This window comes from Heptranchias perlo, chromosome 6 (assembly GCF_035084215.1).
Source record: "Heptranchias perlo isolate sHepPer1 chromosome 6, sHepPer1.hap1, whole genome shotgun sequence".
Classification (NCBI taxonomy): domain Eukaryota; kingdom Metazoa; phylum Chordata; class Chondrichthyes; order Hexanchiformes; family Hexanchidae; genus Heptranchias; species Heptranchias perlo.
Window position 1 is genome coordinate 97753593 of NC_090330.1, and position 144179 is coordinate 97897771.

Genomic DNA, 144179 nt, shown 5'->3' on the forward strand with positions numbered 1-144179 from the left:
TCAAAGGACAACTGATGTGGGATCTAAAAATTGTTACACTGGCTTAATAAGAGGCTGGGGCTGAGGCACGTTATTAGGCCAGTGTAGAAAGAGCTTTATTCTGTATCTAGCCCGATGCTATCTCAACAGGAAGTTAGAATCATAATTTGAACTTCTCCAAGTAAAGCACTTTTTTCCCCCTTTTCATTGAGTCCAATTACCAGTTCAGGGAGAAGGGACGTGTTATACCTCATTATCATGATCACCCCAATTTCTCTGTGATTCTAGTTTACCTTAAAAAGATACATTAAATTCTTGACTAACATCTACAAATGTATTTGAAACAGTATGTGTAGAAATATTGCAATATATTCTGAAGTCTGATCTGAATCCATACCTGTCTTTTCTCTTTACAGATGTTGACAGACCTGCTGTGTGTTTTCAACTATTTTCTAGTGTAACAATACAAACTGCACTACTATCAATAATGCCACCAATGCCACCTTCAGAAACGATATTGGACTGCAGCCACAATATCCAAACATGGTGACCCTTGTTTCATTAAGGCACCACCAAGATTTTACAGAGTGGGAGATAAGGCATGATAAAACAAGAACAGGTGGCACCAGGCTTTAGTTTTAAAAGCCTGTAGATATTAGAAGGAAGGAAAAATTGAAGAACCGAAAGAGTTCCACAGTTTTGAGAACCTGGGAATAAAGGAAATGGATTAAAAACCTTTACATGCTTGATTTAATTCACTTTATGTGTCCATAATATTTGTGAAATTTTTGTGCTTGGGGGCAGAGAGGATTGCAACATTTAACAGTATCAGCCTTGGCTCAGTGGTAGCACTCTCACCTCTGAGTCAGAAGGTTATGGGGTCATGCCCCACACCATAGGCTTAAGCACTAGCACGTCCTTGCAATATTGTGGGAGTGCTGCACTGGATGAGGTACTGTGGTTTGGATTGAGATGTTAAATCAAGGTTCTGTTCACCCACTCATGTGGATATCAAAGATCCACATTTTGAAGAAGTGTGCTCTTAGTGTCCTGTCCAAAATTAACACCACATAAATGGATTATCTGGTCATTTATTTCATTGTTTTGTGTAGGACCAAATTGGCTGCTGCATTTCTCCACATTATGACAGTGTTTTCACTTCAGAATTAGTTCATTGGCTGTGATTTACTTTGAGATGTCCTGAGGTTGTGAAGGGTGCTATATAAATGAAAGAAAACTGAAACCCTCACGTATGATATACAAGAAAAAGTAGTTACAATGGAAATGCAGTAGGACGTGAACTTATCATTACTTAAGCTGCAGCTACTCTCAATGTTCTATCAATTGTATTATATGCAAAAAAAATTAAATACACAAAAGTATAATTTTTGCAGTAGTGGATTTGAAATATTTGATGGGGAAAATGAGCTCTGATGGTGCAAAGTGTACATTTTGGACATCCTGAGGGAATTCCCCCATGACATTTAGATTTTTTAGATTTTTTTGTGCATTTACCAGCATTTTGAAGTTTTGCTGTGCTTTCTCTTTTCTGTATAAATTTCTGATTTTTTGACTTTCCACTGAAATTCAATACAATCATCACCACCTTCCGTGCAAATGTGATTGTGGAGTCCTTTGTTTTTGGCCCATGAGTAATGCCACGGTACTGGAACTGGCAGCATTTGAAAACTCGGCACAATACTAATTGCAGTGTCTATGGTGAAACAAATAAACACATGAAAATAAAATGTGCTGCATGGGTGTTGAGAGAAAAATGCCATCGAGCAAATTATAGTCTGTAACCATTAAGTTAATCTATGTTTGTGGCTAAGTTTGGAATCAAATAGCCCAGTACTATTAACATTTTACTGAAGTATATTCACGAATCTTTCATATTTAAAATAAAACTATCACTTTTATTTCCAGTGCTGAAGTTCTTCAGTTTCTATTTTGGTTTGCTTTGGTTCATGTCAAAACCCCATAGTACTCTATGTATGGTCTCACTGAATCGAGGAATTTTTCCTACAGATTTATTTGCAAAGCCGAACATTCACTCATGCCATTTCAAAATAGACAAACGTGCATTGCTGATACTGACAGAAATATCAAAACTTAGCACAATCTACAATAGGCAATCATTAATATCTAACATCTAACACACCATTCTGCACAATTTAAATAAACCCACACATTACACTGCAAAAAACAAAAGAGTGTTATTGTGTCCAAAAGACCAATACAACATTGGGTTGTATTAGTTAAGGGGAGATTTAAAAAAGGTGTTCAAAATTATGAAGGATTTTGATAGAGTAAATAGGGAGAAACTGCTTCCACTGGCAGGAAGGTCAGTAATCAAAGGACACAGATTTAAGATAATTGGCAAAAGAACCAGGAGGGAGTTGAGGAGAATTTTTTTAAGCAGCGAGTTGTTACGATCTGGAATGCACTGCCTGAAAGGGAATTGGATATATACTTGGAAAGGAACACAATTGCAGGGCTGTGGGGAAAAAGCGGGGAGTGGGACTGATTGGATAGCTCTTACAACGAGCCAGCATAGGCACGATGGGCTGAATGGCCTCCTTCTGTGCTATATGATTCTATGATTCTAACATTGCTAGTTATCATTTAAACTCCACAGTTGTATTTTACATCAAATTAAAATTTACAAAACTGGAACATTTCGAAAACTAGAAAAAGGGCAGTCTTCAGTACAACAACAACATTAAATTTTATAATAAGAATAAAAAGTTCCAAGGTCTAAGTGTTTATTTATTATAAATATATTTAGTATAAATGCATTAACTCATGGTGAAGTTATGGTCTTTTGAAATTCAGATTGAAATCATTCGGTCTGATTTTGCTGTGAAAATAATAGTGAGGCTAACAGCACTCATCGATATTTCTGCGCAAATCGGACAGCAACTTCTGGCAAGCATACATGCACAGTTAAACATGGAAATCCGGAAGTTGCTGTCAGAGATGCGCTGCTCCTTTGTAAGCTGCACGAAAACGGCATCTCGCCATCTGGCTCACCATTCAAATGCATCGAATGGCGTGAAGTTCCTGTCTTGACATCGCAGATACGGACTAAACTCACCACAAAAAGTTAGGGCTTATCCATTCCAGTCTAAGTACCCTTTTAACAACATGGTACATCTTAATTACTGCCGAACAACCTTTCTGGCACTGAAAATTAACTTATACAAGTGTGGAGATGCATTCCTTCAGCTTTTAATTATTGTTGGAGATTTTTTTAAAGAACTTTTTTAAATAACATTCTTTTTTTACATGTTCTTTCTGTCTCTTTTATCTCTCTCTCTTAATCCAATCTTTCTTTCCCTCTCTTTATTCTATACCTGATTTGACATTGAATTGACTATTTTAAAGTACACTTCCTGGTTCAGACTCTGCGCTGCTCATTAATGATTCTTAAATCTGACTGGTTAAGGAGATACACAGTTGCTTGCTCTGTTCACACAGGTCCCAGATGCCTTGTAGAGCAGGCCGCGCTGAATGGATGTTTGGCTGACAACAACTTGCTGTATAAAACCCCATAGAAAGTCTATGGGCAAGTGCAAGTCTAACGAATGGCTGGTGCTATTTGTTCGGCACTCACAGCAAAATCTGGCCCATTATAACAGGGTTCCATTGAATTTGCCATCAAAACAACTTAATCTTTTAAACGCTATGGTGCTTTAAAATATATTGAAATGTTCTAAAACTGAGAGAAAATGCAGATATTCAACGTAACCAAAGCAAGAGGCTCATGACATCACCTTTGCTGCTGCCTTTTTTTCCACTTGACCCAGCAATGTGACTCTGAACAGTTTCACCTGAGGACATTATGGCATCTGAGAGACTTGAACCAGAAGATCCCTTGATAACAATCAAAGAAGTTCATCTTAGATCGGCTCCTTGCAATGCCTGTGAAAAGCATAGCATCAGAATATACATACAATCAGTGGACTTCCTGCCTCCCCTGCCTCCCAGACAGTGTGAATTGGGAGGGGGGGTGTGAAAAAGCTGGCCATCTAGTGCAAAATATAGACAACTACGAACCAGAAACATCTCAAATGCAATCCCGAGTCTGTGTTGGGCTGTAGTAGAGGTGCTAGTATTAGCCTGAATGCCCTGGATTAGGGAGAGGATAATTGGACCCTTGCTAGAAGTGTGTTTGTGTGGACACTGTGGGGTAAGAATTCTTTTGATCGCAATGTGCCGTAACATCGTAAAACTGCGCACAAAGAATCTTTTAGAACCGGTTTATGATTTTGTTAGAAATACCAAATAGAGAAAATCTTCATGAACATATCTGCAACAATGTTACACAGAAGGGCCGATTCAGTCTCGTATTCTAGGAGTACACTTCACTGAATCAGGCAAGAAAGCCCAGATGCCCAATCTGCAAGCTGCCAAATTCAGTGAGCTGCCAATGTAGCAAACATTTTAGAGGCTTCACACAGAACAACTTATTAGACCTCTTAATTTTAAGTAACCCTATTTAAATGGGTCCCATTCCAAAATTTCACCTCTTCACTCATTCAGCACTGCTCATCAATTTAAACAGGAATGGCTAGGATTTCCTGCTCTAGTCTTTAGGAGTTTTGAAGTTCTGCTTTTTTGATTTTACACATTGCTGCATCTTCATTATTTTGATGCATTACTTGCTTCTGGTGTTGGTTTCCCACAGCACAGTTGCCAATAATAGTTGCATTATTAGCAGAAACCCCAGTGTCCACCATGGGAATTCCACTGGGCATTCCAATGGCAGTGGTGGACTTAGAGAAGGAAAAGGATTTCATGTAGAGGGAGAAAAGGCAGGTGTACCATAGGCATCCACTCAGCTTTATCCAAGAGACTGAGTCTTCAGAAATAGGCACATCTACTTGGAGACATCTGAAGAGTCCTGCTTTTGCTCTCAATGCTTCATGAGGGAAGCCGTCACAAAGTTATGCCATCTCCTCCCCTCTCTTGTTACATGATGGATCATGGAGGCATAGAAAACCTGACTCCATTTTTGCTGTGATTGCTGAATTGGCCCTATTGTTACCAATAGTTCGAGCTTGATTTAATGTCGAGCTTGACTTAATGTGCCTCCAAAGTTGAAAGCCTATCAATACTCACTGAATACATTAAATTACAGAAAATACATAACTAATGGATCAGAATCAAATTGTCTTGGTATGTGGATGTAAGACTGCATTTCATTTTGTTATGTCAGGCCATTTGAAGTTCATAAGAATTTAAGCAGATCCAATTGGGCCAAATCTAGATACTTTTAAATAAATCAGAATTAGCCCATTTCAGACAAGCCTGAATTAACATTGCAGAAGCACTGCTCATTCTTACAATTATTACATGGAACAAGACTGCACTATACATTTGATCCAAATGTATTTATGTTCAATAATGGCTAGTTTCCTAAAACCTTGTTCACTGGGCCATGATATCATCTGTCTGCTGCATCCTCTGTCTCCAGCTACTTCCAGTACAGAACCCAGGCCCAGCTGCTTGTAATAAACAGTAAGGGACAGATTCACCATTCAACAAAGACAAGGATGTTTAGAACTGCTGGTTACTACTTCCTTTTCCTCTGAGAGCACACAGTAAATATAATTTTAATTAGAAACTAACTTACAGAAATGCTGTCCATTTCCCACAAAACCAAATGAATCATAAGGAACTTATTTATATGTTTATACGAGTAAAGGAAGAATTTAAGGACTCAGGAAATGTCAACTTCCATTTGTTGAAATTATGTGCCACAGAAGGCATTTTCTAAAATTAAACCGAGCAGGTTGATTACACTTCCATTTGTGCATGTTTCACACAGCCAAATTGTTCTGAGAATATAAAACATTACTGGCATTAATTATAGCCATGCAGTTTGCCACGTAGCAGGGACATTGCTAATTTACTTTAATCAGCTCCGGAGAGATTAGCAGTTCTCCCACCTGCAGCTGCTTATTGTCCTCGAGGCTGATTTGTGGGTTGCATGAATGAGAGTCGGAGGTACAATTTGAGAGATCATTATTTTTAGCTTTTTTTTAGTGTAAAGTTTGTGTGCTTGTGCCACATGCTTTTCAGATGCGTGGGTTAAAATCAATGAGAAAACTTACTCACGTACAACACTGTTTCATTCTGCCGAAATAATTTTATTTTGTGTTTGTAGGTGAATTACAATAGTGAAAGGATATTTGCACCGTCGACTCGAATACACTGGGAACTGGCTTGAGACTTAGAATTTTTTAACAGCTGTCAGAGAGAAGAAACCTTTATCTATCTGAGATGGATTTAGACCCAGACCACAGAGGTGAAAGGACATGTTCTAACACTGTGTCACCCAGTTCCCTTAAGTAACCTGATGCTGCATTTATGCTTCAGCTACCAGCCTGAGACCATTAACTGGAGCATTACCTCCGAATATTGCCTGGCTACAACTATATTTCTTTTGCCCAAAACAGAACCCTGCACTAGTGTTCTTATACACATATGTAGAGTCCTTCCCCAGCAGTTAAAATGTAACTGTTTAGAAAGTGCAGTTGGCAGTGAATGCCCCCTTAAGTTAAATGTAAGGAATCTTACAACACCAGGTTATAGTCCAACTGTTTTATTTGAAAATCACAAGCTTTCAGAGGCTTTCTCCTTCATCAGGTGAGCGAGTCCATCACCGTCATCTCCACATCATGCCCTTAAGTTAACTCCAGGGAGCTTTAAAAAGAGCCCAGAGAATCACTTGAGTACTGTTTGACACTGCACTCAATTTATATTCCATTTGGTGTCAAACCCAAGGCTATCTTGGCTACCTTCTACCTTCAGACCATTTCTCTCTAGAGTCAAGTCTGGTCCACATTCCAGATTTATGCTGCAATTTTAGCAGAAACGCAGCTTAACGTTTGATGATTCTATTTCTAAATCACCACAATTAATTGCAGATAATAACGGGCTTCCATTGCAAAGAACCTCACCGCCAAGCCCAACATCCATATGAGTGCACTTTCCAGCAGGTGATGAACACACTTCACCTGACGAAGGAGAAAGCCTCCGAAAGCTTGTGATTTTCAAATAAAACTGTTGGACTATAACTTGGTGCTGTAAGATTCCTTACTTTCCAGCAGGAGTCAAGGAGTCAATGTATCGCACTTAGTAGTGGTAGCACTTTTCCCTTTCTAGCCCAGAGTCCAATGGTAGCATCCATACTAGCCACCCCAGCTGAGATCAGTGAACTCAGCACAGACCAGGAATTGAATCAGGGACCTTCTGCTCTGTGTGGTTTGGTTCCATCATGCTGGTATTAACTGAGCAATCATGGGCATTCAAGCAATCAGTGAACATATTTTCAATTTTGTTTTGAGTGGCCACCTGCTGTTCTGGTACTCCTCGCATTCAACCTTTCAATTGCAAACAAAAGGATAAATCAACAAAGTGGTGATAAGTCCTGCTCTCTCTTTTCTTTTGTCTTTTACTTTATTTGTAACATTTTTCATATGCTCCTGATGATGTCAGACTCACCAGGATTGATGATAACCAGTGTGCACACTCCATAGTATTTACCGCAAGCTGTACCTAGCTCACTAGTGTTGCCACTCTAATGATGCACACAAGTCTTGGCTAACACAGCATAGTAGTCAATCTCTGATTTTCTCAATGCTGGATAGTTGTTAGCAAGAATTACGAGCTTGGCCTTGTCTTGATGAATCATTTTCAAAGTCTGTTTGTAGCCCAGCACATATTTGCTATTTTTCATAACCAGCTGGAGCCTGGATTTGATGGACTCCAAAGACTTTTTGATCTTCTTAGCCGCCGCCATCTTGTTTGTCGCTTTCTCGCCTGACCCCTGCCGGGAATGTGACTGCAAGATGCTCTCTTTAATGTGTTGCATACTGATTTCCAGAGATATTTCTTTCAACACCACAGGGCCATGCCCTAAAATTAAATGATTGCAGCTACCAGTCTGAGACCAGAAGCTGCAGTGTTGGTTCCAGCCAGTGTTTGAAGCAGAAAGGTGAAAATAGGTTTATGGGGTTTATCATTTGGTCAGCTTAAACTCATGTCCTGCCAGACTGGCTTCATGTCAGCACTGTCACTTGGACTTGACTTGAAGGCCATTATTGTTTCAGCAGGGAGTTTTCAGGCTGGTTCACGATCTGGAATGTCAAAGAATATCCTGTTGAAAAAGCGGTGGGAGAAAGGAATAGAAGGATATGACAATAGGGTGAGGTGAAGTAATTAAAGTGGGAGGAGGCTCGTGTGGATCATAAACACCAGCATAGACCCGTTGGGCCGAATGACCTGTTTCTGTGCTGTAAATTCTATGTAGAATCATAGAATCATAGAAAGGTTGCAGCACAGAAGAAGGCCATTCAGCACCGGCTCTATGCAGAGCAATCCAGCTAGTCCCACTCGCCCGCCCTATCCCCGTAGCCCTGCATTTTTTTTTCCTTTCAAGTACTTATCCAGTTCCCTTTTGAGGGACATGATTGAATCTGCCTCCTCCACCACCTCAGTCAGTGCATTCCAGATCCTAACCACTTGCTGTGTAAAAATGTTTTTCCTCTTGTCACTTTGGTTCTCTTGCCAATCACTTTAAACCTATGTCCTCTGGTTCTTGACCCTTCCGCCAATGGGAACAGTTTCTCTCTATCTACTCTGTTTAGACCCTTCATGATTTTGAATACCTCTATCAAATCTCCTTGCAACTGTCTCTGTTCATGGAAAACAACCCCAGCATCTCTAGTCTATCCAAGTAACTAAAGTCCCTCACCCCTGGAATCATTCTAGTAAATCTCTTCTGCACCCTCTCTAAGGCCTTCACATCTTTCCTAAAGTGCGGTGACCAGAACTGGACACAATACTCCAGTTGTGGCTGAACCAGTGTTTTATAAAGGTTCATCGTGACTTCCATACTTTTGTACCCTATGCCTATATTTATAAAGCCCAGGATCCCGTATGCTTTTTTAACCACTTTCTCAACCTGCTCTGCCACCTTCAACGATTTGTGCACACAAACCCCCAGATCTCTCTGTTCCTGTACTCCTTTTAGAGTTGTGCTCTTTAGTTTGTATTGCCTCTCCTCATTCTTCCTACCGAAATGTATCATTTCGCATTTTTCTGCTTTAAATTTCACCTGCCACGTGTCTGCCCATGCCACCATTCTGTCTACATACTCATGAAGTCTATCACTATCCTCCTCACCGTTCACTACACTTCCAGGTTTTGTGTCATCTGCAAATTTGGAAATTGTGCCCTGTAACCCAAGTCCAAGTCATTAATATAAATCAAGAAAAGCAGTGGGCCCAGCACTGACCCCTGGGGAACACCACTGTACACCTCCCTCCAGTCTGAAAAACAATCATTCACCACTGTTTCAAGTCCCTTAGCCAATTCTGTATCCATGTTGCTACTGCCCCCTTTATTCCATGGGCCGAAGTCTTGATGATAAGCCTACCGTGCGGCACTTTATCAAACGCCTTTTGAAAGTCCATATACACCACATCAACTGCATTGCCCTCATCTACCCTCTGTTACCTCATCAAAAAAATGTATCAGATTAGTTAAACACAATTTGCCTTTAACAAATCAGTGCTGGCTTTCCCTAATCAATCCACATTTGTCCAAGTGACTGTTAATTCTGTCCCGGATTATCGTTTCTAAAAGTTTCCCCACCACTGAGGTTAAACTGACTGGGTTTATCCTTACAGCCTTTTTTGAACAAGGGTGTAACAGTTGCAATTCTCCAGTCCTCTGGCACCACCCTTTACCACCGTAAGCTGTCTTGTAGAACTGCTATGTTGGTAAAGACAGCAAGCACATGCTACGTCATGTGCAGCACAAATATTTTATTAAATTATTCAAAATGAACACTGCCACAATAAGCTGCAATGAACTTGCAGGTGAATTTCTGCTTTAAATTCATTTCTTTCCCAGTTTTACTTGATCAGTTTCAATTAACATATTGGCTTAGAAATTGGATTAGACAGTGTTTTTTAGGTGAAAATGGCCCAGTATGGTATGCAGTGTGTGCATGGGAATGCGCCGTACTCTATATTGGTTAGGGCGCCTTGTATTTCTCCAGGGGTCCGCTTGAAACAAGAGTTAGGCCCATTGCCTTTGCAAATAGAGGGGCCTAAAACCTTTTTCAGGCCCCTATCCCAAATTGGATCACGACATGCACTGTGCATTCTGCGGTCAGTTTTCTCAGCCGACCAGTAGCCAAACCAATGGGATTTAAAGGGGTCGGTGGAGGCTGCCACCAAAAAGTAAAAAATCTGCTGCTTACCTGAATGTGTAGCCAGAGGACCAGGAGTGCTCCACCTGGATCCACAGTTAAACTGCGGGCCGCTAGTGGCCAAAGTTCTCCTCTCCCCACTCCACCCACCACCGCCCCCCACCCACCGACTCCCCCTTCTCCTCCCGGTCTGGAAAGTAGGATTGTGATTACAAAGATAATCATCTTTCGTCGCTTTCCTTGCAATCCATGAAAGTGAACTGTATGAGTTTTGTAACAGCGTACAATGAATAAAGAAAATGTTCATATCTTTAACAACACAGTCACTGTACACCCATCAGCACTACTACTTCCTCCCACTTACTTTCCCATAATCGTCCGCTCAGTTTCATTTGGCTTTTAAGTTTATTTTTTGTTTAATGCCACAAGTTCTTTCCCAGGGCTCTATTTCCTGTGAGGAGGGGACCAAATCTTGGTGCTGCCTCCTGCCACAAATCCGTGTAATGTGAACTGCGGTCACATCACTCTATTTTTTTCAGTTCCCTTGAAACAATGACGCCCATTGGAACCATTTGCTGAAAACATGTGTTATTATCTCTTTTATTTCCTCCTCCTCCTTCCTCCCTGAGGGAGTGAAGCATCTGTCTGAATGGACTCCTACAGCTCCTGTATCTTTCATGTGCTTCTCTCACAATGCCCTCTCTCATTCTTTTCAGCAGAGCACTTGACTGAGGATTTCCAGGTTAAACTTATTCTTATCTGTAAAAAAATCAAGAGTGTCGCCTCAGAAGTAGGGAGTCGGAAAATATATATTCTCAAAATGTTCGGCCAACACTAAGAATAGTAGGTAAGAGCAGTAATCTTTCCATTCAAAGTGTCATTAGTTTGATTCAGGAAAACAGCAATTGAATATCTGCTAATTACCCTTATTATCAGGGTAACAAAAAACAGAACAGGGGACAAAAATGGGGCAAATACTTTATTAGAAAATATAATTTCCTGTCACTTTCCATTTAGGGTATGACCAATTAAATGTTGCTTCATGAAAAGTAGATGAAATTCTTATGTGCTTAGATGTGTTTCATTTTTATAGTAGATCAAGTGGCTTCAGGCTCATTTCATTGCATTTGGACTCAGCTCTTGTATTATCTGTTGTCTTGCTTTCAGTAAACATCCCAACATGATGCTGTCATCGCTGACAATTGGCACTGAATATCGCATACTTGTGATTTCATTTCATAGTGCTCCACATGTTGCTGTAAAGCCACAGTCATTGAACATAGTCCTGGGGTGCTCCAAGAGTGAAGCAAGTGGGCCTTAGGATAGAACAAGGCATTTAGCATTGTTGGTGGTTGAAGGCCCCCAGACCTCTTTAAAGCCTGGTATTTGTCTATCCAGGAATGTAAGTTGCAATATGTAAATTGCAAAGTTTCTGAGGCATTCAAACATCCTGGGGGCAATCTTCACCTGCCTACTGCCCTGTTTTTCAACACGAATGGGAAAGTAGCAGATCGAAAAAATAAATAGAACGTCATGCCGATTTCGCTCCTGAGGTCTGCCCGAAGCAAATTTCGATTTAGGCTGTCAGCCCTCCCACCTGAAACAGGTAGGAGTCTAAGAAATATATACAAATTAGGGCCCTATTCCCGAGCGCCATTTTGGTTGCCACCCACGTTGCTATCGACAGTTCCTCAACCCACCTACAAACCATGGGCGGTATAAGTCAGGAGACGGCCATTTTCAACGGTATTTAAAGGGATCCATAGCTGCTTTCAGGTAAAATGCTGGAAACTTTAAGGAGACAATTTGCTTGTATTAGATAGTGGTTTTTGGCCTCTTAGACCATTTCAAAGTGCTTGTAGAATGTTCAATGTTCTCAACTCTTAAGAGGCTTCTGACAATGCACTTGTTTCATTCTAGCAAATTCACTCTGGGCTAGAGGAAGTTCAGGGGGGATGAGCACACAGAGCTGTAGCTGCAAGAAGAGCAAATAGAAGGAGGAGCGTTCCCAAAGTTCATAGGCTGAGAACAACATAAGGAGGCTGTGCTTCTTTAGGGAGGCCGTCACAGAGTTGCGTCACTCTCGTTCAACCTAGTGCCAAAGTTAGCACTGCATTGCCTGTTGCAGACAAGGTCACTGCAGCCCTCAACTTCTTTGGCCCTGATATTTAGAGGGAGGCGGGGAGCAGGGACTACTTTCAGCGGCCGGGAAACCCGGAAAAGGCGGAGGTCCTGCCGAATTTAACGGCCGGACCTCATTAGAAATTTTCTACTCAGTTTCCTGCCTGGCAGCTGGCCAGATTGAGAGGCTGGCCACTGTCCGTCAAATAAGCCTGCAGTGCAAGGCTACAGCTGGGGAACGGAGAGGAGGGGGGGAAGGAAGGAGAGATCGTGGGGAGGGGAAACACACCTATTCCTCTTGGCCCATAAGCAGTGCTGGAAAAGCACTTACCTGCTGGATCCAGCATTTCTCACCACCCCTTCGTTGCCGGGTTTCCCGAGCCCTGGGAATTCGGGCCCTTATCCGCTAAATCCAAATGGCTGATAAAATCTGAGGCACGCAGCCTCATTAACATCGTATAATTACCGACCCGCCTCTCGAGAGCAGGTTACTTGCCTGAGCCCCAAACCGCCCCGGTTAAACCAGAGCTAGGTGTGTTTTTCGCGGCAAGTTGAGGTCGGGTTTCCCATTTTTTACAATTTAATGCCCTCCACCCCCTCTCCCCCTGCCCACCACTATCCCACCCATCCTGGGGTGGGGGGGCGGGGGGAGGGGGTAAAATTCCCCCCATTGCCTCCAGTTCTTTCGAGGCCACCACAGGGGATATCAACAACATTAATCAGCAGTTCAAGCTTGGATTAAGCAGGTGACTAATGTTTGCCAGAGCAAACACTTTCACCACATGGACTTCCAGAAACAACAGGATAGGACATTGAGGTTTGTTCAGTTTGCAGGATTTCCATAAATCCAAGGCATCATTGACCATACACATGGACCCCCATGAGCTCCTTCAGATAAGCTCAGTGTCTTCAGGAATTGCAAGAGCTTCCACTCCATTAATGCATAACTGGTGTGTGATCACATACAGGTGTGTCATACAGGTCTGTGCCCGCTATCCTGGCAGCTGTCATGATGCTTTTATCTTGTCCCAATCCTCTATCCCCTTACTCTTTGACCCCCACACATCAAATGAAAGGCTGGCTGCCTGGGCATGAGGGCTATCCTCTACACACTTGGCTTATAATTCCTCTCAGGAACCCACACTTGTCGACTGAACTGTGTTACAATCAGATCCATGACTCAGCTGGAGCCCTCATCAAGTAGACTATTGGAAACTCATGCAATCCTTCTGCTGTCTGGAAAGGTCTGGTGGCTTTCTGTAATACAACCCACAAAGAGTGTCCTGTACCATAGTGGTTTGCTGTTTGCTGCATAACTTTGCTCTGCAACAGAGATAACACATAGAGTTACCACTGTACAAGGACCTTTAGTTTGATGAGGAGATGACACTGATGACTTAGAGGATGGTGAGGAAGTGAGAGAGCTCCAACACTCGCCTGCAGCTAGAGGTCTTCGGCAGCAGTTCATTGAAGAGCAATTCATATGAACAATTCCTGCTCTAGTGCATTCACAGTCATGTCCAACATCTCTCCCAGTTCTTTCATCCTCAAATGAACTGCATTTGCCTAAAGACCAACATTGTTATTCATGCCAACTAACATTGTAGGGTCATCAACTACTTCCAGAAGATTTCAAAAAACATTATAATTTCAATAGTCTCCTAACAATTCCTAATGCCAAATATCAGCCTGGTGAAAGCCCCTTTGTGCATGTCTTAAGTGCTTGTTTAGCTTTTCTACTGCTCCTGCAAGGTACTCCCCCAGTGGCTGCAGTCTGGGAGGCGGAAAGCTGCATGTGGCTCAATCAAGGGCTAGTGAGATGGTCAGCAACTTCTAAGGGCTTGAGCCTGAGAGGGCCCAGCTGCATTTCAGCAGCTGCTGGGGCAGTTTGTCCCATCTGGCTTGCTGGCTCCAGGGTATGCATTGGTTCAGGGGTGGTGGGGAGCAGGCGTGCTGTCATCATAAAAAAGGGCAACATGTCCCACTCCCATAGCACCATTGCCACTCTCATGGGGCTGCAGCTTAGCTCTTCCACTGACTTGTTGGAGAGCAGACTGTAAGAGATCTGTGACCCCACTGAAGCCCCTATCCATTTGATCTCCCAGCCTGTCCAAGGCATAGAAGATGGTAGAGCCCATAGCCTATGTGGCCCATGTGTGAACATCCCTGAGATATACTATATCTGGTGCCACGTACTTCTGCATGGAGGGCCCAGCTGCAGCACCCACTGAGATGAACACACGCTCCATGGTTGACTGCAAATTTTGATGCCATGCGCCAGAACCCCACACAAGTTGGTAGGGTACACCTCCACACTCTTGCACATGCTGAGAAAGCTCCCTGGCAGGCAATCTAATCAACTGAGCAATTGGCGGTGCACGGAAATCATCCTTTTTTAAATGCTGGGCCCCTGAAGTCTGGATCTCTGTCCTCTTCAGCAGAGCTAGGACGCGAGCTTACCGTCTGATGAGCTGATTCCTGGGCCGTCCTTTCCACCTGCACTTCTCTGTAACCTCCTCCGGCTCTACAACCCTCCGATGTCTCTGCACTCCTCCAATTCTGGCCTTTGTGTGCATCCCTGATTTTTATCACTCCACCATTGGCAGTCATCCCTCCTGTTGTGTGCGAGCTTATCCTGCAAGAAGAGTGGAAGTAGGTTAGTGCGTACGCTATTGGAGGGTTCTGAAGATGTATGAGGCAGCTTAGTATAGTGTGCATGCTGAAAGGAAGAAGCAGTAGGGATAGGGAAGAGAGGGAACTAGTTGTAAGGGCAGTAGTAGGTCTTGAGAGGCTGTGCAGTGAAGCGTCCTGTTGTGATTGCAAGAGAGGCATGGATAGCAATGGAGGGAAGGATTGGTAGTGCTGAGGCTAAAGTTGGGTGGTGCAGCACTGTACAGAAAGAAAGAGAGATATGTGGAGACCTCATCATTTTTTTCCTGCATTGTAGCCAGGTCTTCGGATCAACGCTTGCAACACTTATATGCTCAGCCAACACTCTCCATTGCTACTAAAGAATTTGCCTGGGCACCTAGTGCCCATCACTTGCTCTATGAGCACCTCCATGACATCATCCACAAACCTGCAGATTGTGAAAAATAAGTTCTAGTATTCGCTAAATGAAAAGTGGACCTCCCCTTTAAGGATGCAGGCTGCCTTTAAATAATGGCAGCCTGACCTGATGTCCTGACCTCCAAATGGGCAAGCTACCTGCAGGGAGCATTAGCGATAGCAGCTTGCCCTGCTTATTAAATGAGGCATGACTACGAAAATGGATTGGGCCTCACACCGACATCATCAGGCGGAAGTGGCAGACGTCCTATCCACTGCCCTTTTGATTTATGCGATAATTGACCCCACTCCCATGTCACCCCAACAGCCATTTAATTGGAAATATTGACATTATATTTCTTCTGTCATGGATGAAAGTTGTGACTCCAACATTTCAGTACAGGAACAGCTATTGTGCTATACACCAAACATAGTACAGGGCAGTGCATTAACACAATTCAGGAGGATTTAGTAGCCTAGTCATGGTGAAGTGGTAGGAAGCAGGTTCATAGCCATACTTTCAAAAGGCACTTGATAAAGTGCCGCATAATAGGCTTGTAATCAAGATTGAAGCCCATGGAATAAAGGGGGCAGTAGCAGCATGGATACAAAATTGGCTAAGTAACAGGAAGCAGAGAGTAGCGATGAACGGTTGTTTTTCAGATTGGAGGGAGGTGCTCAGTGATGTTCCCCAGGGTCGATATTAGGACCACAGATTTTCTTGATATATATTAATGACTTGGACTTGGGTGTACAGGGCACAATTTCCAAATTTGCAGATGACACAAAACTTGGAAGGGTAGTAAACAATGAGGAGGATAGTGATAGACTTCAAGAGGATATAGACAGATTGGTGGAATGGGCGGACATGTGGCTGATGAAATTTAAAGCAGAAAAATGAGAAGTGATACATTTCGGTAGGAAGAATGAGGCGAGGCAATATAAACTAGAGAGCACAATTCTAAAAGGGGTACAGGAAGAGAGAGATCTGGGGGTATATGTGCACAAATCATTGAAAGTGCCAGGGCAGGTTGAAAAAATGGTTAAAAAAGCATACAGGATCCTGGGCTTTATAAATAGAGGCATAGAGTACAAAAGCAAGGAAGTCATGATGATCCTTTATAAAACATTGGTTTGACCACAACTGGAGTATTGTGTCCAGTTCTGGGCACTGCACTTTAGGAAAGATATGAAGGCCTTGGAGAGGGTACAGAAGAGATTTACTAGAATTATTCCAGGGGTGAGGGACTTTAGTTACGTGGATAGACTGGAGAAGCTAGATTTGTTCTCCTTGGAACAGAGAAGGTTGAGAGAAGATTTGATGGAGATATTTATAATCATGAAGGGTGTAGACGGAATAAATAGAGAGAAGCTGTTCCCATTGGCGGAAGAGTCAAGAGCCAGAGGACATAGATTTAAAGTTATTGGCAAAAGAGCCAAAGGTGGCATGAGGAAAACTTTTTTACGCAGTGAGTGTTTAGGATCTGGAATGCACTGCCAGGGTGGGTAGTGGAGGCAGATTCCAATTGTGGCTTTCAAAAGGGAACTGGATGAGTACTTGAAAGGAAAAAATTTGCAGGGCTACAGGGATAGGGCGGGGGAGTGAAACTAGCTGGATTGCTCTTGCAGAAAGCCAGTATGAACTTGATGGACTAAATGGCCTCCTTCTGTGCTGTAACCTTTCTATAATTCTATGATTCTATCTCCAAAGTGGAGAGTTTCCCAATCTGATTAGCGGCTAGCAGTTCCTCATGAAGAAGGGAAAATCAGAATGTGGGTCACCCTGGGCTCTTCTCATGCCTCTTTTAGCAAACTGCACAGCAGCCCTGGTGATGGCCTAGGAATTGATGATGGAGCTGAGTTTGCACTGGCCTCAGGGAGCATCATCCACCAGCAGTGTATATTGGGAAATCGAGGGCAGCCAGCCCATGATTTCCTGACAGATGCAACTTAAATGTTGGGAAACATTTAAAACGGTGATCAATAGAGTCCAGGAGACATATATCCCACTAAAAAGCAAGAACAAATTAGTCAGTAATGACACATCATGAATGAATAAAGAAATAAGGGCAAAATTGAAACTAAAGAAAAAGGCATATATTAAGTACATAGACAATAAAGGAGAGGATGACAAAAGGGAATATGGAAAGATTAGGAAAGAATTCAAAAAACAATCAGGAAGGCTAAAAGAAACAATGAAATTAAATTATCAAGGAATATAAAAAAATTCTTTGGACACATAAATAACAAAAGAAAAATCAGGTTAGGGGTAGGGCCACTAAGGGATACACATGATAAACTCACAGGAAGTGACAGCGAAATAGCAGAAATGTTAAATAATTACTTTGCTTCAGTATTTACCAGGGAGACTAATATGGTGGGTGTGACATTGGAAGAGATCAAAGAAGATGTAAAGACATTTAAGATAATAAGGGGGAGATAATTGATAAACTAATCAAACTTAGAGAGGATAAAACCCCAGATCCAGATGGATTGCATCCATGCATATTAAAAGAAGTTAGGGAAGAGATAACAGAGGCACTATTACATATATATAATAATTCATTAGTAAAGGGAATAGTGCCAGAGAACTGGCGAACAGCTAATGTGATTCCTATATTTAAAAAGGGAGATAGAACAAGTCCAGGGAACTACAGACCAATTAGCTTAAGGTCGGTGGTAGGTAAGATAATGGAATCCATGCTCAAAAATGTGATAGAGAAACATCTAGAAACCAAAAATATAATAGAGAATAGTCAGCATGGATTTCAAAATGGAAGGTCATGCTTGATCAACCTTATTGAATTCTTTGAAGAAGTAACAGAAAGTGTTGTCAAGGGCAATGTAGTAGATGTAATATATTTGGATTTTCAAAAGGCCTTTGATAAGATACCGCATTGTAAACTCATGATTAAGGTCAGAGCATGTGGCGTCATGGGACAATTAGCAGAATGGATAGCAAGCTGGCTACAAAACAGAAAACAGAAAGTAGGGGTTAAAGGTAGTTACTCAGACTGGCAAAAGGCGGAAAGTGGTGTTCCACAAGGATCGGTGCTGGGACCACTGTTGTTCACCATATATGGAAATGATTTGGACTCGGGTATCGGAAGCACAATTTCAAAATTTGCGGACGACACCAAATTGGGGGATATAATTAATACTGAGGAGGAATGCGACAAAATACAGGAAGACATTAATAAACTTGCAGAATGGGCATGTAATTGGCAAATGAATTTCAAATAGATAAATGTGAGGTGGTACATTTTGGTAGGAATAATAAGGAAGCCACATACTCCTTGGAAAATAAGAGTCTAAACGGGGTAAAGGAGAAGAAGGATTTAAGGTACAGATACACAAATCACTGAAAGTAGCAAAACAGGTTAATAAGACCATAAAAAAAGCAAACCAAGCACTGGAATTCATTTCTAGAGGGATAGAATTGAAAAGCAGAGAAGTTATGCTAAACTTGAATCGAACACACATGGAGTACTGCAAACAGTTCTGGTCTCCACACTTTTAAAAAGGATATAGAGGCATTGGAGAAGGTGTGAAAAAGATTTACTAGGATGACACCAGAAATGAGAAGTTAACCTATCCAGAAAGATTGAATAGGCTGGGGCTCTTTTCTCTAGAAGACTGAGAGGTGACCTGATAGAGGTCTTTTAAGATTATGAAAGGGTTTGATAGGATAGAAGTAGAGAAGATGTTTCCACTTGCAGGGTAGACCAGAACTAGGGGCCATAAATATAAGATAGTCACTAATAGGGAATTCAAGAGAAACTTCTTCACTCAGAGAGTGGTATGAATGTGAAACTCACTACCACAAGGAGTAGTTGAGGCAACTAGCATAGATGCATTTAAGGGGAAACTAGATAAACACATGAGGGAGAAAGGAAAGAAGGATATGTTGATAGGAGTAGATGAAGAAGGGTGGGAGGAAGCTCACGTGGACCTGTTGGGCCGAATGGCCTGTTTCTGTGCTGTACATTAAGAACATAAGAACATAAGAAATTGGAGCAGGAGTAGGCCAATCGGCCCCTCGAGCCTGCTCCGCCATTCAATAAGATCATGGCTGATCTGATCCCAACCACAAATCTAAAGAACACAAGAAGTCGGAGCAGGACCCGGCCACATAGCCCCTGGGCCCTCTCCGCCACCCACAGGGCATTGACCGATCCGAACTCAGCTTCATGTCCAATTTCCTGCCCGCTCCCCATAGCCCCTAATTCCCTTTACTTCTAGGAAACTGTCTATTTCTGTTTTAAATTTATCTAATGATGTAGCTTCCACAGCTTCCTGGGGCAGCAAATTCCACAGACCTACCACCCTCTGAGTGAAGAAGTTTCTCCTCATCTCAGTTTTGAAAGAGCAGCCCCTTATTCTAAGATTATGCCCCCTAGTTCTAGTTTCACCCATCTTTGGGAACATCCTTACTGCATCCACCCGATCAAGACCCTTCACAATCTTATATGTTTCAATAAGATCGCCTCTCATTCTTCTGAACTCCAATGAGTAGAGTCCCAATCTACTCAACCTCTCCTCATATGTCCGCCCCCTCATCCCCGGGATTAACCGAGTGAACCTTCTTTGTACTGCCTCAAGAGCAAGTATGTCTTTTCTTAAGTATGGAGACCAAAACTGTATGCAGTATTCCAGGTGCGGTCTCACCAATACCTTATATAACTGCAGCAATACCTCCTTGTTTTTATATTCTATCCCCCTAGCAATAAAAGCCAACATTCCGTTGGCTTTCTTGATCACCTGCTGCACCTGCATACCAACTTTTTGATTTTCTTGCACTAGGACCCCCAGATCCCTTTGTACTGCAGTACTTTCCAGTCTCTCGCCATTAAGAAAATAACTTGCTCTCTGATTTTTCCTGCCAAAGTGCATAACCTCACATTTTCCAATATTATATTGCATCTGCCAAATCTCCGCCCACTCACCCAGCCTGTCTATATCCCCTTGCAGGTTTTTTATGTCCTCCTCACTCTCTACTTTCCCTCCCATCTTTGTATCATCTGCAAATTTTGATATGTTGCACTCGGTCCCCTCCTCCAAATCGTTAATATAGATTGTAAAGAGTTGGGGACCCAGCACCGACCCCTGTGGAACACCATTGGTGACTGGTTGCCAGTCCGAAAATGAACCATTTATCCCAACTCTCTGCTTCCTGTTTGATAACCAATCCTCCACCCATGCCAGAATATTACCCCCAATCCCGTGATTTTTTATCTTAAGTAATAATCTTTTATGTGGCACCTTGTCGAATGCCTTCTGGAAGTCTAAATACACTACGTCCACTGGTTCCCCTTTATCCACCCTATACGTTATATCCTCAAAGAACTCAAGCAAATTTGTCAGACATGACTTCCCCTTCATAAAGCCATGCTGACTTTGTCCTATTAAATTATGCTTATCTAAATGTTCCGTTACTGTCTCCTTAATAATAGACTCCAAAATTTTACCCACCACAGATGTTAAGCTAACTGGCCTATAATTTCCAGCCTTCTGCCTACTACCCTTTTTAAATAACGGTGTTACATTAGCAGTTTTCCAATCTGCCGGGACCTCTCCTGAGTCCAGGGAATTTTGGAAAACTATCACCAAAGCATCCACAATCCCTACTGCCACTTCCCTCAAGACCCTAGGATGGAAGCCATCAGGTCCAGGGGATTTATCCGCCTTGAGTCCCATTATTTTACTGAGTACCATCTCTTGAGTGATTTTAATCGTATTTAGCTCCTCCCCCCCGAGAGTCCCCTGTTTGTCCAGTGTTGGGATATTCTTAGTGTCCTCTACTGTAAAGACTGAAACAAAATATTTGTTCAGCATTTTTGCCATCTCCATGTTTCCCACCATTAATTTCCCGGTCTCATCCTCTAAGGGACCTATGTTTGCCTTAGCCACCCTTTTTCTTTTTATATAACTATAGAAACTCTTGCTATCTGTTTTTATATTTTTTGCTAATTTCTTTTCATAATCTAACTTCCCTTTCTTAATCAATCCTTTAGTTACTTTTTGCTGTCTTTTGAAGAATTCCCAATCTTCTATCCTCCCACTAAGTTTGGCTACCTTATATGTCCTTGTTTTTAGTCGGATACTATCCTTGATTTCTTTACTTAGCCACGGGTGGCTGTCATTTCTTTTACACCCTTTTTTCCTCAGTGGAATATATTTATTTTGAAAGTTGTAAAATAACTCCCTAAATGAACACCACTGCTCATGTACCGTCTTACCCTTTAATCTATTTTCCCAGTCCACTTTAATCAATTCCGCTCTCATACCATCATAGTCTCCTTTATTCAAGCTCAGTACGCTTGTTTGAGAATCAACCTTCTCACCCTCTAATTGGATATGGAATTCAACCATGTTGTGGTCGCTCGTTCCAAGGGGATCCTTAACTAGGACATTATTAATTAATCCTGACTCATTACACAGGACCAGGTCCAAGGTTGCCTGCCCCCTTGTAGGATCAGTTACATACTGCTCAAGAAATCCATCCCTGATGCACTCAATGAACTCGTCCTCAAGGCTGCTCTGCCCAATTTGATTTGTCCAGTTAATATGATAATTAAAATCCCCCATAATTATGGCTGTTCCCTTATTACATGCCCCGACTATCTCCTGATTAATACTTCTTTGTAATGTCTTTGTAATTCTTTGTAGCTTGTAAAATTGCACCCCATTCATTCACCTTTTTGGGTGAGATATTATGCATGGGCCAGCAGAAGTTAAAAGAGAGATAAAGCAAGAAAGTAATGATAAATAACAGGAAAAGAAACTACAACAGTATACTATCCTGTGTCCAGCCCTTCACAGGACTTTTGCACAATGTTTCATTTTTTGCAGAGTGAATTTCAACCAGATTCCCAATGTTATTTGACCCCCCAAGTTATGTTATTATCTTGAAACAGTCTTACCTGTGTTATTCTTGATAATACATGCAGCTTTAATTACTACTTACCATTTTAAAGTCTTATAAGATAGGCTCGGCGATAAGCCTGTTTCAAATGAAATGCTCTCTCCTATAACTGAATCGCATTACCTCAACTGAAGTGCTACTGTATCATGTTACTTGAACTGCAATAATAGCAGATTTTATTCCTCTACATGTTCTAGGGATATAATGGTAAACTCTGCATATTTTACGCAGTAAAATATCTATATATAGTAAAACATAGTAACGGGCATTTATAATTTATTATATTTTATACAGATGTATATTTCCTTTACCAACCTTGTTTTGAACCTGAAATACACCTGAATCAGCTATTACCTACGTAGTTTGTTGCAGCTAGCACTGTCTAAGTGGGTTGTTGCATTAAAGCTAGCTTTCAGCATTTCTTGGCTCAGTTTTTGAATCATTATTACTGTTAGAAGCAATTCGATTTCAATTGGAATGAACCTCAGGAATAATATATTCTGCCGTTTTTTCACAGTGGATGATCTCACTTCTTCCAGCACAGATTTGAAGTATTTCACACAGGGAATCCTGTTGAGATGTGGTATGGAATGTCCATAATTTTCAGCTGTTTGCTTTTGGCATCTGAGAAAATGTTAAGAAGATTGCAATCCTTGACCAGGGCTACAAAAATACAATGGTGGAAAGATGAAGGCTCGATTCCTTTACCTCATTCAGTTCCCAGTCTCAGTGGTAGAGAAAGAAAGAACTTGCATTCATATAGTTCCTTATCACTTTCTCAGGACATCCAAAAGAACTTCACATCCAATGAATTAGTTTTGAAGTGCAGTCACTGTTGTTATGTCAGCAAATACAGCAGTCAATTTAAGCACAAGGTCCCACAAACAGCAATGAGATGAATGACCAGTTAATCTGTTTTAGTGGTGTTCGTTCAGAGAGCAATGTATGCCTATTCAGTGAATAGTACTGTAGAATCTTTTACATCCATCTGAATAGGCAAACAGGGCCTACGTTTAATGTCCCATCTGCCAACACTGCCTCAATACTGCGCTGAAGTCTCAGCCTAGGTAATGTGCTTAAATTCTAGAGTAGGGCTTAAACCCAAACCTTGACTCAGAGGCAATAGTGCTACTAATTGAGTCAACTGAGTACTGAGAAGGAAGGGAGAAGGGGTAAAATCAGATGGCAGTGGCATCAGCAAGTCACTATTGTGCATCTTCTGATGAACGGTGAAAGTGGCAGAACTGGGATTAGGTTAACTTGTTGCCCTCTTGATGGCTCAAATGCAGAAATCAAGTGGAACCTAGAAAATACGAGAGAAAAAACTAAAGGCATGTGACCTTCACTGGAGGGTAAATATTCTCAAAAAAAAAAAATGTCCTTGTCACTTTTAACTGGTCATACCAATGGTCGTCAGAACACAGAAGTGGAATCTCCCTCGCTAATGACAGGAGCTCAACTTCGTCTAATGGATGCTGTATTCAAAAATTTAAAAAATCTAAAATCTTGCAATGGGGATGTTAAGCAACCAATAGTTGATTTTACAATTACGGTACTACAGCTGTGAGAATAGGAAATCTCACACTATTACACAGGCTTGTCCCATTCTCTGATCATCTTTCTCCCCTCACTAGAACCAGTGAAGGAGGGAGGGAAGTAAATCTGAACCATGGCAATAACGTCTACCATTAAAAGTCAAAAAATCAAGAAGGGGGACTGGGATGTGCAGTGGATTCTCTCTCCATACTTTTACCTTGGAACCTGGATTCAAATCCAGCTCAGTCTGAAGAAATGGAAGGTTCTCCTGTATCTGCTTACTGTAAGGAATGAGTTTGAACACTCTTAATCTAATGAGTGCAAGTCTACAAAACTGTCCGTAACTTGGCAAAAATTGGCAATCTCATTCCATACAGGTCATGGGATAGGTGGTATGGGGAATGGAAAAATTCACACTGGAGCAGTATTCACATTCCTACAATGAGTGTAAAGCATCTTGATGGGGCAAACTGGAGGGAAATGACAATTTTTGTGTACTGTAAAATGTGTTACATTCCTTACTTTGATCAGCACATAAATTTACCTAACCTCCTCAGCATAGAAAAATTGTTTTTTTTCCTTCTGTCCCTTTCTGTTAAGCGTGTTGAATTGTTTTGTTCAATATTGTGTCCGAAGACACAAACTAGAGAGATAACGAGATCACATTGCTTCCTGCACTGTTCTAGACTCAAATTGGCTGAAGATTAACTTCCAAACAGAGATACAGTCAAAAGTTTGAGCTCCGAAAAGTGGGACAAAATCTTTTACAGCTACCTGATGGTCAACTCAGCGAGCCAAGCACTTTCCGAATCACCCACTGCTCCCCCAGCCCGCTGCTGCAGTCTTCAGCTAGAATTGGCTTTTTATAGGCTGCACTCTGATTTCCAAGCACCCCATTGCATTACTATTGTTTTACAAGGGGTTCGCACTAGAGAATTGCTAAAATGAGCTGAGCGAATAGAGCTTTGCAGAGCCTCGTTGGGCACAAGTCCTTACTCACTGGTGCAAATTCGGCGTGACTCGTCCCATGGGAAAAGCAATATGGCTATTGAAACCAGATTCAAAAAATTAGTTTAGACATTTTGTTTACCCTTTAGTGATAATTTTCACAAAATAAAAGAAAAAATAAAGAAAAGAGAAGGCTGAAAGGTAACCTGATAGAATGCTTTAAAATTATGAAGGGGTTCGATAGGGTAGAGAAGATATTTCCACTTGTGGGAAGTCCAAAACTAGGGGCCATAAATATAAGATAGTCACTAATAAATCCAATAAGGAATTCAGGAGAAACTTCTTTACCCAGAGAGTGGTTAGAATGTGGAACTTGCTACCACAAGGAGTAGTTGAGGTGAATAGCATAGATGCATTTAAGGGGAAGCTAGATAAGTACATGAGGGAGAAAGGAATAGAAGGATATTCCTTGGCGTCTTTGACCCTGGGATCAGCTTCCGACCACATATCTGCTCCATCACCAATACCGTCTACTTCCACCTCATTGCCCGTCTCCTTCCCTGCCTCAACTCATCTGTTGTTGAAACCTTCATCCATACCTTTGTTACCTTTAGTCTCGACTACTCCAATGCTCTCCTGGCTGGCCTCCCATCTTCCACCCTCCATTAAGTTCAGCTCATCCAAATCTCAGCTGCCTGTATCCTAAATCGCACCAAGACCCGTTCTCCCATCACCCCTGTGCTCGCTGACCTACATTGGCTCCCAGTCTGGTAACGCGTCAATTTAAAATTCTCATCCTTGTTTTCAAATCCCTCCATGGCCTCGCCCCTCCCTATCTCTGTAAACTCCTCCAGCCCTACAACCCTCCGTGATCTCTGCGCTCCTCCAATTCTTGCTTACGCTTCCCCGATTTTAAGCGCTCCACCATTGACAGCCGGGCCTTCAGCTACCTAGGTCCTAAGCACTGGAATTCCCTCCCTAATCCTCTCCACCTCTCTACCTCTCTCTCTTCCTTTAAGACACTCCTTAAAACCTACCTCTCTGACCAAGCTTTTGGTCACCTGTCCTAATATCTCCTTATGTGGCTCGGTGTCAAATTTTGTTTAATAACGCTCCTATAAACCACCTTGGGATGTTTCACTACATTAAAGGTGCTATATAAATGGAAGTTGTTGTTGTTGTTGATATGCAGATGGGGTTAGATGGAGTAGGGTGGGCGGAGTCTTGCATGGAGCATAAACACAGCCATAGACCAGATGGGCCGAATGGCCTGTTTCTGTGCTGTAAATTCTATGTAATCGTCTGTTCTTCATTGGCTGCTTTGTGGTAACACAAATAGTGAGAAAATAGTTTTATTCATAAGAGGTGATTTCGTATGGTTCCACTAATAGTGATGACCATGGGTCAGAAAACGAGGCTATGGTGTTCTAGCCCTATCTCTGACTCACAATTCTGTTTAATGAAGTTCAATGCCAGCAGCAAAGCTTCTGCTGTGGTATTTCTTTTCAATGAATAACAGAATTGAGCCCATCAAGATCATTTGCAACCTACGGGCACTTCAAAGATTTTCCCACACACTTTTTCCCCTATGGACACATGCCAGATACAGACTGAAATTCCCCAAGACACAATCCTTGTGAGTGGCGCTCCCCACTGGGAGCACTGGATCCTGGAATCACCCTTAGATGTTTCTCTTTTATGCTGCTGAAACTTTCTCACAGTATAAACAGGGCAATTTAAACAAGCTGGAACCAAAGTTTTCAAATTCAGCTTTCAGTATAAAGAATGTACAAGACAGTTAGTACCATCTACAAAGGAGATAGGTCAATGGATTTCTGACATCAAACTAAATACATCGATGTCTTGCATTCATTAGCCATTCCTGCTGAGATTGGACTGTTCCTGATTCGTGTTATATAAAGGTTTTAGAGTGATATCTGTCATGTAAAAAATTATTTTGTGTATTCAGGAGGACTCTGTGCTGCTACGGATTGCTTCAGTAAGCCAATTTCCTGGTAACAAAGTGAGTTTCTTCAAACACATTGTACTGTGCACATGTTGATCTAGTCCATGCATAACAGATACATGAGTTTTCAACTAAACATAACAACAATGCCCACTTGCATTTATGTAGCGCCTTTAACATAGTAAAACGTCCCAAGGCGCTTCACAGGAGCGTTATCAAACAAAATTTGACACGAGCCACATAAAGAGATATTATGACAGGTGACTAAAAGCTTGGTCAAAGAGGTAGGTTTTAAGGAGTGTCTTAAAGGACAAGAGAGAGGTAGAGAGGCGTAGAGGTTTAGGGATGGAATTCCAGAGCTTAGGGCCAAGGCAGGTGATAAATGAAATCTGGCAGTTACACCAATATATTTTGGGTATGAATTTCCACGGGCCTTTGACCCCAGCGTAAATATTGGAATCTCTGTGCATTGGGTGGGAACCACTAGGAGAGCATCATGGCTGCCTGCCATAGGGGAGAGGACAGGAATCCTGGTGTAGGCTATCTGCACTGGGGTGGAAGGTGTTGGCACCTCCCTGGAAACATTCCTCACTTGCTTGAAAAATTAACTTAAAATTTTTACTCTCTTTAGGGGTCCAGGTAGACTCCATCAGTGTTGATTGGCAGGCTTGCTTTTTCTCAGCACATCAGCATGCCAATGTTCTTCCAGGCTAGGGACATGGAAACTCCCTTCCTGGGAATCTCCACCATTTGGCCACACTCCTTCTTACATGGGCTGAGGATCTGCCCCAAACAAGCCCAGAAGGCAGCATTAATTGGCAGTCTTATTAAGAAACAACACAAAGATAAATGTTGTACAAAATGGAAACATCAGGCGATTGAGGGAAAGATGAGGTTAAGACATTTTTGGTAGAGAGTGGAGAGCTTCTAGGCAAAGCTCTATCTGATCCTGACGTATTTAGTGCTGACATTAGATGCCCGCAATGTTTCTATCCCCATCAACACCATCCTTTACCTCACTGAGCTTGAAAACTCACTCCAAAATGTAAAATGGCTGCCCGATAAGAACATTTGCTGCACTTTAAAGTAATCCATCATTTGTGAAATGCATAGAGACATTTCTAAGATATGATAATGTACAGCTTTCTTTTATTCTTTAAAAATAAACAACAATGGAAACCTGTCATACATGGATTAGACCTACACCAATATAATATAACTTGCCTTTCCACTGTGCACAAAAAGATGAATCAAAAGGAGGTAGTAAGAATACTGTTGTAACATAAAACTGTGACTTACATGCACACAAACTCATAACTCTACTGTCACAATGTACTAACATACACTAATAAACTTCACATTATTTGGTTTATTTATTGTACTGTATGTGCCTTTTTTGGTGATAGACCACTATCTGCCTTTATGAGCCAATCAATTCCCTTCACTATAATGCCATTTTAGGAAAAAAAGACACAAGTCTATGCTTCCATGGCTCAGTTAAGGCTGTTGTTCTTGGCAGTAAGTTTTCAGAGAAAATTTCTGTCAGCATTATTGAACTTAAACACCTGTTACTTCTGTACCGTTTATTTTCAGTAAAAATGTTACAAATTTCTGTTTTCTGTACTCTGCCCCTCGAACTGCACAAGAATCTTTATGAAAGGAAACTCTCAGTGGAAAAAATAATAGCTCCCAGATTGAGCACAGAAGAATTTAAGGAAGAAAGTTATTTAATTGGCCCTTGTTCTGTCTTCCCAGAAATCAGGAAATCTCAAATATCTTATCCTGTTTTACATAGATTGCTTTATTTTGGACAGTTTTCTGGCACAGACTGAACTGTATAAACATTAGCCGGAAATGGTCTTTGCCTCTTAAAATAAAAAAAAATGAAGACTGGCTGAATAAAATCCTATTGTCTCCTCATTTGACTAATGCTAAAGAAAAACTTATTTTAAACAGTTGTATAAATCGTTGTTTTCTATTTTGCTCTTTGTCACGTTAATTTCTCAACAGATCTCATTAAAAAAGTTAGCTATATAAAGCGTTTTTCTTTTTGAGGGAGCATAAGTTTATAGTTTCTTGTAAAAACATAACACTGAACAAAGCCATAGAAAATCCAATGGTACCATTTATATTTCAAACTGTCAGCACAAAAAGGACTTCAATTTGGCAATTAGTAAAATGAAACTAATTCATTTCACTTGGAAATGGTGGGAAGCATCACAAGTGGGCTCTTACAACACCAGGTTATAGTCTAACTGTACTTCATTTTTTAAATCTCTTTCTCTTTTTTTTCTTTCTCTCTCTGCACAGAACCTCTGGATTTTGCCTTTTATATCCAACTTCCCCCCTCCCCTTACCCAGTAGTGGGAGGAGCCATTACTTCAGCTTTCCCATTCCCTCAGGATTGTTACAAAAGAAACACTGATCAAATATTGGGATTGTGAAGCTTGAGTTCCCTTTTCAAATAGTACCCAGTACCCAATGAGCTGACATACCTGTTTTATTCAATGTATGAAGTGCCATTTCTTGTCGCTATACAATCATTTACAGAGCTTCTGTAGACAGTCCATGGCTCATGAATACGATAATACATTGGAATTTCCTTGGAGCATCAGGATGGAAGTGGGCTTGAATATTGCTTATAAAATATAGAGGCCACATGAATGAGCAAAAATGTCTTCTATAATTACACATATATATATAGACAGCATTCTCCAGATGTCATGTTACAGATGCAAGACAGCCTTACGATGCTGAACACTTCCGAATTGCACTTGTAATCTCCAACCTGAAGCTGACAAGCATATTTCAATCTGCAAAGTTCCATGACAAAATATCAATTAAACTCTGACTGACCTGAACCTTTGTTTACTTAACAACAATTGGATTTTGTTTCCATAAGGAGACACAGCTTCACCTTAGCTGGATAATAGCCATGATGTGGAGATGCCGGTGATGGACTGGGGTGGACAAATGTAAGGAATCTTACAACACCAGGTTATAGTCCAACAAATTTATTTTAAAATCACAAGCTTCCGGAGATTATCACCTGACGAAGGGAATAATCTCCGAAAGCTTGTGATTTTAAAATAAATTTGTTAGACTATAACCTGGTGTTGTAAGATTCCTTACATTTAGCTGGATAAGATATTGTTCAGGAAGTGATATAACACTCCTGTCCTTATAAAACAAATTTGACTCGCCATACACAATGCCAAGAGAGATCCACTAATATATATTTAAATGGTATATCTAGAATACACTTCTTGGCCATTGCACCCAATTTCCTATCAAGAAGAAAGGATAGAGAATTAAGGAGAGACTTAGACAAAGAGAGAGAATGTGAGACCGAGAGTCATACTCAATTTCAATCAGTAACATGTTTTAAAATGCCCATGTGCCTCTTTTCTTCATCTGCCTAATATTGAAGTAGGTCTCCAGTTGGTTACTATAACAGTTGGCCATATAATCAGCAAGCACTTGGATTTCAGAAGGGAAAGTCATGCTTGACCAACCTTATTGAATACTTTGAAGAAGTAACAGAAACAGTAGACAAGAGTAATGCAGTAGATGTAATCGACTTGGATTTTCAAAAGGCCTTCGATAAGGTGCTGCATTGTAGACTCATGACTAAGGTCAGAGCGTGTGGAGTCAGGGAACAGGTAGCAGAATGGAAAGCAAGCTGGCTACAAAACGGTGAGCAGGGGCTAAGGGTAGCTACTCAGACTGGCAAAAGGTGGGAAGTGGTGTTCCATAGGGATCAGTGATGTTATTCACAATTTACATTAACGATTTGGGCTTGGGAATCAGAAACACAATTTCAAAACTTGCTGACGACACCAAATTGGGGGCTATAGTTAATACAAAGGAAGAATGCATCAAAATGCAAGAAGACATTAATAATCTTGGAGAATTGGTTTGTAATTGGCAAATGAATTTCAACATAGATAAGTGTGAGGTGATGCATTTTGATAGGAAGAATAAGGAGGTCACCGACTGCTTGAATAAGAGTCTAAATGGGGTAAAGGAGCAAAAGGATCTAGGGGTACAGATACAAAAATCACTAAAAGTAGTGAAACAGGTTAATAAGGCCATAAAAAAAGGCAAACTAAGCACTAGGGTTCATTTCTAGAGGGATAGAATTGAAAAGCAGGGAAGTTATGTTAAACTTGTATAGAATCTTGGTTGGATCACACTTGGAGTTTTGTAGACGGGGCTGGTCTCCACATTATAAAAAGTATATAGAGGAAGTGGATAAGTGCAAAAAAGACTCACAAGGATAATAGCAGAACTGAGAGGAGATACTTATCAGGAAAGGTTGAACAGGTTGGGGGTCTTTTCTTTAGAACAGAGAAGACTAAGCGGTGACCTGATAGAGGTCTTTAAGATCTTTAAGATTCAAAGGGTTGGATAGGGAAGGCCTAGAGAAAATGTTTCCATTTGTTGGGAGCCCAAAACTAGAGGTCATAAATATAAGATAATCACTAATAAATCCAATAGGGAATTCAGGAGAAATTTCTTTACCCAAATAGTAGTAAAAATATGGAATGCACTATCACAAGGAATAGTTGAGGCAAATAGTATAGATGCATTTAAGGGGAAGCTAGGTAAGTACATGAGGGAGAAAGGAATAGAAAGATATGTTGATAGGGTTAGAAGAAGAGGTGGGAGGACACTCATATGGAGCATAAATGCCGGAATAGACCAGTTGGGCCGAATGGCGTGTTTCTGTGCTGTAAACTCTATCTAACTCCATTTAACACTCAGCTCACTGGCACTTTTCAAAATTAGAATTTGGATTGAGCTGCCAATAAGTAGAACATGTGCTCACTATATGAGCAGCTCATACAGTTTTTTTAATTCATTCATGGGATGTGGGCGACGCTGGCAAGGCCAGTATTTATTGTCCATCCCTAATAGCCCTTGAGAAGGTGGTGGTGAGCCGACTTCTTAAACTGCTGCAGTCCACGTGGTGAAGGTACTCCCACAGTGTTGTTAGGTAGGGAGTTCCAGGATTTTGACCAGCGACGATGAAGGAACGGCGATATATTTCCAAGTCTGGATGGTGTGTGACTTGGAGTGGAACGTGCAGTTGGTGTTGTTCCCATGTGCCTGCTGCCCTTGTCTGGTTTGGGAGGTGCTGTCGAAGAAGCCTTGGTGAGTTGCTGCAGTGCATCTTGTAGATGGTACACAGTGCAGCCATGGTGCGCCAGTGATGGAGGGAGTGAATGTTTAGGATGGTGGATGGGGTGCCAATCAAGCGGGCTGCTTTGTCCTGGATGGTGTTGAGCTTCTTGAACGTTGTTGGAGCTGCACTCATCCAGGCAAGTGGAAAGTATTCCATCACATTCCTGACTTGTGCCTTGTAGATGGTGGAAAGGCTTTGGGGAGTCAGGAGGTGAGTCGCTCGCCACAGAATACCCAGCTTCTGACCTGCTCTTGTAGCCACAGTACTTTTATGGCTGGTCCAGTTAAGTTTTTGGTCAATGGTGACCCCCCAGGATGTTGATGGTAGGGGATTCAGCAATGATAATGCCATTGAATGTCATGGGGAGGTGGTTAGGCTCTCTCTTGTTGGAGACAGAGACTTGTATGGCGCGAATGTTACTTGCCAATTATCAGCCCAAGCCTGAATGTTGTCCAGGTTTTGCTGCATGCGGGCACAGACTGCTTCGTTATCTGAGGGGTTGTGAATGGAGCAGAACACTGCAATCATCAGCAAACATCCTCATTTTTGACCTTATGATGGAGGGAAGGTCATTGATGAAGCAGCTAAAGATGGTTGGGTCCAGGACACTGCCCTGAGGAACTCCTGCAGCGAGGTCCTGGGGCTGAGATGATTGGCCTCCAACAACCACTACCGTCTTCCTTTGTGCAAGGTATGACTCCAGCCACTGGAGAGTTTACCCCTGATTCCCAATTACTTTAATTTTACTAGGGCTCCTTGGTGCCACACTCGGTCAAATACTGCCTTGATGTAGCTTGCTGGCTGGAAACTTCCAATGTTATTTCGTAGGTTGAGAGACGCAGAACACTAGCACTTTAAAATCATATTGCTGATTAAAATTTAAATGTTATGGTATAAAACTTCTGTCATTATATAACAACATATCCTCTCACTTATTGTGAACAACTCTATGGGGCTTCTGCTAACATGTATATATTTATCAATGAGTTGTATAGCAGAGGTTTTGTCCATAATACTTCTTGTGTCACACTTCCTGTTCATGCTATGGGCATCACATGGGCATGCAAATTTCTTGCAGTTGATTGGCTAAAATTTCATATTCCTAAAACAACAAAAAAAATCACAACTCAACAGGTACAGTACACACCAATCAATGCACAGCAACAATCAGAAATGAAAACTACCAGTCAGTAATTTCAAAAACTTTCTATCAAAAATCAGCAGTCAGCAACAGTTGTCAATAGCAAGGAACAGAAGTAAACAGAATTAAATCCCTTTAAAAGTTTATGGAAAAATCTTTCTACCACCTTCCTGTATTTTTCACTGAACAAAGCACTTAGTTCTGAAAATAAGTTTTGTAGCATGGTAATAATTAAACATTACAAAATTTACAGGAAATTGCTTACACTTAACTGAAGAATTGTATCTTCTGTGCTTGAAATGTCTGGCAATGTTTTCTGTTGGAGGTCCTTACTTCACTGAGAAGTCCAGAGTTTGACTCCATATTCTTCCCAGAGCCAACACTGCATCTGAAGAGACAACTCAACAGTTGTAAACATCTGTGCCTACAATTCCCAGCTTACTGCAATGAAGCCATGTGTACCATAGAGAAAACTCCCAACATGTATCAGTGTGCTTGTCTGCAGACAATCTGTAGAACAACTTGAAGTGTGAGGATTCTAGCTATAATTATTGGTTTGCTTTTCCTGAAGATTTGAAATCAAGATAGAACGTGAACTTTAGAACTTTTTTGGGTTTCGTAGGAAAACTATTTTCAGAGGCTTATTTTTACAGACAGAAAAAGACAGAGAGACAGATGTAAAGACAGGTGCAGAGTGAGAGGGACAGAGCGATGGAGAGAAAAGACACAGAAACAGCAAGATACATAGAGAGTAAAATCATTATATTTTGAAATGTGTTCTAAATCATTATCTTTTCTACTTGTATATATTGAGAATTTGAAAGCAATTATTGTTCATATAAACAAATTTATTTAAGTAATCATGCTATTTATTTTCCAGAAACTTATATTTTAAAAAAATACATGGTTCACTATCAGTAGACCGCTTACAAACTTCTTTCAAAATTTTTCATTGGAAATGTGCACCCCTCCCTACTTCCTTCCTCCTGCACCCCTCTCCAACCTTTGCAACAGCATAACCTCTGAATCACCTTGACCAGTGTCAGAGGAGTTCAGCTAGAGTGTATGTATGCATGTGTACAATGTGCATGCACACATTTGGTTGTCACATTTAAGGCATAACACTTAAAGTGTCACACAGTTCAAGAATCCTTAAGGCCAATAACTAGCTTTCTCCGCTAAGGTGAACACTTACTACTAGAAATATGGTTTGTATTACAACAGACATAAAAAAATTATACTGTTTTTATGAAACAATTTAGATTACTATATTCAAGGAATTGCTTACAGCCTATTAGTTTAAAATTAATTAATTATATTATTAGGCAACAACTTCTGAAAGGACTGTACCATTATTCAAATTTGGAAGGGCACGCTGAATTAAATTCCTGAATTTAAAACATTTAAACAAAAGGCTCTATTGGCTACATAATCATAGGCGGTGACCCACAATTTCCCAAGTTGCACTGCCTGTCAGCACCACTCCCCACTGTCAGCACCACTCCCCACTGTATCACTCCCCACTGTCAGCACCACTCCCCACTGTCAGCACCACTCCCCACTGTATCACTCCCCACTGTCAGCACCACTCCCCACTGTGGGCACCAGTCCCCACTGTGAGTACCACTCCCCACTGTATCACTCCTCACTGTGGGCACCACTCCCCACTGTGAGCACCACTCCCTGTGGGCACCACACCCCATTGTGAGCACCACTCCCACTGTGAGCACCACTCCCCTGGTGAGCACCACTCCCTGTGGGCACCACACCCCATTGTGAGCACCACTCCCACTGTGAGCACCACTCCCCACTGTAAGTATCACTCCTACTGTGAGCACCAGTCCCCATTGTGAGTTTCACTCCCACGGTGAGCACCACTCCCCACTGTGAGCACCACTCCCCACTGTATCACTCCTCACTGTGAGCACCAGTCCCCACTGTGAGCATCACTCCCTGTGGGCGCCACACCCCACCGTGAGCACCAGTCCCCACTGTAAGCACCAATCCCTGTGGGCACCACACCCCATTGTGAGCACCAATCATGGAATCACTCTGTATTCGTTTTCCAGAAACCAATCAAAAAGTACTTGCTGCACAATCTCTCGGCAATATCTTACAAACTTCTTTCCAAATCCTTTCAGTGGTGAGTTACACCACTCCTCCATTTCCACACCCAGCAGTCCTCATTCACTGCAGTTGTATAACCTCTGACTTGTTGGGAGCAGTGCTATTGGAGACCTGCTAGTATATGTACACATTGACGATTTAACACTAAAGGCCAATATGGCATATTGGGGTGAGATGGCGATGTTTTCTTTTACTTCTTTAAATAAAAAGTTCTTTATCATATACAGTACTTAAACATCATTCCTCCATGGAGCATTTTGCAACAATATGCCTAAACTTCAGTCAGATACAGCTGGCAATGATCCATCTACATCTGCCTATCTCCAACTTTTATAAAACAGCAAAACTTAAATATACCAAGAGGAATGGGGGCAGGATTGAGAATATTATTGAGATGTGGCAATGCATCTAGTACATTGATATCAAAAAATGCAGAGTAAACATATTTTTGTGCAAGATGAGTAGAATTTATCCTTAAATCAGCTCAAAACACAACTCATTTTACGGGTCATCCTTGATAGGTTCATAAAAGGTCATGTACTGTTATTTTGTTCTCTGAGGTTTTGTTCAAATGTGAGAAAAGCTTAAACACTTATTCATGATTTCTGCAGCTCAGATATAAAGTTCTGCTTAGATTTCTACCCAGCGGATAAATAGGTAATATGAGGACTTTTTGAAAAATATTTGTACAGGCTACTCTACTTAACAGCAAGTCAGAGGAGAGCGAGTTTCACTTACAAGCAAGTTTGATCCTGCTGGGATTTATTTCCCCATCCAGTTCTGTTAAAGGAGCTGTATGCCTTTTTTAAATGTATTTTAAATGATCCCTTTTCTGAGTACCTTTCTTTCAATAAATAGTCTTTTCATTTTTTTAAATGTTTTTTAAACAATTTTCTGTCCTCCCCTCCAGTCCTGAAAGTCATGACTTAAGAGATGTTGGCGTACTAGTGTGGGGAAATCTCAGTGTGGATCGGCACGCGCTGTCATTGGTTGGCCTGAAGCTCTCCTTTTCTAGTCATCGATTTAAATGGATGGAAAATCAATGTATGCAAACTCATAATTTTCCAACCAGTCTAGAGCCTTTGTTCTTCTTCTTTGCGCTCCCAACCCCACCTGCCTGGTAGCTTTCCCCATCTTGTCACATTGTTGTTCCTCTGCTCTTCTCTCCACCACCCTCCCCCTCCACCCGCTTCCCCATGGCTCTTGCTGTTCCTGCCCCCTAACCTAAATACCTGTTCCTTGGCCCCTCACTACGGCTGGCTCCCTCCTGGCATCTCTTGCCACTCCTGGCATCCCCCCCTCCTCCCGCCGAGCACCCATGCTTTCCCCCAACTCCTCACTGCCGACCTACTTACCCCAAGTACTCACTATTCTAATTCACCCAAATACTTAATACACGTATTATTCCCTATGCCTTCAACTACTCACTTCGCCTTCCTACCCCTTCATTACTCAATAATCTTTACCAACTACCCACTACTCTTTCAAATCCACATTACTTTTATCATGAACTGCTGACGAATCCCCATTAGTTCTCACTTCCTACCTTCTAAATTACTCACACACCACATCCCAAGTCCTCACAAACCAAATACTATATCCCTTCACTTACCATCAGCAGCAACACAACATATCCACTTCCTTATAAAATACCATACCCTCCAACTTCCATTGAGCAGTGCCATATCTATATATAAGTTTGTATGGTACCATTTGAAGAAAAGCAGTGATTTCTCCTGTTGTCCTGCCAACATTCCTTCCTCAACCAACAGCACCAAAACTAGACTTAGTGGTTATTCATCTCAGTGCTGTTTGTAGCAATTTGCTTTACACAAAATGGCTGCTGTGTTTGCCTACACAACACTCGCTGCACTTGAACAGTAATTCACTGTATGTGAGGCACTTAGAGACATTTCTGACAAATATGATAAAGTGCTGTAAAAATGCAATTTTTCATTAATTTGGCGGATTGTTCAGTTGATTTGCAATCAGTGACTCTTTCACCAATATATCAAAGGTATAGGCCCCAATTTTAACCCATCTCACCTGGCAGGAATGAGGCAGGTGAGTGGCGAAAATCACAAAATTTGACTTAGTGCCCCATTCCCACCATAAACCTACCGATTGCCATCTTAACTCCAGAGCCAGCTCAGGTCAGAAATGCACACGCTAAAAACAGGCGGGTGCCTCATCAATGAATTCAAATAGGGGTCCAATGACATCATTTGGACACCAACACGATTTTAACTGGGCAGGTCGGAAGTTCCGCCCAGCAGCAAACCTGCTAAGTAAAAGTTAGCTGCATTTGCTTCACAAACTGACTGACAGCTGCATTTAAAGGAGCATTCACCTGCAGACACTTAGGTCATTGTGCGCCATTGTGAGTAGTGCATTTTCAAGCCAGTTCTGAGCTTTCAGTTTGCTTCTTTCTGATTTCTTTTCCTGTTACCAATTTTCATTAAGCAGCCCCTGCTTATCATGGGTGCTCTTTTTACTTCATTTGGATGGATGAACATTTGAAAGAAGAGGAGCAGCAGCCTCAAGAACCAGGACAAGCAGCAGCTGGGCCTCTTAGAAGACAGCAGGTGAGGGAGGTTGCTTGCAGAAGGCCTTACTCAGCACACAAGGCCAAGAGCCACTTTTTTGGATATTTCTGAAGAGCAGTGCACGAGGAGGCCCCACATCACCAGGTAGGCTGTTGCTGACCTTCACAGCCTGTTGCAGCAGGATCTTGGTCTGCAGGTCCAGTAGGCCATGCTTTGCCAGTGATGGTCATAGTCACCACCGCCCTTAAATTTTTCAGCACAAGGCAGCTACGGAGGACATCACCCACATCTCCCAATCTTCAGTACACAGCTGCATCAAATAGGTCTTCAATACCCTCCTTGCCAGAGAAAACGATGGACGCCAACAGCTAGAAAGAGAGAGCTGTGGAATTTTCAGCAGTGATGGCCCTTGTGTCCAGGGCATAATAGCATGCATTCATGTAGCCATCAGGGCACTAGAAGATGAGCCAGCAGCTTATGACAACAGGAAGAGCTTCCACTCCATCAATGTTCAACTGGTGTGTGATCACCACAGAGGATAATGCAAGTCTGCACCAGTTCCTTAGAGCTGCCACAACGTTTTCATTCTGGCACCTAGGAACCTTCCACCTTACTCGTGCCACTTGGGAAGCACCTAGAAGGAGCATAAGATTAGGAGGTAGAACACACAAAAAATACATTACACCAAGGGGAAGAACGTGGTCAAACACATTTTGGTGCACTTTATTTCAACTGTGTCCAGAGAGCTTTCTTTAGAAGTTGTAGAACAAATCAAAGGGCTGGCATGCATGGCAGTTGAGTTATCGCAGAGGACAATGTTGCTGAAGGTGTATTGGATCAATGCATTGTGCACATGAGTGGACAGGACTGCGCAAATGGTGGAAAAAGTTTCATCCTCCAGCATGATGTTTTCACCTTGCTAACAAAACTTGCAATATTGCACCTGAATTGCTCTGTTCCAGTGCCACACAGTGAACTGACCTTCGTCTATGGTTGTCCTACGTATCTTTCCATTATAATGCAAAATGCAAGCAAAAGTAAATTAAAAGGACCTAAATTTCAAGCAAAATTGCTAATCTTGATACAATCTGAATTTTTAGATCTCTAAATTTAAGCTTATTATGGCAATTTCTTTCTTTCCATTGTGTTTTTGCACCCTACTTTCATTTAATTCAAGAATCTTTCTAGTTTCCTGTCGATTTCTACTTTTCTTATTTTCTGATCCTTTCTCTGATTGTTTCTTTGTATCAAAAGAGCAAATTCCTCTGCTGCTTTTTTAGCTCGTGAGATTATAGTTTCGAAATGACTGTGATGTTAGCATGCAAATTGAGACATTAAGCTGTTTAAAATAAAAAGGTTAAAGCCTTCATTAAAATAGAGGACAAAGGAATGTCATAAGAATAAGTAAATTAGTATCACACACAATCGTTTCTATGATAATATCATGTGGTAACCCCATCAGGATAGACTGGCGCACACGTGAAGGAATCTCTTGCGGTGGTCACAGATGATCTGAGCATTGATGGAGTGATAACCCTTCCTGTTGATGAACAGTCCTGGCTCATGTGGAGGTGCTCGTATTGCTATATGGGTGCAATCGATTACACCCTGCACCCGTGGGATGCCAGCCACAGCGTGGAATCCGACTGCCCTCTCCATCTGGCTGAGGCCATCCATGGGAAAGTTGATATAGTGCGAGGCCCTGCAAAACAAGCCGTCGATGACCTGCTTTATACACTTGTGTGCAGACGACTGAGAGACCCCGACGATGTCCCCAGTGGCACCATGGAAGGATCCGGAGGTGAAGAAGTTGAGGGCAATGGTGACTTTGACAGCGACAGGTAAGAAAATGCAGTTCGGGCCAGCTGGGAGCAGCTCGGCATGAAGGAGGCTGCAGATGTGCGCGACTACCTGGCGACTGAGTCTGAGCCTCCGTGTGCACTGCTCCTCAGAGAGGTTCAGGAAGCTGAGCGTTTGTCTGTAGACCCTGTGGCAAGGGTAGTGCCTCCTGCGACGCCGCTCTCTCTGTTTTGCCTTCCATGCTGTTGTGCAGGTGCATGTGGCGCAGCACTGTGTTGTGGAGCTCCACATGGCGGAAGTGGACGACATGCCTGGTGAGGCTGGTGATGTTGCTCATCCTCGGATGAAGTGATGAATGCAGCTATGGCGCCCCCCCCATCACCCCGCACCCCCCCCCATCCTGACGGTGTGAGTTTGAGGGGGTCCGCAAAGTAGGTAAATGTATTTGCACAGCAGAGTTTAGGGTATAAATTAATAATTTTGAGTGGAAAGACAAAGGTGTTGCAGCCAAAACTTTGTCTGAAGTGCCCTGCTACAATAAATGAGGTAATCCCCCCACCTGTCAAAGAATCCTTTGCATCTCCCACTGGCTGCTGGCTGAAATACGTCTGCTCCAACAGGGAGTGTTTCCCACGCTGAGGAAACTTGAAAATTGCACCCCTGTCAAAATCTCCTGTCAATGAGGTCTGTCAAGGACCTCAACTATCTAAATATGTAAGTGAATTGTCATCCCGCCGGCTTTAATTGCCCGTGGGAGTCCCTCATGCGGGAGCTGTGCGCACCCCCAAACGCGTGATTGGGGAACCCGGAAGTGGGCGGGTTGGAGCCGGGCTCCAGACCCGCTCCAGGATTCGCCCATTTTACGAGCCCCCCCCCGCCCCCACGCCCCCACTCGGCCATCCGAAAATCGGCCCCATGCCTCTAATTATAAAGCCCACGATTCCTTATGCTTTGTATAACCACTTTCTCAAGCTGCCACCTTCAGCGATTTGGCATATATACCCCCAGATCTCTCTTTCCTGTACCCCTTTTAGAATTGTGCTCTCTAGTTTATATTGCCTTTCCTCGTTCTTCCTACTGAAATGTGTCACTTCGCATTTTTCTGCGTTAAATTTCATCTGCCATGTGTCCGCCCATGCCACCAGCCTGTCTACATCCTCTTGAAGTCTATCACTATCCTCCTCACTGTTTACTACCCTTCCAAGTTTTGTGTCATATGCAAATTTGGAAATTGTGCCCTGTACACCCAAGTCCAAGTCATTAATATATATCATGAAAAGCAGTGGTCCCGGCACTGAGCCCTGGGGAACACCATTGTACACCTCCCTCCAGTCCGAAAAACAACCATTCACCACTACTCTCTGTTTCATGTCCCTTAACCAATTCTGTATCCATGTTGCTACTGCCCCCTTTATTCCATGGGCCACAACCTTGATGATAACCCTACCGAACAGCACTTTATCAAACGCCTTTTGAAAGTCCATATACACCACATCAACTGCATTGCCCTCATCTACCCTCTCTGTTACCTCATCAAAAAACTCTATCACTTTAGTTAAACATGATTTGCCTTTAACAAATCTGTGCTGGTTTTCCCTAATCAATCGATTCTTGTCCAAGTGACTGTTAATTCTGTCTTGGATTATCGTTTCTAAAATTTAGAAACTGAGGTTAAACTGACTGGCCTATATTTGCTGGGTTTATCCTTACACCCTTTTTTGAACAAGAGTGTAACATTTGCAATTCTCCAGTCCTCTGGCACCACCCCCGTATCAATGGATGTTTGGAAGATTATGACCAGTACCTCCACAATTTCCACCCTTCCCTCAGCAACCTAGAATGCATCCCATTTGGACCGGGTGACTTAACTACTTTTAGTGCAGCTAGCCCTTCAAGTAACTCTTCTTTATCAATTTTTAGCCCATCCAGTCGGTCAACTATATCTTCCTTTATTGAGAATCTGGCAGCATCTTCTTCCTTGGTAAAGACAGGTGCATAGTACTCATTTAGTACCTCAGCCATCCCCTCTGCCTCCATGAGTAGATCTTCTTTATGGTCCCGAATTGACCCCAACACTCCTCTTACTACTGTTTATATGCCTGTAGAAGAGTTTTGGATTCCTTTTTATGTTGGCCGCCAATCTATTCTCATATTCGCTCTTTGCCCCTCTTATTTCCTTTTTCGCTTCCCCTCTGAACTTTCTATATTCTGCCTGGTTATCAACCATCTGTCATACGCCCTTTTTTTCCGTTTCATCTTACTCACTATCTCTTTTGTCATCCAGGAAGCTCTGGCTTTAATTGCCCCACCTTTCTGTCTCATGGGAATGTGCCTAGACTGTACCTGAACCATTAAAATATTTAATCATTATGTCTAAGAACTTTTAGAGTAGCTTTTGACAGCCTGGACCCTCATAATTAGTAAGACTCAATATTAAAACTGAGTAAAGTACTTACTTGGCTTTCTTTCAGCCCTATTCTAGGTCTTATAAGCACTCAGTATATAAATACAATAGAATTCTATTGAACATTGAAGTCTCATGTGTCCAGTAGGTTTGTGACAATACAGGCAGTATTATACCAGACCAAACATCCTCTGCTAATATTTTGCAGCTCAAGATATATATATATATATATATATATATATATTTCATGCCCATGTAAATGGTCAGAACAACTCCCTAATATCACAGTGTCCTCCCGTACATATTTTTATCCTGCACAAGTCAAAGTTAACAGAACTAACAAATATTTCGATGCACACCACCTGTCATCCGCACCCATTAAAATGTTTTCTTGGTTGATCATTAATGAAGAATGAAGACACTCAACCAAAAAGTAGTCATTCATTCTGAGAAGCTGCAGCACAGTATTGTTTACTTAATAACAATCTCAGGCCTCTGCAACTAGAAATTCATAACTAGGACATGAACACACACACATGCACCATGAAGTGGTGAGTTGGAGGATATGCTGTTAACAGGGTGTTGTGCCATGTAATGCATAATAGGCTAGAATTTGCTGTCAAAATAATGGGGAGGCTAATGGCACTCATTATTATTTATGCGCAAATGCTACAGCAACTTCAGACGAGGGGTTGATGTGCGGTTAAATGCAGAAATCCAAAAGTTACCGTCTGAGATGCACCGCTCCGCCATTAGCTTTGCGAAAATGGCATCTCTGCTGTCTGCCTCACCATTGAAATGCATTGAATGGCGTGAAGTTGCTGCATTTGCACAATAGATATGAACTAAACTCATCTCAGTAAGTTATGATGTGGAGATGCCGGTGATGGACTGGGGTTGACAATTGTAAACAATTTTACAACACCAAGTTATAGTCCAGCAATTTTATTTTAAATTCACAAGCTTTCGGAGGCTTCCTCCTTCCTCAGGTGAACGATGTCGAAAAATGTAAGCTCAGTAAGTTAAGTCTTGTCCATTTCAGTCTAAGTACCCTTTTAACAATGTGATAAGTATTAATTACTGTCAGTCAACCTCTCCGGCACTGAAAATTAACTATTACAAGTGTGGAATCTCATTCCTTCAAGTTTTAATTATTATTGGCAATTTTTTTAAAAATTGATTTTTTTTTTACTTTTCCTTTCCATCTCTTTTTTCTCTCTTAATCCAATCTTTCTTTATTTCTCTTTCTGTACCTGATTTGACATTGAATTCACCCACTCCAATTTACACTTCCTTCTCAGTCCTTGTACCAGTAATTTCACAATGCTTCAATCTGATCGGTTAAGGAGATACCCAGTTGCTTGCCCTGTTCACTCAGGTCCCAGATGTCCTGTTTCCCTCCCTGCGACATTATCAGCTCGCACTTTTAGTAACTTGCCACACTAAAAATTTAAGAACCTAAATGTGCAAGGCAAGTCTAACTAACGGCAGATGCCATTAGATGCCCTGCTACAGCAAATTATGGTATTATTATTAGGGCTACTGATTTAATATAATTGAATAAGTCAAATTCTATTTATATTACATGGCAATCCAGGACTTTTGCCAATATCTTGGAGATTGAATTACATCACTGTCCATTTTACATGAAAACATGTTCTGGGTTTTAGCAGCAGTTCTGAGACTTGGTGTATGGGAGTGGGGTGTTGTGATCTGAGAGCATTGGGTGCCTGTCAGTACTGGGTACAGAAGTTCCAGGATATGGTGAGGGTGCTTTGGTCCCAAGACACTAGAAGAGGGGTTGCGGCCCAGTCGTGCTGGGGAGAAGGCCCAAGGTATTGAAGGATTGATCAGTGGGAAAATACTGTGGGAAAATTAGAAGGTACGAGTGTCCGAGATCTTTGAGTCCCAGGATATGCCAGCATTGGGGATGCCTGAGTCTATTGACACTGGAAAAGGGGTAAAGGGGTGACAGGAGAGTTCCCAAAGTCTGGTACAGGAGCCCCATTGTATAATAGCACTGGAGAGCAATCCAGTTGTGTGGTAGCACTGGGAAGGGAATCCCAGTATGCGGGAGCATTGAGGTGGTTACAGGGATATATAAAGGAAAAAAGAACCTACATTTATATCGCTCCATTCAAGTCTTCAGAATATCCCAAAGTTTTCCTAGACAATGAATTTACTTTTGAAGCTTAGTCATCGGTGTTATGTAGGCAATGTGGCAGACAACTTGTGCAGTTCAAAGTCCCACTAACAGCATTGGGATAAATGGCCATTTAACATTGGGACTGGGGCAAGCCCATGACAATGTGACCCTACCTGGCCCTGACATGCTCCCAACTGACAGCTCAGGTCCCAACCTGAAGCCAGTTTTTAAGTGCCAATATACTTGCATACAGGTGGCAAATAAAGTAATTAAAGTGCTTTTTGTGCTTATGAATGACTTCAGTCAGGAAGCCAGATTGACCCGGGGAAGGTGGGGGGAGCATTGGGAGGAGAGGGGGTATGTTTGAGAACTGGAGGCAGGCTTTGGGGGCTGATGGCTGGGAATGGGTCAGGTGCATTGGCAGATAAATATGGCCTGGGAATGTACCAGGGAGGGGGCAGACATTCGAGAGTGGGTTTTGCCATTTTCTCGCTCATTTTCTCTCATGTTATCTGTCTTGTGACAGACACACTTTCTGTCTCTTTCTCACCTATACACCCTATCACTGCCTTTGTCATCGATTCTCTCCCATTTTTTTCACTCTCTCTCTCTCACTTAATTTCCTTCTCTCCTTTTTTGTTTATCTCAATTTTTTAGTACTTTATGTCCTTTGCTGCTTCTCTCACTTTTTCTCGTTTCTCTTCTGCTTCTCTCATTCATCTTTCTTAAATTTAAAGTAGATCTCTGGCTGTGCCTGTTTCACTTTCACATGTGTTTACTTGCATTTATATAGCAGCTTTCATGACCTCAGGACATCTCAAAGCTCTTTACAGACAATGAAGTACTTTTGAAGTGTAGCCACTGTTGTAACGTAGGAAACGCAGCAGACAATTTGCGCACGAGAACATATTCACCATGAGAACACGAAGGAAAATGGAACCTTATTAGATTGCCAGAGATCAGTCAACTTTCAGTAGATCGCCTACTTTCTTTTAAATGTGGACTTTTTTCAAGCTATTACCTTAGTTCCTATATTTTCACCCAGAGATGGTTTACCTGCCACCCAACCTGATAGGAAGAAAATTGACATTAGATCAAATTGCCACCACACTCTTTTGTACTGCCATTTTTTTTTATCCTGTGAAAGAACAGGCCATCCCTTCTCAAAATGGTCCAAATTGGGAAAAAGTCATTTATTCCCAACTAATATAAAGTGGATCAATTCAGGTTACTTCAGTTTTTAAGCTCAGCTTTGTTCACGACCCTAACAGAAAATATAACTTACCGTTTTTAATACAAACCTCTGCTGTACTAACTAAGCAGTGCTGAACTGATTAGCTCTTCACTGAAGTTCCTAAAAGTAATTAACCATCAATCCCAGGATAGTTAATTCTCTGTACTATCATTTAAAAACTTCCCGTGTCAGCACTTAACCCCGCAAATACCTCTTCACCACTATCAGGCCTATCAACAGGCTCTCCCAGCACCTTTGACATTTGCCAGACCCAGCCTGCAGTAGTTGGACTCGATGCCTGTATATATACACTCATCCTGCATGCCAATATCCAATCCTCTCCCATTGGGAGGAAGTTTTGCTGTGTTCTCTTGTTTTTTTTCAATTTGCAAGGACATCCTGTTTAGAATCGAATCGCAAGAACAGTGGGCTCCTTGCCAACCGCCACAATCAGCAAGAGCTCAGAGACAAATAGCCAGTGTCTAAATGTATGTGAAAGTAAAACAGAAATGATTCCACAACGGGGGATTGCGATTCAGTTGTATGTATTGATATAAGGTAACTTTTCCTAGAATTTAATTGTAAACTTAAAGGAATTTCTAAGCATCCCGGGGTTTGCTGGCATCAAACGGGCCATTATGCCTCTCAGTAGAGGCCGGATGTTTGCAGTTGCTGGCAGCTGTTGTCCAAGCCCTACCTAACAGCTGATAGACTGGCAGAATATATTGAAACAGTGCAGCTTGGAGCCTGGGAAAGGTCCCAGCGCTGAATGCTCACAGTGCTGCAGGGTAATTAGCTTACCACAAGCAAGATTACAGTGCTAGCACTGATGGTGACCCATGTGACCTGCTTTTCAAAAGTCATTATGAATTAGAAAAGGTAATTCTTTTCATGGAAATCTGAAGAATTTCTGAATGGCCCATGTTTATCGCTCTAGATTTCAATGGTGGACAGTGTGTCAGAAATTGCTTTTGCCAACTGTCAGCAAAACTGTGTTGTTGTCAAAAGACTGTTTTTTTAAATGGAAAAGTAGAGCTATAAAGGACCTGACCAAGAATTAACATTAAAATGTTTCATTTTTTTTTTTAAGTGTTTGGTTAGTTGATGTTCCTGTCTGAATGATTGCTAAATTCTGTATGTCCCTTACACTTCAAAAGTACTTCACTGGCTGTGAAGTGGTTTGGGACATCCTGAGGTCATGAAAGACGCTATATAAATGCAAGTTCTTTCTTTACCAATGAACAAGCAATTAACCCTTTGAGTTGTATATTGCACCACTCCAAAAAGAGACAGCAAGGATACATAACAGGGAGTAAAGAAATAAACTAAGTAAGTTCTGTTTCCTAATTCGCTGAGAATTCTTTTTTTCATTAAAGCATTATAATATTTTTGAGACTGAAGGGTAGATTTTTACTTTCGGTCAGCCAACCAGCGGAGCGAGCGAGCTGGCCAGCCACTCATTCCAGCGATGGAGAGACTGCCGCGGTTTCAAGGCCCGAGCCTCATTTGAACGAGACTGGCGGGCTCCAGACCCCGAATGGGCGTCCCGAGGCAGTTGACCGGTTTTTGGCCACAGAAATGTCAGGAACGCTGATGTCAACTGCCCAGTAGAAGCGGGGTAGGCGAGTCCGAGGGGTTGCCCGGGCAGGCAGCATTTTTTTGTAGGGCCCAGAACTCCTACTCCTGTGGGCCCCACAAAAACAAACACAGACTTACCGGTGACATCCTCTTCGCTGGACTGTCAGCTGATACTGGACACTTCACCCAAAACTCTCCTAAAATGTCAATCGGGATCCTATGTACGTCTTGGGGCCCCGATTTGCATTTTAAATGGGCCTACCGCTTGACTCAGGGGGACGCGTCGACCACCCAGCGGTAGGTCCTGGCCCGGGGGAGGGGGGGGAGGGAGGATGTGTAATGAGGGGAATGGAGCGGTACATCTTTCCCCATGTTTTCCGGGATGCTACCATCCCATTCCTGCTGGGCAGAAAGCCTCAAATTTCAGCCGAGAATGTTTAGGGAATTATTGCAAATGACTATAAATTTGTGAATATAATTCATATCCCCCCCATAAAAAAAATCCAGAAGTCTAGTGTGTGCATTATATATGGCCACTAAAATATATCTAAATTATTGGTATTTTTCCTAAAATTCATGGCTCAAAGTGGGGAGGTGCTTATTATGCATAGGGGAGTATTGTACCTGAAAATTCATGGTATTTCTTGATAAACTTGCTTTGGAGAAATAACAATTGCTAATATTTCAGTGGGGCACATATTAGTTATGTGCAGCATACTTACAGTTGCACTGCACACTGATAACTGTTGCTACCATAACACAAGCCAAAAATTGAATAAAAGCACTCCATAATAGTCTAGAAACTGATGGAGGTGCTATTTGGAGATTAACTGCAAGTCACTAAATGTTTCCGGGAGAATTACCACTTACTCATTAACCCCAATGCTGCTGGTTTCTGAAGCAGGCATGAATCATGCATTATAAATCAAGACTGAGCAGTTTAAGTGTATTAATGAAGCACAGGGGAGAGCTTGTCACGGGTTTACACAGGGCTTGCAAATGATGCTACGGTGACTTGCCAGCACTGATGCAGGAAGTAAGGGACAGGAGGGCAGTACTTTTATGGAACAAAAGTGTACCCTTCCAGAAGTGCCAGATACCTCAGTTTTAAGAACAAATAGCAGATAGGGTTTACGGACCCCAGTGAACCTGAAGAAATGTGAGAAGATGGTAGGCATGCTGAAAACAGCTAAGGTCATTTTAAAGTACAGTTTGGAATTCCAAGTACTTGCCTCATGTAGACATGCTCCAAAGTGTACCTTGATGGCCTGTAAATAATTTTGTGTTGAGTCACGATGACCTTTAGTAGAAGCTTATCCTGTGCAGTGCTAGCATGAGAGATAAAGGGCATTGAATACTTATCGTGCATGGTTTTATTGCAGCAGGGAAGAAATACGTCAGTTATATAGCTCAAAAATCTTAGGCTGGAGGATTGGCAACAATACGTCACTATCTTTGTGACTTTTTAACCTTACAAATTCTCAAGACTATTTATCTGCTTTTGGACAAGATGGCAAGGGAGCAGACCCGAACAGGAAGAGGTCTCAGTCATTACAAGTCCTTGAATCCATTTGAGGAGGCCACCCTGAACATTGTACCATGCAAAAATATTGAGACAGTAGAGAAGGTGAATCTGAATGCCTTACCCATAAGCTGAAGGCTACTCCTACCAGGTTAATGCACTGCCTTTTTTCCTTGTTCAGCTTCTCAGGCATACACTCAACTTCAAGAATATCACGTACGGTACACTGAGATGAAAAATATACTTGATGGTACTTCTATGAAGCAGCATTTCGAGACATTTTCCTCTCCTCCTTTTTTTAGGCCTGGAAGTAGACTGTTCGCATCCAGTGTTCCCCCCAACCCAGAACTCCACAGCATTTTGCATTATTCTCACCTTCTTTATCAAGCACCAGCACAGCTACAAGTACCCTAGAGGATCCAAATAGTGACCTTGAGGAGATAAGCATTGGGAGGCCACAGTGCGCAGGTAAGAAGGAGCAAGTGGTGGTTGCAGCTGAAGAACAGGTGCCTGTACTGCAAATTGGCTGATATTGCTGGTGTACTGCTGATGTCATCTGCACTCACACAGTAGAGACCAGAGGCATAAAAATTGAGGTCTGTAGTAAGCTTAATGGCTACTGGCAGTGCCATACCTAGGTACAAGGTTGTCTGCAGGTTCTGCTAAAGTTAATAGCACAGCTTTCTGACTCCCTCCTAAGTCTCAGCCTGCAGAAGCAGTGTTCTTCAATCATTGCCAAGTAGCTGTATTTAACATGGAGTCCAATAGGTGGCATAGAGCAGATCTGAAGAGCCTTTGATGCCATCTGTCATCTCGAGTAACCCATCACTGCTCCTGCCCAGGCTCCTCAGCTAAATCAAATGCCTAGGGAGCATTGAAAGCAAACCCTATTGTAGACAACTTTCTGTCATCAGAAACTCGGTGAAGCCTCAGTTCCTACATGTGTGAACTTGGCTTAGCTGTGACGCCTGATTCACATGAGTGGTAAGAGTGCATGGCACGTGATCTGCATAAAGGCTGTAATTTGCCATACTGTCCCCTCAATGAACAATTATGACAGCAGTAACTCTCAAGGCAAAATTAAAACACATCAAAAGGACCATAGCATGCTCCATCTTTAATGCCTCCACAACAATTTTTTAAAAGGCAGAAACCAAGCAAAAACTAGGCATTGTATCACAAGCTCCAAATTGTTAGCCTATACCACACATTCAGATCTAGATGAATGCTTGACGACGCTATCAATTCACCATCTTTTAGCATCAGTGTAAAAAGATTTTCAGGCTATTTACCATTGCAAAAAGATTTTAGTGCCAGAAATTGAGTTAAATCTAATTTAATATTTAGGGAATAATGCATCAGTGGAAGATATATCACACAAAGCCACTTTTTTTGGTGGCGTGAGGAAAGGGCCTCAGTGGAGATAAAGTGCAGGAACTCATTGATTAATCATTTTTGAGTGCTGAATTTTACAAGCTTGTAGGGACGGTGGCATCATCTTGGATCAGCAGACGTAACATAATTTAATTTAAGAAAAACACAGGGGATGGATTTTCCCCAACATTACCACCTGATTTTGCATAACAGCGGGGTGGCTGGGTGGAAGGAAGTGGGCTGGGGTACCGTTCTTTTTGTTAAATATATGGAACATGACCACCCATATTTGGGCAGGTGTATTCAAATTGGAAGTTAATGATGAGAAACCATCATCCAAAGAATTTCCCATCTTCAATGCCTTAACAATACTGGGTGTCAGGAATTCTGGTGTTCTTCTGGCTTCCATTGTTGCTATGGCTGCAGATGGCTGAAGTTAAAATTTAAATGGCTGCCTTGCCTTGTACAATTGATCTCAATTGCAACAGCCAAGGTGGGAAAATAACGAAAGTTAAATTTTTTTCTTAATCTTCAGTCAGGCTATTGGCAATAATTCAATACAACAGGTGCTACAGTCATTTCTCTCCTCCCCACTTGAGCAAGGTGAACTAGTGGTGGCACAGGTACCTCTAGGAGTCTGCTAATAACTTGTAAATTAGCCTGACCCCACAATATCCACCTATAGCCTCTCCCTAACAGCAGAAAAGCCATTTAAAGTCATCAGACAGATTCGTAAGTTCATTTTTTTAGAAAGACAAATTGACATAACTTACCAACAAAGTTTTTGAAACTTCTTCCCCAATACAGTTCTGAAAACAGCAGTGCTGTTATCTGTTAATGCTAAAAGATATAGGAGATAAATTACTATTTCCCTTTTCCAATGTAGGCCCAGTTAAGCCTCAGAATGCCCTCGGCAGACAGAGCTTCTGCTGGGCCTAGTGGAGGTGATTTGGGTGGAATTTCCTGGGAAGCCTGGAAACAGCCCCAGAAATGCCCCAAAAATTGCTGGAATTATGTAGCTGGGTGGGAAGAAGAAGCAGGGAAAACATCAGAGGGGCAGAAACCTGGCAGAATTGTGTTCTGCCCCAAACTGCAATACACCCCCCACACACACACATCACCACTACCACCCTCCACAATGCCACTACTCCTATTTAATTTAAAATCTTATTTTAGACATTCAAAATTTCAGTCACTGTGAGAAAAAATGGTAAATGGAAATGTTTTCAGAAAGCATTTTGAGTGATTTGTGGTGAAAAGATAAAGCAGCATCACCTAGTGATCAAAGCCTGTAATTACATAGTGACAGGAAAAAGTTGACACAGGACAATTGAATGGGAAATGTGGACACAGGAATTTGTAGTGGGAAAAGATTACATCAAATTGTGACAAAAAATGTAACAGGAAGTATGGATGTGGACAAGAAATGTATGCAGATGTAAGATGTTTAGTAAGATATTGATATATGTTGTGAATTCAGTGGAGTATTACTTACAGGAAAATACATTGGCACATTAGAATTGCAGACTAAGTTGTGCAAACACTGGGGATAATGCACTTTTAAGGTTTAAGGCAATTTGGTTATGATCCTTGGGATATGGTTGGGCTTCAGGAATCATGATGTGTCCTGCATATGCGTTTTGGTAATCATATGTGGTTGAGTCATTGGCCAATTCCTTGAGCTTCTACTTTCTTCACAATTTCTCTGCAAGACTCTTTTTTTAGCAGGATGGGAATCATGCTTCAGAGAAAAAAAATCTCTCTCTACATGCCACGATATAGCAATCAGGCAACAAAAAGATTAAAATCTCCACAGTGACCACCTCCTTATTACTCCTGCATGTGGTCACTGTGGATATTTTGATTTTCTGTTGCCTCACTGTTATGTGGTGGAGTGCAGAGAGAGAAGTTTTTTCTCCCCCCTCTGAAGCATGACTCCCTGCAGAGCAGATCATGAAACATTGGAAATATCACAGCAAGTATACTGGGATTTTAAAACTTATTTTGATTGAAGGTATTTAACTGGAAATGGCGTTAGATTTTCAAGGTCAGACGTGGTAGAACTCGAGAAGTGAGTGTTTCAAACATGTTGGGACAGATCGGGACTTTGTGCGATGGTGTAAAATGGCTGATAGCAAATCTTGCCCGTTTTACATCTTTCCCAATTTTTGTTTCCATGACTTCAACAGAAATAAAAATCGGGAAAGATGCACAACGGGCTGCCCACTCGCTATCAGCCATTTTACACTATCGCGCAAAGTCAAAATCTACCCTGTGGTGTGATAATTCTAAGTGTTCAATTTTAAACAAGCATTCTCTCCCACATTAGCATTGTTAAAAACACAAATCCCATTACTTTATTATTTATTGATGGGAATGAAACAAAGCCACATGTCAATGGTACTAATCAATAAAATTTGAAAATATATTTTCCAATGAATGTCCTTTTTGATGATTAATTACAAAAGGGTGGATGCAGTAAGGATGTTCCCAAGGATGGGTGAAACTAGAACTAGGGGGCATAATCTTAGAATAAGGGGCTGCTCTTTCAAAACTGAGATGAGGAGAAACTTCTTCACTCAGAGGGTAGTAGGCCTGTGGAATTTGCTGCCCCAGGAAGCTGTGGAAGCTACATTATTAAATAAATTTAAAACAGAAATAGACAGTTTCCTAGAAGTAAAGGGAATTAGGGGTTACGGGGAGCGGGCAGGAAATTGGACATGAATTTAGATTTGAGATTAGGATCAGATCAGCCATGATCTTATTGAATGGCGGAGCAAGCTCGAGGGGCCGATTGGCCTACTCCTGCTCCTATTTCTTATGTTCTTATGTTCTTATGAATCCTTTTTTAATGACTGAAAACGCCTTTGAATTTTGCAATGCTGTGCACAAATTGAAAGAACATTCAATATCATAGAAGGAACAAAGATTCCATCACCCCCCTCCCCAAAGAAAACATTGATTTACTTAGATTGCAGTGTGGGATAGTTTTAATGGGGTGCTCAGGGTCATGTGGGGCTGTCTGGGTCTGGGGAATCTGTCTGGCAATCTTTTCCTGTATGTTAGAGCAGCATCAATCCGCAGTAAACATGATGGATGATCCCAAGAATGTTGGAGGGGATGTGGTCAGGAAGCCATGTTTCTACAAACATGATGTCGGAATGCCCCTGACTCGGCCTGTTCTGGGTACAATTGATCATGCAGCTCTCTTTGTAATCTTAACCAATTGTGTTTCAGATCATCTTCACATGCCCAGCTGAAAATAGATTCTGTGTGTGTTGCTGTAATTCTGGCCGTCTCCCTTTGTGGCCGAATGATATTTCCATGTTTTCCTTCACTATGTCTGACAACATTTCTTACTGTACTTAGCTCTCTGCTCTCGGCGGCTCTGAGGTATAGCAGTACTTCTGCGAAACAGATCACAAATGCATTTATTTCTACTTTACTTCCAATAGCCTTTTAAGTTTTTGGAAATATATTTTAATTTCTGCAAAATACATCAAAATCAATTTATTTCTATATTAGTTACAATAGCCTTCTTTTTAGACTTGCATTTTAATTTTCCACCTTTCTCTGATTTCTTTTTCTCTCCAATTTTTCTCCTCGTTTTCTCCTTTCCTAATTGACTAGCTCACTGGGGTATACTTCCACGGAGCTTGAGGGCAGTCACCCACTGGTGCCTCCTCCAATCGACCATATTCATGTATGCGCCTTGATGGTGAGTGCTGTCGGGTTATCCGACTGTGGAGGGCATCACAGCTGTGCTTGATTTCTGTCCTCAATAGGTGTGCTCACCCAGGCCCTTCTGGTAGAGGTTGAGTTATAATGATTAGGAGTGGAAACCCTGGCTGATTTTTCCCTCCCTCAATTCGCGATCACTGCTAACAATTTCAGCAACCCACGCACTACCCTGGCTGAGATCGACTAACTCAGTGCAGGCCGAGGATTAATTTAACTCCATGTGATAACGTTATTGATAAAAATTTTACAGAAAGATCTTTATCATAGATGTTTTCTGACAGAAGAGATGCACATTATAAAACTGAAAGTACCTTTCATTTCTGCATAAACTGAAACTTTATTTATTTGTACCCGTTTAAAAAATTAACAGAATAAATATATTAAGTGACTTGGTTGATATTTTATTTGCATCCTTTGCTGTCTGATTTGATAAAGGCAATTATTCTGTAAAGGTTGAACATGGTCATTGCCAACTAAGCAAACTTATGTTATACCTATCACAATGGCTACCTAAAGATGCAGAGTGACAATTAGAATCATATACCAGATCCCTGTCCTCCCGTTATTATGTGTTTCTTTCAAAGACAAAATTAGAGTTTCATCCTAATCCTCAATTTTCTCGGATTAAGCTGCGTCTTGTTTCTTCCTGAAAGTTCTTTTCTTTGAAATTTTGTTTCTGCAACTTTCTCAGATCATTTTTCATTGTTTCCTTTTAACGTTTCTTTCCACCATAATTTTTCTGCTCAATCTACAGATTTTTCCTATTACAACGAGGAGGGCTTGAACCTCACTCCAGAGTCTTGAGCACATAATCTCAATAGGCTGAGAGGTTAGTGCACTGCCGCTGCTGGTGGGTGCAGACCCATTGCCACATATACTGCAGGGAAAAATGAACACATGCTCCTCCAAGGTTTGGATATAGGAATTGTGCCGGGATAGTTAGAATATTCAGCGTCCCAACTTTATTAGGGAAAACAAGCCTTGTCATGGATCAGATACCACCCTGGTCCCCCATTGAATCATAATGGGTCAAGCATTTGGCACAAGATTGACAGATAGCTTGAGAGGCTGCCTTCATCAAAATAGTGCATGGTAATTTTTTTTTGTCGTTTTGAGAACAGACAGAAGAGCTGTATGTTACTTTCATTATATGTATAGGAAAATTGATATGTTACAATATAATTTGCTTATTACATCGTATATTCAAAAACAAATGAAGGAACTCTTGTTACACACTTTATAGAATCATAGAATCATAGAAGTTTACAACATGGAAACGGGCCCTTCGGCCCAACATGTCCATGTCGCCCAGTTTATACCACTAAGCTAGACCCAATTGCCTGCACTTGGCCCATATCATGAAGATAATATCCCATCACAATGTTTGCATACAGAGGATTGTATAAAAACACTTTGAATGGGCCATAATTTGCTGTCAAAGTAACAGTGGGATTAATGGTGCTCGCCATAATTTATGCGCAAATGGTACAGCGAGAGGCAGATGAGCAGTTAAACTCAAATATCCAAAAATTGCTGTCTGAGATGTGCCGCTCCGCTGTTAGCTTCACGAAAACGGCATCTCGCTGTCTGCCTCATCATTGAAATGCATTGAATGACATGAAGTTGCTGTATTTGCCTGGTAGATACGAACTAAACTTGCCACAGAAGGTTAAGTCTTGTACATTTCAGTCTAAGTACCCTTTTAATGACGTGATAAGTGTTAATTACTGCCAGTCAACCTCTCTGGCACCGAAAATTGACTATGACAAGTGTGGAGTCTCATTCCTTCAGGTTTTAAGTGTTGTTGGAAATTTTGAAAATGGCAAATTAAAATTTTAACTTTTTTTTTACTTTTCCATCTCTTTTTTCTCTCTTTCTTAATCCAATCTTTCTCTCCCTCCCTTTATTTCTCTTTCTGTACCTGTTCTGACATTGAATTGACCCCTTCTAATTTATACTTGCTTCTCAGTCCTTGCGCTGTTAATTTCTCAATCCTTCAATCTGATTGGGGTTAACGAGATACCCAGTTGCTTGTCCTGTTCACTCAGGTCCCAGATGCCCTGTTTCCCTCGATGTGACATTATCAGCTCGCACTTTCAGCAACTCGCCACACAAAAAAATTTAAAAACCTAAACATGCAAGGGCAAGTCTAACTAACAGCAAATGCTGTTAGATGCCCTGCTACAGCAAATTATAGCCCATTGACAAGGTGATAAGTTAATCGATCACATTCTTCATAAAAAATGAAGATAAAAATGTGAAAAGTAGATTGTAAACATTCGCAATGCAACAGCTGTAAGGTCTGTTTCAGAACAAACTTGCCATAATGACCAATACAGAGGCTTTGCTGTTGGGTTTTTGGACATCCTGTTCTAGCAATGGGGCCCACCCAAAAACATTCCAATACTTTCAGACCTGCACTTTAAAATTAAAAAAAATCAAGATAACACACAGCATATTCCTGATGTTCCAGCCACTGATGGAAATAACTTGTCCACCAACCATCATAATAGCAAAAAATCAATGTTCGTTTATGTGCATTAGTGGTACACAAACAGAGGGACATCTGGCTCGCCTTGTGTTCATGATAGCATTTTCTAAAGGGGTACATTTTAATATTGAACGAAGTTCATTTATTTGCATGTTAATCTGAAATTGCTTAATTTGTATTCCTTCACGTACTGAATTTGAATCATCACTTATCTCTATCAGGTTGATTCTAGTGAACAACAATTAGAAGGCCTCCAGGCCTGAGGGCTGCAGGGACCCTGCAACAAAAAGAAGGCCTGTTACCTTTTGGGCCTTTTTCACCTTGACGCCTGTCACGTGCCCCTTCCCCACCCCTCCCCCTTCATCCTTTCCCCCACCCCCCGATCTGAGAGAAGCCCAAGTGTAAGCCCCATCGCTGGCTTTGTCAAGTGTCCCTGCATCTGGGTTCACGTCCCAGGATAATGACAGGAAAGTGAGGCGGAAAGGCTAGAAATGCCCCCTCCCTCCTCATTTCCATGGCAACATTTGGCCTGTACCTATTACAAGTGTAGAGCCTGCTCCAGCAGGCTCTACACCTGTAATAGGTACAGGCCAAATGTTGCCATGGAAATGAGGAGGGAGAGGGCATTTCTACCCTTTAAGGAAAGTTGCAGAAATCCTAGGGCAATGTAAAGAGGGTGGAGACCCGGTGTAACAGGTCGTTGCTCCCTTTTTTCTGACTTCTGCACCCGGGAAATCAGAATTCCTTAGATGTTGTCCCCAGAAAAACCGGCCCCAGATATTTTTAATCCAATTAAATTTTATTTGTCGTGTTTTCCTTTCCCTTTAAGATGATACAAGTTCTCAGCTTCTGCATCCAGACAAATCCCTAATGCGAGACTAACCAGAATCAGTTGATCTTATATGTTCAATGCCGTTACAATATTGAAAACTTCATGTTATTTCAGGGAAGTCTATCCAACTAAGCAGAAAATTGAAATGTTCTGTCTCGATTTAATCTCATTATACAGAAATCATGAGCCAGCCACATTTCTGATCCATGCATAAAATTGCTTGGCAAGTGAGTTAAGTATTTATCAAGATTCAATTGTATCTGTTGGGACAAAAAAATCCTTAAAGTATGTTTAAAATGTCACTAGGCCACCACAATTGCTATTTATTTTAATGAACTACTCCTCTTGAAGCAGTTTGCATTAGCTTTGTACAAAATATACAAGGGATGAAGATAGTAATTAAAGCTTTCCGACTTCAACAATTATCTTCTTGCCACTTCAGAACTGAAATGGAACCAAAACTGAGGGCTTTGAATGACATTTTATCACACACAGCTGGTTTGGACGCATCTACAACATACGAATCAAAACATAATTTCTGTGACGGGTAAGGTTGGCGCTCTGCGAAACCTGCTGTGATTCCCCCAAGCTAAAGAAGAGGAGAAGTGAAATAAAAATTGAATGTGCTGGGAGTACGCAACAGGTCCGTGCGCATCTGAAAAGAGAAACGATGGCTTTATATTTTGGGTGCGGCCCCTTCATCAGAACAAGAGAATGTTGGACACATTGTCGGATTTATAAAGCTAATCGTTTTTAGTTGGCCAACTTGGTTTTTCTTCATGCTGTTGTAAGGATTTTTGTTAGGCAAAGGTATTAAGGGTTATGGAACCAAAGCAGATAGATGGAGTTAGGATACTGATCAGCCATGCTTTAATTGAATGGTAGAACAGGCTCAAGGGACTGACTGGCCTACTCCTGTTTCTATGGGTGCTAAATTGGGCCGTGTAGCACCCATTGTTTAGGTGCTGCACGGCCTCTCCGACAGCCAAGATGGCGTCTTGGATGCGCACGCACGTTTCCAGCGTGACGTGCACCGGACGCCATCTTGATATAGTAGTTAGCGCAGGCACAGATTACGAATGCTGGAATCATGTAAAGTAGGGAGAAAATGGCTTCAATCAGTGTGCAACGGTGATTTAAAGTGATAGACACCATATTGGGACTTAACGCTCAACTCAACACGCAGTCTTAACCCCGACCATCTGAACGTGTCTTAGACTGCCTGGAGGACCCCCCCACCAGTGCTATTTAAGGGGACCATGCAGGATTTACAGGTTAGTGGCTGGATTATTGCTTCTGGCTGCCGAGACATTTGTAACTGTTTTTAGAGGTCTCCTAGACTTGAATACTAGGGCGCGGGGACATAGCCTAACAATTAGAGCCAGGACGTGCAGGAGTGAAGTTAGGAAATGTTTCTACACGCAAAGGGTGGGAGACGTTTGGAACGCTCTTCTGCAGACGGCAGCTGATGCAAGCTCACTTGTAAATGTTAAATCTGAGATTGATAGATTTCTGTGAACTAAGGGTATTAAGGGATATGGGGCTAAGGCAGGTATATGGAGTTAGGTCACAGGTCCACCGTGATCTCATTGAATAGTGGAACAGGCTCAAGGGGCTAAATGCCAGTGCCACTTGCTGCCTCCTGATATGTGCCACCTTCTCCTGCAAGAAAGTGGGATGTGGATCTGGGTGATGTGCCTGTCATGGTTGAATAGTTGCCAGTGTGTGTGGCCTGTGAGTTGTGGGGGTCGGCTTGCAACAGTGGGAATGTGTGAGGGTGAGAGGAAGCATCTGGTTGGAAGAGTTGAGTACTGAAGGAAAGAGTTTGTGGGTATATGGGTGATGGAGGTGTAGTGCGTGGAGCAGTGGATGCGGCTAGTGGTGCAGTTGGTGGGAGATGCCACTTGACAGTTGACCTCACTCACCTCAACCACTATGTCAGAGCACTGAACTTCTTCCTGCACTGCATCCATGTTCATGATGCTGTGCGCCTGGCATTGACTTCGTCTCCTGCTGCCTCCCACTGCCTCTTGGATAAATGTCTGGAGAGCCTCTTGCCCCTCCCCCCATCCCCCCTGCGGATATAGGATGTCCCTCCTTCTGCCACCTCTTGCACCCAAGGTCTCTAGTGCATTAGCAGAGAACCTTAGTGCATGCACTCTCGCAGGCCTGGTACAAACTCAGATCGGCAGATTGGTGAGGTCTGGCATGCAGATTGGAGGATGTGGGATTTAGTAGTGTGCAACCTTTATTCAATGTTTGAACATAACTCATCAGTGTGTAAACTTAGGGATGGGACCTCCATCTGTGTTTTATGTGTACGATGTATGATCTCCGTTCAGACTCCGTGCAGACAGTAGGCTGCCAGCTACCTTTAAGAGATTTCTAAGAAACATCGTCCCTTTAAGAGATTGAGCTCCCCCTGGTAATGGAAATTGCGAATTTCATTGATTCCACTTGCAAGCCTGGAATGGAACGCTGATTGCAGGACTCACCTGCGATCAGCCCAAGGACCGGCCGAAACTTGCGTCCTGCTTGCGCAGGGGTCATTGGGCACAGGGTAATAGCACATCACGCTACCTATGCCCAAAAACGGCCCCTATGTTCCTTATATCTGACTTCCCAGATAAGCCTGCAGTGAATATTCATCCACATAACTAATGCTCTCCAAAACAGGAGCATTGTCTTTGTACTGGGACTGGCCCAATCAACCTATGTATAAATCTCACCCAACATGGACCAGCATCTGGTAGTGCAGATACGTGGGCCGTGGACTCATCTAAGGCTGTTCAGTGAATTGTAAGAGTTAGCACAAAAGGAAGGCTTAAGATCAGAACTTAACTTATAATGAGGTTTTCAGACACGTAGGCAGAACTAAGACTTTAGTATAAAAACTTGTTTCTATAGTGACTGGTGAATACAGGAGACCAAAAATAACATTATAAAGTAATGTTGCCAGTGAATGATAACCTGGAAACAACTTTGCATAGGACTTGGTTCAGATTAGATCCTGATGATAGCCAAGGAGCTGGACTGGCCACAAAAGAAAGTCAGAAGGTGGAATTGCCTTCGGCTGGATAGCTGGAATGCCCAAGTGTGACAGTCAGATACTACAACAGGATGAAGTCAGGTTCTGAAAACTGGGAACAGGAACCAGCAAGTGGACACACACTGATCACAGTGACAAGAATGGGATGGAACAAAATGGACTAGGGATGAGACAATTAAGATTGTCAGGTGTGGCTCAGTGAGTAGCACTCTTGCCTGAGTCAGAAGGTTGTGGGTTCAAGTCCCAATCTAGAGATTTAAGCTAACACTCCAGTGCAGTGCAATCAGCCTCCTCCCATTCTCCTCTCCATCCCATACTGCTGTTGGGGAGGCAATCGGCCTGACATTCATACTCATAAAATGGGCGAACTGCCTATGCAGGTACAACAGGCGCCAGAGCTTGCCCGAGTAATGTTAATGAGGCCGAGGCCTGATTTCGAGCTGGCGTTGGGGCTCACGTTCCATACATATTGCTATTTCAAGCTTGAAAATGGGCCTGAAGGAATCTTCCGACCTAATATCTCCCCTCATCACATTGCTGACGGCAACTCGCCATGTGGGTATCTGTGGCCACCAATCAGTGTCCTAGCACACAAAGCTTGAGCACTGTAGATGGCTCTGTGAGATGCATTCACAATGTTATAAATGTGAAGTGAAATTAGCAACTGACACTGTATGATTGGTTGTCAGTCTGGATGTATCTCCATTCCAATGAAAATCGAATGAGATGTGTAATGGGCGGCTGATCCAATATCGTCCAATTCACTCTTTCACCCAAAGTCAAAATTACCCCCATTGTGTCTACCATAACTGTACTGAATGAGCAGGAGAACTTTGTAAGACTGTTTTATGTGCATTGAAGTAAATAGCGATGTAAAACGTTTTTGTTAAACCCACATCTTCAGTATTTGCAAAATCTTATATTCACTCACCCAACATCCCATGAGCACTGTTGCTCTGTTCTCATATCCTACTCGACTGCTGCCCTGCTGGTGTATTTTGTGCGCCTCACTTTAGAATGGACCACGACAGTCACTCTATTGAAAATCGTGTTCTAGGCCCTTAAAACCTCATAAATGTATCTATAAAGTGAGTATGTGTGTTGCCCTCCCCCCCCCCACACAAATTGTCCCATGCCTGGGAGAAGCCCCTTCTCCGCACCCTCTCCCCCACCCCATCACCCCCCTCCCCATCTTCCCCCATTGAGAATTTTTACCTGGCGCATCAAAAGATTACCTTTCCACATAATGGTGCTTCCTGTTCGCAACCTTCCCAACCAATTACCCTCAAGCAGACTTTGCAGACCCCACATTTCCCCCTCCCCTGATAGTCTTACCACACTGGTACCACCCCTCCCCAATACCAAATATTAATAATAGCCCAAAATTTCTGATTATTGTGTTGGTGGTGAGGAAACTTGTCCGCCACAGCATGTATCAGAAAATCATGAACAACATACCTGTAATTTTCTGATATATGCAAGTGGCAGGCAATGTTCTGCACAACAACAACTTGCATTGATAAAGCACGTTTGGTGTAGTAAAACATCCCAAGGTGCTTCGCAGGAGCATAATCAGATAGAATTTGACACCGAGCCACATAAGGAGATATTAGGACAAGTGACCAAAAGCTTGGTGAGTTAGGTTTTAAGGAGCGTCTTAAAGGAGGGGAGAGAGGTGGAGAAGCGAAGAAGTCTAGGGATGGAATTCCGTAGCTTAGGGCCTAGACAACTGAGGGCACTGCCGCTAATGCTGGGGCAAAGGAAATCAGGGATGCACAAGAGGCCAGTGTGTGCTCACAAAATTATTCTCAATGTCTTTGCACACCATGAATGAGATATACTTATCAAAGATTCTCTCTGGGAAGCACCAGCATGTTTTAATTCATAAGATTGTGTGTAAGAATAACTGTTGTATAATTCATAGAATCATTGAATGGTTGCAGCACAGAAGGAAGCCATTCGGCCCATCGAGCCCGTGCCAGCTCTTTGTAGGAGCAATCCAGTTAGTCCCATTCCCCCACTCTTTCCCCGCGGCCTTGCAATATTTTTCCCTTCAAGTATTTATCTAATTCCTTTTTGAAAGCCACGATTGAATCTGCTTCCACCACCTTTTCAGGCAGCGCATTCCAGATTATAACTACTCGCTGCGTAAAAAAGTTTTTCCTCATGTCGCCTTTAGTTCTTTTGCCAATCACCTTAAATCCGAGTCCTCTGGTTCTTGACCCTTCTGCCAATGGGAACAGTTTCTCTTTATTTACTTTATATAAACCCTAAATTGATCACATGCTCTATCTCACTAGTTGAAAACAGATTTTTTTTTTCACAGATCGCAGCCAAAATAACGTATCTCAAAAGAACAACAACAAAACTGCTCTGGAGATATTATACTCATCAATTTATGTAAAGAATCACTGGCCTAGAAATTGTGCTGCTTTTGCGCCCATTTTTCAGGCGCTACGTGGCCTCCTAAATTCCCAAAATGGCGGGCAGGATGCGCGTGCGCAGTTCTGACCACTAGTGCATTGCGCGTCATATTGGGTGAGGACAAACAAGAGGCGTCCTTTATCCACGCCTGAAGCAGGCGTTAGCCCTCTACACATGTAAATAAGGGGCTTAATGCCTGCTGCAAGATTTGTTTGCCCTGAGTGCAGACAGCACCACTTTGGGCTCCACAGAGGAAGACCAACCCTGCAGAATGCCTGCAACAAAGAAGGTGAGTTACTTATCTCTGAAAGTGGAGCCGGGAGGTGATCTCTGCCCCCCCCGCCCCCCCGCCCCCCCCCACCTCCAGGCCCCAAGATCCCTGACCTCCAGGCTCTGCGCTGACCCCCGATCTCCCACCCCTCCAGCCCAAACCTAGGCCCTGATCCCGCAGGCTGCTGCCAGCTGATGCTACACCCCTCTCCCCCCCCAGCTGTCGATTGCTCCCCCCCTCAAGGCCTGCGATCCCCCCTAAGCTCCGCAATCACCCCCCACCTAGACCCCAAATCCCACCCCCCCAACCCCCGGAGGCCATCACTTACCTATGGGCAGCTGCGGTGCTAGCAGCAGCCCGAACTTCCAGCACTTCCCTTCTTGGCCTCCTCCCGCGGTACCATTCCTATGCGAATGAGATCTGAGGTCCAGGATCCGGAGCTCCTCGGACTCTACCATTCATGCACAGGGTAAGTATCCTGCAATGAGAAGCACCCAAAAATGAGCCCCCCCCGAATTTCTTGACCATTATTTCCTCAAGCATTTCAGGAGATTGTAAACCCTCCTATACAGTCGTTTTTAAGTCACTTCGATATAAATGTAACATTACATTTTTCTTTTTCAGAGGAAGCAGATTTCTTTTTTTATTATTCGTTCATGGGATGTGGATGTCACTGGCAAGGCCAGCATTTATTGTCATCCCTAATTGCCCTTGAGAAGGTGGTGGTAAGCTGCCTTCTTGAACAACTGAGTGGCTTGCTAGGCCAGTTCAGAGGGCAATTAAGAATCAACCACATTGCTGTGGGTCTGGAGTCACATATAGGCCAGACTGGGTAAGGACAGCAGGTTTCCTTCCCTAAAGGACATTAGTGAACCAGATGGGTTTTTATGACAATCCTGTAGTTTCATGGTCACCATTACTGATACTTGAACTTTTTTATTCCAGATTTTGTTTAATTAATTGAATTTAAATTCCCCAGCTACTGTAGCAGGATTTAAACTTATGACTCCGGATTATTAGTCCAGGCCTCTGGATGACTAGTCCAGTAACATAACCACGATACTACCATACCCGGAAGTCTGCAACCAACATTGGTAAAGCTCACTCAAAAACCTTGCTAGCAATTCAAATGTTGTTACCGCTAATAGCTCTGGATTTGTGCAATCATCTGCTTAGGAAGAGTTAACAAAAAAGTGCATGTGTGTGTGTGTGTGTGTGTGTGTGTGGAATAAGGCAACTTGAAATAGAAATGATTGTAGCCTGTGAGTAAGCCCAAGTCTGGAGGCTGAAAGCAATTTAACTTCCTGTAATCTGCCATTAATCCTTTCATTCTGTTGAAAACCCAGCGTATAACAGGCCTTTTCAATACTTTCTTCTTCCAACGGAAGGATGTGTATTTGAGGACAGGAGATGCTTCAGCTGCCTTCATTAGCTATTTCCTATGAAAGGGCAAGGTCAGAATCAGGGTTCAACAGGCAAGACACTATCACAGGTTGACCTGACATTTCTACACACTCCCTTCATGGAGCTATGGGATGGGTGAGATTAATAGTCTTGGCATGTGATGTTTCACCAAGAACATTAAACGGATCCTTTGTTTTTCTGGATTTAGTGGGGGTGTATGTGTTTATGTAGGGTGGCTGTGGGGCACTTTATCTCATATTTGAACAGTGTCACAGTTCTGGGCACACCTTTTGTAGACTTTTTGTAATATGTGTAATGAAACACAGGGAAAGAAATTCAACTGGCGCAGAAAACGGGCGCTAAATGGGCACGTAGGCGGCCAATATCTGCGCCAAATGATGTCGGCAAGAATCATGAGACAAATTGGTCCTTATGCCTCATTTTAGTGTGACTGGAGAGCCGCCAATGCTACTTGCGCTGTTTATTGGCATCTCGCTAATTTGAGGCGGGGGAGGAATTCCAGTCAGTTATACCATTTAAAGGCAACCTACACCTCTTAAAGGGGTGGTGCACGTTGGCTGTTTTGAATCATAGCTCTCAGTCGTTGTTGTAAAGTGACAATGACGGCTAGGAGAAGTTCTACAAGGTTGCCTTGATTTTCAGATACTGCTTTGGAGGTGCTTGTGGAGGAAGTGACCAGGAGGAGGGAGTTGCTCTTTTCAGCATGTGCAAGAAGAGTACCAAGGCAAATTGCTTGGCAGCAATGGTCAGTGGAAGCAGAGCAAGTTAATGCGAGGAGCATTGTGTCCAGTTCCTGGAAATAACTTTGCAAAAAATTCAATGATCTGACCAGAGCTTCTAAGGTAAGACTCCTACTCACATCTCCATTACCATCTGCTTAGCCCTGCGCCACCTGTAGTCCAAGCGCTCATATGCTTTCCCTCCCCCGTTTCCCTTCACTCTCCTCCAATTACTGCAGCATACTTCACTGAATCTCCTTCTGCTGCTACTGGCACACTGTGCACCTGCTAATGTTCTCACAATTACCCCCCTCACATACCCACACTTTTGGCATCTGTCACGCACTATCCACACTCTTCTACATTTATGCACATATTCACAACCTTTTAGCATGCCATACGCTAACACACTCCCTTTTTTCTTGTAGGACAAGCTGGCACACATTACCAGGAACAGGACAGGAGGAGGGCCACCATCCCTGTGTCCATTGGAAGAGGCTGCATTGGAACTCGTGGGCAGAGGGTACGTCAGGAGTGTCATAACTGGTGAAGCTGGAGGATATGCTCCACAGGGCATTTGGCCATCTTACCCATCTTTTCTCTTCTCAGTGAACTCTCTCCATTGCACACTTTACATAATGTGGAGATGCCGGTGATGGACTGGGGTTGACAAATGTAAGGAATCTTACAACACCAGGTTATAGTCCAACTCCCTAAGATACACAAAGCCAACACACCCGGACGTCCTATCGTATCAGGCAACGGAACCCTGTGTGAGAACCTCTCTGGATACGTCGAGGGCATCCTGAAACCCATCGTACAGGGAAGCCCCAGCTTCTGTCGCGACATTACAGACTTCCTACAAAAACTCAGCACCCACGGACCAGTTGAACCAGGAACACTTCTCACCACGATGGACATCTCGGCACTCTACACCAGTATCCCCCACGATGACGGCATCGCTGCAACAGTATCAATACTCAACACCAACAATAGCCAATCCCCAGACGCCATCCTACAACTCATCCGCTTCATCCTGGATCACAATGTCTTCACCTTCGACGACCAGTTCTTTACCCAAACACACGGAACAGCCATGGGGACCAAATTCGCACCCCAATACGCCAACATTTTCATGCACAAGTTCGAGCACGACTTCTTCACTGCACAGGACCTCCAACCAATGCTATACACTAGATACATCGACGACATTTTCTTCCTATGGACCCATGGCGAAGAATCACTGAAGAGACTACACGATAACATCAACAAGTTCCATCCCACCATCAAGCTCACCATGGACTACTCCTCAGAATCGGTTTCTTTCTTGGACACACGAATCTCCATGAAAGACAGGCACCTCAGCACCTCACTCTACCGCAAGCCCACGGACAACCTCACGATGCTCCACTTTTCCAGCTTCCACCCTAACCACATCAAAGAGGCCATCCCCTATGGACAGGCCCTGCGAATACACAGGATCTGCTCAGACGAGGAGGAACGTGATGGACACCTACAGACGCTGAAAGACGCCCTCGTAAGACTCGTCGATCGACAGTTCCGACGGGCCACAGCGAAAAATCGCATGGACCTCCTCAGAAGACTAACACGGGACGCAACCAACAGAGTACCCTTCGTCGTCCAGTACTTCCCCGGAGCGGAGAAACTACGCCATGTTCTCCGCAGCCTTCAACATGTCATCGATGACGACGAACACCTCGCTAAGGCCATCCCCACACCTCCACTACTCGCCTTCAAACAGCCACCCAACCTCAAACAGACCATCGTTCGCAGCAAATTACCCAGCTTTCAGGAGAACAGCATCCACGACACCACACAACCCTGCCACGGCAACCTCTGCAAGACATGCCAGATCATCGACACAGATACCACCATCACACGAGAGGACACCACCCACCAGGTACATGGTTCATACTCCTGTGACTCAGCCAACGTTGGCTACCTCATACGTTGCAGGAAAGGATGCCCCGGACCATGGTACATTGGCGAGACCATGCAGACACTGCGACAACGGATGAACAGACACCGCGCAACAATCGCCAGACAGGAGGGTTCCCTCCCAGTCGGGGAACACTTCAGCAGTCATGGACATTCAGCCACCGATCTTCGGGTAAGCGTTCTCCAAGGCGGCCTTCGAGACACACGACAACGCAAAATCGTCGAGCAGAAATTGATAGCCAAGTTCCGCACCCATGAGGACGGCCTCAACCAGGATCTTGGGTTCATGTCACGCTACACGTAACCCCACCAGCGAAAAAAAGTTATCTGTTTTTAATACAACGGGTCATTCTCTGTCTTTCTCTTCCTTTCGGATGTTTCTCTCTCTCTCTCTGTCTTTTGTTCTGGCTGTTTGTATATTCGGTGGTCCTGTAGGTAACATCTCTGTCTGAACACTTTGATTGCCTTGACAACGGGCAGTTGGAAAGATTATCTGTAATCACCAGGTATTGTTCTCTGACTATAAATGCGGTAACCTTCCATGGAATCCCACACTCAACTGACGAAGGAGAAAGCCTCCGAAAGCTTGTGATTTTCAAATAAAACAGTTGGACTATAACCTGGTGTTGTAAGATTCCTTACACTTTACATAACAAAGAGGTGCTACTTTTAGCTGCCACTTATCTGTCTCTGCTAACCCTTGCTATTAACTGCTAACCCTTGTTCCTATCATCTCTTTCCAGGTCCATTGCTGGTAATGGGCCCAGCTGCAGCAGAGGAAGAGGAGGACAACCAACAGAGGTTAACTCTGTTTCTTTCTCCACAGATGCTGCCTTACTTGTTTAGCTTCCCCAGCATTTTCCATTTTTTTATAAGAGGAGGACAGTCTGTTTGAAGGCATGCCGTCACTCAAATGTACTCATGCAGGCACCAACTCAGAAACTCGCAGCCCATGTAGTTTAGAGGGTTAGTTGGAAGAGTCTTCATGAGGAGATTCACTGTGCGCAAGTGTGTAGGAGCGTGGGCAGGGGGATAGGATGGTGCAGGAATCACCTCGCTGGAGGGCGAGTCCACATCCAAACCCTACTGCAGAGTGCACAGATGTTGACTTCAAAGATCCAGCCTATAGAAGAAGACTGATGGCAGTGCACCTCTACCTTCTCAGTGCATTGGACTGCCTGCCACCGAGCCTGTGCACCATGTCGGAATCCAGCTCCAACTTGTGTCGGGTCATTGGGAAGGTCATGGAAGCAATGCAGTCAACCATAGAGCATGTGGTCATCTCTATGCACACTGCATCAGGGCCCTCAGTTATGGAGCCTTTGGTGACAGCTCTGATAGCTTTGATGGAAGCTTAGACTGCTGACATTGTGTGTCTGGGTTTCAATATCTCTTGCAGCTTGCAAGCATGAAGGAAAGCATTGCTAGGAGTTCCACACAATCGCATCACTCCTGCACTCTGTTCTCATGCAGAGCAATAGCGACATTGAGGCGTAGCCATATGCCAGTGGTGCCATGGGAAAGAAACAAAGACTTGCATTTATATAGCACCTTTCATGACCTCAGGCTGTCCCACAGCACTTTACTTTACTTTTGAAGTGTAGTCACTGTTGTAATATAGGAAATGTGATAGCCAATTTGCGCACAGCAAGGTCCCACAAACAGCAATGTGATAATGACCAGATAATCTTTTTTGTTGGTGTTGGTTGAGGGATAAATAGTGGAGAACTCTACTGCTCTTCTTCGAAATAGTGCCATGGGATCTTTTACATCCACCTGAGAGGCCAGATGGAGCCTTGGTTTAACGTCTCATCTGAAAGACGACACCCTCAGTACTACACTGGAATGTTGGCCTAGATTTCACGTTCTAAATCCCAAGAGTGGGATGTGAACCCACAACCTTCTGACTCAGAGGCAAGAGTGCTACCACTGCGCCACGGCTGACACCATGGGAGAGGCACGTGCTCTCCTCCCTCAATGACAGCAAGCCTGCTCCCCGCCGGCCCCACAACCAATGCGCTTGTTGGTGCCAGGCAGCCAGCAAACCAGACTGCTTAGCCATAAGTGAGATGCTGCAGTCTGTAGCTGGGCAGTCTAAAGCGAGAGATCCTCAAGGTTGCCCACCATGGCCATCTCAAGGGTCCTTAGTGGATGAGCTGCAGCCATTGGGGTAGCACCTCATTGCAGCACCAGATTAGGCAAAAGAGCATTTTAGACAGGCACTAGCGGTTTGCACAAGGGTGACCAACTTGTTCGTTCCCAACTGAAAAATGGATGGTATTGTTCATTGGTGAAGTGATAGCAATACCCATGCTGGCGTTTAAGTCGAGGATATTCATCTGGAGAGTGTGAGGACTGTTTCTGATGGTAGGAGGGACTGTTGTTACGGGGGTGCGGGAGGAGGGTATATTCACCCAGGTGTTCCTTGATGATTTGCTGTCAGAAATCTCTGGCATCTGGCAGGACTGGTGGCTCTTGCTCTTCCTCAGCATCCACAGCATCCTGCTGCTCTTCCTGTTCCTGCACCTCCACCTCTTGCTCCCCAGGTGGTTCTAAGTGTAGCCCCCTTTACAGGGTAAAGTTATGAAGCGTGCAGCAAATGACTGAATCTGAGGACTCTCTCAGGGGTATATTGCAGGAAACCTCCAGACCTAAACAGGCCACGGAGCCTCTGTTTCAGGATGTCGATGGTTTGCACAGTCGGAGCTCTGGTTGAGATGTGGCTCTGATTGTATCGCTCCTCTACATCTGTGGTCGGGTTCCCGACAGTTATCATGAGCCAGATGCTCAGGGGATACCCCTTGTCCACAGGCAGCCAGCCTGACATCCGATGGACTGGATGGAAGAAATGGAGGGGATTGAGGATTAGCGCAGGATAAATGCATCTTGACAACTGACAGGAAACTGGACATAGACCTGCATGATGTGCTGCCTGTCGTCACATACCAGCTCAACGTTGAGTGAGTGGAAGCCCTTCCCGTTCATGTATACTCTGGGTTCTTGATATGGAGCATGCAAGGCGATCTTGGTGCAGTCAATTATTCCCTGCAGCTAGAGGAAGCCTGCTATCCTGGTGAACCCCAGAGCCCTGTCTTCCTGCTTTGCTGTCTCCATGGGGAAAGTGATGAATTTGTTTCACTTAATGAAGACCACATCCTTCACCTGCTTGACCAGCAATGTATTGCAAATGGACTGACGTTGCTAATGTCACCTGTAGCAGCCTGGAATAACCCTGAGGTGTAGAAGTTCAGGGCCACAGTAACCTTCCGAGCAACAGACAATGACGTGTGTGGCCTGGTGTGGGCTGTAATTCGTGCTGCAACAGGTGATATAGCTCTGTCACAGCTTCCCTGGTGAAACTGAGCTGCCGGACACATTGCTCCTCAGTGAACTGGAGGTGAGATCTTCTGTTCCTGTACACTTGCTTGGTGTAAGGCTTCCTGCACCCTCTTCTCCCAGCAGCTGCAAGTCTCTGCACTCTGACTTGCTGCTCTTCATCCTCCAGCCCCAATAGCAGACTGAGCAGCATGTCCATGTTGGCAGAATCACTCTGTGCAGATTGGGCAGAGATTGTCCTGCATCCCATAAAATAACTCTCCACAATTTTTGAACTCAGCCAGAGCAGCCAGCATAGCCAGAACTAAGCCTAAAAGGCCATGAGCAGTCTGAAACAACTAACCAGAGACTTTCCTGAATGCGGCTGAGGATCCCATTAAATAATGTTGTTGCAGTCTCCTTCCCGACTATTGCCGTCTAGGATTTGTGTGGGGGGTGTTTTGAATGAATGAATATGGCGGTCCCAAAGTTCAGTTTGACAGCGTGGTCCTTAACCAAGTGCACGCAGGCCTCTAATTTACATATATTTATTAGGCCCCCCCCCTGCTTTCAGGCAGACACCCTGGATGTCAACATATCAACCGGAATAACTCTGGCACAGTAAAGGTCTTACACCAATTTTATGCCAGAAAAGCGGGCAGCCATGAATTGAATTTCTCCCCCAAAGACTCTTAATGAGGCCAAGTGATTTGGTGTGATGCTACATCTTGCATCAAATCCTGTGAAATTCTGCATTCCCCACATGCAGCATGATTTACTGCCTGAGAACAATTTTGTTTAAAAATTCCCGAAGGCAGTGAAAATGCCAGTTTCTGAGTGATGATAAATTAATTAACGCAACAAATGACTTGCCCTACCCATGATCCTAATCTGTTGAGATTTTTAAAACTGTTGAGATTTTATCACACTACTGTAACCTATAATTGACTCTTCCATTTCTAATTACAAGTACAGTGTGATTGATGAAACAGATCAGAAATTAGCATACAGAGATCATGGCACTAGGTATATTATAGCCTCATGCTCACTTATATTGCACACGTAGCATTTAACATTTAATAAGGTACCACAGATGAATGGCAAAGATAATAGCGCATGGAATTATCTTTATGGATAGAGAGATGGTTGGGGGAAGAAAGGAACAGGTAGGAGTAAAAGGAGGTTCCTTAGAACCACCTTAATTAGGATGCAGTTGGAGTGTTGTGTATAGTTTTGGGTACTCCATTATAGGAAGAATAGAAAAGCAATGGAAAATGTGGATTCATTAGGATGTTACCAGAAAGCAAGGGTTATTGTTAAAAAGACTCAAGATGTTAGGGCTTTTTTCAATAGAGCTGAAAATGTTAAGGAATGACCTGAAAGAGTCCTTCAAGGGTTATGATAAAATAAATAGTGAGCAATTGTTTCCACTAATTAGCGACACAGTAACGAGAGGGGGACAGATTTAAGATTATCACAAAAAGAATTAAAGGAGGTTAGAAAAAAATTCTTTACACAGATAGTGTTTAGAATGTTCAAATCTTTTCAACAAACCATTCTTTTAAAAAGGGAATTAGCTAGTTGCTTGAAAAAGAGAGTACAGGGAGTGAGCATGAGAATAGGATGAAACTAGTTGGCTGATGTAGAAACAATTGTAAACAATTTTACAACACCAAGTTATAGTCCAGCAATTTTATTTTAAATTCACAAGCTTTCGGAGGCTACCTCCTTCCTCAGGTGAACGATGTGGAACAATGTGGAAAACAGGCACAGACTTGATGGGCAGAATGGCCTGCCTCTGTGCTGCAACATTCTATGATTCTATGTGCAGGGCAGCTTCTTGTGCTATGCTAACGCAAGAATGACACTGTCAATTTTGCAGAAATGTGAAGAATATCACGGGTTCATTATTCCTCGTTATTTCCTTTGCCTTTTGTGTTGGTATCATTTAAAAACTCAGAAATTTTGCTCACAATACCTTTTATACAAATCATTTGTATCTACCTGGGATATCTTGCTTGTAACTTCTTTCCAACTTGTAAAGTTCACATTTATGTCTAGTCTCAAGCCTTCGTTTTTAAATTTGTTGCCCATCAAACAACACCCGTGGCTTCTTACTTTAGGCACCAAGCATAGAGGGCATAGTCACAAGATAAGGGGTCGGCCATTTAAGACTGAGATGAGGAGGGATTTCTTCACTCAGAGGTTTGTGAATCTTTGGAATTCTCTACCCCAGAGGGCTGTGGATGCTGAGTCGTTGAGCATATTCAAGGCTGAGATAGATTTTTGGACTCTAGGGGAATCAAAGGAAATGGGGATCGGGCAGGAAAGTGGAGTTGAGGTTGAAGATCAGCCATGATCTTATTGAAAGGCGGAGCAGGCTTGAGGGGCCGCATGGCCTACTCCTGCTCCTATTTCTTATGCTCTTATGTTCCAACAGAGGTTGGGACCTGGCGTATCCAGATCCTGGCCTAATTCCCACACCTTCCTTTGCACTTCCAAGGAGACCTGCAGAACTTCAGGGAAAACCTCTCCTTCCTCAATCCATGTTGAATGCATTTTGTCAAGTTATGTTTTTCCAAGTGTTCATTTGCTAGATCATTCAAAATCATTTCAAAGATGTTCCCTATAATTGTGTTAAACTTGAATTTCTATGAAGGTTCTCCCATTCATCCACTGTAACTTTAGTGGAAGAGCCGCGAAAATCCCATAAAAATGGTGTAATCACTATTCATGCCATGTTTTCCAAGATTTCTGTGGGTCATCCACCAAAGTCATGACAGGTGAGTGGGAGAATCTCTGCAGAAACTTACCCCCAGTCTTTAGTTTCTAGGCAACTCTCTTGATAATTTTTTTAAATAACAGAATTCTTATATCTATTTTCCAATCTTCAGGGATCTCTTCCAAATGTAGCAAATTTATTAACATGTCAGTTAACTTTTACCAATTATAATCTCAATCTCCTTTAAGGCTCATTGGTATCTGTCAGCACATGCTTTGTGTATTTTGAGAGCATATAACCATTGTCCATGAAGCTCATGAGAATCTAATTTTTGACATAGGCACCTTCAATTCAGCACAAGTACTTTTTAAAACAACAGAAACCTTGTTTTAATCAATTTCACTTCATTTAATGTCATTTATCCTTTTGACCTTTTTTTGCCATCTATTTACAAATATTTTTATTTTTCTGTGGTATTAATCATTGATCCATTTGTTGATTAAAAGCAGGCTGGGTCAAAGCTAAATCGGTTGGAGACAGTACACTGGTTTTGTGATTTCATTGTCCTTTTATTTCTGGTTTGTTTTGATTCAGGATTATTTCCTTCCTGCTGTTTATTGCTTCTTCTGCCAGATGAATCATGGATACTGCATTCATGCTGGAGAACACCAGATCATTTCTGTCTTCTTTTTCGTATGTTATGCTTTGAATGGGGTCATTTAGTGTACAGACAAAGAGACCAGAACAGAGGGTCCCTCCTTATACTTTGCTCATAACATGTTTAATTTTACTGGTTACCAGTTCTTTATTTTTCTGGAACTAATTTGACATTCACTGCAAACTTAGCTGAAATCTTTAGTTCTGCATTTTCTTCCGAAACAGGAATAAAACTGTTTCATTTCCACACTTAAATATATCTCATGTTTCTTTTTTCCATTTGGTGGAACTTGGCATAGAATGTAATACAATCTGGGTTAGGCTTGTTATTCCACTTAAGAACACTGTGACAATGACTTTATACTGCCTCACCACATTTGCAAAGCATGGCGGTTAATGCATTTTTCATCTATAAAAGCACAAAAAATCCACATCTGAAGACATCTGAAGAAACGGAGGGGAGGAGGGTAAGCACACATAGCAGCTTCTTAAGTTCTGCATTCACCAGGCCTTCCATGGTTTTTTATCCTGAAACATTTTAGAAAATGCTACAATTCCTTTGCTGTTCTGCCTAACAGAAGTATTTTCCTGAGGGACAAATTTCCTACATTAGATGATTTCTTCAATCGGTAGCTCAATAGTGCAAAGATGGCATCACAGAGGGTTTTGGTATGTTGGTAACCTGCTATAATCCCTAAAGAGAACACTTAAATATATCTCATGTAATGGAATTTGTGTAATTTTCTATTGTTTATGTGAACAGGAATGCAAATGCTTTAGGCGTTCTGGACAGATTCCATGAAAGCACCTATTCCTCAGCCATCTGAAAGATCTGATCAAGGGCACAAGTTGGTAGGAGAAATTAGATGGCACACTGCCAATAATTGCATGACAGCTGATTTACCAAACACAAACTCTATTTCCTTTCAAGATGTTATTTTTTAATTAGTTATGTATTTGCCTTGGGGTTGGAGAACACATTCTGCCTTCCTCATTAAAGTCATCCTGTCTGCACTCTTTTGAAAGAGACCTCTTGGTGTTGATTCAAGTGCCACCAACTATTTTCACTTCATCTAAGTAATTTCAATGGGAGAAGTGAGCATATGGCCAATATTGGATTGACCTTGGCCATGTTCCTGGGTTTTTACTTGTCTTTTATATGCTCACTGCTGAAGCTATACAGATGTATGGACATATACAAATGTAGTGATGCTGGCTACAATTAAAAGTCCGTGTTTTGGGCCACATCTGTTATCTTCAGTAAGATAAATTATATTTATGATAAATTTTCAAAAGTTACTTTTTAAACGTGCAACTGGGCCTAATGTTGCAAACACCAGAAAGTTGAAAGGAGGACAAGTTCTGTTACAACATGGGCCGTACAAACATTCTTATAAGGTTCAAGGATCACAATCTTTTGTACAGCAAAACATATAACTGGGAATCATGGACTTACTAATTGATCTGCCATGGCATTGCACACAGTAAGTCAGGAAATATGGTTTGTCGCTTACCTCTTTCTGCTGTCGTCATGTAGCTGCTTCTCTGACTTTCCTCTTCTACTTCTGTTTCTCGCTTTCTCTTTTCTTCTGATTCTCTCTTCCTAAATCCTCTTTTTGATTCTCTCTCTGTCCTCTTCTATTTCTCTTTCTGTCTCTTTCTTCTTTCCTTTCGAATGAGAGATGGTGGGTGGCAAGGCATGTTGTGGCAGGGAAAGGCACTTGACTGCATTTGGGATGGAGGTTGCAGCAAAAATGTGGTCCTCTGTAGCTCCCTTTCCATCCGTCCCACAAATTGTGCTTTCCCCCCATCCCCCAGCACTCCAATCAGGTCCCCTATCCCTTCGACTTCCCACTGCTTCTTCTCCTTCCTACCATCCTCTCACTTCCATCACTATTCCTATCTCTTCTCCTTTGAACTATCTACTCAAACCTTGTATGCACCCCTTTCTATTGTTCTGCTGTTATTAATCTCACCCTTAGCCTTCCATCTATTTCTGGATTCCCACTCATTCCCCTCAAGGATGGGTGGTGAGAGACCATCTCACCCTTAACCTCTTTCCCTCTTCCCCTGCTTCTTCTGCCCTCCCTTCATATCTGTTATCCTTAAAGAGGCTTTGTTTCCTTTCAAATTTTTTTTAAAAAAGAAATCATATATAAAAACAATCTTGTTTTTCTCTCTGTCTCATAGGTGTTAGCAATTAGAATATTTGTCTCATAGCAGTTAGCAATTATTTCAAGGTGTGTTCTGACCAGATCACTATAAAGTTTGAAAGTTACCTCCTTTGACTTATAGCCTGTTTTGGATATGTGGTTCAACATTCTATTGGCTTTGCTGATTGCTGCTCTGCACTGGTTAGACATATTGAGTGTCAAGTCCACTAAGTCTCTTAGAATCATAGAATGGTTACAACACGGAAGGAGGCCATTCAGCCCATCGAGACTCCTAAGTCTCTTTCAGCTTCACCCAGAGCTATTTCAACACCATTCATGGAGGATACATGTCATCTATCTTTTCTTCCTATGTTGTCTGCATTAAATTTGATCTGCTGTAGTTCTGCTCACTCACATACTTTGTCCAACTCATTCTGTAATTTCTGAGCTGCCTCTTCCAATTCCACTGTCCGTCCTAGTTTAGTATTGCAGATTTATTTCTGAAAATTTAACTACTTTGCATTGAGTTTCTGAATCCAGATCATTTATGTAAATTAGAAACATTAGTGGTCCAGAACTGAGCCCTGAGTCACCCCACTCAGTACTTCCTCACACTCTGATATAACTCCTATAATGAGTACTCATATGAGAAAAACCCCATCAACATCGTTAGAGTCACCAGTGACCAGAAGCTTAATTGGACCAGCCATATCAATACGGTGGCTAAAAGAGCAGGGCAGAGGCTGGGTACTCTGTGATGAGTGGTGCACCTCCTGGCCCCTCATCTACAAAGTTCAAGTAAGGAATGTAATGGAATGCTCCCCACTCGCCTAGTTGGGTGCATCTGCAACAACACTCAAGAAGCTCGACACCTTCTAGGACACAGCAGTCCACTTGATCATCATCTCTCCCACTTGACTCAATATCCACTACCGGTGCACTGCGACTGCAGTGTGTATTAGCTATAGAAGGCACGGCAGCAACTTACCAAGCTTACTTCGACAGCTTCTTCCAGTCCCCTGACCTCTATCACTGAGAAGCAGAAGAGTAGCAATGTCATGAGCTCACCATCACCTCTTAGTTCCCCTCCAAGTCACCATCCTGCCTTGGACATATATTTCCATTCCTTCATTGTGGCTCGGTCAAAATCCTGGAATTCCCTACCCAGCACTATCGTGGGAGTACCGTCATCACAAGAACTGCAGCAGTTCAGGGAGTAGGTCCACCAGCACCTTTTCAGAGCCACTAGGGATGGGCAATAAATGTAACATTTGCCAGTGTCACCTACATCCTGAGAACAATTTAAAGAAAATTGTTTTCACATGCTTACAGACTTATCTTGACAACTTTATGTAGGCCAACAAATTTCTTCACCTGCTCCCAGGTTTGGGCCGTAGATAAGACTACATTTACACAGTTCTCACCTCCTTCCATGCTGCTCTTATGGTAATTCTTTATTGCAGGGCGGATCTCTCCTCCAATTAGGGCTATGCTTCACAACAGGACCACCTGTAGCAGGATCTCCAATGCCTGATCACTGAATGGGGGCCATTCTACGCCTCCCCCCCAACCATTCTTCACACCAAGTAAAAGCATAGCTTTAAAGTCACATAGCAGCCCTTTAAGAGCTGCTGGTGCCAGAAATTATTTCCTCCACTTCTTCCCTTCTCCAATTATTCCCTTCTGAGAACTCTTAGCACATCATGTGCTAAGCACTTGGAGTGCCACAAAAATACTTAAATTAGCTGACCTCATGTTATGGTACAAGGCCAGCCACTTGCTCCAGATGCACACACAATGCCCAATGTGCAGTGGCCATTGCACCACTACCTCAGCACTGCATTGTTTGTATTGTTCATTATGTGCTGCCATGTTAATTCAACCAGGCACACTGAATTAATTTCCACCACCACATCACTCGCTCTTGCAAATGAAAAAGTTTAATAAGTTTAGGGGACACCCATATTTGAATTGGTGCATCATAGCATCAAATTTCAAAGCTGTTGAAGTGGCTTTGGTGACTAAAACATGTATTTAATAAATAGTTCCTTCCTTTTATATCGTGTCCTTTATTCATTTCTTTCTGACAAGCTCATGTGATGTTTTAAAACTACCTCTTTAAAATGTGTTTACAGTACTTAAGATAATTAAAAGACAGTCTTTCATCAAAGTGATTGCAGGAAGCTTCTTCTGCCATTATGCTACTATTGTGGTTATAAAGATCACAATGATTAAAATGAGCACATAGCTAATAGTTGATACATGTTTAAGTTTGGCCCTGTAGTCATATATTTAGAAGTTAAATCTGTTGTTGGTTGCTTTTTAATTGGTTTAATGAATCCCCATCAAAGCAGTTCCAGGAAATGCATGGCAAACATATGCTACATTTGGTCTAGGGATGAATAGTGCAAATCCAAAATGTATTTCTTATATATATTTAATAATAGTGGAATTAAGGCCCAGTCAATGCACAGTTTGGTAATTTTGTCAATGACATCAGGACCATGCCCACTGGTGACCTACAGAGCTGCCCTGCCGGAGTTTGCAGGGTTAGAGGGAAGTCAACTCATTTGAATGGGCCGGATGGGTGCTCGCACCATTAGAGGCATATTTCATCGAGTTACATCGAAACTAAGCACAGAAACAGGCCATTCGGCCCAACTGGTCTATGCCTGCATTTATGCTCCAAACGATCCCCCTCCCTCCCAACTTCATCTAACCCTATCAGTATACCCTTCTAGTCCTTTCTCCCTCATGTGCTTATCTAGTTTCCCCTTAAATGCATCTATGCTATTTGCCTCAACTTCTCCTTGCGATTATTTAAAAATTAATGATGGGGATTTTAACTGCTAGCGGGGTTAACAGGCTGCTGGCCTATGGAAATTCAGGTGGCCTTTACCTGCCTGCCGGTACTCAGGTAAGTGTGGAAACTGGGGTTCCAGGGGGGTCTTGCAATACGTAAGGGGGGTTGGGGGGAAATCTCGGGCTGGAAGGCCTAAACTTTATGGACCCCAGAGGAACAAAGCAAAGTAAAAATCCTTGAATGACCTCTTCTGCTTCTGATCCTCTTCTCACTTGACTCTAGGTCAAAATCGCAGTTGGGTAATTGGACCGCGATCTGCGTATTTAACAATGCTTCAGGTGGGTGCTTTTATCACCTGCTCAGAAGAACAGGTTAAAATTGAAGGCAGTGAGTGCCAGGCGAACATCAGTGGGTAAGTGAACTGACTACCCACCCAGTTTCTGCCGAGCGACTAGGGTTAAGGTCAACTCCCAAAGAAAAATAACTTACTTCTGTTTTGGGAGTCCAGGCCATGATCCTGGCATGTACGCCCAGCTGGGATCCACATGCATCCTTCACCAGCTGATATATCTCTTCCCAATAGGTGTACCAGCCGTTGTTCCGGTGAGATCTGTTCCTAAAATGGAGATGCGGGAACTCCCAATGTAGGGAGTTCCCACCCCTGACCCTGCCTCCTCCTATAACATTGGCCTTCTAAGGGATGGACAGAGGCTTCGTTCTGTATATGGCCCTGTGGAAGACTCAATGCCTGGTCAGGAGCCAGTGCTTCTGGGCCTCGGCCTAATATCCAGCCCTTCTACTACACTCCCGCTGGTCGTGGAACGATGACATCTCATTGCTGGAACGAAGTAAGGATAAAAAAGACAATTCTCCAATCAGGATTAAAATTGGGCAATGCTATCCACGCTGCTACAATCTGCAAGGCCAAATAAATTAATCAATTTAAAATAAGATCCCTGTGCATTTTTTATGTATATGAAGAGAACTGTTTCACTGGTGGAGGGGGGGGGGGAGGGGTGGGGGTGTGTGATATTGATGGAAGTTGCCAGTGACTAAGCAAGATGACTAGAGGTACTCCAAGAATTGCCATCTTCACTGAAGAGAGTCTGGTAATCCTGCCGGAGAATATGGCGATGTGGAAAGTGGTCATCTTTGAGGCTGAGGAGAGCCCTCCTAATGGAACAAATGTGCAGCTGGGATGGCAGGAGGTAGCAAACAGAGTGAATGCAGTCTCCCATGCCCATAAGCTTTGGGAGCAAAAGCGCAAAAAAAGTTCTCAGGACTGAGGAAGAGTGCCAATGTAGGCTTGAATAAAGAATGTTCACTGAAATTAAAGGAATAAATGCAGGTCCTGTGCATGCACCAAGCACTCAGTCCACAGCATGACTCCACATCAACAATGCAGGCTGCAACCCTCACATCTTACATACCATCACCACTATCTCACTGAAACTGCAGCTCCAATTTGATGTCAGACAAAGACTATTGCTTCCTTCTATTCATAGAGCTGTTGCCTGTTTTCTCACACTCTCACTATGGCTTTTCAAACTACTTGCATGATCTCCACTCGTCCTTTCACACCAAGTGGACTGTAGGCTGAGCATAGGATAGTGCTCTATGTTACATTCTAATGCTAAAAGCATCTGTTTGCATTATTTTTGGAGGAGAAGGCCACCCACAACCTTTGTAAGAGAACCTGGACTCGTGGCAGACCATCTTAACCTGTGTTGCCTCACTCCCAATATGAGGAGCAGGTCTTCCAAATTATTAGCAAGGAGGCCAATGAGGGAGTGAACAAGGGAGTGCTTGATGATTTCTTGCCAGACAAACAAGAGAAGTTTGTAACACTCAAACGAAGATTAACGGGTGGGCACGTCTGACCCTGTCCTGTCAGGCACCATATTTGCCTTGCTACTATGAGCCCAACCATTGGCTACATATCCTATGTAAACACAATGTTCCCTTTCTCTTTGTGTAAAGATTTCCCATGATGATGATACTACCACTAGAGAGGAGCAGGAAGCAACCCCATCATATGAGTGCTCCAGCTCCCACAAGCACTGGCACCAAAATATCCACTTTGTAAGAATCAGACAATGGGAATAAAGAGGAAGCACCCATTAAGACATGGAGTACCAGTGAGGAGGAGCAAATTCAGGTGGTAGCAGATGAGCAGCAACTAGAGGAAGGGAAGGTTAGGGGCCCGTGGATTTGTACCTTACAGCAGCTGGACACCAAGCTGCACTGATCAATCAGCAGAAGCTCTTCAAGTATTCCTTAGAGAATCTTTGGAAAACATCCACCTGTGTTGTATTGACATTCCTGTAGGTATATTAAAAGGTTTTGAATTTAAGCCCTTGAGAGTTCAATTTTATTCAATAATTGCATTTTTAAATATATTTCACCAAAGTCACCCCATGATGGCATAGTCAAAATTCTCAAAAACATGACAAGCTGAGCGTTTTAAAGTTTTGGGCTTGGCTTGCAAGCAAGTGATGCCAGATTGAGGCTGCAGCAAGTAAACTGTTTAAAGGATGTGTTTAGAGAGAGAGCCAATGGCATTTTTAATATTTTATGCATTGAGGAGGATAGAGAAATGTATATTTCACTGTGTCATACTAATTCATATTGATTCATGTGTCTCATATAAATAAAATCACCTGTTGATTGACAATACAGGCCATGATGCTGTCTGGTCTCGATCTGATAAGAGTACATATTCAGTCCATCTGTGAAGAAAGGAGAATCACGTGGTGGCATGTAATACATCCTAGTAGCCAGTGTACAGAATATGGATTCTCTGCTATGATTCCTGAGTCTGGCTATCATTTACCTAGATATCGTGCAGAAAAAGGTAGGCTCCAGATCATAGGAGACAAAAGGTTGACTTATAGGAGTGACCAGTGCCATTAAACCCAAGAAAATATCTAGCATACAAATCTCAAAACCTGATAGGCATGTTGGAGTACATTTGAGAACTCCAGGTTAATGACTTCACGTGATGGGATTATATAATGGAAAATTGAGTAGGCTGTGAATTGGAGATGCTCACCTCCATGTCAGAATTCCCGATATGCAGCCCCATCACATGAAGCTTAGCGCCAGGTGGCAAAATTTGACCCCATAGCATCAACACTGTCAGTTGCAGAGTAAAATTTCTACATAGGAATAGGAGTAGGCCATTCAGCCCCTCTAGCCTGTTCCGCCATTCAATTAGATCATAGCTGATGTGTATCTACACGCTTGGTTCCATAACCCTTAACACCCTTGCCGAACAAAAATCAATCTATCTACAGTAGGGTACATCTCCTACACCATCAATGGGAAGGAAGTGGAATCAAAGAATTCATCCAAATGTGCCTTAACTCCACACTCAAAAGAGAACCATCTACTTCTCAGTGTGAACTTCCTGATTTGCTTCACCGCCCAACCTATCACTTCTCTGACTTACTACAACACACAAGTAAAAGAACACTATTCTCACCCAATTGGCAACCTGTCAACAGCCATTTTAACCATGCTGTCATTTTAAATTTTGTATTCAATTATTACAAACTTCCTACATGGTGGTGCAGCTAGACCATCAGACTTGTGGAGGTTTAACAGTGAGTTTGCAATTGATCCCATACCCTTGCTTGACTAAGGCTGAGGATGTGTGGGAGAGGGGGAATTTCATCCCTTTTTCCGGATGGTCTAATGGCATTAAGGCCTCAGCAAACATTTGAGCTTAATAAAGCCAACTAATCGTCCCTGGTGAAAACCCCACAATGGACTTCAAAACAAGCTGAGCAGCTCCAGAGTTGCACTTAAATAGCACAGAGTGCAGATTCTTTCCAGAGTAGCATCTCCTCCAGCTGCAGTATGTTTTACTATGGAGTAAATCTGGAGGTCAGAATTTGGCAGTATTTACAAATCAACTTCTTGTTTAATAATATTATTTTCTTCCAGTATTTATTATACACACAGACAAGAAGTACTGTATATACAAACTGTACATACAATGTAAGAGTGCCTCAGATTTCTAAAAAAAACACACAACTTACATAACTTAAAGAACATAAAAAACAGAAATATTGCCTTCTAGTAAAAATAAAGAAATTTATTTTTAAAAAAATTTATGAGAGCGTGTTACATTGGAATTTATACAGGACAACATATTATGATTAAATAGACCAACTGGTGTCCTCACAGGCTAAATAAAGTTCAACAAACAGTCTATGCATTATCCCAATAACTCTCTGAAGTTCCTGTAGTCATTTCTAAGCTCTGCATGCCAAATTACATAATGGAGCCTGCCTACAGCTTTAGTTTCTGGATGCAAAGTCCACAATTTTCTACAGAGGACGACTTTCTACAGACTGTTAACACAATAACAACCTAAAGGTTGCACCAACTACAAAGCCGCTTATAATCAGAGGAGCAAGAGCCATGAATAATGACTAGAAGGCAAACCTTTCCATATTAAGAGTCTACCTTCCTGTTGCTTACTTTCCTCTGTTGCTTTGGTCTTTGCTTCCTTCATAGGGCCATAGGAACAGGTGTAGGCCATTCAGCCCCTTGAGCCTGTTCAGCCATTCAATTAGGTCATGGCTGATCTGTATCTTAACTCCATTTATCCTCTTTGGTTCCATATTCTTTAAAACCCTTACCTAACAAAAATCTATCAATCTCAGTTTTGACATTTTCAATTGACCTAGCTTCAACAGCTTTTTGGGGGAGAGAGTTCCAGGGTTCCTTCACTTCCTCTCAATAAGGTTGCCATTATGCTGAGGCCTGCTCTGGTGTACTATCTAATATTTACCTTCCAACAAGATTACATCTAAAGTAGTGACTGAAAGTATACAATATTTTAAATTTTACCTCATTCAACGAGGACAGTTGTATAGTCAGAAAACATTTGAGTCTTCATTGAGTACAATTCCTATAGAACTTACCAAATGGAGTCATATTTGGTTGTTCCAGAATTCACATAAAAAAACATTCACTGTCTAGAACTCTAGGATAGATTATCCAAATTTGAGGTATGACACAGACCTTTGCACTCAATGAGAACAAATTGATAACATTGATCCTATTGTATCATGCAGATGAAATTTACTGCAGAGAAGTGTGAAGTGATGCATTTTGGAAGGAAAAATGAGGAGAGGTAATTTAAACTAAATGGTGACATTTTAAAGGAGGTGCAGGAACGGAGAGAATTGGAGGTTCAGATACTCAAATTTTTGATGTTGATAAGGCTGTTAATAATGCATAAAGGATTCTTGTGTTATTAATAGAGCATCGAGTACAAAAGCAAGGAAGTTATGATAAACCTTAATATATCACTGGTTAGACCTCAGCTAGAAGATTGTGAGCAATTCTGGGCACCACACTTTAGAAAGGATGTCAAGGCCTTGGAGAGAATGCAGAGGAGACTTACTAGAATGGTACCAGGGATGAGGGAATTCAGTTATGTGGAGAGACTAGAGAAGCTGTGATTGTTCTCCTTAGAGCAAAGAAGGTTAAGGGGAGATTTATTAGAGGTGTTCAAAATTATGATAAGTAGATAGGGAGAAACTGTTTCCACTGGCAGGAGGGTCAGTTAAAAGAGGATACAGATTTAAGATAATTGGCAAAAAAGCCACAGGGGCGATGAGGAGCAATTTTTTTACACAGCGAGTTGTTATGATCTGAAATTCATTGCCTGAAAGGGTGGTGGAAGCAGATTCAATAATAACTTTCAAAAGGGAATTGGAAATATATTTGAAAAGGAAAATTTTGCAGGGCTATGGGAAAAGAGTAAGGGATTGGGACTAATTGGTAGCTCTTTCAGAGAGCCAGCACAGACACGATAGGCCAAATGGTTTCCTTCTGTGCTGTATGATTCTATAATTCCATGTTTTTCTATGACTTTATGTCTTTTTTTGCTCACTATTTTTTTCTGCCAATTTATCACCCTCCCTTCTCACCGGAGGTGTGACCCCTTGCTAGCCTACAACTCTACAGATACTGGTCATACACTGCTACCTTATTATTCATGTGTAAGTATGGACATTGAGAATTGGCAGACTAGTCAACATCTGGAGCATCACAGTCAAGCCAATCCCTAACATTTGTCCTTCCAGGAGGGGTTGCTGCATAGGTTCCAGGAGGAGGGACCTTGGATGATTTTTCCTGCCTAACCCAGCAGTACTGAGAACAATTGTCGCACTCTACCTGCCAACCCAGTTCAGATCAGCTAACTTAGCACAGATCAGTGATCAAACCTGGAACCTTCCTGGTATATATGGCTCACTTACTCTCCGGATAAACACTGTGCCATTGGGGAGGGTTCAATGACACATTCTAAGTAAACTCACCTCAAAAGCTGAAATTGAATCAAAATAACGTTCTTGCCTGTTCTAGGTGAATAAAATTAGTTTACTGGTGAGATGTTTCTCAAGAATTAGGTTAGCCAAAGTATTTTGATACTTTTCATCATCCAACAGGAATTACAACATGGAAGCTTTAGTAATACAGGTGCATTGTAGGTATAAACTTTGGCCTATGGGTTAGCTTGATCAAGACAATAAAAAGGTTTGGGATAGTGGAAGTAGCTCATGTCATAAATGGGGCCCAAGATTCCAGTGGGGTGGCAGTTTAGAAGTCAGCGGGAGAAACGGATGGAAGGGGAGGGCAGAATTTGGAGTGGAATCTGCATCTGCTGAGGTTTTTTTTTTATTCGTTCACGGGATGTGGGCGTCGCTGGCAAGGCCGGCATTTATTGCCCATCCCTAATTGCCCTTGAGAAGGTGGTGGTGAGCCGCCTTCTTGAACCGATGCAGTCCGTGTGGTGACGGTTCTCCCACAGTGCTGTTAGGGAGGGAGTTCCAGGATTTTGACCCAGCGACAATGAAGGAACGGCGATATATTTCCAAGTCGAGATGGTGTGTGACTTGGAGGGGAACGTGCAGGTGGTGTTGTTCCCATGTGCCTGCTGCTCTTGTCCTTCTAGGTGGTAGAGGTCGCGGGTTTGGGAGGTGCTGTCGAAGAAGCCTTGGCGAGTTGCTGCAGTGCATCCTGTGGATAGTGCAGACTGCAGCCACGGTGCGCCGGTGGTGAAGGGAGCTTTTGACTTGTGTAGCCTGCAGCCCAAAATTCCAGTCTGGGGGATAGATAAACCTTTTCCACCCTCCCCCTTTAGGTCTGCTGGAAGCTTTTGGGGTACATCTGCAGGGGTTCCCCAGTTAACCTAGGGATTCTACCCTACATGTCACTGATAAGCCTAGCATGACCTATGCTAGCTAAGAGCCAAGATAGGTCCGGTACTGGATCTTAAGAAGGCACCAAGACCACCCAAGAGAAAGGTAATCAATTCCAGAGAGGATCAATTAGCTTTAAAAAGATGACCATTTGCTCCCCTAAGAGCAGAAGAGTACTTCCTTCCTGGGCCTCAGGGATACCCCTATTGGAGCAGCTGGGTGGTGCGGTAAGTACAACTGGCACAACGGGGCAGGCACCTCTGATGTGCCCATACAGGTGTGGGTTGCCCATCCCAATTATGGAAATGATCCAGTCCCCATGATTGAGACAAAGCCCATGCCTTGTGCTTCAGTGAGTTCTGCTCCACCACACTTCCACTGGGGCAGCAGGAACCCCAGAAATACGGGACCATTAAGTTCCTGAACATTCCAGTGCATATTTTATTGCAGATGCTGGAACTCTGAAACAAAAGCAGAAATTGTTGGAAACACTCAACAGGTCTGTGGACAGAACAGATGCGTTGACTTTTCAGGTGTGGGCTCTGACGAATGGTCTACACCTGAAACATTAACTTACCTGTTCTGTCCACAGATGCTGACTGGCCTGTTGAATTTTGATGCGGCAGTTACATTAATTGTTCATTGTTGCCATTGGTAGGAACGGGTCCCATGAAAATGCAGTCTGCTCGAGAGACTAAACGTCTACCCCACCAAATATATGGAGCTTTTACATGATTTACTGCACCGCACTTTAATCAGCTGATCGTCGCTCTGTCCCCAAGCACCTTAAACAGATCAGAAGTAAACTGTTTAAAACTCCTTGTTCAGTGGTTAGAAAGAAAAAACTTGCATTTTTATAATGCCTTTCATGGCCCCAGGATGTCCCAAAGCACTTTACAGCCAATGAAGTACCTCCTGAAGTGTAGTCACTACTGTAATGTAGGAAAAGTGGCAGCCAATTTGCACACAGCAAGGTCCCACAAACAGCAATGACCAAATAATCAGTTTTAGTGATTTGTTTAAAGGATAAATACTTAATATGTATATTCAGGTGAATGCCCCTGCTCTTCTTTGAAATAGTGGCACTTTTACATCTACCTGAGAGGGCAGACAGGGCTTCAGTTTAACATCCCATCCGAAAGACGGCACCTCCGACAGTGCAGCACTCCCTCAGTACTGCACTGGAGTGTCAACCTGGAGTATGTGCTCTAGTCTCTGAAGCAGGACTTAAACCCATAACCTTCCAACTCAGAGGTGAGAGTGCTACCCACTGAGGCACGCTGGCACCTTGTCATTACTTATAACTTGTCATAGCTGCATATTTAAATAAATCAATACAAATACAAAGGAGGTCAGAGCTAACTAAGAAATGTAAATATAATTTCAATACAAACTATACAAAGAGACAATGCACACACTTTTTAAAGCTAGAATTGTAGTTTATGTTTTGTTTTTAATTTCAAAGCTGTAATAGTAGAATCGACATATAAATGCAAATACTTTAGTTCTTTTGTCATGGATATAAATCAATCATTCAGAATTCAGAAATGGTGGCACTATATTAGTGAATCGGACTGTATGAGTTTGCTGCTTTGTCTGGTGTTCTGCTGCCTCTTGTTCTCCAGAAATAAATTAACATCCTTGGCTGCTACTTGACTTGTTAAGTGGCTGTTTGGCCACTTGAGAAGCACGAAGAAAGTATTATTGCAGGCAAGTCCTGATTAGTCAGCTTTCCATCGCTATAGCGAAGGAAATTCTATGAAATGAACTCATCCAGCAGAAAACTGAAGTAATTAGCATTTCTATTTGTTGCTATTGCAAGATTAACACCTCAATTTGCCAAGATTAATACCTCCATTTTAAAAGCAGAAAGCTTCCCAAATGTGGTCAGAATTTGACCACTTTTGGATTCTGTGTGACTGCCTGGGGGGTAAGAATTTGCTCCTTGGAGTAAAATCATAAACGCTTTCTTTATAAATATGTTTATGATTTTATTGCAACTACCGCACAGGGGATGCCTTCATCTCCCCCCTCTCAAGATTTGCCCCGAGGTCAGATAGCTTTAGGTTTGGTTGCACTTGTCCCAGTTTTAAAAACGGGGTAAACATTGACAGAGAAACAAAATTCCCATCTATATATACATCATATTGCTTACTAATCCATTATCTCCGGTGGTGTTGATGTTCCAAGGGAGTGACGGTGGTCAGAGTGATCACGAAGCAGCATGGTCTAATGGTATGTACACTGTGGGTAAGGGGTGCGGTATGGATCAGAATCCGATCTTTAGGTTTGTAACTACAACAACAACAACTTGCATTTATATCGTGCCTTTAACATAGTAAAACATCCCAAGGCATTTCACAGGAGCGTTATCAAACTAAATTTGACACCGAGTCACATCAAGAGATATTAGGACAGGTGACCAAAAGCTTGGTCAAAGAGGTAGGTTTTAAGAAGCATCTTAATGGAGGAGAGGTAGAGAAGCGGAGAGGTTTAGGGAGGGAATTCCAGAGCTTTGGGCCTAGGCAGCTGAAGGCAAAGCCGTCAATGGTAAAGCGATGAAAATCGGGGATGCACAATAGGCCAGAATTGGAGGAGTGCAGAAATCTTGGCGGGTTGTAGGGCTGGCGGAGGTTACAGAGATAGGGAGGGACGAGGTCATGGAGTGATTTGAAAACAAGGATGAGAATTTTAAAATCGAGGTGTTAGCGGACCGGGAGCCAATGTAGGTCAGCGAGCGCAGGGGTGGTGGGTGAACAGGATTTGTTGCGAGTTAGGATACAGGCAGCAGAGTTTTGGGTTGTTGAAGGTTAAAACCCCCCCACAAAATGCATATTAAGTCATCCCAAACATGAGTGTATACAGCTAATCACCATTTAACCATACACTTTACTGGAAGCTTCCCCCCTTTAGTTAGTGTTAGCTGCTCCTTATCTGTTCCTTTATTCTGCAACATTTCAAAAAATCGACTTGTGTACCCTTGTTTTTATATTGCTTTCTTTATGCCTTTTCCTTAACTGGGATAACTTTTATGATATTTTCTAGCTTTATTTTCATTATCTATTTTATTAAGCCACCTGGAAGGAAATAAATATGTTTCTTGCTTGATTTACATTATCTGAATCACAATAAAATCAAGTGACCCACTGTTACCTCTTTAGTTTGCCCATATAACAACAATCGTTGAACTCCAAAAATTAATTAATTGTATGTTATGCGCTTTGGGACATTTCTCAGAGATACAATAAGGTGTTAAATAAATGCTAGGTCTTTCTATTTTAATATGAATTATAGATTGCTTTGACTCAAATGGTGGGAAAACTGATTCATAAATTATGGCATTTCTGTATGCAATATTTCATCATGAAATAAGCATGAATATGAAACTTTAAAATAATTTCTGTTAAAAGTTCCTATGTTATTGCCTTTCTGATGTTGCAATTTAACATTATGTTTTGAATATCAATGGCAAATGAATTTCAATATAGATGTGTGAGGTGGTGCATTTTGGTAGGAGGATTAAGGAGGCCACTCCTTGGAAAATAAGAGACTAAATGGGCTAAAGGTGCAAAGGCATCTAGGGATACAGATACACAAATCATTAAAAGTAGCAACGCAGGTTAACAAAACCATAAAAAGTACAAACAAAGCACTGGGGTTCATTTCTAGATTAATAGAATTCAAAAGCAGGGAAGTTATGTTAAACTTATTTGAACCTTGGTTAGACCACACTTAGAGTACTGTGTACAGTTCTGGTCTCCATATTATATAAAAAGATAAAGAGGTACTGGAGACTGTGCAAAAAAGATTTACAAGGATTATACCAGAATTGAGAGGGTACAACAATCAGGAAAGACGGAACAGGCTGGGGCTCTTTTCTCTAGAAAAGCAAAGATTGAGAGGTGACCTGATCGAGGCCTTTAGAATTAGGAAGGGTTTCGATAGGGTAGACGTAGAGAAGATGTTTCCACTTGTGGGCGAGTTCAAAACTAGAGGCCATAAATATAAGATAGTCACTAATAAATCCAATAAGCAATTCAGGGGAAACTTCTTTTCTCAGAGAGTGGTGAGAATGTGGAACTCGCTGTCACATGGAATGGTTGAGACGAATAGTATAGATGCATTTAAAGGGAAGAAGCTAGATAAGTACATGAGAGGGCAAAGAACAGAAAGATATGTTGATAGAGTGAGATGAAGTGTATAGAGTGAGAGGAGGCTCGTGTGGAGCATAAACACCAGCAGAATGTCCTGTTTCTGTACTGTAAATTCTATATAATTTAATTCTATGTTTTTTTATATTTCAAAATAAACTTTATTCATAAAATTTGTAAAGGTAAATACAATGCAATTCAAGTCATGCTTCAAACAATACAATACAGCTCGTACAACTTGCAATGATACATACAGTACCTGTCCTGTCCTGGTACAATCAATAGTTATGCACCATACATTGTAAATACAGTTCATGGCACCCTAGGGTGCCTCCTTGCATTACAGTCATTACCGGTTACCGATACAATACATTTTGTTACATTCATTTATCATTTTACAATGGCGGGAGGGCTCTAAACGGTGGCCTTTCCCCATAGGGCCTTTGCGTAGATCGCGTAATGTAATTCTATGTAATATAAAATGTCATCTCAGAGCCAAGGATAACAGCAGGCTTCAGAGGACTGTGTTATGTGTGGGGCAAGTGGATCCATTTTTCATTTGGACATTGTTTTACTATTTTAATGGAAACTACAGATCATGTTGAGGTAAATTTAATATACCTCTATGTGCATATTTATATAAGGTATATGGTGTATAAAGACAAAAGAAAACTGTTGAAGTATTTATTCCAAACTTATCTTGAGATGGTAAGTTTACATAAGACCATCTAATGTCGTTGAGAAAGAAGTGTGCAATTAAGCATCTACTTTACTAACATCAGCAGACAGCACAATATTTCATAACAATTTTCAACATGCATCATAATATTAACCAGGGAGGAAAATTTCCTCTGCGCTTTGAGTAAAAAAATCATAAACCCATTTCTTAAAATGTTTTATAGTTTCCTTACATTTAACACACAGAGGAAATATTTCCATCAGAAAAAATATGAGTAGATCTTCTGTTGCATTACTCAGAGTGGGTCAATGGATATGCTGCAGTGTAACAATAGGAACATTATACTGTGTAACACAAGATGTGTTATTGTATAACATAAGCTAGCTCACTGAACACTTACCCAGCATATTATAACCAATTATAGTTCCAAGCTAAAGGCACACATGCCTTATTGGTGGGGGTTCTGTGCACATGGATGCATAATCTATCATGAGACAGTCAAATTATTTACAAGTAGAGTAGCACTCCTGCTATCTCCAAATGGCCACCATTTTGCATATGAATATATAAACAAAGTATAACTGTATTTGCATATTCTTGCTTCATCCCCTTTCCAAAAAAGCTTGGTTCTAAAATGTATACTGCATTGTAGTTCAAATATTAACTTGACTCAGATGGTATCACGTTTAAGCCCCACTCCTGGCCTTGAGCACATCTTGGTTGATATTCCAGTAATACTGAAGGATTGCTGGATTCCTGGATGAGATGTTAAACTGAGACCTCATCTGCATTTTCTGTGATTCAGGTAAACATTAAAGATTGCATAGTTTTCTTGGCATCCTGGACAACATTTTCCCTCAATCAAGATTACCAAAAATAGATTAACTGGCTATTCATTTCATTGCTGGTTGTAGGATCTTGTCGTAAGTAAAATTGCTGCCACGCTTGCCTAGGCCGTGCTTTGAGACTTCTATGAGAAATGCGGTAATACTTTATGAATGCGTATATTTATTTCTTTCAAAGTGGAAATTTAATAGCAAGCTATGTAAATGTCCCAATGGTTAAGATGAACATATTAGTTTCTTAGCAGCTGCTGAGGATATTATATTTCTGCATAAGGAGACACTCATGTTTTAGTGGAACTTATTTTTGTACACATATATAAAACGGTTGAATTCAGGAGAAGATATGTTTAAAGCTGAACGACCACATCCGCCCACAGAGCTGCATTCCAAGGTAAAACAAGTTACTTTAACTTGTTCACTGTTTATGGATGAATCTTCATAGACTAAACTCTAGGAAGCTTCAGAGTTCCTGAAAGCCCCCCAGAATACACAAACAGTAGTTCCAGTGTAAACAGAATGAGGTAGGTACGGCAGACAGGTTCAGTATGTAAGCAAAAGACTGTGTTTTTAACACATGCAAGTTCAGAAAACAGGTAAGCCATAATCAAAAAGACTGTCTTTGTCAGTCCTCATCGTCACTTAATGTTGACTAATATGCTGCACAATTATAATTCAAAAATATGATTGGCAGAAAATCCTAGCTGAGAATTTTTATTGCCGTGCTCCTGGCAGGCGCTGTAAGTACATATCAAGAAATTCAGTACCCACAGCTCATGATTTTCGAGCTATTAATTTAAATGATAAGAAAATCACAAGCTGAGGATACAGAATTTCCTGGCATGCGCTCTTGGTGCACGCCATACTTGGTCAAATGCTGCCTTGATGTCGAGGGCAGCAACTCTCACCTTACCTCCGGCATTCAGCTCTTGCGTCCATGTCTGGATCACGTCTGTGCTGAGGTCTGGAGTTGAGTGGTTTTGAGTGTCAGCGAGCAGGATATTAGTGAATTAGCAACATTGACGACTCCTTCCATCACTTTCCTGATGATTGGCCGCAGGCTGGTAGGACAGTAATTGGCCGATTGGGATTCATCCAGCTTTTTGTGGATAGGACATACCTGTGCAATTTATCACATTGTCAGGTAGATGCCAGTGTCATAGTTGCACTGGAATAGCTTTGCTGGGGAGGGGCAGCTTCTTCAGCACTACAACTGGTTTCTTGTCAACACCTATAGTCTTCCAGTGCACTCAAGTGCTTCTTAATGTGATGTAGAGTGAACTGGATTGGCTACACACAGGCATCTATAAAGGTGAGACCTCATATGTAGGCTCATTAGAATTATCCACTCACCATTACACCATACCCCTTAATTTTCTCTAATACTCTCCCATGTCGTACCTTGTCAAAAGCTTTATAAAGTCCATGCACACTACATCCACTGCATTTTCCCCACCTGTCATCCGTTACCTCCTCAAAGAATTCTACAAGGTTTGTCAAACACAATCGTTCACTTTGAAATCTATGCTGGCTACTTGTAACTATTTCCTCTTTAGCTAGATATGTGGTAATCTCATCCTTAATAGAAGACTCTAAAATTTTCCCCACCATTGATGTTAATCTATCAGGCCTGTCATTAACCAAATTAGCTAGGAAATAAGGAAAGCAAAGAGAGGGCATGAAAAAATATTAGCTAGTAAGATTAAAGAAAACCCAAAGATGTTTTATCAGTACATTAAGAACAAGAGGATAGCTAAGGAAAAGGTGGGACCTATCAGGGATGATAAGGGTAACTTGTGTGTAGAAGCAAAGGATGTGGGTAGGGTTTTAAATGAATATTTTGTCTCCGTATTCACAAAGGAAAGGGATGATCCAGTCGTAGTAGTTAAAGAGGAGAGGTGTGAAATATTGGATAAGGTAAACATAACGAGAGAGGAAGTACTAGAGGGACTGGAATCCTTGAAAGTTGGTATGTCACCAGGGCCGGATGGATTGTTTCCTAGGCTATCAAAGGAAGCCAGGGAGGAAATAACCGATGCTCTGAGGGTCCTTTTCCAATCCTCACTAGATACAGGGGAGGTACCGGAGGACTGGAAGACTGCAAACATAGTACCATTGTTTAAAAAGGATACGAGGGAAAGGCCAAACAATTATAGGCCAGTCAGTCTTACCTCGGTGGTGGGCAAACTACTGGAATCAATACTGAGAGATAGGATAAACTGTCACTTGGAAAGGCATGGTTTAATCAGGGAGTCAGCATGGATTTGTTCAGGGAAGGTCATGCCTTACAAATCTGATTGAATTCTTTGATGAAGTGACAAGGAGGATTGATGAGGGTAGTGTTGTCTACATGGATTTTAGTAAGGCATTTGACAAGGTCCCACATGACAGACTGGTCAGAAAGATAAAAGCCCATGGGATACAGGGAAAAAGGACGAATTGGATCCAAAATTGTCTCAGTAACAGGAAACAAAGGGTAAAAGTCGATGGATGTCTTTGCAAATGGAAATCCGTTTCCAGTGATGTGTCACAGGGCTCAGTGGTGGGTTCCTTGCTGTTTGTGGTATATATTAATGATTTGGACTTGAATGTAGGGGGCATGATTGGCAAATTTGCAGACAACACAAAAATTGGCCGTGTAGTTGATAGTGAAGAGGATAGCTGTAGACTCCAAGAGGATATCAATGGGTTGGTGGAGTGGGTGGAAAAATGACAAATGGAGTTCAATCCGGAGAAGTGTGAGGTAATGCACTTAAGGAGGGCAAACAGTAAAAGGGAATACGTAGTAAACGGGAGAATATTGAGATGGGTAGAGGAAGTGAGAGACCTTGGAGTGCATGTGCACAGGTCCCTGAAGGTGGCAGTACAGGTAGATAAGGTTGTGAAGAAGGCATACGGAATGCTATCCGTTATTAGCCGAGGTATAGAATACAAAAGCAGGGATGTAATGATGGAACTGTATAAAACGCTGGTAAAGCCACAGCTGGAGTATTGTGTGCAGTTCTGGTCACCACATTACAGAAAGGAAGTAATTGCTCTGGAGAGAGTGCAGAGAAGATTTACAAGAATGTTGCCAGGGCTTGAAAATTGCAGCTACGAGGAGAGATTGGATAGGCTGGGGTTGTTTTCCTTGGAACAGAGGAGGCTGAGGGGTGACTTGATTGAGGTGTACAAAATTATGAGGGGCCCAGATAGAGTTGACAGGAAGTACCTGTTTCCCCTAGTGGAGAGTTCAAGAACTAGAGGACATAGATTTAAGCTGATTGGCAGAAGGATTAGAGGGGACGTGAGGGAAAACTTTTTTACCCAGAGCGTGGTGGGTGTATGGAATCCGCTGCCCGAATTGGTGGTAGAGACAGGGACCCTCAACTCTTTTAAAAAGTACCTGGACCTGCACCTAAAGTGCTGTAAGCTGCAGGGCTATGGACTGGGTGCTGAAACATGATTAGAATGGGCACCTGGTTGTTCTTTGAGCCGGTGCGGACACGTTGGGCCGAATGGCCCCCTTCTGTGCTGTATCATTTCTATGGTTCTATGTCTCCCTTTTTGAAAATTGATACAGCCCCCACCACTTACACCATCCACGCTTATCATGGGCAGTTGCCTATATTGGACAAATAACACTAACCATTTGCTGGTACCACAGGAGCCAAGTACAAAGATGCCGCTTAAAACGTATTAAGCCCATCAGTTATTTCGGGCAGTTCAATAAGTTCTTTGCTTCTCAATAATTCCCTGCACTTACCGATTTACACACCCCTTCACAACACCCCTCTATTTGTGTGATGATCATTTTGTATACACTGGTGATGTCTGAGACAAACTGTTTTGAGTTAAGCTGTAGTTGTATGGTCTCAGAAACAAAGATATTGTGGATTAAAATATCTGAAAGAATCACTAGAGCCTTGCACGTTATAAAAGCCAGACCGTACTTGAAGACGGAAGCACATATCCTAAAGTTACTTGATCTGGCCATAATAGAATGCGTAAAGATGAATGAAAATATTAGTGTTTTAAGTTTGTTTGGTTTAACTGTACATGTTTGACTATTGGTCTCAAACACGAGGCACTGGTGATCAGTTTTTTATATAATGAATCGGAAATTGGCCCCCCACTTATAATGGGTAAATTGCATTAACATCAATGCACCTGCTAAGTACAGTGCTGGATTGTTTACCTCTTCACTAAGATCCACAAATTTGAATGTCAATTCAGATTGACATTCTTACTGAGGTTTTCTCTTGGAGAATCACAGAAAGAAAGGGGATAAAATTCAACTTCGGCAAGGCCACAAAATGGTGGATCTGGTACCTGTAACACACCAGGCCCGATTTCATTCTCATTGACTTCCCTGGATCAGAAAGTTGAGCAGGGTGTATAGCAGGCAGCCAATCCGCTACCACCCATTTTGCGCCCTTGCCAAAGTTGAATTTCACCCCCAAAGAGACGAAGCCAATGGCATTTATAGAAATAGAGCTACTGGATAAAAAGAGAGGTTACACCCCATTTCCCAAAAAGTCATCGTACTCTTTGATGAGCATAAATACATACAAAAACATGTTATAACATAGGAAATATATAATGGGCCATATCTTTTTAACAATGCACGTAATTTTGTTTTGTTTAGGAATCTGCTCATAAGAATTCTAGTGTAGAACTTTGCATTTTTCTTCCTTAAATGCTGGTAATCTCAACCATAACCCTAAAATTATTCAGTGGGATTCTAATGAGCAAAAGCTTAAAGTGTTCATCTGAAATTCCTCCCTGTGCTATTTTAGTGGAGGTGTTAACCTTTTTCAAATGAAAATAGGGAAGAGAGTCATGTCAGAAGAGCACGTTAAATGTTCATGTTGGTGTCCCAAGTGTAATCTCAAGACTCAAGTTTTCTCTGCGTCTTTATCTTACATGACAGTTAAAAGGTATTATTGCAATATCATGATGATTGATCAAAGTTATAATCGGCTTGGCTGATGGGAAGAGGAGGCTGTATTGAGAAATAATGCATTTTTAACAACAGCCACTGCAATCCAAAAGTAACCCATTGTGTGTAGTATCTTGAGATGTTTCAACATCATCATAAGGCACTATGTAAATACATGTACTTCTTTCATTTTGTTTCACAGAGTTGGATTGTTCCTGTACACATTATAAAGATTAATTTAAGGTAAATATTAAAACAAAAAGTTGCTCAACTCTTTAAGGTTTACCCACTGATCTGTACCTCAAGCTATCTGTCAGTAAGCTAATAAATTCTGTAAAAGCTGCATGTTATCACTAACAACTGCTTCCTAAATACCATCTGTTCTGTACCAGAGACCAGCTTGCATCCTAGCATTCTTTTGATTGTGATCCAATGAAAATAATGCTGCAATAGGTCACTACCTATGCCCTCTGACATATTTACTTTCAGCCCTCACATGATATTTCTGAATGGCTATTAGCTGATAATGTTCACAATAAGCTTTCTGTAAGTACAACTGAGATAGCATATTACACACATAGCGTCATTGTGTTTGCACAAGGGAAAGTAAACAAAAATAACTTTCCCATACTAGTGAAAGTTATCCTACTTTGCTTCCTGAATTTAAAGCTATCAAACAAGCAAACATACAACAAGGGCGAGTAAAGACCATCAGGCCTATCCAGACAGTGGAACACAAACTCGTGACCAGGCCCCAGTCAGATCCATTCCCATTTATAACAGCTCTCAGCTTAACAACCTTCACAACCTAATAGGATACAGCATCCTAGTGGTCCTGATACTGGACTAGCAACCTAGAAGATGTGACTTTAGATCCCACCATGGCAAGTTGTGAAATTGAATTCAAAAAATGCGGTCATTCGTGGGCTAGCACCAGAAAATGACAGTGAAAGCTGCCAGATAGTTGTAAAAACTCATGTGGTTCACTAATGTCCTACAGGGAAGGGAAACTGCCACTCCTACCCGGTCTGGCATACACGTGAATCCAGTTATACACTGTGTGGTTGTCTCTTAATGCCCTCAGAGCAGCTAGCTTCGACAATACAAATTGGCTTCTCAGCATCACAGACATCCCAAGAATACATTTTTTTAAATAGCCATCTTATAATCTCGCATGATCGAATTTTTTCTATTAGTCATCTCTGCATTATTTTGTAGAGCGCTTTTTGGGAGCCAAGGCATACAACATGAACAGAACTATTTTGATCCACCATTCTACACATTTGTTCAAGCAACTCAATCAGGTTAGTGCGGCACGACCTACATTTCCTGAAGCCATGCTGGGATTCCCTAATAAGTGCTGAACTCTCCAAGTATTCATATTTCACATCCCTCATAAAGCTTTTCAACAGCTCCCCTACAACCAACATCAAGCTCATAGGCCTATAATTACAGGGGTCCAATTTCTTCCCCTTCTTAAATAATGGCACCACATGAGCTTGCCTCCAATCCATGGGGACTAACCCAGACCTCAATAAGCTATTGAATATATGAGCCAGTGACTCACATACGCCCTCCCCCATTTCCCTTAGGATTCTGGGATAAATGACCTCAGGTTCTGCTATATGATTAGCTTTAATCTTAACTAAAACCATTTCTATAGTTACTTCTATTAAAGCAATGCTAGCTATTCTTCTATCCTCTAATACTGGGATCATGGCATTGTCTTCAGAAATGAAAACTAAAGTGCCTATTCAGCTCATCAGCCATTTCTTTATCTTACCCAACATACCCTTAAAGGACCTTGATTGTTTTCTGACTCCTAACCTAACTGAAAAAGTCTTGCCATCCATTCTACCCCTATCCTCTTTTAACATCATTTTATTATTCTTTATATCTAGTTTTAGATCTCTTCAGCTGCTTTTATACTTGTCCCTTTTTTAGGTTAATTTTTGTATGACTATTCATATTTAGTAATTTAGGCTACACTGCACCTTGACACACCTCTTTATTCTAGAGATATACAAGGCTTCTTTTGTCCTTCAACATGGATTTTAAAATACTCCCGTTATTTCCTCAGGGTTTCTTCCGATCGGCCGTCATAACTTCAGTGGAAAATTGGCGGAAACTCTTGATACATGCGTAATTCCCAGCGACTTTGTTATTCTTACCTCACACCTTACTCCAATTTACTCAAATCTTCCCTCATAAGTGAAAACTTAGCCCTCCTGATAACAATAAATTATCTGCAGCATTAAGTGGCCTCATCAATTAAAATCGAATAATACAATATTCACTATGGCCCAGCTGATTCCCACATGGAGATCGAATGTCATTTCTGGATAACTACTGAGTATTAAATCTAATAAGGTGTCCTCTCCAGTATTCTCCTTAACATATTGACTAAGGAAACAAGCATTAACAGTATCAACAACTAACTCAGTCTTGCCTCCCTCTTCACTTGGCTGCCCAACATCAGATCACTTAATGCACAGATACTTAAATCCCCCATGATAACACTGGGGTTGCCAACCCTTGTTGGATGTATTCCTGGAGGTTTGATCGCATGACATCCGATCACGTGACATCTGATCACATGACACTCGATAGTGTGGCATCTGGTCACTTGATATCTGATCACCTGACACTTGCCCGCAGTTTGCAAATGTTATTGCATTAACCTTATAAAGCTTCGGTTCCCTGTAGTTGGGCGTTTTTGGTGCCAGCAGTTGTCAAGCGGGACGTTCTTAGAATCAAAAGGCCACCTGCGAGCAGGTGAAGAAAGCGCACAAACACAAACCACAGGTGTAAAACTCTACCTTTCTCCCAGATTGCTAGCAGCAGTGAGATCCATCTTCCATTCCCAGAGACTCCCAGACAATCCAGGAGGGTTGGCAACTTTAAGGTTTGATCACCTGATATAATGGCTTTAACGACATTTGATCTGAAAGATATCACACCAGTAAACAAATGTCAGTCTTTGCCGATAGTAATGGCAGTGGTCTATCATTGAACCAAAGTCATTTGAGGGTTAAATAAAATTGTTTACATGCACTTGGTCAAAATGTAGTGTTACAATCTGTTGAACGAAAATTATCTGATCAGATTTCATACTAACCAATTATAAAGCACTAACCACTCATGAAGGGCAGAATTGTACACATATTGTGCATCCCCAATTTCCTTCACCCCACCATATCATCAGCAGTCTAGGCCCTAAGCTCTGGAATTCCCTCCCTAAATCTCTCCGCCTCGCTACCTTTTTCTCCTCCTTTAAGATGCTCCTTAAAACCAACCTCTTTGACCAAGCTTTTGGTCACCTGTCCTAATATCTCCCTATGTGGCTCAATGTCAAATTTTGTCTGGTTACGCTCCTGTGAAATGCCTTGGGACCTTTCACTACATTGAAGATGCTACATAAATGCAAGTTTTTGTATTATTTTTACCTTTTCAAGTCCTCTGTTTCCCTTGGGACTCATCCTAGTGCTGGGACAGGAAAGGGTGGCCCCACTTGCTGTCCGCATGTTGGTTCGCAAGGCTGGTGACGTCAGTGCATGCAGGTCTGTGTGAGGAGGCAGCGGGCTTTGTTAAGCAATTACAGCTCCTTTACTTTCTTCCTTCATTCAACCATTCACCCTATAACTATTTCCTTAACCCTATCTCCAGGAAAACACAGAACTACCCTGCTCAACAACTTCCCAATGCACAACAGCCTATAATCATGCCTCACAATGAAGCATCTATCTAATAGGGCTCTATTACTTCCCTCACTTACCTTTGGCCTTATTCTAATTTGTTTGGAAGTTGCCGCTGTTGTAACTGTCCATCCTGTCCTGAATGGCCAAACACTAAACACATTTCCAATTTAACTCACTGCTTGGAATTTTTCACTTTCAAATTCCTGTTTAAATAAGCATTCTTTCTTCTAATAATTTATGCTGAAGGAGCCAAGAGGAATGCAGTTGTAGATCACTAGATAATAAAATGTGTCATCAAAGGTGTGCTGGATTTCAAAAGAACCAGGATTTGCCTTTTAGTATACACAACAGATGTTGCTGAAGTCATAAAGCTGTTTCACATTAATTAAAGGGGTATCACCATGGCTTGGGGAAGCTTTATTGGCTCAGTTCTATAAGCAATCTGCTCCAGAAACTTAGCTTTAGAGCCACTGCACTGATAATCAGGTAGATTTGCACTGTAGAACGTATGGTACCTAATCATAGAATCATGGAATCAGAATGATGCAGCACAGAAGGAGGCCATTCGTCCCATCGTACCTGTGCCGGCTCTTTGAAAGAGCTAGCCAATCAGTCCGACTCCCCTGCTCTTTCCCTATAGCCCTGCAAATTTTTCCCCTTCAAATATTTATTCAATTCCCTTTTGAAAGTTACTATTGAATCTGCTTCCACCACCCTTCCAGGCAATGCATTCCAGGTCGAAACAACTCGCTGCGTAAACATTTTTTTCCTCATGTCGCCTTTGATTCTTTTGCCAATTATCATTAATTTGTGTCCTCTGATTACCGAGCCTTCCACCACTGGAAACAATTTCTCCTTATTTACTCTATCAAAGGGGGAAAAAAAAACTGAGCAAATCATAGGATTGATGATGTCATGTGACCAATCATGAGTCACTGGCTCACCGACTCTTAATTCAAGTTCCACCAAAACAGTTCGGTCTATCAGACATGGGGCCCGATGTTAGCAGGCCTGCGGGTTCCCGGCGGGGGGGCTATCGGGCGCGTGGGTAACGCGCCCGGTGAAATGAGTGCGCCCCCCGCGCGATCACAGGATAATTGAAGTCATTTACCTGTGGTTACGGGTTTTCCGCTGCTCAGCTGCGCACCGGCGGCCTGCGCATGCGCAGTGACGTCTGAGTGATGGTGGAGCTCTATTTAAAGGGGCAGTCCACCAATGCTCCTCCTGCTGCAAACAAGAAGTAGCACACCATGGAGCACCCCAGGGGTAAGGCTGCCCCACGATTTTCTGACGACTCACTCCAGCTGCTGCTGGACGGGGTAAGGAGGAGGAGGGAGACGTTGTTCCCCAGCGATGGAAGGAAGTGCCCTGCCTCCGCCACCAGGAAGGCATGGGCGGAGGTGGCCGCGGAGGTTAGCAGCAGGGGCAACACCACAAGAACATGGATCCAGTGTCGCAAGAGATTCAATGATCTCACTAGGTCCGGCAAAGTGAGTACACTAACGCATTCTCCCACACTCCGTCTTCCACATCACCTCAAACACCTCACAACCCCTTCTGCACTGCCACCACAGCGCTCCCGCATCAATCCTCACAGCCACTCAACTATCATCCTCACCGTCCCTGTCCCCATTCGAACACTACCACACACCCCAATCCCCAAACAATGGGATGGGCATGTGGCACACACATCCTCCCATCCATCTCCCACACGCTCAACTCACCCACACCAATGCTTGAAGCATCTCACAATGCAATCATCACTCAATCACGCATCTGTGTTTTGCCTTGACAGGAGAAGAGATGCAAGAACGCCCGGGAAAGGGCACGCACCTGAGGGGGCCCGCCACACGAGGTGGTTCTAACGCACGCAGAGCTGGACGCCTTGGAGATCAGCCACACGCTGCATTGCCTGTCCGTGGCGGATGGCGAGGATGAGGGTTGCAGAAACGTCCGGTAACGGAAAGCTGACACTCAGCACTCATGATCGCGAATGATCTTAGCATCACTTGGCATCTGCCGCACCTCAACATTTGTCCACATGCCTGATATTGCCCTTTGTTCTCTTGCAGGGCCGTCTACGAGCGCCGTGTCTATGGAGGGCAATTCCTCAGAGGACATGCCGGTCTCTGAGGGTCCATCGTCACATGGACCTTGCATCCACCAGCACAGATACGCACACCTCGGTGGGTCCCCCTCCTCAATTAGTTGGGATTGCACATGGTGAGTCACCGCACACATGTGAGCATGAGCAGATCCTGGTGGCAGGGGCAGCCGCGGAGGGTCCGCGTCGGTGGGAGCACTCTTCTCCAGGCTCTGCTCAGCCGGACCCAGATGCTGAACCCAGGTGGCCACCAGTCAAAAGGAGAGTCGTCGAGGGGCACCAGCACATTGCCGAGGTACTGGAAGAGGTGCCACGCGCACTCTCCACAATCGGGCAGGTGATGGAGGAGTCCAACTTCTGCATGAGGGCAATGGTGGCACAAGTACAGGAGGGTATCCGCGAGATAGTGTCGCGGGTAGGTGCGGGAACGTCTGCGGTGGAGGAAAGGCTAGCCTCCCTCGAGCGTCACGCACAGCTCAACATTGAGTCCATCCAGGCCCTGACAACGGCTGTTCGGATTCAGGGTGAGCAACATTCTGCCGCCATAAACAGGCTGACAGATACATTAGAGGTGGCCTTGCAAGGTCTCACACAGGTCATCCAAACTGCCGTCCAGCAGGGTGGAAGGAGTGATGTGGGCCTAGGCCATGAGAGGGAAGATGGTGAACGGGGACATGGAAGTGGGGACTCTACTCAAAGTGCCCCCACGTCTCACCCGTTGCCTCCCTCTCAACCAGTACCCGCAATGGTGCCTCCTCTCCAGGTGGCCGAGTCTGCCCCTGCACAGATGCAGGAAGAGCAGTCTGTGGAGGTGCCCTCACGGGCACCGAAACCCAGGGGGCGTCGGCCCAAAGCATCTACCCAGTCAGGGCACAAACAAGAGCAACCTGCCACTACCTCTGCTGGAGCCACAGGGGTAGCACCACGTAGGGGTTCCCGCAAACGTAAGGCTAGGGTGTTATGAACACAAAGGGAATGCACCAGGGTGTATGACAATTTGTTATGTTTTTATTTATAGTCGTTTACTGCACATACACAATAAACACAATTGTTCTCACCACTACTGCCACCTCTTGTCCATTCTTGAGCAGCTTGTGCAATAGGTCCCTTTCGTGGGGCTCATCATGACGACGAACACCTGGTCCCACCCATTGGGTCACACTACAGTGGGTGCAGGAGTAATGGCACCACTGTTCTGTGGAGGGGGCTGGTATGGCCGCTCCTCTGTGCACGTGATGAGGTCTGGACGCCTCAGACAGTCTGATGTTAGGAGAACCGTTGACATATGAGTGCCCCCCTGGCCTGACGAGCATTCAGGTGAGCCGGTGTTCGGCCCATGGGTCCTTCCTCCTCCTCTTGCCCCTCCTCCTCCTCCTCCTCCTCCTCATCGTCGTCCTCAATATGGGTGGCGAATGTGCATGGGGCCTCCTCCAGCGGCACCCCTCTCTGTTGTGCCATGTTATGCAGGGCACAGCAGACAACTATAATTCATCCCACTCTGAGTGGCGCATATTGGAGCGCTCCCCCAGAACGATCAAGGCACCTGAAGCGCATCTTGAGCACCCCTATAGCCTGCTCAATTGTAGACCTGGTAGCAATGTGGCTGTCATTATATCGACGCTGCAGCTCGGTGATGGGGTTCCTCAGAGGTGTCATAAGCCACGTGTGCAGGGGATACCCCTTGTCGCCGAGGAGCCAGCCGTTGCCGGTGTTGGGTGAGTGGAAGAAGGGCGGGACGGTGGACTCCCTGAGGACGAAGGCATCGCGGCAGCTGCCAGGGTATCTGGCGCACACGTGTAGGAATCTCTGGCGGTGGTCACAGATGAGCTGGGCGTTCATGGAGTGATACCCCTTCCTGTTGATGAACAGTCCTGGCTCATGTGGAGGTGCCCGTATTGCTATGTGGGTGCAATCGATTACACCCTGCACCCGTGGGAAGCCAGCCACAGCATGGAATCCAACCGCCCTCTCCATCTGGCTGCGGTCATCCATGGCGAAGTTGATGTAATGCGAGGCCCTGTGGAACAACCCATCGGTAACCTGCCTTATGCACTTGTGTGCAGAGGACTGACAGACCCCGGTGATGTCCCCGGTGGCACCCTGGAAGGATCCGGAGGCGAAGAAGTTGAGGGCAGTGGTGACTTTGACGGCGACGTTTGAAGTGAGAGTGTTTCCCCCAGTATGGGAAACAGTCTCAGTTCAAGGTAAAATCCCACCCTTCCTAATAAAACAGCTCAATCAGGCCTGTAACCGACCTGAACGAACAAGATAAATACTTACAAGTGGCATCCCGTTGGCTTTAATTGCCTGCGGGATTCCCACCTGCGGGGTCTGCGCGCGCACGCCGGCGCGTCCGTGGGGAACCGGGAAGTGGGCGGGTTCGAGACGGGATCCGGTCCCGCTCCGGGATTCCCCGATTTTCAGGGCCCCCCCGCCCCGCCGAGAACGCACCCAATAGCGGGTGGTAAAATCAAGCCCATAGACTCAACAATTGAACGCCCGAGGAGAGTTGAGAGTACTGCCCTCTACATAAGGGCAGCTGTTTGATATGAAGCAGCCATGGCAAAACTGAGATCAATGAGCTGAAAGGGCAAACCCTGCAGTGGCTGGAGTAATACATGATGCATAGGAAAATGGCCATGGTTGCCAGAGGGCAATCATCACAGCTCCAGGACATTGTTCCAGGAGTTCCTCAGGAAAGCGTGCTCAGTCCAACTACCTTTAGTTGCTTCATCAATGACCTATTGAAAGGCTAAGAGTGAGGCTGTTCAGCTCCATTCACAACACCTCTGATAAGCAGCCCATGCCAGCCGACAGCAAGACTTTGACAACATCCAGACTTGGGCCGAAAAGTACAGGTGACATTTGTGCCAAATAAGCACCTGATGATGGCCATCTCCAACAATAAAAATCCAACCATCTCCTTGCTTTTCAATGCCACCACCATTGCTGAGTCCCCCACCATCAATATCTTGCAGGTCGCCAGTGAACAGATACTTAATTGGACAGCTTGACTACAAGAGCAGGGAAAAGGCAGGGTACTTTGTGATGAATTGCTCACCTCCTGACCCCTCAAAGCATCTTCACCATCTACAAGGCCTAAGTCAGGAATTGTAGTGCGGACTCCTACCACGTTGTGTATAAATGCAAATTTGGTAGAAAAGGTTGGCAAAATGTGACAAGTTTAAACGCCTGGTCGATTGCTAATCACCCAATGGGACTGTTAAAGTTTGAGGTTTGAAGTACCCATTTTTCTCTCAATGGACTAAGAGCAGACTTTGTCTTCTATAATCGAGCAACTGTATATTTCTAAACTTTCCACTCCCTGAGGGAGAACAATTATCTAAATTCCTGTAATCTACTTTACTGGATTTTACATAGTTTCATACTACACTACCAAATTTTCTTTAAAATGGCAGATACCTGTATTACCTCACTGACCAAAGGTCTTCAGAACAAATCAATTGGAAACCTTGCCAACAAATCAAATAGCCACATTAAGCATAATAAATGACAAAGACTAAAAGTACAATTTAAGGCAACATGAGGAAACATTTTTACGTAGTGAGTTGTTATGATCTGGAATGCACTACTTGAAAGGGTGGTGGAAACAGATTCAATATTAACTTTCAAAAGGGAATTGAATAAATTCTTGTAGGGAAAAAATTTACAGGGCTATGAGGAAAGAGCAGGGCAGTGGGACTAATTGGAATGCTCTTTCAAAAAGCCGGCATAGGCACAATGGGTTGAATTGCCTTCTTCTATGCTGTACCATACTATGATACTATGAAGTGTAAGATAAACAAAATAGAATGTCCATTATGGTATAATGGTCAAAATCCTGCAACTCCCTTTCTAACAGTACTGTGGGAGAACCTTCACCACATGGACTGCAGCGGTTCAAGAAGGCGGCTCACCATCACCTTCTCAAGGGCAATTAGGGATGGGCAATAAATGTCAGCCTCGCCAGCGACGCCCACATCCCATGAACGAATAAAAAAAATAATAACTCTTCGTAAGTAGGGCTTCTGATTTCTTTAATCCTACAAAGGCATTTGAATTAACAAAGTTAATTATCAAATTAAGCCCTTATTTTGACCTCCACATAACCTTCTGCATTAGATAAATTCACAATTTCTGCAGACCAACAACTTTCAAAATAACTCCTGAGTTCATCCACAAGATTGCATTTAGCCCTAGGTGTCAAAACCAATACTTCTGCAAAACCTCAAACGTTGTCTTTCTTAGATCAAATCAAGCAACGTCTCATGCATTTTCTTAACATAGGAGGTTACAGATAAGTGGTTCCCTGTCCCAAATCAAACCAATGCATCAACCCAATTGATAACAGTGTGGGGGTACTATTCAACTTCAGCAGGGGTGCAAAACAGGCACTATCACATTGGCCACTGACTATAAACTCTGCCCAATTTTTCTTTCCATTTATGTCAATCAGGCGGAGTGTATAAAAGCAGCCTACCTGCTACCACCCATTTTGCTCCCCCACTGAAGTTGAATCTCACCTCCCAATATCTTCACCATTGAATAAATCACTTTTTTATATCACAGGAAATCCCTGCTAATTAGATTAATTAGGGCTATGCAGAAAGAGCGGGGAAGTGGCACTAATTGGATAGCACTTTCAAAGAGCCGGCACAGGCCGATGGGCCGAATGGCTTCCTTCTGTGCTGTAAGATTCTATGGGCCCGATGTTAGCAGGGCTGCGGGTTCTCGGCGGGTGGGCTATCGGGCGCGTGGGTAACGCGCCCGGTGAAATTGGTGGGTTTCCCGCGCGATCGTAGCAGGCAATCCACTAATTGGATCCACTTACCTGCTCCTCCGGGTTCCCCGCTGCTGATCTGCGCGTCGGGCGGGCTGCGCATGCGCAGTAAGATCTGTCAGCTGGAGGCGCTCTATTTAAAGGGGCAGTCCTCCACTGACAGATGCTGCAACAAATAGCAAAGATGACTGCATGGAGCAGCCCAGGGGGAAGGCTGCTTCCAGTTTAATGATGCCTCACCCCAGGTATCAATACATGGGGTGAGGAGGGGGGGGAGGACAGAGATCTTCCACCCAGCGGGCGGGAGGAAGCGGCCCGCCTCTGCCACCAGGAAGGCCTGGCACGGGGTGGCAGAGGGAGTCACCTGTGCCACCAACATATCGCCCACCTGCACACAGTGCAGGAGGCGCTCCAATGACCTCAGTAGGTCAGCCACAGTGAGTACACGTAGTCTTTCCCCTACACTCCGTCTGCCACAGCACCGCCCCCACCCCACACCTCCTTCGGCACTGCCAACACTACTCTGTCACATCACCCCTCATACCCACTCAAACCTCATCCTCATCTTACCTGCACTTACTCACCTCGCCAGTACTCACCCCACCACTACCGCTCAACCCAATCCTCATACAATCTCATGGCTCTATCCCATACTCACCCTCTCGTGCATCTCTCTCACGGCCAGCCTCACTCAACCTGCCACAACCTGTGCTGCAGCCACAGGGCATGCATCACATATGTGCAGTAGGCAGCGTAAGGCAAACGTGTCGTGAGCATGAAGGGGATGCACAAGGGTGTTTGAGGGTTTGTCATGGGTGTTACTTATATTGAATTTCAGAACAACTCACATCACACATTATATTGGCACCACTACTGCCATGTCTTCGTGAATCCTGTCTGGTTTGTGCAATAATGCCCGCTCCTGGGTATCACTATGAGGACCCACCACTGATGCCACCCATTGTGTCACTGCAGAGTGGGTGTAGGTGTATTTGCAGGGCTCTTCTGCGCAGACGACTGAGAGACATCGGCGATGTCCCCGGTTGCACCCTGGAAGGATGCGGAGGAGAGGTTGTTGAGGGCAGTGGTGACTTTGACAGCGACAGGTAAGAAGATGGTGCTCGGGCCAGCCAGGAGCAGCTCAGCATGAAAGAGGCTGCAGATGTCCACGGCTACATGTCGAGTGACTCTGAGCCTCTGTGTGCACTGCTGCCCAGAGAGGTCCAGGAGGCTGAGCCTCGGTCTGTGGAACGTGTGGCGAGGGTAGTGCCCTCTGCGACGCATCTCTCTCTGCGGTAGCCCTCCCTCCTGCTGTACAGGTGGATGTGTCACAGCACTCTGTTGTGGAGCTCCACGTGTCAGAGGTGGACGGCGTGGATGGCGAGGCTGGTGAGGCTGGTGATGCTGTTCGCCCTCCGGGGAGGTCATGACTGCAGCTACGGCAGCCCCCATCCGCAAGATGTACATCTGAGGGGGTCCGCAAGGTAGGTACATGTCTCCGGACCCCGGGGTACGTGTGCAGGTTGGTGCCTTTGACTGTCAGGAGGAGGGTGGTGGAGGCCAAACTTTGCCCCAAGTGACGGAGTGGCCTCCTGCAATGGGTGAGGGTTTCCCCCCCCCCCTCCTGTCAAATGGACCTTTGCAGCTGCCACAGGCTGACGGCTGCAACATGTCCATTCGAGCTGGGAGTGTTTCCCCCAGTGTGGGAAACAGTCCCATTTTGTTCTAAAATCCCACATAGTCCCTTAATCAGGTCAGTTAATGACCTGAAATACCTAAATAAATATTGTCAAGTGGCATCCCGCTGGCTTTAATTGCCTGCGGGATTCCCACCAGCGGGGGCTGCGCGCGCACGCCGGCATGTCAGCGGGGAACCCGGAAGTGCGCGGGTTCGGGGCGGGCTCCGGTACCGCGCCGGGATTCTCCGATTTTCGGAGCCCCCCCGCGGGAAACGCACCCGATAGCGGGTGGTAAAATAGAGCCCTATGATTCTATGATCTGCTATTTAGATCGCAGATACCATTTGAATGTTACAGTCAAGACCAAAACAGCAGCCAACTCATTTAAATTGCTTTTATATTACTGCTGTTTTAGATCAGATTCTAGGATGTCACTCCCAGCATTTGCACTACTAAATTCAGTTCTCTTATTCTGGTGGCAAGTTCATCGACCCAAAATAAAAGTGTCTTTACCTATCCTTTCGATGTATACTCCTGGATTAATACAATTTCATGAAATGTAAACATTTCAATACCAGAAGTCATATTCTGTATAAACAGTGCAAAGTATTACTTTTCATTTAAATCAGCTCATTGTATACTTAGTCTGAAAAGGCTTAATCAAAATAGAATTAAAAAAGCAGAGAAAGTCGTGAATGGACAGCACATCATTAAGCAGATGAAAGAGAAAGACAGCATCTTGTATCAGGCAGGCTGGTATCCTTCATTAAAATGCATAGAACCAATAGAAATGTAAGGCCACATTTTTTCATAGTTATCTTTAAAACTGTATTTTTGTCCTAAAATCTGAAATAAGATTTAAAATAATCATTCATGATGTTTTTGACCTTTTACTCATTGTCCGCAATCAATCCACCCTGCCTAACGATTATCATAAAGTGTTACTAACATAGAGCATACTAATTAATTTTCTGTAATTCATTATGCAAAATAAATTGGCAAAGCTGTGCAAAAGCTATACATGTTAAGGTTGTTGGGGGTACTGTTAAATTCATATTACTTAATAAGCCTCAAAAGTTTATATTTCTTGAGATTCTATATCACACAGTATTGCAAAAGAAATAATAAAAAGCAAAGAACTTGCATTTATATAGCTCCTTTCATGACCTCAGGATGTCCCAAAGCACTTGACAATCAATTAAATAATTTTGAAATGTCGTCACTATTGTAGTGTAGGGAAATAAATGGCATTATCAAAGAAATTGATTACTGTCAATTAACACAATACTGTTTTCACACAAATAAAGTATTGTTTACATGGAGTACAGCAACATAATGTAGGTTCCTATTTCCTGTGCTACAGACAGAGGGGCGATTTTCATTTGGAGCTCATATCTGGTGGATGGTGGGAAGGGCGTGCTTTACATCTACTCAATGGTGTCGGCCTTGGGAACTGTGCCATTTTCGTGGTCAGGTCTAATTTAAATGAATTTGGTAAACTGCCAGTGCAAAACACACTCCCAGTAGCAGCTCGCAGATTAGGAAGATAGGAAATCCGGCACGGCAGTTGAATGTGAAGGGCCTACGGCGACACCTTAAAGGGGAGGGTTGAAAACGTTGGGAGTGAAAGGAAGCATCAGTTTAGAGCAGCAGGCAAAATTGTTGCAGCACCTACAGCAGCAAGGACATTAAAAGTGGAAGCCTTTAAGCCTCAAAACCCAGAGGCGACTGACATAATAAAGTGTGCTAAACCACCATTCAGCTCTCCCTGACTGCAGCTGAGGATCCCTTTAATGGATGATCAAAATGGCTGCCTCCTGACTTACGATGCCCATGTTTTGTGGGTGGGAGCAGGAACTGGCGGTAATCCGCCGATGGAGATGATAATGGTGTTGGGGGTCATTTCTACATGGTTTGACCCCAATTAGCATATATTCATGAGTCTCCTGCCTGTTTTTGGCGCTAAATCAAGATCCACCAGAAAATCGGAATGGGCAAGAATGCGGCAGCAAGTTCGTTTCTGTGCTGTTTTGGTTCCCACGACAGCCCCATTTTTAAATGCATACAGGGCAGTAACGACATGAAGATCACCCCTACAGGTTCAAATTTGATGTTTAAACTCAGCTGAACCTAATGAGCAAGTTTTGTCAGTTGTCATCTGGGTTGTTAAATGTGACAACGCATTTCCCACCTAGGGTAACAATGGAAATTGACAAGGAGAACAGATCTTTCCTACGGATTATGCCTCCTGTGGAGCAGCATTGACATCAACCAGAGCACCATAACCTTCCTTAAAGGAAACACTGTCTCTTAGGTTGTATAATTTAAGATAAAATAATGATAACCAACACTGTGACTATTTGTCTTGTAGTTTTCATGCTTTAGTCCATGCTCTTACTCTAACATAGTTTCCCTTTACTTAACAACTATTATGTGCCTGAACTTGGAGGAGTTTTGACATTTTTAGATTGATATTAATAATATGCTGGGCATTACAATATGGAATTAAGAAGAGAACAGGTGAAACAGCAATAGAAAGGGCGGACTTGTCTCTTTCATATTTGCATTTAACAAAGAACAAAAATAGAAGCAGAGACTGAAAGAATAGTTCTCAGGATAAGATCGCAGCTAAGATATCCATTGTTACCAATCAGAATGAACAATTACAATGACAAAAATGATCAAGGATGGGTTTGGGACTCCAGCCCAAATCTATGAAGGAAAACATAAGGGGCAGAGGATGCTTGGATTTTTTTTTATCTTGTTGGTGGTCTTGATGGTAAAAATTGTTTTTGAGGATCAGTAATTGTTACCAGCAGCTCTGCTGAGCTGTAATGACTTCATTGCACAATGTCATCCTTTATCCTAGTAATAAACTCTCTCGGAAATTACATCAAGTCACAGCCTGTTCAGCAGGCCACCATGGCTCCTAAATCAGCTTTAGTTGTCAAACTCCCCTTCACCGGCTGAGAGCTGATAAAATATCTCCTATCACTGAATTAATGATGTGAAGACTCCAAGAGTAACAGAAAACAAATGAGAGCAAGGGATGATTTGGAGTAAACCCATATCAATTTTTAGGGACATAGCAGAGGTAGCTAAGGTTTTCCATGTCACTTCATGAAAGAAGTGTAAAATTGTACTACTAATCAGACAGTACGAATGGTGCAGTATCCACTTTTCAATATTTTACTTTTTCATTTTCAGATCAGTATCGGTGGATTAAAGAGCAAACTGAGATGGAAATTTGCCAGTAAATAAATGACCATAGCAACATTTAAATAACTAATTGAAATTAAGTGACATAAATAATAAAATAGACAAATTTTGTATGTTTTTCTTGAACAATAAAATCTCCGAAATGTCTTTGCATGAATTAAAATCTCAATCTTGTGGTTCCATTTTACTTTACATTAGGGGGAGGGAGAACTCATTCGACTGCAAATGAAGGTGAATTGAAGTTCTCATTTTTTCTACAAAGTCTCAGAGTTCAAGGTCTTGTATTAGTTCTAATACTCTAATACGATATACCTCTGAGAGTTAACCTCCAGGAAGCCAGAGTATTAATATACCAGATGTGGTTGTTGTATAGTTTTCATACAAATTCATTAACTCTTAATGTACAAGTCAAAACATTTGTTCTGCTAAAAATTAGGAGGTTCTATTTTCGGATGGGATAGGATGGGGTGATGGTGCACTGAAATGAGCATTCAGTGCCCCATTCCCACTGCTGCACTAGCTGCTACCATTTCGGTGGGATCCTTGTGATGGGCCGCCCAGGTGGCCTTCAGATGCAGGAACTTCATTAAGTTTGCAAATTGGGGTCCTATGATGTAAATTTCGGTGCCAATTTTGGGCAAATTAGCGAGGAACACACAGCGTTGGACTTGTGCAGTAGTTGGACTGTGTGGTACGAGCTGGAAATGGCTGTTTCCATTGCTTTTTAAAGGGGAGTTTAGCGGCAAGTACTCAGATCGTTGGTATTCTACAGACACATAAATAACAAAAGAAAAATCAGATAGGGAAATATTGAATAGTTACTTTGGGCTCGATTTTAGGGTCGGGTTTCCTGCGGGTTTCCAGCGGGGGGGCCCCGAAAATCCCGATATGAGGTCACGTGACCGGATCGCGCTGCGATCCCGACCACTTCCGGGTTCCCCGATGACGTGCGGGGCTGCGTGCGTGGCCACCGCTGGTGGGAATCCCGCAGGCAATTAAAGCCAGCGGGGTTCCACTTGAGAGTACTTACCTTGCTTGTTGAGGTCAGTTAATGAGCTGAATCAGCTGTCAAAAGAGGAAGTGTGGGATTTTACCTGCATCGCAGACTGTTTCACACACTGGGGGAAACAGTCTCTCTCCAAACAGGCGTGTTGGAGCCAGCAGCCTGTGGCAGCTGCCAAGGTGCACTCCACGGGGGACAGCCCTCACCCACGCAGGAGGCCACCGCGTCACATAGGGCAACCCCTGCCCCACACCACCCCCCGCCAAGCCAGAGGACAGACCGACACGAAACCGCAGCCCCAGTCCGAGGAACCACCCACCTACCCTGCACAACCCCTCAGACCAACAGCTGCCAGATGGGTGGTGCGTGGACACCCTCGTAGGACGAACAGCATGACCAGCCCCAGCAGCCTCGCAGTCCACGCGGTCCGCCGCAGAGACGTGGAGCCCCCCAACACGGTGTTGTTGCACGCCCACCTGCACAGCAGGAGGGAGGGCTACCGCAGAGAGAGACGCATCGCAGAGGGCACTACCCTCGCCACAGGGTCCACAGACCGAGGCGAAGCTCCCCGGACCTCTCCGAGCAGCAGTGCACATGGAGGCGCAGATTCGCTCGACATGTAGTCGTGGAGATCTGCAGGCTCTTTCATGCCGAGCTGCTCCTGGCTGGCCCCAGCACCAAGTGCTTACCTGTCGTTGCCAAAGTCACCACTGCCCACCACACCTTCTCCTCCGCATCCTTCCAGGGTGCAGCCGGGTACACCGCCGATGTCTCTCAGTCGTCTGCGCGGACGAGCCCTGCAAATACACCTGCACCTACTCTGCAGTAACACGATGGGTGGCATCAGTGGTGGGTCCTCATAGTGATACCCAGGAGCGGGCATTATTGGACACAACAGACAGGATTCGCGGAGACATGGCAGTGGTGGTGCCAATATAATGTGTGCTGTTTGTTGCTCTGAAATTCAATATAAGTAACACCCATGGCAAACCCTCAAACACCCTTGTGCATCCCCTTCATGCTCACGAAACATTTGCCTTACGCTGCCTACTGCACATATGTGATGCATGCCCTGTGGCTGCAGCACAGGTGGTGGCAGGTTGAGTGAGGCTGGCCGTGAGGGAGATGCACGAGAGGGTGAGTATGGGATAGAGCCATGAGATTGTATGAGGATTGGGTTGCGTGGTAGTGGTGGGGTGAGTACTGGCGAGGTGAGTAGGTGGAGGTAAGATGAGGATGGGGTTTGAGTGGGTATGAGGGGTGATGTGACAGAGTAGTGTTGGCAGTGCCGAAGGAGATGTGGGGTTGGGGCAGTGTTGTGGCAGATGGAGTGTAGGGGAAAGACTTCGTGTTCTCACTGCGGCTGACCTACTGAGGTCATTGCAGCGCCTCCTGCACTGTATGCAGGTGGGCGATATGTTGGTGGCGCAGGTGACCCCCTCTGCCACCTCGAGCCAGGCCTTCTTGGTGGCAGAGGCTGGCCGCTTCCTCCCGCCCGCCGGGTGGAAGATCTCTGTCTTCGCCCTCCTCCTCACCCCATCTGATGATACCTGGGGTGAGGCATCATTAAACTGGGAGCAGCCTTCCCCCTGGGCTGCTCCATGCTGAAATTTGTTCCATTGGTTGCAGCATCTGTCAGTGGAGGACTGCCCCTTTAACTAGAGAGCCTCCAGCTGACAGATCGTACTGCGCATGCGCAGCCCGCCCGACGCGCAGACCAGCAGCATGGACCCCGGAGGAGCAGGTAATTGATTCCTATTAGTGTGTTGCCTGCTACGATCGCGCGGGCAACCCACTAATTTCACCGAGCGTGTTGACCACGCTCCCGAAACCCAACCCGCCGGAAACCCGCAGGCCTGGTAACATCGAGCCCTTTGCCTCAGTATTTACCAGGGAGACTAACAAGGTGGTCATGACATTAGAAACAGAGATCAAAAAAGATATAAAGGCATTAAGATAGAAAGGGGGAGATAATTGATAAACTAATCAAACTTAGAGAGGATAAAACCCTAGTCCGGATGGATTGCATCTGCGCATATTAAAAGAAGTTAGGGAAGAGATAGCAGTGGCACTATTACATATATATAAAAATTCATTAGAAAAGGGAATAGTGCCAGAGGACAGGAGCACAGCTAATGTGATTCCTATATTTAAAAAGGGAGATAGAGCAAGTCCAGGGAACTATAGACCAGTTAGCTTAACATTGGTGGTAGGAAAGATAATGGAATCTTTACTCAAAAATGTAATAGAAAAACAAATGGATAAAAAAGAGTAGTCAACACGGATTTCAAAAGGGAAAGCCATGCGTGACCAATGTCTTGAATTCTTTGAAGATGTAACAGAAAGTAGACAAGGGTAATGTAATTGCAAAAGGTCTTCGATAAGGTACTGCATTGTAGACTCATGACTAAAGTCAGAGCATGTGGAGTCAGGGAACAGATATCAGAATGGATAGCAAGCTGGCTACAAAACAGAAAACAGAGAGTAGGGGTTAAGGGTAGCTACTCAGTCTGGCAAAAGGTGGGAAGTGGTGTTCCACAGGGATCGGTGCTGGGACCACTGTTAAAGAAACTTCTTTACCCAAGGAGTGGTAAGAATGTGGAACACACTACCACAAGGAGTAGTTGAGGCAAATAGCATAGGTGTATTTAAGGGGAAGCTGGATAAGCACATGAAGGAGAAAGGAATAGAAGGGTATGCTGACAGGGTTAGATGAAGATGGGTGGGAGGAGGCTCGTGTGGAGCATAAACGTTTGCATAGACCAGTTGAGCCGAATAGCCTGTTTCTGAGCTGTAGACTCTACGTAACTCGATATCTGTTTGGGAAAAGCCTTGTTTCATTTATACAGACCTTTGACTTGGAAATCCCTGAATTTCTGTTTAAATCAGCTTCAAAACCTTCAGGAAGCTCAGGGAGAAATGGCTACTGCAGAATATGAAAGTTATCTAGGGACACTTCATTCTGGAAGGGGAGGAAAAAAGCAGCAGCAGCACAGGTGAAGGAACTTCAGCGAGTTGCTGTTGGAGCTGCTAGGGATCCACAAAGGAGGAAAGCTGCTTGCATGTGTCCTTACCCTGCCCTTAGGGAAATAGGCTGAAACTCACTGACCTTCACTTTACTGAGGAGCAGCGCATAAGGAGGCTGTGTTTCTCCAGAGTGGCTGTCACAGTAAGTCTTACATTAAGACCTGCAATGCACTGTGACAGTTGTTAATGCATTGCCTCTGGCAATGAAAGTCACTATAGTCCTCAGTCTTTTCACCTTGGGCTCTTCCCAGGCTGTAGCAGGTGACATTAGTAACATTAGTCAGTCTGTAGTCCATGCCTGCATCAAGCAGGAGGCTGACACCCACTATACAAAGCCAGCCAGTATATCACATTCCCCAGGAACCAGCCAAAAAGTGCTGTAGGTTTTGTAAATATAGCAAGCTTCCCCGAAGTACAGGGCGTGCACCTATAGAGCCATCGGTACTCGTGCCAGTGAACCAGCAGTCTTCACAAACTGTGAAGGCTTTCACTCCCGTAGTGTTCAGCTAGTGAGTGATAACCACCAGTGCATCATGCAGGCCTGTGCCTACTTTTCTGGCAACTGTCATGATGCCTTCATACTGGACCAGTCCTCCATCCTCCCACTCTTTGAAGCAGCACATCAAGCCAGAGGCTCACTGCTTAGCGACAAGGGCTATTCTTTTTAGACCTGGCTCATGACACCTCTCTGAAACCCACGCTCACCAGCTGAACTGCGATACAACCTGAGCAACAGGTCCACTAGAGCCATCATCAAGCAGAACACTGGACTGCTCAAACAACGTTTCTGCTGCCTGGGTAGGTCTAGTGGCTTTTTTCAATACAGCCCAGAGAGAGTGTACCAGATTCTGACTGTCTAATGCATTCTGCAAAACTTTGCTCTGCAAAGGGACAAGAAATGAAGCCAAGACTGAATGAAGACTTTCCGCCACCTGATGAGGAAGACTCTAATGGCAGTGAGGAAGGCACAGATGTGGGAGGGCACCAACACCAGCCTGCAGCTAATTGACTAATGCTTCAGCAGAACTAGTCCTGCAACCCCCCTCCTCCCTCCCATTCCCCACAATAACAGTCCTGAACAACATCACCGCCGGTCCTTCCACCTGACAATAAAGTACTTCTAACCACAGACAAACATTGATATCCATGACACCTGAGAAAATATCGTTCACAAAGGAGTTCATGATGCTCATGGCCTTGGAGGAGATGCCAGTGTTGGGGGTAAACCTGCTTCATCACTTCGTAGGCATAGATCGAATAACTCTCCTTCCTCGATCTTGATTGTAAGCAGAAAGAGCTGTGGTACAATGTTGTGTTTGCTATTGGAGAAGAAGCATGTGAGGGAAGGATCAGGAGAGTTGGGAGGAAAAAGCGTTGTTGCAAGGCTTCATTAAAAGAAAAAGACAGATGAAGATAAAACTCTCACCTTAGCTATCCTGGTCAAATCATTGAACCTCTTCATGCACAGCAGCTAGGTCCTGGGTGTAATGCTACAGGCAATGATATGCTCTGCAATCTCTCTCTATGCCTGCTGACAGGTTTACCTGGGCACCTGCCTGCCAGCAGGTGGATAGAGAACCTCTTTCCTGGCCCTCATATGGTCCAGTAGCAACTCCACAGCAGCATCAGGTCAAAAAGGGAAGCCCTGGAAGTTGACATTCTTTGCACCAATTTTTAAAAATTGTGTCTGCAACAAACCAAGAGTGAAAAGGCACCTTCCCTTTAAAAGGTGCAAGCTCAGTTTAAATGTGCACCAGGCCCCCCAGATATCCCACCAGATATCACACTTCTCCCTAACAGAGAGCTCGCCGATCAGCTCTGGAAATGCACGGCCAGTTCACCAACAGAATGTAAATGACCATCACAATGATGCAGGCCTCTTGCCAACGACATCGGGCGGGCATCACAATTGCTCTGCCCACTGCATGTCTGGCAAAAATGATAATTGGCTCCATTGAGTTTTTTTCAGAATGTTGTATTGGTTTGCATATTGGTGCAGTTTTGTTACATTTTACTTCGTTGCCATTTGCATCAGTATAGAACAACCATTTTTATTTTTACAGCACACCATATATAGAAAACCTACTTTTTATTTTGGCTGCATAGGTAGAATTTCAGTTTGGAATGCACAAACTCTCTCCATAGGGACACTCCCCACTTGCCTAAGTCCAGAAAGATTAGGCACAGATTGGCAAGCCAAGGCTTACGGACACCCAAGTGGGCATGGGGGCATTGCTGGAGTTTAACCAGCTGAAACCATGCAGCCTGGCAAGCTTACTGTTGCTTGCACAGCCAGGACCACTCTACCCCTTAGGGCACTGGCATGAAGAGTTATCTGGAGGTGAGCAGGAAAAATACCAATGACAGGTCTACCCTTTCTCAGGTTCCACTAACGAGCCAGGCTGGATGGTTAATCATGAGCTGTGCCTTGGCATACCGTGTGCCTACCTGGCTCACGTATTGGATTACCGAATATACCACAGAGGGCTGACTTGGTTCTGATCTTCCATCATAAGACATTAATATTGGAGTCGTTTCAACTCCAAAGAGACCTTACTTATCACTCCCTCAAGGACAATAACAGAGTGAGCCTTTTACAAAAGGTGATGAATCTGTTGCTGAAGTTGTACATACTGGTGTAAATAATGATGCTACCAATTTCTTGATCAGGGTATTTTTGTTGATGAGAGGGGTAGGGAACAGCTGAGCTGGAATGCACAGGTATTCCCATTGAGTTCATTTACTATTCCTGTAGTACATGGATTGGGTGGGGGTGTACTCCCAACTTCTCTCTGGTATCAGCCTGTATGAGAGTGTGCTGCAGAGCCGTTCTTCATATTCAGTGGATTAATGGTAAACAATGCAACAATCATGAGCGTTTAAAATAAATTCATTCAGTTACTGTTTTAAATGAATAGTCTCACCTTTTGTGCACTAGTTTTTCCTTGAAGCTATAAGGGAGATTTTAACTCCTGGGCAGGAAGCCAGCTGGGCAAACGGGTGATCCGCCTGGGAATGGCAGCTGAAGGCCCGGCCAAACCTCATTTACATCCTGCCGACCAGTTGCTACCCGAAAGAGGTGGAACGAAACAGCTGGCCAGCTGTTGGACGTTGAAGATTGGGTGGTCCGGAGGGCACCAGCCGGCACTCAGGTAAGGTGTGGGGATGCTTTCCACAGGGCCTCATGGGTGGTAAGGGAGGGACGGGGGGTGGTGGTGGAACCCAAAGCAGCAGAGGCCAAGGATTTCCCCTTGGGGCTTGGCAGAGCACTCCTACTCCTCCTGGCCCCACAGAGGAAAGTTTAACACATCTTACAGGGCTTCTTCTTCCCACAGACCAGGTTTCACTGAGCAGTGTGGCTGCAGTGGGCACTCAGTTCAGTCAGCGGTTAAAATGCCATTAGGGTCCTACGTATGTTATGACCCCGATTCGCAACAATATATGAGTCTCCCGCCTGATTCAGGCGGGCATCATTGCCACCCAAAAAAACAACAGTGCTGAAATTGCTGAGAGGTGGGAATTGACTCAGTCCATTTTAACTCCTTGTTTCCGCTGGGTGGAGGGAGTTAAAATTCCCTCTGATGTGCGTGCAATTATAGATTTCTCTACTTGTTTTACTGCCCTTCTGGGAGGAAGGTTTTCCTTGTTCTCAATTTGTAGTAAAATTGAAAATGTAAACATAACGAATGTGTTTATGATTTAGCTACCAGTAATGAAGAGGGGAAACCTTTCCCCTTATTTGATCACGAAAAGAAATCTGAATAATGGCATCAAATCCTGAAACCTATTACATGGAGTTTACACCTTCCAGTGACAACATGTTGCTAACATAACACATGGTTTTATTGCAGATTCCTATAATTAAGGTTATTGGTTAGACCAATTTAAATAATTAATCTTTTGAGGGAGGGGTTCATCTTTCTGGGTGGCGTTATTTTTAACTTTTTCCTATTTTTTTTTCTGAATGAAAGTCCTTATAAGAATAAAACAAATGGGAGTGTCAGGATGCATGTACATCTCCTGGCAGTTGGCAGAGGCTCTCCATGTTCAAGTACTGATCCATTTTGCTTTCGGAGAGTGAAAATGGATTTTCTTTGGGGGAGGGGTGTGGTTAGTATCCAAATCTGCGTCTTAAATCTGAATGAGTCCCAAGTGCTCCTTGTTATAGTAATTGCTGTTCCTAAAAGTGAAATACAATCTGTTAAACATTAGTCTAATTTTCACTTGTTTATAGAAATGTTGAGCCGAGGAATTAAATGATGGAAAGAGGCATGGACTGAGTTTGAACCTTAGTTCAGATGAAAAAATTAAAGAAGAACATTTGGAATCCAAGGGTTAATCAAGAATAACTATTTCCACTCAAAAGGAACAGCTGGGAGGAGAATAACTCTTCATCGACTTAACACAGGAATAGACACATTATAGAGGAATCTGGAAGAACATCCAGAAACGCTGTGTGTTACGTACAAACTACGCGAGTAGTCGATGGCTGTATTGTTGTTACAATAGTTATTTTAAACTTCTTAAAACATTTTGTAAATTCTAAAAGATTTTTTTAAATATTCCAGTAATAGCATCCAGTGTAAGCCAGAAAAAGAATGTTGCTAATTCACCATAAATCGGGGTGATAAAAGATGCATATCCTCAAAGTATGATTGTGTTTTGAATCAGGAAATCCTCAATTAGTTTCTTATTTTGTAAACTAATGGGAATATTTAGCACTATATATTTTATTAACAATTATTATCATTAATTACTATTGTCTTATCTTGTGGAGAATGTACAGGAATAGAAATGTCAAGCATACAAAGCTATCACAGGAGAAGTCCAGCTTTCTTTATTACTATTGAACTTTCAATCAATTCCAATAGCCTCTAAATCCTCTTTTCATAACTATCTAGTATACTATTCATCTGTTCCTCTGCTCTTTCCATGATTGTTATCAACCTTTTGGTTCCACCACTCTTTACTCACTATCCACCTGAGAAACTTATGGCACAGCATATACCTGTACCTCACCACCACCTCTCTCGACCCCTTCTCTGTCTCTCATGTCACACTGCTTGTCCAACGGAAAAATTTCTTCCAACTAAACATTGGGAAGACCGAAGCCATTGTCTTTGGTCCCCCCCGCAAACTCTGTTCCCTGACTACCGACTCCATCCCTCTCCATGGCCACTGTCTGAGGCTGAATCAGACCATTCGCAACCTTGGCATCCTTATTGATCCTGAGATGAGCTTTCAACCACATATCTGCTCCATCATCAAGACCGGTTACTTCCTCCTCCGTAACATCGCTCGGCTCCACCCATGCCTCAGCTAATATACTGCTAAAAACCCTCATCCATGACTTTGTTACCTCTAAACTATTCCAATGCTCTCCTGGCCGGCCTCTCATCTTACACCCTCCCTAAATTTGGGCTCATCCAAAACTCTGCTGCCCATATCCTAACTCGCACCAAGTCCCGTTCTCCCATCACCCCCTGTGCTCACTGGTCTACATTGGCTCCTAGTCCAGGAACGCCTCGATTTTAAAATTCTCATCCTTGTTTTCAATTCCCTCCATGGACTCGCCCCTCCCTATCTCTGTAACCTCCTCCAGCCCTATAACCCTCCAAGACCACTGCACTCCTCCAACTCTTGCCTCTTTCACACCCTCGATTTTAATGGCTCCACCATTGGCGGCTGTGCCTTCAGCTGCCTAGGTCCTAAGCTCTGGAATTCCCTCCCGAAATCTGTCCACCTCTCTACCTCTCTCTCTTACTTTAAGGCACTCCTTAAAACCTACCTCTTTTACCAAGCATTTGGTCGCCTGTCCTAATATCTCCTTATGTGGCTCGGTGTCAAATTTAGTTTGAAAACGCTCCTGTGAAGCGTCTTGGGACATTTTACTACGTTAAAGACACTGTATAAATGCGAGTTGTTGTTGTTGTTGTCATTCAAACCCATCTTCATCAAATTCTGTATAGAGTAGTGTTAACAGTATCACTGTGTGACAACTTGTCTTTTTGCCTTGGGCTCCATTCTTGGATTCTCCACACATTATAGCAGTGACTACACTACAAATGTACTTCAGTGGCTGAAAAAAGCTTTGGAACATCCTGAGGACATGAAAGGTACTATATAAGTGCAAGTTCTTTCCTTCTTTCTTCCATAGCGTTCTAAGAATTACACATGTGTTATCATTCGGTGTCATTAGAAACCAAAAATGAGTTGCAATTTCAACTCCTCCACTTGGCCTTGACTACCATTTATTTCCTGTGTCAAGGTCCATTGATTTAATTAGCATAACAATGGTTTTATTCCATCGCAAGCTGCAATACTTTATTCTTTGCAAGCCTAAAACAGTATTAGTAGTCAGTGCTTCAGTGTGAAGGCTGAATCTCTCAAACACAATCCTAGGTACTTTCTGTTTCTTCTTGGATCAGAGTAAATTCTCTACCTGGTTTTTTGATAAACCAACACTGTTCTTCATGGCTCCCAATCTACAAGTACTTTCATCAAGGTGAAATCAACCATACCCTCAATGTGTTCCAGTCTGAATTAATAAAGCCAGTGACTCATTCCATCAATAATTATCACTTTGAACCTCCATTGATAATTATATTCACCTTCCGAGGCAGCTTTGAGGACTTTGGAAAGTGCAGTTATGGGAGTGAGCGAGATTTAATTTTGGTGGTGCCACAAATCTAAAATTTAATTTCAACATAAAAAGGACACTGGTGAATACAGGAGTGCAGAATCCTTTAAATAAACTAAAGTTTGTATTGAAAAACAATCATTAAACCCAACCAGTTTTTAAAAAATACTAGGGAAAGATTCACATTTGTTTCCTTGTAGAAATCCCTAATAATCTTAGTTTCTACCGTGATCAGCTTTGCCTTTTTTAGCAGAAAGCCGTGTTTTTTGCAGCACGTATTCCAAAGTGATGGATGATCAAATGCTGCAGAAGTATTTAGTCTGGTGCAAGCAGCCATTGGCTATAAACTGAAAGAAAAATAGACACAGGTAGAATCAGCACACAGTCTCTTCCAAAGTAAAAGAGCCCCTTGTGATAATATAACCCTTGAAAAGCATGCACAATGAATTTTATATAAAAGGTGGGGTTTCTCTCGCTGTTTCTGTGTTAGTGAGGAAGCCATAAAGTCACAATGAAAATATGTTTTGTTACACTGTCACCGTAGCCTATAAAACATGGTAAGGGAGTACTAGAGCCACTTCTGAGGATCAAGCAATGCAGGAAACGTATTAAAATATTGATGTTTCGGCTGGGTCATAGATGCCTGCAGTTTGTTTAACCTCTGCTGTAGGTACAGAGGCATGAAAATAAGGTCATAAATATTTATCACGAGTGAAAAGTTCACATGTAATAACGTATGAAACTCAAAACGTTTCACAGATCTATTTGGTTCTAGTCCATCCCACCAGATCCTTGTACTGGACATAGTGATAAATGTAACCTGCTGCTTAGCAGTGAACAAAGTAGGAAAGAAATACGAGCAACATGTGAAAGATGAGCATTTCTGGGTTTCGTCAACATCACATCAGCCTGGACAAAGCCTAGGGGACTGATAGTTATGCATGTTAATTAGAAGCAGGATTCAAAATGCATTCAGTCTAGTGCAATATTTCTTCTCAACAAATTTGATCTCAAGTGCAACAGGCAAATTTGGGTAACAAGCATTTTGTTAGGTCATCACACCTAGGTACCAAGTTTATCATTATTCTGTACTTTTGGCAGAATTTAAGATAACAGGTTTAACACTATTATCACACGTGACTTCCAGGTCCATTAGACAGCTTTAAATTTTATCCATGTTTCTTGGACAAATGACTTATAAGGGTAGATATGATTGTCAGCAATGTTATCCCACAAATGCTTCGTGCACTCATACCAATTTAGCAATGGGACTGCCTGCACCCAATCTGCGCAGGCATTGGTTCCATTGCAAAAGCCGTGGGGCCCTTTATTTTTAGGCGTCACTGCTGCCCGCTCAGACTTTCTACTAAAATTGCGGATCGGGTCCCGATGTCATCATCGGACCTGATCTGCACATTTTAGGAAGGACCCCTTTGCCTTCTTGCGGGTTTCCCATTCGCCCGCTCAAAAGAACAGGTTAAGATCAGGATACGGTGGGAAGGCAACGGGGTCGGAGGGGGTAAGTGATAGGCCTCATTTTAACTGCCCCCCCAACTTGGTTTCCGCCAGGCAGGGTCAGTTAAAATCAGGGCCGTTCTGTCAGTTGTCATTATATATATATTTTTTTTTGCCCTAGCTCTGTTTATTGGTAGCAGAAAGTTTGCCAATAGGGATCATTTGAGCTTATGAGCTTGGAGGAAGATTAGGATCTGTGGAGCGATGTCAGGCTGGTCAGACTGCCTGAATAGTGCTCCATGCCCTCTGCACTGTCGCAGCGAGAGATAACATGCCTCGCTTCGGCAGACATTGGGCTAGTTGCAGCTCCTCTTCCCGAAAAAGATTACTTCAGCAGACCCCTCGATGGATTGACTTTGAGATTTGAATGCCTGACTAACCATTAGGCTAGAAGGCTCGTTATAAGCATCCCAGTCACAACATGCCATGGTCTACATGTTACTACATGAATGAAGGTAAGCCAACGTGACCAGGGAACATTTATGCCTGTTTGGCCGTAACTTCCAAGATACCACCAACAATTTCTTCAAACCCTGGAAAACATACTTGGAATTGACTATGGTTACCTGCCTCTATAGAATTTGGGTCAGGAGAGCGGCAGATGTTGAGCTGCCATCTGCTGTAAAGACATCTGCGGTTTCCATGCAGCATTATGCAGTTGGGGTCGAGAGTTATTGGCAGTCATCGGGGGTCGGGTCGTGAGTCATCAGGAGCCGGGGGTCATCAGGGGGTCGGGGTTGGGAGTCATCAGGGGGTCGGAGATCGTGGGGGGTCGTAGGTGGTGGAGGGTGTCGGAGACCGTGGTGGGGGGGGGTTTGGAAATCGTGGGGGGGGGGGGGGGGCTCACTGCAGGTTGGCATGTTGGGCCTGGGGGAAGCACTCCTGCTCCTCTGGGCCCACAAGCTGTGCTATAAAGGCACTCACCTGCAGTTTCGAACCGTCTCGCCTCCTCTCACATAGTGGAAGTAGAAGGCCCGGGAATCCCGGCCCCCAGGATTTAAAAGCAAAAAAGCTGCAAATATGGAGGCCCGCAGCCTCCTTGAAAGCTTTCAGTGATCGACCCGCCTCCTAAGAACGGGTTATTCGCGCACCCCTCGTCCCGCCTCCATTAAAACCAGAAATAGGCGGGTTGGAGGCGGGTTTTAGATTTTTAAAATTTTTACTGCTTCCCCCTCCCCAACCCACCCATTTTTCTGAGTTAAAATTTAGCCCATGGGGTCAGCTTCCACATGTACACATGACACCCAGTTCGATCTCTCATATCTAATCCTGATGTCGGTATACATGCATGGTTAAGGTCACCAGACATTTTGAAGACCAGTCCTATTGAGATGTTTCACAGAATACCTCTTATACTAACAAATCACTGTATAACTTTAACATTATCCTGAAGGTATTAATATTATCAAACCCTACATGAAATGGTAAAAAGCAAACAAGTTTACAATTTGTGAACACAAGAATCTTACAGTGTCAGAAAATATTTCTGAATAAGAATATGACCTCGGTGAAGAAGGAAAATGGCAGTTGAAAGTTGTTTGAAAAAATTGCTTGGTTAGAAAAAAAAAGTGATTTGCTTGCTTGTATTGTGATGCTTTGGTATTACTGATTAGTAATTTTTTCCTACCTGCTTAGTGAATGGAAGTGGATTTTGATTGCCTTATATTTAACTTTGCTGAATTGGCACATTATCATGTGAAAGAGTTTGTGCTCAACATCATGAGTAAATTCATATCTTTAATGATGGGTCATAATTTGCTGTAGCGAGGCATCTAACGTCGTCTGCCGTTAGTTAGACTTGCCCTTGCATTTTTAGATTTTTACATTTTCTGCATGGCAAATTGCTGAAAGTGCGAGCAGATAATGTCACATCGAGGGAAACAGGGCATCTGGGACCTGAGTGAACAGAGCAAGCAACTGGGTATCTCGTTAACCCCAATCAGATTGAAGGATTCTGAAATTAACATCTCAAGGACTGAGAAGGAAGTATAAATTAGAGTCGGTGAATTCAATGTCAATCAGAAAGAGAAATAGAGATGGAAAGAAAGATTGGATTAAGAGAGTGAAAAAAAGAGACAGAAAGGAAAAGTAAAAGAAATTAAAATTTTAAATTTTACATTTTTAAAATCTCTAACAACAATTAAAACCTGAAGAAATGAGACTCCACGCTTGTAATAGTTAATTTTCAGTGCCAGAGAGGTTGATTGTCAGTAATTAACACTTATCACATTGTTAAAAGGGTACTTAGACTGGAATGGACAAGACTTAACTTTCTGTGGCGAGTTTAGTTCATATCTACCGCACAAATAAAGCAACTTAACACCATTCAATGCATTTGTAAGGTGAGCCAGCCAGCAAGAAGCAGTTTTCGCAAAGCTAACAGCAGAGCAGCACTTCTCGGACAGGAACATTCGGATATTTGAGTTTAACTGCACATCTGCCCCTCGCCTGAACTTGCCGTACTATTTGCGCATAAATAACGGTGAACACCATTATTTTGACAGCAAAATCTAGGCCGATGTGATTAGAAGATGAGAAATTCTCTAAGAGATTGAGTATCTGTCTCAGTGGAAAAGATTTGAGAACACTGGTGCATTTTAGGCATTAGTGGAGGATAAGGAAGAACGGTCTTAACACTTACAGTCCATGAAATACGATCTGTACCGGAAGAGTAAATTGAGGTCAAACTCACGAGTAAAGCTGTTCAGACTTATTTTTTTAAAGACCTAGCTGCATAATTTTTAGAAATTGATGGTGTTGTTTTAGGCAGACAGTATGAAGGTTGACTGTAGTCCCATTTTTACCATGTTTCACATATGATCAGGTATAGAAATTCAAGACAAATAAGACCCATATTTGAAGGATTAAGGAGACCTACTACTGTCCCTGGAAGTTATTTGGAGGTGTTGGCCTTTGCCTGGATAACCTCCTACAGTGGAGTGAGTGGATTAAAAATGAACAAACTTTTTGGATCATGTACCTACCTTGTAGAGATAGAGACCTATAAGTAGGAGGTAATTTGAAAGGTTCCTGGGGGAGAGAAAGGTAAAAGTCTGATGTAAAAGAAATTTCAAATTCATATCAATCTAAATTGAGCTGATTTGCATTCAAACAAGTTTATCCTGATTTTGGTACAATGTATACAAGTTTTGTGGGACAGTTTGCACATTTTTGTCCGTTCTACATATGTGATACCACATTAGAATTGTTCTGTCCACTGGCTGTGCATTTCCAAGTTTTGAAAACTCCTAGTGTTGGCAGGGAGTGACCAACAGTTATGACACATTTTGGTTCACATTTTATTTTGTATCCGTCTGACTTGTCTAATTTGGTTGATTTCCATGGTGTTGGTTCACATACATTTACCTGATATCTTAGGGTTATTGCTGGCTTACAATTTTATGCTTGTCTAATTGATCTGTTCATTCAAAGGTGATCTAAGGGAAGGGAAATCAATTTCTCTGATTTTAATATGTTATCAACCATGTCTTGGTGGTTCTAGGGCTTTCTTGCCAACCTCTTATAAACCGTTAATGTTTCTTTTAGAATTTAAGACTCTTAATCAGACTGGAACCAACCACCGTCAGTTTTAAATTAATCGAAATGCTCATCCCTAGGAAATGGCTTAGGGTGATCCAAAAGTGTTTAGCTGGATTAAAGTTCTAGATTACTGGATTTGGAAAGCATGGTGCATGGAACATAACGTTAAAAATGGGGGCAGATATGTAACTAATCCATCGTTAACCTACAGTATATAAAAATATATAATAATTACCTCTGGTGTAACACCAATTGCTGCTATCCCTGTGAAAAGCTATCCTATGATATTTCCCTCTTAGTTGGCTAACACAATGTGATGCTGGCTGCAGGGAGCAGGTGGTTGAGTGGACCAGCCAGTGCTGCAGGGTGGCAAGTCACGGGTGGGGGTTGGGGTCCATATAGGCTGCATATTCTGGTGAAAAATGTGGGGTACCATTCAGGGATGAATTTGCAGCCAGCATCACAAATTATTGCCCTCCCTGCCACACCGTCCAGCGCCTCCCACCCAAAAGGACTGAAGAGAAAGGGAGAAGATGAAGAGAGAGGTGGAAAAGAAGAAAGACAGCAGAAGAAGAAAGAGAGAAGCAACAACACAGAGACAGATAATAGGGAGACAGGGCCTTCAATTTATATGAGCAACAGCACAAGAAAATTCACCAGTACATCAAGAGAGTGAACTTAAAGCAAAGTCAATGCTCTGCGAGAAATTAAAATAGACAAAAACACTCAGGAGCAATTGTTTGCATGAACTAATTAAAATGTATGCAATATTACCATGTCCCCATGCAATCTAAAAGTTGTAGTGGCAGCAATCGAATTGAAGTTTGTGAGAATGGTAACATTGGAAAGCAAAGTGCATCTATATAATGAAACAGAGCAGTAATCTAGCTTTACTGTCCTGACAACTATCCATTTCTGATCAATCTATGTTAAGTTCCAGCTTGAATCATGCACAAACAGACACACACAGTGAAAAGAAAACAAATCATTATCCAATAGCTCTTTGAAGTCATGATTACAATGGTTTCAGACTGTCCAGTTACCATTAAAATAACAAATTATGATTGCATATATAACTACACTTGACCCCAACCTTGTTCTACTGTTCAAGAGATTGCTGTTTTTTTTACAACCCGTCTGTCCAATTTCTTCTCAATTAAGATTATTTCATTGTCCCCAGCATTTGCAGTATAGGCAAAGGAAGTATTTAGGCACTAATAAAGAAGCAGATACAGACTAGTGGGAGTTCATGCAATGTATACCTGTCTCTGAGAGCACATCAGGTCACATTCCAACATGAGTCAGTCACCACACTCTGTCTGACGCTCTTACAGCAAGTTTCAGGGATTGGCACTTTAGAACAGTGATCCAATACATTAGCCACTAGCCACGTGTGACTAATTGGGAATCCAGATGTGGCTAATTGAATTTTTGATTACTAAATAAAAAATGAGTAATAGACATCGTCTTTGGGCATATGATCTCAATACTCATATTCGCACGGCATATGCATGTGAACATTAACCTTTTTGTGTATTTGTTGGCAAAATGATAAGATGAAAAGCAGAGTATGCGAGTGTTTTTCGATTGTTATGTGTGCTTTACTTCCTTGGTTACTGCTTATTGGTTATCTGCTAAAATGATGTGTAACATGGATGAAAACGCCAGACTTCAGCACCATAGAAACACCAGCAATATTGCATGGAGAGGGGAGCTGTCATTGCGGTTAGTCTGACCAATTCGAATAGCCACTTCAGGCCAGCCGAAGAAAGCAAACCCAACCAATAACGAGCAGCTCCAAAGGGGCACATCATGGAAAAGGGCAAGCAGTTGCCAACTGTATCCTGGATGGGGAACAGAGGCAGGTCTGGCTCGTCTCATTGCTGAGAATGTTGACTCGCACAATCACTCTGATGAAGTCAGAGTACTGCTCGCAACTGCTGGACAAAAACCGAGAAGCTGCACTAAGATGTGCTGTGTCTGATAAATTCATGCCAGAATTTCAAACTTTTGGTGAAAGAGAAAGACTGCCACATTTGCACTGAATGGTGGTTGAGGTTTGTTGGATGATTCTATCCATTAAACACGTGAATTAACATTTACACAGGTGAGAAGATGGCAATGCTGAACGCGAGTTGTGATTATAAGGGATAACATCCAAACGGCCATATGAAATCTGCCCAGAACACTCTGTCAAAACAAACAAATAGGAATCATTTTGGGTCCTTCCGATGTGCACAGAGAAGGTTACCATGAAACCGTTGCTGCAACTAACAATAAAATCAGGCACAGTTGGAAGCCCTGCGGTAGTTATATGTGGCAATTCCCTGGCTCATCTAAGTTGCAAAAAATTAAATGATGGACAGAATCAGAAGTAAAAATGGCAAACAGCGTATTTGCATGTGATATAATGACCATTCACTCTCTGACGTTATACAGCATGGGTAATCAGCAGTGTTACAGTATGGTCCTAATCCTACACTAACTCTACAATTACATAGTCCTTGAATATGCAGAGCCTTAACTTTAATACTGTGTGGTGTTCTACAGCATTCTTTCTGTTCAGTTTAGTAGTGGAGCACAATTTAATTGTAAAATTCAGTGTATGCCTCTGCTAGTCTTCTCCCCATTCCCCGTCTAAGATCTATACAGGGATTACTTAACTGTGTCCTGTATAATAACGTGCTCTGTTTTGCCCTTAGGGCAATTCAGAGGATTTGGCCTGAGCACACTAGCTGAATCCCCTTGATGCTGCTAATTTCACTTCAGGTTTCACTGATACAAAGAGGTTAAGGCAAAGGCCGATCTCCCTTGTTAGCTTTTTTGGGCCTCATCAGCTGCATTCTAGCTACATTAAAGAGGGAGATCTAGTGATATGGACACTTTGGGGGAAGGGACAGAAGGTCACACAAGTACTCTCCTGACTTTCTATTACCATTTCCAGGTTGAGTGACTACGTCTGGAGTAACACAGTCGCCAATTCTGTTTATGTCTTAATGCTTGGAAGGCTTCCCTGCTTTACAAGTCTTTGCTTTCTCAGTACCTTAGTAGGTGAATGCACCATGTGATGTAGGGATCAAGTTTGATTGTTGACCTTTGTTGATTTTTCTGATCTTAGCTGCCTGGAGATGGAGGCACTACAATTGGCCTCAGCCTCTGGATTAGGGAGCAGAAAATCAGCCAAGGTTCAAACTCTGATGGCTATCAAGTGGCCTCTACTGAAACGTGTGCATACCTCTGTGAAGGGCCTTGGGACATTTTTCTACGTTAAAGGCACTATATAAATTGTTCTTTTTGTTGTTCTTGTTCAGTGGTGGTGGTCTTGTTGTGAGGACAAGATTGGACACAGCTATGATGTTCTCCACAATCAATTTGCCTCATACATGAAGAATGGCTGTTTGGGCAAGATAGCAGAAGGGAGCCAATACCAATGAAACAGCCCCAAAATGAGTCACAGTCCTTAGGAGAGAATGGGATAGAATTGGGAGGAAAACAATGGGGGTAAATTTCTGGGGTGTTTTCCCACTCGTCCACGGTAACTTTGTCAGAAAAGCGGTGGAAATCCAGAGAAACAGTGTAAACGCTGACAAATTTCAATGGGCAGGGATGAGAACGCCAAAAAGAGTAGTAAACCTGAAAATTGGGAGGGTTTTAGAAATCCACAAAGGATGACCAAGAAATTGATAAAGAGGGAGAAAATTGAATATGAGAGTAAACTAGCAAGAAATATAAAAACAGATTGTAAGAGCTTCTACAAGTATGTAAAAAGGAAGAGATTAGTGAAAGTAAACGTGGGTCCCTTAGAGGCTGAGACAGGAGAAATTAGGATGGGGAATAAGGAAATGGCAGAGATGTTAAACAAATATTTTCTTTCTGTCTTCACAGTAGAAGACACAAAAATCATTCTGGAAATAATGGGGAACCAAGTGCTTATGAGAGTGAGGAACTTAAAGTGATGAAGATTAGTAAAACAAAAAAGTACTGGATAAATTAATGGGACTATAAGTGGACCAATCCCCTCTACCTGATGGCCTACAGCCTAGAGTTTTAAAAGAGGTGGCTGCAGAAATATTGGATGCATTGGTTTTAATCTTCCAGAATTCTCTAGATTCTAGAACGGTCCCCGTGGTTTGGAAGGTAGCAAATATAACCCCGTTATTCAAGAAAGGAAGGAGAGAGAAAACTGGGAACTATAGGCCATTTAGCTTGACATCAATAATACGAAAAATGCTAGAATCTATTATTAATCTATTATTATCGTGATCGATTGGGGAGGGTGTTGGAGATCGGGGGGGGGTCTGCGATCATTGGGGAGGGGGTCTGAGATCGGGGTGGGGGGGTTCCGTGATCATTGTGGGGATCATTGTAGGTAGGCTTATTGGGCCTGGGGGAAGCACTCCTGCTCCTCCAGGCCCACAAGTTGTGCCAGAAAGGCACTTACCTGAAGTTTCGGGTCTTCTCGCCTCCTCTCACAAAGTGTGAAGAAGGCCCGGGAATCCTGGCCCCCAGGGGTTGAAATTGCAAAATCTGCAAAAATGGAGGCCCGCAGCCTCCTTGAAAGGTTTTAGTGACCAACCCGCCTCCTGGGAGCAGGTTGGTCTCGTGCCCCTCGTTCCGCCCAGGTGAAAACCGGAAATGGGCAGGTTGGAGGCAGTTCTGAAATGGTTGCGATTTTGAATACCCCCTGCCCCAAACCCACCTGTTTTTCAATGTTAAATTTGTGCCCCGGGAATATTGCGTACAGGTTTGGTCTCCCTACCTAAGGAAGGATATACTTGTCTTAGCGGCGGTGCAACAAAGGTTTACTAGATTGATTCTTGGGATGAGAGGGTTGTCCTATGAGGAGATATTGACTAGAATGGACCTATATTCTCCGAAGTTTAGAAAAATGAGAGGTGATCTCATTGAAACATATAAAATTCTTAGAGGGCTTGACAGGGTACATGCTGAGAGGCTGTTTCTCATGGCTGGAGAGTCTAAAACTAGCAGTCATAGTCTCATGATAAGGGGTTGGCCATTTAGGACCGAGATGATGAAAAATTTCTTCATTCAGAGGGTTGTGAATCTTTGGAATTCTCTATCCCAGAGGGCTGTGGATGCTCAGTCGTTGAGTGTATTCAAGACTGAGATCGATAGATTTTTGAACACTAAGCGAATCAAGGGAAATGGGGATAGGGTGGGAAAGTGGAGTTGAGGTAGAAGATCAGCCATCTTATTGAAGATCTTATTGAATGGCAGAGCAGGCTCAAGGGGCCATATGGTCTAATCCTGTTCCTATTTGTTATATTCTTATGTTCCTCAGTCATGATGTCGCATTTGAAGATAGGACTGATAGGCGCCAGATTCCTCCAGAAGTCCTGACCCTTCCTGCCTCTCCTGCACGTCAACACTGGGCCTGCACTTGGAGCAGGTGCATTGCGCTGTGTTCCCACCCACTGCCATTTTAACCAGGGACCCTTTAGGCACGGGAGGGCCACCCGCCCCAGGCGGATGGGGCCCTACTTAATATGCTGAAAACGCAGTCTAATGATTTCATTAATGCCACTATTTTTACTTGAAGTCCCAGGAGGCCCGCACAGCATCAAGCTCACCAGAAAAACCTAATGGGAAGCAGCAGAGTGGCCAGAAGAGGCCAAGTTATGTTCTTTTAAAACTTTTATGAGGTTTCCTTGTGGGCTAGGAGGAGCAGGAGACTCCTTTGGGCCTTGCAAGGAATCGTTGAGCCTCCCCTACCCCAGACCCAGCCTTTCCTCTCTCTTCCCCCACCAGCAGCTCTTTGGAGACCTCCTCTTCCAGCGCTAACCTTACGCTAGAAACTGTACCCTTGAGCTCCGGGCAGCATCGGCCTCCTGCCTGATTGCCCACTTCCACTCACCGACTCTGACATCGTTCCCGCCGGCTTCGGGTGGGAGACACTACGGACACATTTAAATGACGCCCAGGAGTTAAAATGGCCCGAGCCTCATGACGAACTCTCTGTGGGGGATTCCCGATTGCCCCGTACCCCAAAAATGCCCCGAGTTAAAATCGGGGCTATAATCTTGTAACCCAAGTACCAAAAATCCAGAAAGCTGAGAAAACTCTTCAAAATTGCACAACACTTGTTGAAGGATACAAAAGGTCAGGATGCACATCTGGCCCTGCTTGATTATCATTACATGCCTGGAGATAGTCTACAATCCCCGGCACAATTGTTAATGGGCTGTAGAACAAAAACAATACTTCGATTGTGAGTCAGCCGTGGTTCAGTGGTAGCACTCTCGTCTCCGAGACAGAAGATAGTGGGTTCCCATCCAGGGACTTGAGTAAAAGATCTTGGCTGGTAATCCAGTGCAGGACTGAGGGGGAGCTGCACTGTCGGATGTGCCGTCTTTCGGATGAGACGTTAACCGAGGCGCTGTCTGCCCTCTCAGGTAGATGTAAAACATCCCATGGCACTGTTTCGAAGAAGAGAAGGGAAGTTCTCGCTGCTGTCCTGGTCAATATCCCTCAACCAACATTACTAAAAAAAATAGATTACCTGGTCATTATCCCATTGTTGTTTGTGGGATCTTGCTGTGCGCAAAATTGGCTGCCGCATTTCCTACATTACAACAGTGACCACACTCCAAAAGTACTTCATTGGCTGTAAAGCGCTTTGGGACATCCTGAGGTTGTGAAAGGCACGAATTTAAATGCAAGTCTTTCTTTCTTCTCACCCAGCAAAACTGTTCAAACCAAGAATCATTTGAGTACAATGAAAGAGCGCAAAAGATGCTCTATGACTGAGAATCTCATCTTTTAAAATCACTGCTACCAGGAAATACAGTGCATGTACCCGAGCAAAATGATTGGAAGGAAGGATTCATAGAATGGTTACAACACAGAAGGAGGCCATATGGCCCGTCGAGTCCATGCCGGCTCTCTGCAAGAGCAATCCAGCTAGTCCCACTCCACCGACCTAGCCCCTGCACTTTTTTCCCCTTCAAGTGCTTATTCAATTCCCTTTTGAAAGCCATAACTGAAACTGCCTCCACCTTCCCCTCGGGCAGTGCATTCCAGATCACAGCCACTTGCTGTGTAAAAAAGTTTTTCCTCATGTCACCTTTGGTTCTTTTACCAATCACTTTAAATCTATGTCCTCTGGTTCTTGACCTTTCCGCCAATGGGAACAGTTTCTCTCTATCTACTCTGTCTAGACCCTTCATGATTTTGAATACCTCAATCAAATCTCCTCTCAACCTACTCTGCTCTAAGGAGAGCAACCCCAGCTTCTCCAGTCTATCCACATAACTGAAGTCCCTCATCTCTGGAATCATTCTAGTAAATATCTTCTGCACCCTCTCTAAGGCCTTCACATCCTTCCTAAAGTGCAGATTGTGCTGCATAAGTTGATGACCCAAGATCTTGTACTATAACAGCAGAAATGAACAATTGAGAAGGAACCGAAGAGATTCTCATCAAAACATCTGAAAGGTTGGCATCAGTGTGAGAAGAGCCAATTGAGTGTTTCCTAGGCACAAAGCAGAGGAAAATCAGCCCCATAAATATCATGTGGACAGGTGGAGGCTGACATTTTGAATAAAGGTTGAGAAATGCTGCAGACTGCCTCATATATTGCTACAATAGACTGCAAATTTTAAGACTATCCCCTGCCTCCATTCAATCCTAGACATTGGAGTAGTAGGTATAATGACATCAGACCATCTGAAATAAGTCCTTGCCTCTCCTTTTCCAATTCCTCCAAGTTATGACTTCAGCTGTCTGACAGAAGACTTTACTTTTCAATCAACCTACTTAAAGCACAGGATAACCATGTGGTATTTTGTAAGTGAATGGTTTCAACCGGAATAGTTACAAATCTGGAAGGCTGCAATACTTTCCATTACATGCTTAACTAAATATAGAAACTGCAAACATTTCAAAGACTATTGTGCAAAGGGTTGAAGTTCTAAAGGTGGATTTTCATGGACTATTTTTCTTTATGTTGAATTTAACAAATCTTTCACTTTTAACCTAATCCCTTGAATTAGCCCATAGTTTTTACAAGAGAACAAATGAGAAGGATGAGGCCAGCTGTTTAGCACTGTTCCTCATTTAGCATGTTCTTTATTGTGTCAGAAATACCAGCTGTTGCAGCCCTAGAGAAACTGCCTTTTAATCCACTCTGATTATGGAGATGATTGGGTGATTAAGTGTTTCTGCCAAATAGGAAATAACTAAGCTTTCAGTATGCACAGGTGTCAAGTACATAACCTCAGCATAGATGAGCTCCAGACTACAACGACACATCCTGAAGAGCAACCTCAAGGTCATGTGGGTGAAAGGCCGAGGTGAAAGGTCATCCTTATCCACAAATCTGACAGTTTACAGAAGCTGTCTTTTTTTTTAAATGTCTCCTGGCATTCGCTGAATCAATCTCCAATGTCAGCTTCAAACAGGACTTTGCTTTCCTGAAAAAAATATCCTCCTGTTCATGTTTATATATGGGTATTAAAGATTTTTTGTACCATAACTTTGTCACTATATTCCATCCTACACAAGAACAAAATTGTTTTTGAATTTATATAGTGTAATTATTGCTATGTTTCAAACGTGAGATATATATATGTGTGTACATGTGTCATTATTTGTTGCTACATCAGTGATAAAATTATTGCAATAAACTGGAGCTGGTCTAGGGGAACACTAATAGGAATAAATTACAAATAAGAAATAGATTGGAAAAGCAGACTAACAATTGCAGTTTTGAACCTTTAAAGTTAATTTGTGCTAGGTGGCATAGTGACACAGCATATTGGCGTTCCATCTTACTCTGCCACCAAGTAGTGGGGTATGAGTTCAAACCTATAAACCCTTATGTTGATCAAGGTTTAAAAACAGGTCACATGCCTGTCCTCTTGGCAGGGATACAGATGAGGAGAAAATTATGAAAAAATAAATTAATTGCAATCTTTTTACCTTGTTATTTTTTCATCCATTTGAATGCAGAAGTCTTACCAAATTTAAGACATGAAAAGCTGAAGGAAGTTTTAACAGTGAAAAAATACCCCAAACTCAACAGGATCCTTGCATACATTTCAAGTGAGTCTTTTCCAAAGAATACAAAATATGTTTATGCAGAAAGATAAAAAATTACAGAATTTTAAAAATTCAAGCCATTAATAGCACAAATAGTTTTATTTAACAAGTACCACACACAGGTCCACAAATATTTTGGAGCCAATTATTCATTCCAGGTGTATTTATTACTCTGTCAATAATCTCAGTCAGAATTTCATGGCAACAGAGACTTGCTAATTTGGCTACTTCAAAGAAATATTGAGTTATTTTCGATAAATACTATGTTAAAGGAACATAGGAATTGGAGTAGGCCATTCAGCCCCTTGATCCTGTTCCGCCATTTAGTTAGATCATGGCTGATTTGTACCTCAACTCCATTTACCTGCCTTTGCTCCGTATCTCCTTAATACCCTTACCTAACAAAAAACTAGAAATCTCAGTTTTGAATTTTTCAATTGACCTAGCCTCAACAGCTTTTTGGGGGGGAGAGTTCCAGATTTCCACTACCTTTTGTGTGAAGAAGTGCTTCCTGACATCACCCCTAAATGGCTTAGTTCTAATTTTAAGGTTATGCCCCCTTGTTCTGGACTGAGGAAATAGTTTCTCTCTATCTACCCTATCAACTCCTTCAATCATCTTAAAACACCTCAACTAGTTCACCCCATAGTCTTCTATACTCAAGGGAATACAAGCCTAGTCTATGCAACCTGTCCTCATGATTTAATCCTTTTAGCCCTGATGTCATTCTGGTGAATCTGCACTGCACCCCCTCAAAGGCCAACATATCCTTCCTGAGGAGCGGGGTCCAGAACTGACTGCAGTACTCCACATGTCGTCTAACCAGAGCTTTATACAACTGTAATATAACTTCCACCCCTTTGGATTCCACCGCCCTTGAGATAAAGGCTAACATTCCATTAACCTTTTTAATTATTTTTGGTACCTGTTCACTAGCGTTTAGTGATTTCTAAACTTAGGCACCTAAATCTCTCTGCTTTTCCACAGTTCCTGGCTTCTCACCATTTAGAAAATACTCTGATCTATCTTTCCTAGGTCCAAAATGGATGCCCTCACACTTCCACACATTGAACTCTATCTGCCACAGTTTTGCCCACACACTTAATCTATCAATGTCCCTTTGCAACTTTCCACTCCCATCTACATTACTTACTGTGACACCTAACTTAGTGTCATCAGCAAACTTGGACATATAGCTCTCCATTCCCTCATCTAAGTTATGGATAAATCTGCCCTTGAAACAACGCTGATTTGCAGTGGTTGGTAAATGAAAGATCCCCATATAAGGTAAAAGCATTTAATGATTTTCTTTTTGTACAGAAAAACCACAGTGTTCTGGATTTCCTGAGACACGTCTCTTGAAAAGGGTTTCAAATGGCAACTGAACTTGTTTTGAACTGTCCCTTTATCCTAATCCCTTTGATGACTGCTGCAGAAGCTCAGGGAAAAAGTCAAAACATCCTTTCCAGTGAATGATGAATCTACAGTGTTTTTATTCTAAGAAACAGTACAATTTTTTCTTTTATAGAAAAGAACCAGCTGGTGATTGAAAACTGAGCTTAATCTTGCATTTCAATGTAACATTGTTAAAAATGAATCATTTAATTTGCTCCAAATTTGCACACAAAATCCCTCAATGGCCTTCTAAGATAATAAACAAAAAGTACCAAAAAATGAAATCCATCAGACCCATTCCAAGCATCAAAAGAACCTCTGGATACTTTTGTTTGAAGTTTAATTTAATAACTAATATTCCATTTTGTTAGCCCTTTACGATGGAAAATTTCCTCTGTGTGTAAGAAAACCATGAACCCGTTTATAAAGATCATGTTTTGCTACACAGAGGAAATATTCCATCTGTATGTTCATACTGCAAGCTTCAATCAGTAAAACATACGTAATGATTCCATTCGGGAAGTTATGTTCTTTATTTCATCTCCGTTTTTAAAAGGCTCTTAAGTTTTTGTTATAGTGCTGCATTGGGCCTGGTTTCTCAGCTGGCCTGAATACACAGCGATCATCGGTCACTTCCAGGTTCATGAAACCCACCTGAAAACGTTGTATAAGTAGATCCCTGCGAAGCAAACAGCGTAGCCGGAAATTATTGTCACCAATTTTAAATGTTCACCGCGCTCATGGGACACTCCCCTGTCTGGCATTTTAGCACGGGTACTTTACCTGTAAAGTTCAATGGGTTAATGGGTCCAATATTTAACCCTCAATCAACATCTCTAAAACAGATTATTTGGTCATTATCTCATTGCTGTTTGTGGGATCTTGCTGTGCACAAGTTGGCTGCCGCATTTCCCTACATTTCAACAGTGACTATACTTCAAAAGTATTTAACTGGCTGTAAAGAATTTAGGATGTCCTGAGGTCATGAAAGGCACTATATAAATGCAAGTCTTTCTTTTTTTCTTCCACTAAATTAGTAGCGGTTTGCATTAAACATTCACCCACTAATGTAAGTGACAATAATTTCGAGAATTGTATTTTTAAAAGCTACGATTTTGGTAGCCAGAAAGGAAAACAGGTGTAATCCTCATCATCTGCTTTGGCAGAAAGGAATTATGCACTGGTAGTGCAATGAACATTCTGTTATGTGTTTACGCATCATTGTGTCGCTCTGCTTGGCAAATAATGAAAAGATTTACCAAACATTTATACCTCTTTAATGTTGCTAGTAACTGCTTTACTGACCTGCAACAAAAACAGCTCTTTGTAATATATATTCATTTTAATGTGCTCCATTGTGTGTATGTTTCATATCTAGCCATTGAGACAAAAAAAGACATTGTCTACCTAACATTTTCAATTTTAAAAGCATTAAGTGATGTAAAAAGCCATTATAATTCTTTTATTTGTTTTTCTTTTACTAAGCACTGTGTTTGCTGAATTTGAAAGAGACTCCCATCTCTCTGGACTCCCACAGCCCCATGAAATAAAAGCGGGTTGTGCTCCAGTGCTTCTCTGTGAGCCCTCAGACCATATCAAACACCCGGTTAAGTGCGCTTCATTCAGCAAAGGGGAAATATTACTTTGCAGCCTGGTGCCAGGAAGGGAGGGCGGTTTTAAAAGGAGAATAAAGGCAAACGGAGACTGAGACAGTAAATGCACATTCCAGAGGGAGGTTAATGGACAGGAAAAGCAAGCATTCATTCAGAAAGACAGAGAGGAATTTTAAAGTTGTACTTTTTGATTTATAGGTGCAGAAGAGTCAGGGATCAGGCGAGGGAGTGAGCTTAAAGACATTCCATGAGGGAAATAAGGTATTAGCACTGGATGTGAAGATTAGCAGTGGTGAAAATTTACAATGTGGCTTCAATACAAAAACACCAATGAGATAAAGCAATAAGCTGCATTGGGAGACTGGCTTCCACAGCCTTTTCATAGTAATAGCAGCTTTTCAAACTCTACTGGAGTATTTTCTGCATCATCTCAATTCAGACTGTACACAATCAAACACATTCTCAGTCAGATATTGAACAATTCAACTGGTGTTCTGAGGTATGTAGTGTGAGCACAATTAATATCATGTAGTACATGCAAGAATAAGCAAGCGTATCATTTCCTATATGTAAAAATTAAAATCAAATTATTGCCAAATTAATAAGTTGATCTCAGCAAGAGTTGACCTTACTTGGGGCCCCATTCTCCATATAAATTTTAACTGAACAGCACGAGCATAGGCGAAAAATGTACCTGAAAAGGTGAATTGTCCAGTAGGAAAGAATCACGGGATCAATGGTGTGCATAACGTGCGTGGTTCTAACATTCACTTTAACAGTATTTGCTTTATCCACCGTGAGAGTGGGATGAAACACTTTTGCAAGTCAAACCCCTGCCACTGGTGAGTTGCTTTGGCAGGGGCAATGTCTTGCCCTAAGTGGGCCATTTAACAGATCATTACACAGTCCAGCAAAAAAAGTTCCAGAAATGCCTTGATTTCTGTGAATTAATGTTCAACTAAAGTAGGGTTCAAGACTGCAAGTACTAGGGCTTCATCGTTACTTAATTAATAAGTAAAACGCCTTTAAGGCTGTATTGGTTATGAGGTTCCATTAGAACTGTGCTCAAAGAACCATATTTTCATTGATTCACTTATTTATAGTTTGCTCCTCTCCATTCATTTTTGTTTCTAAATACCCAGCTTGATTGAGTACTTGCGCTTTAACAAATTATGCAGGCACAAAAACACATGCAAGAAAACTACCAATTTACAATGGAAATGATTCATAGGGACAAACTGCAACATGGTGGATCTGCAGGAATACTCATCTCACAGCGCCACAATCAAATACGTGGCCTACACTTGGGGAATGCCCGTAGATGATAAAATACATTTGGCATATTGAAAGGGCAGTGTGGTGGCACTGTCCATTGGTGGTCCAACATGCTATTCTATGGATCTCCAACCCCATAATTTCTCACATAGTGTGGTCGAAACAATGCTGTAAAATATCTGTAATAAATGCATGAAATTATTTGTTCACTATTTTAAGGAAGGCATTGCCTTATTACTAGTATTGAGTAATATGATTTCAATTCCTGAATAAATTTGATAGCAAAGGCAGGAAAAGAAGAAAAGTCAAAGGCTGGGTTACTCCAAGGACAGTCTTTTGCATCTCCTGGCAACTACATCAAAAGCTTTGCTGGCACAGGTCTGGTCTCTCAGTGCAGAAAGGTACATAACATTGGGAGACCCAGAGAGAGGGGGAGAAAACAAAACAATTTTTTTAAAGTGGAAAACATAATTAAAATATATATCTTAATGCAATACTAAAAGAACTAATCTCCACTGCCGTTAGTGCCTGTGCTGCAGGCACTCCGAGGTGGGAAAGAGTCAAGCGAAGGCACTCTAAATGTCTCTACAGGGGTGATTTTAACCCCAAGCACGGGTGGGTTGGGGGCGGGTGGGAGTTGAAAATAGTTGTTCTTTGGGTCGCGACCGCAACCCAGCTTTATTTCCGGGTTTAACATCGGCACGTAAAAGTACAGGCTTCCCACTGGGAATGCAAAGTCCAAAAATTTTGCAGTTGCGACCCAAAAAAACAACACTTTCAACTCCCACCTGCCCCCAACCCAGCTGTTCTTGGGGTTTAAAATCACCCCCTACATGTCACAATAAAACAATCCAAATATAAATTCAAAAATTCATATTTTTAAAAATATTAGAGTTTCTTTACTTAACTGACTTATTAGTTAAAAAATATTTTAAAATGTCTTATGTCTCTCAAACACCAGAATGAAACGAGGGTTGCCATGGAAATGTAACAATCCCCAATTGACCAGATACATTGCAGGTATCTCTCTATTTATTGAAATTTACCCAAGAACGCTGTTCCAGATTAGTTCGAAGCAGGATTCCAATCTATTAAAAATACTTTGTTGCAAAGTGTCAAAATCTGGAGGAATGTTGGCTGCTGACATTGATAAATCTAACTCCAATGCACACTTTGAGATAAATCAGTGCCAGCCCACAATCCCCAAGCAGTATTCCATTGTAAGTCTGTATCAAAACATTTTTTTATAGGATTGTGTTGATTGTGCTATGGGGAAACTCACATCATGCGGTGGTAATAATTACAATTGAAGTTCCATGTAGTAGAAATATGATTGACAGCTGATGATTGTGACTGCAACAGGAGCAGTGGCAATGAAAACATTTAAATGAGAGGGGGAAAAAAAATGTTGTAAAAAATATGTTGTGGGAGGCTTCGGTGTCAGTTGTGGGTAACTTCTATCCACACAGAACATTCCTGTTTGTTCAGGTGGTTGACTTCATTGCTAACTGACTTCAATCCAGCAAATGGGGTCTGTCAATAGTGCTTTAATTAACTGCACCAGTTCACTGTTTCAAACGAGGATCAATGCACATGACACTTCCCATAAGCCAACGGCAGCAGTGGCAGCTCTGACATGGAACAGGTTTCTGCTCACCTCCCTCTGTTGAAAGCAAGGAGGAAGGATTACTGAGATTGTCCAAGAGGTTGTTTAGTCGGTGTGCATTTGTTAAGCCACCCTCTGTGACCTCCACCTTTCTGCCCTCTCCCAGGCACTTTTGTTCCTTTAACTTGAGCCTCCTGTGAGTCCACACTGCCGCCCATCCTACCATTGGTTTCAATTTTCAGCTGTCTTGGCCCTATTCTCTGGAACTCACTCTCTAAACCCCTTTGACTAACTTCCTCTCTGCTTGCCTTTAAATTGCCTTCACTAAGACCACCTATCTGACCATGCCTTTGGTCATCTATTATAATTCCTCACTTAAGCTTGGATCACGATTTTAACTCTGGGCCAGTATTGGGCCGATGGGCAGCAGTGTGAGTTAGAAACTTACCGGCTACTCCAGAAACAAGGCCCAGGGTATTTTAACTCCCATGCCTCATTTAAATCCCTCAAGCCTACTTTCCATCCCTTTCCAGGTGGGAAGGGACAAAAAGTAGCATGGCCTGATGGCCAACCACTGAGACCTAGTAAGTGGTGGGATCAACTGCTGGGGTCTCGCAATTCTGCTCCTCCTGGAGAGTAAAAAAAAAGAGTTCAAAGTCTTACCTTTTTTGGACCTCTTCTGCTCCAGATCCATCTTCCCGCTAGGTTGGCCAGGAGGGAAACACCCAGCAGCTTCCCCGCTTAGGCCACCGAGTTAAAATTGCAGTCGGGTTCCGATGACATCATCCAAAGTGTAAACAATTTTACAACACCAAGTTATAGTCCAGCAATTTTATTTTAAATTCACAAGCTTTCGGAGGCTTCCTCCTTCCTCAGGTAAGGTGCATGTGCATCCAAAGTGCATGTGTAAAAAAGGACCCCATCAGCTTTGGGTGCCACCAGTTGAGCAGGTTAAAATTGCAATGGTCAGCTCCCGGCGACTCCAGGGCAGGTAAGTAACCTAGGTAATTTTAACTGCACGTTCATCTGATTTCCACTGGTCAGGTAGGGTTAAAATTGTCCCCTTCGTGTCTACTTTTACTCCTCTATGAAGGGCTCCGGGATGTTTTCTACATTAAAGTTGCTCTATGAATGTAAGTTTGTTCTTGATTCTGTATTGTAAGTGGGTCAATGGATGAATGGTACAATAAAGAACTGTGTTGTTTTGGACTGACACCAAACAGCACTTTACTGGGTGATTCTGGAGCATTTTAAACAAGCGTAACTAAATCACTTACCATTATCTGTGCACATGTGGATGGCAATTTTAACCCACCCTGCCTGGTGAGAACATGGTGGTCGCGCAGTTAAAATCGCCTCCAAAAACTTACCACTCGATTCCCGCCCGCTGCCAGCTTAACCACATACTCTTGTTAGGTTGTCGAGGTGCCACCAGAAGCAAAGCAGGTGAAACACTGTTGTTGCTCATGTTGGGACCCTTGAGATCCTCATGGCCAGCAACTTCTCAGTGCTCAAGCCTGTGAGGGCCTAGCTGCAGACCATAGCACTTTGGCTGCTGCTGGGTTTCTGGCACCCGGCTTTCTGGCTTTCTGGCACCATGTCAAATATTGGTTGAGGGAGTGATGAAGGGGCAGACATCTTGAGAGCAGGCAACACGTGCTACTCTCATTGCGCTACTGCCACTCCTATGGTGCAGTGGCTCATCACTTCCACTGATTTGCAGGAGAGCAGACATAAAAACATAAGAAACAGGAGCAGGAGTAGGCCAATCGGCCCCTCGAGCCTGCTCCGCCATTCAATAAGATCATGGCTGATCTGATCCTAACCTCAAATCTAAATT

General features: G+C 42.9%; 1 long non-coding RNA gene and 1 pseudogene across 1 annotated transcript; one reads left to right on the top strand and one right to left on the bottom strand.

Moving 5' to 3' along the window:
• Window positions 1-7038: 7038 nt before the first annotated feature.
• Window positions 7039-8118, bottom strand: LOC137322579 (large ribosomal subunit protein eL30 pseudogene; annotated as a pseudogene).
• Window positions 8119-45741: 37623 nt separating this feature from the next.
• Window positions 45742-120269, top strand: LOC137322580 (uncharacterized). The gene is made up of 6 exons (XR_010963188.1): window positions 45742-45895; window positions 48740-48905; window positions 96388-96428; window positions 97404-97489; window positions 118634-118847; window positions 119930-120269. It is a non-coding gene; the product is annotated as an uncharacterized lncRNA (long non-coding RNA).
• Window positions 120270-144179: the final 23910 nt, after the last annotated feature.